Consider the following 120,760-nt stretch of genomic DNA (forward strand, 5'->3'; position numbering starts at 1 on the left):
TTGGCCGGGCCACGGTCACGGCCCCACGGCCAGGTCCTCCGGCATGCCATCTCATTGCCTGATGGGAGGGAGGGCGCGGCGGGGGGGGGGGGGGGAGGTAGGCCGCCGAGAGCGGTCGCCGTGGGAATGGGCTAGACTACGGTACCGTGTCTACATGCCCCATCTTCCAAGCTTGCGAGGGGTTGAGGCCGGGACGTGGCATGTCTTGCACTTTCATATTGCTTGCCCCGTCCGTGTTTACTTTGTCGTGGTGGGGCCCCGAGGCTACGCCGGCCGGGGGGGGGCGGGCCAGCAGGGCTCGGAGCCGGGTCCGAGATGGTGGGGTTTAGATGGCGCTGGGCACACCGCCGTCGGCCATGGCACAGCGGTTGTGAGGGGCTGAGATCAGAGACGGGGCATGCGAGTCATCTCCTTTTGCATACTGCAGTACATCGGTTGGGACTTGGCTTGGAATGGCCACGCTGAAACTACTGTGAGGCAGTGTGCTTGACCTGAAGAGGGGCTGGTTTTCTTCTCCAGGGATGGATGACACGAGCTCACAAGGCGGATTTTGTTTTACGCCCACCAAGAGGACTTTGGGCTGTGGCTTGAGCCATGGCGAAGGATTGCCCTTTTGGGAAAGGGAGTCAGCAGCAGCCTTGCTCAAGCGACGCCATCCCGAGATCTTGTGCGGTCGATAGGATCCCGAAGCGGGCGAAATTCTGCCATAGGGCTCTATCCCGTGGACGGCCGAGCCTGCCACGGATGGAGCTCGAGATCATCTTCACCAAGCCCACGTTGCCTTGGTTGTGATGCCGACGTCACAAGGGGCGAACCGGTAAGCGAGCCAGCCCGTCGTAAGCCGCGCCACAGCCTCAGGGGCTCGAAGTAGTGTACTGCGTAGTGTAGAGCTATGCGGACATCGGTAATGACAGGCCCCGAGCTCGGCTTAGTGGAGGAATCAAGAAACCGAAACTCAATCCTTGGAGGCCACATGTGCCGTCATCAAAAGCGGCGAGATGATGGCCCAGGTTTCGTGGACTCGTGATGCAAAGATGGGTGGTTGTGTGGTGGTAACCAATGACAAGGTCAACAGGTGACCTGGGTCGTCAACGGATCTGCTGACGCCACATGGACGGTGACTCAGCCACATGCAGCTCTCATGGGTGCAAACAACAGCAGCATCAACCACCCAGCAGCCCTGATATGAATATGCCCACGGCGGCTTCATCAACAGAGTCACGAAGCAGAATGGGTTCGGTCGTTTGAACGCATGAGCCTGAGCCCTCTTGCCCTCATCACAAGGTCGACGCCCCTTTCGCGAAGCGCCTTGTCTGTAGGTAGCCCGTTGAAGGCAAGACTAAGCCATCACAAGAGCTCTAGGAGGGATGCCTACCTAGACGGCATGCCCAGCTCTCGGGTTTCTCATGGTCACGTCACCCATGCCCCAAGACAGCGTGAAAAGCAACCAAAAAGCCCATCGCGAAACCGATCCTCCGTTATTAGCCCCTGCTTGCTCCCTGGCCACACACAGCCCGCCGCGTCATCGAGACAGAGGCCCAGGTCGAAGCCGTGTTTGGCCCCAAGTGCTCGTCACAGCCCCAACGTCGACGCTTCGTGTTGATTCCTCTAACGTGGATTATGCTCACTGCAGAAAGACCCTTGACGCCGTTGGACCATGGACCAAGCCCCCAGGGTGCATCTGCCCCAGCCCAAGTTCTTTTCCTGCGCCTCGGTGCAGAGCCCGTTGCTGCTCCCCAGCACGACGTCGCACGACGGGTTGCCGCACTTGAGGTGGGATGTGTAGCACATGTCGGGGACCATGGATGTACAGACTTGTCTTTGTAGTTCTTGAGCCGCGGATGCAGGTTGCCAGAGGGTGCTAAGCCGGGTAGCTGTTTGGGTGTTGTTTCTGTCGAGCAGGCCTCGAACTTCGTGGTGAATCGCGGAGACCTCGGTTTCTTTTATATTTACAGGACTTTGCCATGCAGGAACTATTTGACCTAAGAACAAGCTGCTAGCTGGGTTGCGTTACCGTCAAGTACATGACGCTGGCATGGCGCTGAGCTGGTATTGTCAAGAGTGAGTTGAGGGGCAATCTGGCACATGAATGACGAGGCTTTGGTTGAACATGACACGTCTAGATGCCACACTCTAGGTTGGAGCGATATTTACGTGGGCTCGTGAAACAGGATGGTAAGAAACGTTTGAAAGGCTACCTACGCTTTCATTAATGACAACGCAAATCATGAAATGGTAATTTCAATAACACCCGCAATTCTCATCCACGCAACGCAATTATGCATCTCCGGAGGTCCTGGCACAGCGGAACTTCCATGACCACTGGTTCCTCCGCTGAACATGTTGCTTGCACCAGCCTAGAATACCCTGGGAAGACTTCATCCAAAGGTTGGTACCGCTGACTCTCGGGGCCTTGTCTCTGATTGTCCTCCCGACGCTCCCTCATCGAACGCTTCATCCAGAGAGCTCTGGCATATACGTAGGCTATCTGCATGCCTGGCCTTTGCCCCTCAGATCTTACTTTGAGTGACCGCTGCAGTATCTCAGGGACTCCATCGTGCGGTCGTAATGAATAATGCCGCACTGGCCAAAGGTGCCAGTACTCAACCCCTCAATCCAACGCCAAATAACCTCAGGACACTTCTGCTGGCGGGAGCCCAGAAGGTTCTGGCAACCCTTGTAGGCACAGTAGACTCTGGTGTCCTTACACATGCTGTTACTTGCTCCCAATCTGTGTGTATGTGCTAGCCAGTGTCGAAGAAAACGGCCGGGTTTGATTACGGAGCCGATCTCGTTCTAGGGGGAACTAAGCATCGATGGTCGAGAGCGTGAATTTATACGTCGATGCCGAGATCTCGAGTTTGACATCGAGCCAACAAGCCTTGATGCGCTGTTTGCCAAGCTAGGCCACGCTGTGGTTTGGTACTACTTCACCATCGAATATTATAAGCTGAACGTAAGCCTAGCCGCTCTATGAGTGAATGTCCAAGTCCTTTGCTTCATAACGAAGCTTTTTCGACAGTCTACATCATCTATCTGCCTTCGTAGTCACACGTAAAATGCTGTGCTGGCAATCCCTAACTTACAGAAAGGAGGCGACATCGTTATTCATCATGCTCTCTCCTCTACTCAACGCGATGCGAAAACGTCGTGGCTATAAATTCAATATACATTCAGCCAGCTCACATCAACCCCTGGTCATTTTGCCGCCCTCCGCATCCATAGCCAGGAACTGCGTCATTGATCATGTGCCTCGAAACCGCCGTCTACTGCTGTCGCTACCCACACTGCCTCGAGGTCCTCCGGCTCCTCAGATACGATTGCCGTGACGTCGCGGAACGTAATGCCCTCTTTGGCCACTGCTCGACGGGTATCAGCCAGGACATGGTCACCATACCCGGCCGTGACTGCGGTCGCTGCCGTAGCCGCTCAAGCCGGAACAGGAGACGGAGAAGATCGTAGGGTCCCTATCCACCAGAACGGCAGTACACCGCATGCTTTGAACCATCAGAGTAGCCTAACAAAGGAAAAGTACCTAGATGCCCACCTAGCCATGGATTCGACTCAGGCCGCCGGGTCTTGGACCGCCTGCCGTCGGAAAACACGTACACGGAAAAGGACTTGTCCTCGCCCCGGAAGGGAGCTGTGAGGGGCCCTGAAATCGTCCCAAGAAACTGGGTCCAGACTCCCTGCCTGCTGAGTTACACTTGCTTGCTAGCTAGGTACGTATCTAAGGAACCTCGACATGTCAGGTCCGATGCCAGAAATCCTGACTTGACAAAGAACACCAAGCAAGCAGCGTTCCTCTTTTTTTGCTCAGTGTTGCTGTATTTGAAGTCAAAAGAAATAGACCACCCGGGCTCTGATACACCAAGTCCCCAAGCTCCTACTGCGTTTGAAGTTGACTCGGAATCGTTCGCAAATATCCTCAAACTTCTCTCAGCACGCCACAAAGCTCCGATTTCTTGTCGCCAACATGTGCTACAGAATCCCCATCTACTGCCGCGAGTCGTCCTGCACCAACGAGCTTGGCATCCTGTACGAAGAATGCGCCGAGGTCGAAGAGAACGGCACCTACCTCGGCCAGTGCTCGATGAGCATCGTGGATGACGAGCCGCGCCACGACGACTGGGTATACTGCACCGACCACCAGCCCAATGGAGTGGCGTAGCTGGAGAAGGGTTCTGTAGGGAAGGCTCCGGGGAGGAGGAGATGGGTTTGAAAGCATCGTTGGGAAAGGGAGAGAGCTGGTTGTTAATACGTGCTGAGTTCCACCTGCTTGATGGTGATGAATTCATGGAATGATGATGCTTGTCTTGGGACGTATGGAAAGGCGTGCGTCAAGCGCTGGGTTTGTCGGTGGCTTCTGTGTCAAGGGATCAGGGGGGGTTTGGGGCAGTGCGTCCAGGGGGCTCGGAGGCATGGGCTTATGGGCTTGAGGTAATATCTCTTAAGGCACCATAGCGTTGAGCGCTCAGTTTCTCACCTAATTACTCAATCGGCCTTTCTTGCCGACGGTTCTCTCGTTGTGGTGATGGCTGTCGCCTTAAACTTGACCGCCCAGAAGGGTGCTCTCTTTGCTTAAGCGATCTCTGCTTCTCGTCTGATTCTGCTTGCTCCATCATCGCGGCCACGGCTGTTGACCTCGTTATTGTTGGCGTGTGGGCACAGCTGTTTGGGTCATCTGGCCTCGCCCTGCATCACGAGGTAGGGACCAACCGGTAGGGACCTACCAGCGGAGGACAAAGTCTTTCTGATCAGCCATGGCCACGCTGTTCTGTGACGAGTTCCCGGGCTCTTGGTCTTGTTCGCGATGGGCGTGTCAAACACCTGTTCATGCCAGCAAGTCATACTGTGGCAACGAATAAACTAAGGCAACATTGCCTGCCTCTTCCTCCGCGTGAAGGAACTTGAGCATCAGGAGATGCCAAATAGCATTCCAGAAGCGGCCTCAATAATTACCATCTTCGCACCAAGGCACGCTAGCACTTCGCTCGACAGCACCTTCAGGGTTCCTACTCACATCTGCATCGCGAAGCCTGCCGCCATGTGCTACCGGATCCACGTCACTTGCCGCAAGGAAGGCTGCACCAGGCTGATGCGATATAAATATGAACATTGCACTCGGGTCGAGTTGGGCTACGACAGCGGTGTGCCTTTCGGCTCGTGCAAGATGGGCTTGGTGGACTCCCCGGGCCCTCACCCCGGCGCGGAGTACTGTCCTAGGCACTGCATCAGAATACGGAAGGGGAACAAGATTATCGTCGACAATGGCAAGCACAAATGGACCGGAAGCAGTTAGCTGGACGCGCTGCCCTCCCTCCCCCCCTCCGGGAAAAGCGGTGTAAGTACCGGTGTAGGTACCTACTTGACCTGGAGATACAAGAAGGTTCCTTTGGTAGGTGGTTGTGCGAGCTCGACGTCGACGATCTGGGCGGTTGGCGACTTGGTCTCTAAGAGGTCTTGATTTAGGGGATCAGGAGCGTGGGCTCTCTCTGCGTTACCGAGTTCTCAAGAGAAGGGGGAAGTTGGGGAGGGGATTAGCTAGGGGAGATATGGCAATGTTGATTTGCACGATGCGTCCTCCATGGCGTGTAGGTAAGAAGACGAAAACGCTGGTGGTGTACACTGTTCGGCTTGGGCCGATGCTTCATACTTGGCTATCGGTTGCCGCTCTCTCTCCTCCGCGTCCCACATGTGAGCTACCATTGTCCATCTTCTTGTGAGCATTAATTACAAAGAGCTGATTTACACCATGCTACTTCACGCCAGCAGCGGACAACGTTCCCATACCTCACCACTTCACAAACTCCCAGCGTCATTGATCTGAGACATATATATATATATATACAACCCAGCCCTCAGCAGCTTCCTAATATCTCTCTTCTTCCCGGTCCCCATCACTCCCTCTTGACACCCATTCATCGGTCTAATGATGCACCATGGCGTCCTCAAACAGCGCCCGCAAGATCTCCCTCTCCTTGTCCAGCCCGTCCGTCTTGCCGCCGACCTCCATGCCCAGGCCCGGCGCGAGGCTCAGCACCCTCGCCTGCGGCAGCGTCCCCTCGACCAGCCTCCCCACGTGCTCCTCGCCGAACCCCAGGTCCTTCAGGCCCCGGGGCTGGCCCGGCAGGTCCTCGGCCAGGAACCTGGCGATGGCCTCGGCGAGGACCTCGCCGGCGGACTCGCGCTTGACCTGGCTCGTGTCAACGCCGAAGGCCTCGGCGGCGACGAGATGGCGGTCCGGGTTGGACGCGGCGGTGAAGCGGAACACGGAGGGGGCGGTGACGGCGACGGAGACGCCGTGGGGGATGAGAGGCGTGGTGACGGCGTAGCCGGCGTGCCGGTGCTTGGAGGGGTTTTGGGACGAGATGGGGTAGGACATGCCTGTTTTTTTCTTGTCAGCCTCGCCGTTTCTTTTTTTTTTTTTTCTCAACCTTGTCTTTTGTTCTCAGGGCGGAAAGGAGAGGAGGGTCCCAAAGGGGCATCGGACTCACCATGGCACAGATGCACGCCTGCGTTGCCGAACCCGACGCCGGCCAGCGTGGCGGCCAGCAGCATCTCGCTCTGCGCCTCGAGGTCCTCGGGATCCCGCACGCTCCGCGGCAGGTACTTGACCGTCTGCCGCAGCGCGTGCAGCGAAAAGATGTCGCTGATGGGGTTGGCGCCCTGGTACGCCGGGCGGAGGATGGGGTTCCGGGGCCGCGGGACCCGCTCGCTGTACGGGATGGCCGTCCACGACTCGAGGGCGTGGCAGAGCACGTCGAGGCCGCTCGACGCGCGCACGGCGGCGGGCATGGTGGCCGTGTTGAGCGGGTCGCAGATGCCGAGCGTCGGCTTGAGGTTGCGGTGCGCGACGCCCGTCTTGGCGCCCTGGCCGGTGAGGTCGAAGATGGCGGTGCCCGTGGTCTCGCTGCCCGTGCCGGCGGTGGTCGGCACGGCGATGAGCGGCCGGAGCTTGCGCTCGACGGGCTTCCCGCGGCCCAGCGGCGCGTTGACAAAGTCCATAAAGTCGGCCTCCGGGTAGCACGTGTACAGGTTCATGAGCTTGGCCGTGTCGATGACGGACCCGCCGCCGACGGCGACGAACAGGTCCGGGTCGTACGGCCGCGCCCACTCGATGGCCGCCTTGACCGAGTAGTCCTTGGGCTCGATCACCACGTCCTTGAAGACGCGGTACTCGACGCCCTCGGCGTCCAGGGCCTCGCGCACGGTGCGCATGGCGACGAGCTCGTTGACGGTCGGGTCCGTGACTACGCACACGCGCTTGGCGCCGAGGTTGGTCACGTCCATGCCGATCTCGCGGGTCGCGCCGGGGCCGAAGCGGATGGACGAGGCGGCCATCTCAAAGGCGTACTCCTTTTCCGGCTGCTGGGGGTGAGGGGTGGCATAGTGCCGGCGGGAGGCGCCGTTGGCGTGGTTGGCGAAGCGGGTGGCCAGGGAGGCAGCCGAGGAGGGGCCGTTGGGATGCTGATGGTGGTGGTTGGGGTTGCTGTGACAGGGGCAGGAGGGCGGGTGGGTGAATTGAATGGTCCGGAGCAGGCTGGCTGCGCGGAGGGCTTTCTGTTGCCGGATGTGAGATTTTCGGTTATAGGTTGTGTTGCGTGGGAGGAGATAGATGATGAGGTCGGGTGAAAGGGGGGTTGTGGTGGTGAGGGGCAGGGGTGGCACTTACACTGGGGAGGACGCGGATGGCTGTCATGGTGGCGGCGGTTGGGGGAACTGAGAGCCAGCGACCGGTGGGTTCAGTTCAGCATGCAGGTTCCCGAATCAATACAACAGCGAGGAAAACAAAAAGGTACTACAGGTGAGAAAGGAAGGCCGTGTTGTTGAGAGCAGAAAGGGCAGGTTTCCGCGGCATGTAGGTGCTGTGCTGTACCTAAGCAACACCTCACCCAAGGCCCATTGCATGGCCCCCGGCCCGAGGCTGTTCCCCGGGATCTATCCCAGCAACCCCCCCACACGAACCTGAATGTTCCCCGGCTCATCTCCTTTGTTCGGGAGGGGCATCGGCCATCTGCGCCGGCATTGGGCGTTGGGCTCGTTCACTACCCCACACAACGCTGCGGGCTGCCAAGAACCCTCGTCATCGATCCCGTGACGGGGGCTCCGAACCCAGCGTGTACACAGTAATAGCATGTACTGAGTACTTTGTAACTCTGTGCTGCCCGGCTGGACTTTTAGCGGGGGAGTCTAGAAGCAAGCAAGCTGAGACACGCATAACTAGTGGGCCTCTTATAGAAAAATATACGGTGTACACGGCAACAGCAAGCAGGCAAGCAGAGACAGAAGAGACCGACGTGGCCAACACAAGTTCATGCCAGCGACACACAGCCACAGACGCAGACACATTCATACCGCGAAGAGGCAGAAGCACCTAGCGGGGCCAGCACCTAGCGGGGCCAGCACCGAAACGATGTCGAGAATAATCTATTCCAATTCAGGGGCACACGCACAGTGGATGGTATTATTTGCCCGAATGACGACGGGATTCCAAGCGCTCAAGCGGCGCGAGAACTAGAGAGAATAAAAAAAAAAAAGAAAAAGAGAGAACAAACAACCCAAAAAAGTCTAGACAAGAAAAGACACCACTCCCGGCTTTCACCTCCTTTTTTTTTGTGGTGGGATAGGGTTTTGCTGCCAAGGAGCGGCGGTCTAATACACCTCGAGGACGTACCTCCCCTCCTCCTTGAGCCTCTCAATCTCCTTGCGGCTATCGACCTTGGCGCCGCGCTCCTTGGCCTCCTCCTTGATGGCCTCCTCGAGGACGGCCGTGACGTCGGGGACGGGCCAGGTGGGGCCGCACAGGTAGAAGGAGCCCTCCTCCTTGATGTAGGCCTGGACGATCTGCTGCATGGTCTGGCGCATGCGGTCCTGGATGTAGATCTTTTGGGGCTGGTCGCGGGAGAAGGCGGCGCCGAGAAGCGTGATGACGCCGGCGTCGAGGTAGGCCTCCCACTCCTCGCCGTACAGGTACTCCTCGCGCTGGTGGCGGCTGCCGAGGTAGAGGAGGATGGAGCCGATCTCCTTGCCCTGGGCCTTTTGCATGGCGCGGTACTGGACAAAGGCGCGGAAGGGGGCCAGGCCGGTGCCGAGGCCGGCCATGATGAGCGGCGCCGTGTCCTTGGCGGGCAGCTTCATGACGGAGGGCTTGACGCTGACGGTGACGGCGGCGCCCGGGCGCAGGCCCGACAGGTAGCGCGTGGCGTGGCCGGTGCGCTTGCGGCCGCGGCCGTCGGTCCAGTCGACGACGACGATCATGAGGGAGACGGCGTTGGGGGTGACGGCCTGGGCCGAGGCGATCGAGTACTCGCGGCGCTTGAGGGGCGCGACGATGCGCACGAGGTCCGGCAGGGACGGGCGGGCCGAGGGGAAGTCGCGCAAGACGTCGGCGTAGGTGACCGTGTCGACCTCGGAGAGGCGCTTGAAGTCGTCGGCGCCCTCCTTGGAGCCCAGGAAGGCGAGCCTCTCCTTCTCGGCCGGGTCGGCGGCGAACTCGGCGAGGGACTCGAAGAAGCGCTTGGGGGGCTTGCCGAGGATGTCGACGTTCTGCAGGAGGGCCTGGTAGACGGTGCGCGTCTCGGCGACGGCCGGGTCCTCGCGCGAGGGCACCTGGACCAGGTCGTCGGCGCGCAGGCCGTACCACCCGATGAACTCGAGGACCTGCTCCGGGTCGTTTTCGGCGTGCACGCCCAGGGCCTCGCCGATCTTGTAGGTGAGCCCCGAGTCGCCGAGGTCGAACTCGATGTGGAAGATGTTGCGGTCGTAGGTGGAGGGCGTGAGGCGGCGGTTCTCCTGGACGTGCACCGTGAAGGTCTTGACGGTGAGGTCGGGGCGGAGGTCGATGCGCGTGCCGTAGGCCTCCTTGAAGGCCAGGCCCTTGGCGGCTTCTTGCCACGAGCTGACGGCCAGGGCGGGCTCGGCCTCGGTCTTGTCGAAGGGCGCGAAGCTCGTCGGGCGGAAGGCGTGGAGGCCGGCCGCCGCCGCCGCCGCCGCCGCCGCCTCCGGGGCGTCGGCCCAGGCGGCAGGCACCTCGACCTTGCGGAGGGCCTGGGCCAGCGCCTCGGACGCCTCGGCGAGCGCGGCCTCGTCGGCGGCGACGTCGCCGAGCTTGGCGAGGCGCTCGAGGGCGATGTCGGGGCGAGCGACGCGGAGGAAGGCGAGCTGGGCGGCCAGCGCCGCGTCCTTCTCGAGGGCGGGCGAGGCGGCCGGGTCGAGGACCCAGAGGTCGACGCCCTTGGCCTGCACCTGCTTGCGGACGGGGGCGGGGATGCGCTTCTCGAGCTCCTCGGCGCCCTCCTTGAGGCCGGGCAGGCGGAGGACGAGGGCCGACCCGGGCTTGGCGTCGGCGACGACGTCCAGGTTCTTGAGCAGGCGCTCGTCGCCGACGACCACGACGTCGGCCTCGTCGATGGCGAACGGCGCCTCGACGGCCTGGGCCGAGTCGCGGATGTCGGTGCGCACGGCGCCGCCCTGGACGAGGTTGTCGTACGTCTCGTGGACGTAGACGTTGTTGGGGGCGTCGCGGGCGAGCAGGCGGCCCAGGGCGGCGGGGGCGCCGGCGGCGGCGGCGTCGTCCGCGTCCCAGAAGACGTACTGCCTGGCCGCCTGCAGCGAGGGCAGCGCCAGCGGCGTCTCCAGCGGCGTCTCCTCGACGACGGCGCCGTCCTTGGCCGTCAGGCGGCGGAGGATGGCGGCGATGGAGGCCGGCGTGTGCGCCGTGCTGGCGGCGTACTTGACGTCCACCACGGCGGGCTCCGCCGGGCGGTCGGCGAACGACACGGCCGTGAGCACGTCGGCATGCAGGGCGGAGCGGACCGAGGCGTCCTCCACGGCGGCGGCATCGCGGACCTGGCCGAGCACGGCCACGCGGCGGACGCTCTCGGGCAGGACCTCGAGGAAGGCCTCCTCGACGAAGGGGCGGTACACGCGCACGTTGATGGCGCCGACCTTGACGCCTTGGGCGGCGAGGGCGCCGGCGACCTGCTTGGCCAGCTGGGCCTCGGCGGAGCCGAAGACGACGAGGACCGCCTCGGGGGCCTCGTGGCCGTGGTACTCAAACGGGGCGTACGCCGTGCCGAGCTCGGCGTTGAAGGCGCGCAGCAGCTCGACGACCTTGCCGGCGGTGTCGAGGCGCTTGTTGAGCCCCTTGACCTGGGCGGCGAGGCGCTGGTAGGCGTCGGCGAGGGCGTCGGCGCCCAGGGCGTCCACGACGCGCACGGTCTCGCGGGCGGCGCGCAGGCCGTCGTAGACGTGCAGGGTCGGCAGGAGGGAGGCGAGGAGGGTGGCGAGGAGGGCGATGTGCTGGGCCTCGCGGGCCGAGGCGCTCGAGACGAGGCCGAGGCCGAGATCGTCGGCGAGGCGCAGGGCCGGGTCGTAGTCGGCGGCGAGGCCGTCCGAGGCGAGGTAGTCGGCCGCGGCGACGTGGGCGACGAAGGGGCTGGCGACGCCGTAAAGGAGGGACAGCTGGTCGAGGGCGGTCCGCAGGTGGCGCAGGCTCAGGGAGGGAGCCAGCAGGGTCTGGGGCACGTGGCGCTTGGAGAGGTCAAAGTCCTTGGAGAAGATGTATCCCAGGGCCAGGGTGCCGGCGCCGGAGCGGGTCTGGAGGGGCACGACGGCGGTGGGCTCGCCCTGAGCGTTCTTCTCGCCGGCGGCGGACCAGGCCTTGACGGCCGAGTCGAGGGCGAAGGTGTCGGGCGAGAAGGAGAAGATCTTGTCCGAGAGCTTGTAGGCCGTCTGCTGGACCAGGAGCTGGCTGGTGACGTAGCTTGGGCCCGAGATGTTGGCCAGCGGGGGGATAGACGCCGCCGGAGCGGCCTGCTTGGACTTGACGGCGTCCTCGGAAGAGGCCAGGGGCAGGGGGCCGCCCGTGGTGGTCTCGTTCTTGAAGTGCATGCTGGGCAGCTCGGGAGGGTCCAGCAGGGATGGAGGAGAAGGAGGAGGAGGGACGGGAGAAGATGTCGTCCTCTTCAAGGCCACTTCGAGGGGCGAATCACAGCCGCTGGCAAGGAAGCGAGGGACGAGGCAGCTGAGCGGCCCGGGGACAGCCTCGAATCGCCTTCCGACAGAGAGGACCGAAAGCTGCAACTGAGCCAGCGAAAAGGGCGAGAGGGACAGATGTGAAACCGGGTGAAACTGGGGGAGAGGAGGCAAAGAAGAGAGAATGTCCTCTCTATATAAGTGTCACGACAACAAGAACAACGACAACAACAACAACAACAACGCCGCCCAACCCAAGATGGTGATGGTGGCACGTCCTGGTGTGTATGGTGTAGTGTCGTGTAAGTGGTGAAAACAAGAAAGGAAAGAGAAAGAAAAACCACAAAATAAACAATTCATGTATCAAATATTTGCAGGTTCTGGATATTTTCTTAGCCCTTTCCCCCCCCCCCCTCCCCCCTTAACCGACCACTCCCACACGCCCACGCTCTCACGCGCGGTTTTCCCTGTGTCTTTGGTTTCGCCGCGGATGGCGTGCGCTGCCACTTTTTTTGCCGTTGACAAACGTCTCGAGCTCGTGCTTTAAAAGTCGAGGATTGCGTGATTGACGCTAACCCGATTGGGACGTCCTTTGTGGGGGTTTCCGATCTTGGGCCCCCTGCATCGGGGGTGTCACGTGACTTTGACGGCGCAAAACAGCAGCCGCCAGCAGCCAACAGCAGCCAACAGCAGCAAAACAGTCGCGCCCAGCTCCGAGTCGGGGGGAGGGCGAGGGGGGCATGGTGGCAATCCCTCCGGCTGTCGGGCGGGACGCCGGGGATGTCGGGAGGCTGTCGGCGAGGCCAAGAGCAGGTCCGGTCAAAGGCCACGTTGTTGTGGGGGGAGGACATGAAGCTTGGCTGTCGAGATCTTGGAATGACACGAGCATGGAAAAGGGAAGGACTCTGGCTGAACGCTTTGCACAAGAGCCTGAGCACGAGGGCCACCTAACAAACTCGCCCAAGGCTCGTTGGCTGGAAAGAAACCCGGGACAGGCACCGGACGGAGAGCATTCCTACGGCACCGACCGAAATCGGGCGCCCCCTCCCTCCTCCGCTCCCCCGCCGGCCCGGCCGAAAGCGGAGACTCGGAGCCGGCCCCATCCGGCGCCGTGTCCGGAAACGGCGCGGTGGAATCGTGTGTGGGACCCCGGAGCCCGGAGCGGGACATGCGTGGAAAGGTGGGTCTGCCCGAGACGAGTCGGCCGAGTCGGCCGAGTCTTGCCGAGTCTTGCCGAGTCAACAGGGGAGGGGGGGGAGCGGGGGCGCGGAGGGGTCCGTTCGGAGCCGAATGGAAAAGAACTGGGGCCAAGGTTTGACAAAGCCCCTTGATGAAAAGGCATGCGTCATCCGACCGGGACCCCGTCATGGGACCCAGGGGCTGCGCTATTTGTGCGTGTTCCTGAACCAATGGTTCCTTTTTCAAAGATTGGCCACCTGAAAACTCGGTGACGCATGTCGAACGTCAAGAGGAAGAACAAGGGGGAAGGGGCAAGGGGAGAGAGACATGGGATGAGCTTCGACAAGGGGGAGAAACCGGTCGGTAATGCATGCATGCATTGTTACAAAGCCCATGTGTTCCTTCTGGGTTGTCCACACAACGTGTTCTTCAGGCGGAATTACCGTGCGTTCTTGGTCTTTGGGGGGGGGGAGAATTCAGTTGGAGGGTTGCAACGGTGGGAAAAGAGCCGATCGCGTTCCCCTGCTCCATTGGACGGCTGCGTCGCATGCCGAGACGGCAGACGGCCACGGAGATCCGGGGAAGCCCTGCCCAGAGGGGGAAAGCGGCCGTTGCAGCAAAGGGAACAACAACGATGGGAACGAGACGGGCCGATGCAGCGAAGAACCAAATAAAAAAAAGAAAAAAAAAGAGACGGCCGGCGTGGTCCCCCGGAGACAGAGACGAAGACGCCCGGAACACGCACACACACACACACACACACACACACGCACGCACGCACGCACACACACACGGGTGGAAAATTCAAGAGTTAAGGTGCTGAGTGGTGTGCACGTAGATACCGTAATGAATACGGCATGGATGAATACTGTGTGCAGCATGGATGAACGGTACTGGTGGTGGCAAGAAAGCACCCATGCATTGCCGGACTTGGCAGGCGACCCACTAGCACGCTGGCACTAACACCGAACACCAAGACGGAGGGAACCCGATCATCGCCTACCTAGGTAAGGAGAGAATCTGCGGCAATTGTGCGTGGTTGCTCAGCTGCCTTGCCACCGGGTCCCTTGGCGTACAAACGCGCAAAGTGCTGAATCATTAGAGGCACCCGGACCAAGCCTGTTACGGTTACCGCACGGGAACCTCTGGAAGAGACGAGGTGGCCAAGGTACCTGAGGTTCGCCTTACGGAGGACGGCGCACGTCTAGAATCCACCAGATCAGGCGGTTTGCTTCCTCCTCCCGGCTCTCAGGTCCAGTCTCGTGGTCCCAGCCATTTCCAGTTTCTTGAAAAAAAAAAAAAAAAAAAGCAGCTTGTCGAGGCGTGTGCCTATCTAGTATATAATAGTATACGTAGCCACCAACGGCTTCTCTTCCGTGGGGGCTTTTCCAACAGACGGTCCCGCTTCTCGTTCCTTCTAGACTTTCCATGCCAACGTCGCCGAGTCGTCCCCGACAGGTACATTGACCACCCATCTTGGAATTTTCCGAACCTGTCTCAGACTTGATCGTTTGCGTGTCTCAACCCGGAAGCTGGTTGCGTTCCCGCTTCCCAGCCGTCCGTACCGACCAACCTTCCACGCATCCCGCCCTCGCGGCTCGCATGAACCTGCTGCTGAGCACGCAGTCTTGGAGCCCGTCTTGGTGCCCGTCTTGGTCCGCTGGCGCCTTGACAGCCCCAAACACCACCATTACCTGCGATTACTACCCTGGCCGTCGCCAAAGCAATTTTCATCTTTGTCCGGATTTGCTGACCACGCAACCCAACCTCCCCCCCCCCCCCCCGGTCACTTCAGCCTATTATCCCGGCGTCGCTCTCAACAGCGAGGTCCGCACTTCCGAGAAGGGTAACGGGTGCTAATCTCTCTAATCTCTCCTCCGTCGAGTCGGCCGTGCCACGATACACTGCACCCCATACACGCACACCCGCTGGGGAACGGCGTCGGGTTGCCCGCTCTCTCTGCCACCCCCCCGGATAAGACACAAGAAACGTAGCCGTGCGTCTTCTGGAGACCCCCCCAGGGTCACCACCACCAACCATGGCGCCGAGAGTACCCCAGACCCGCCTCCACCACCATGCGCCCCGTCCATCCGCAGCAACCGTCACCGTCACGTCGTCCTTCTTGCTGGGCAACTTGCACTGTCCCACTTGTGTCTCCAGCATAAAGGCGGCCATCTACGGCGCCTTTCCCGGTGGAGACGCTTCCGGTCGAGACAATTCTGCCCTCAGCACTCTCAACACCCTCAACAATTCTTCTGCCTCCCCTGCAGCCTCCTCCTCTTCTTCTTCTTCTTCTCCTTCTTCTTCCTCCTCCTCTTCCGTCATCAAGTGGGTCTCCCCGAACGTGGTCACCTCGGTTGTGACGGTTGAGCACGCTCCCGGCGCTTCCCTCCGTCGCATGCGCCAGGCCCTCGAGGATAGCGGCTTTGAAGTGTGCGCCGTGGCGACGACGGCCGAGGACCTGTCCGATCTGGACGTTGACCTCTATCTGGACCAAGACGGAGCTGGGGCCGGCGAGGATCCATCCCCACCAAAAGACCAGCAGCAGCAGCAGAAGCAGCAGCAACAGCAACAGCAACAGCAACAGCAGCGGCAGCAGCCGCCTAGCACCGGTGTCTGTCAAAACGATACTAACATCATCATTATCAACAACAACAACAACATGGATCGTTCAACCTCCTCCTTCGCCCGCTTATTCCGACCCCTGCGGTCTTCAGCATCGCGGGGCCAGCGCCACCAAGCCCACCTGGAGCATTGCGAGCAGTGCCGAACCAGCAGGGCTGCTCCTGGCGCTTCTTCTACGGAACCCTCCGACCTCGAGGAGAAACATGCGCTCGAGACATTCAAGAGCATCGCTGGCACCATCGAAACCACCACGCCCACCACCCCTACGACACCCACGACGGCCTTGTCGTTCACCGCCCCAGCTGCAGGACCCGCACCATCACCAGCGCCAGCACCAACACAACCAGCACCGCCGCTTCCCCAGGACGACCAAGGCCAGCAACGACACGCACCGTTCATCGTTGTCGACCCCGCCAGCGCAGAGCCGTCGCCCCTCTACCGCGCAACCCTTGCGGTGGGGGGGATGACGTGTGCATCGTGCGCCGCCAGCATCCGCGAAGGGCTCCAGCAGCACGACTGGATCGCGTCGGTCGTGGCCGTCGACGTCATTGGAGGGAGCGCGACGGTCGATTTGCGCGACGGAGAAAAGGCCGACAAGCTGGCGGAAGCGGTGGAGGAGCTGGGGTTCGAGGCGACGCTGGTGGACGTCAAGGAGGTGGTTCCGGCACCGGGGGCGGCGAAGACGACGGCTCTGAAGCCGGGGTTCGGGGGGGTGGGTTCCAGGTCGGAATCGGAGCCGGAGCCGGAGGCGTGGCGAGCCAGCCTGGCCATCGTGGGCATGACGTGCGCGTCCTGCGCCAACAGCATCACGCGGGAGCTCCGAAGCAAACCCTGGGTGCGTGAGGTGGCCGTCAACCTGCTCACCCACAGCGCGACGGTCGACTTTGACGGTCGGCAGAACGCCGACAAGCTGGTCCAGGCCATCGAGGACCTCGGGTTTGAGGGAACACTTACCGACGTCGCCCCGCTGGGTCCAAGCCTTGATACGGGGCTAGCAACGACGACGGCAGCGGCGGCGACGACGGCGACGACGACGACAACCAAGACAGCCGCCACTAGCGGCGGACAGTCCCCCTCGCGCACGGTCGAGATCGCCATCGCCGGCCTCTACTGCCATCACTGCCCCCAACGCATCCTCGCCTCCCTCTCCGCCTTCCCCTCCCACCGCCAGCTGCGCATCCTCACCCCGCCCACCCTACAGCGCCCCATGCTCAAGCTCTCCTACGTCCCCTCCGCCCCGTCCTTCACCATCCGGCACATCCTCGCCGCCATCTCGGCGTCGGATCCCGGCTTTTCCCCCTCCATCCACCACCCGCCCACCCTCGAGGAGCGCGCCAAGCAGATCATGCGCAAGCACCGCCGCGCGATCCTCTGGCGCGTCGTGTTCTCCGGGCTCGTCGGCATCCCGACCTTCATCATCGGCATCGTCTACATGTCGCTGATGCCGCGCCACTCGCCCACGGCGCACTTCCTCATGGAGCCGTGGACGTCGGGCATCAGCCGCGCGCAGGTCGCCCTCTTCATCCTGGCCACGCCCGTCTACTTTTTCGCGGCCGACCTGTTCCACCGCCGCGCCATCAAGGAGATCCGCGCCCTCTGGCGCCGGGGCAGCCGCATGCCCGTGATCCAGAGGTTCTACCGCTTCGGGAGCATGAACACGCTCATGTCGCTGGGCACGACCATCGCCTACATCTCGAGCGTCAGCCAGATGATCGCCGCCGCGGTGGACCGGCCGGCCGAGATCAACGACAGCAACTTCTACTTCGACTCGGTCGTGTTCCTGGCCTTCTTCCTGCTGCTGGGCCGCCTGATCGAGAGCTACTCCAAGGCCAAGACGGGCGACGCCGTGGAGCAGCTGGCCAAGCTGCGGCCGACCACGGCGGTGCTCATCGAAGGGTACGGCACGCCCGCCGAGCGCGACGCCGTCGTGCAGGCCGACCTGCTGGACCACGGCGACGTCGTGCGCATCCCGCACGGCGGCTCCCCGCCGGCCGACGCCACCGTCGTCAAGGGCGAGTCCGCCTTTGACGAGTCGAGCCTGACGGGCGAGTCGCGCCCCGTGCGCAAGCAGCCCGGCGACCCCGTGTTCGCGGGCACCGTCAACTCGGGCGCCCAGGCGGTCCTCGCGCGCATCACGGGCGCCGCGGGGGCCTCGATGCTGGACAAGATCGTCGAGGTCGTCCGCGAGGGCCAGACCAAGCGCGCCCCGATCGAGCAGGTGGCCGACGTGCTCACGTCGTACTTTGTGCCCGTGGTGATGCTGATCGCCGTGCTGACGTGGATCCTCTGGCTGTCGCTGGGCCTCGGCGGGAGGATCCCGGGGCACTTTCTGGACGTGACGAGCGGCGGCTGGGTCGCCTTCAGCCTGCAGTTCGCCATCGCCGTGTTCGTGGTGGCGTGCCCGTGCGGCCTGGCGCTCGCGGCGCCGACGGCCATCTTCGTCGGGAGCGGGCTGGCCGCCAAGCACGGCATCTTGGCCAAGGGAGGCGGCGAGGCGTTTGAGAAGGCCAGCCGGGTGGACGTTGTCGTGTTTGACAAGACGGGAACGCTGACGCAGGGCGGCGAGCCGAGCGTGACGGACGCGGAGGCGTACGTCGACGAGGGCCGGCAGCGGGAGGCGCTTCTCGCGGCGCTCAAGGCGGTCGAGGAGAACAGCAGCCACCCGATCGCAAAGGCCGTCGTGGCGTTTTGCGCCGGGCGGACGGCCGCCAGGGCCAGCGTCGACGGGCTGCAAGAGTTCCCTGGCAAAGGCCTTCGGGCAACGGCGCTCAGCATCGCCTTTGGCGCTTCCGAAAACGAGGCGGAGGATGCGTCCTCCCCCTCTTCATCCTGCGCCGCCGCCGCCGCTGCCTTTGACCTGGCTGTTGGCAACGAAGCCTTCATGGCGGACCTCGCCGTCTCCATCCCGCCGGAGACGGCCGCGACGCTGGAGCGGTGGAAGTCGGAAGCCAAATCCATCGCTCTGGTCGCCGCCCGTCATCGCTCGTCCGACGCCGAGAAGGCGGCTGCTGCCGCCCCGTGGACCCTCTCCTTGGCCCTGTCCATCTCGGACCCGATCCGCCCCGAAGCCCCCCACATCATCCGCGCCCTCCAGTCCAGCGGCACCCGCGTCTGGATGCTCTCGGGCGACAACCCCACGACGGCCGCCGCGGTGGCCCGCCAGCTGGGGATCCCGTCGGACCAGGTCATCGCCGGGGTCCTCCCGACGGGCAAGGCGGAGAAGATCAAGCACCTGCAATCGACCCTGCGGGCGCGCAAGAAGCGGCGTCTTCTCCGGGGATTGCGAAGCGGGGCGGACGAGTCGATCACGAAGCGCGCCATGGTGGCCATGGTGGGGGACGGCATCAACGACTCGCCGGCGCTGACGTCGGCGGATGTGGGGATCGCCATCGGCAGCGGGGCGGACGTGGCCATCAGCAGCGCCGATTTCGTGCTCGTCAAGAGCGACCTGCGGGCGGTGGTCGACCTGCTGGACATGTCCCAGGTGGTGCTCCGGAGGATCATGTTCAACTTTGGCTGGGCGGTCGTGTACAACTGCCTGGCGCTGCCGGTGGCGGCGGGGGTGTTTTATCCCTTGACGACGCCGTCGGGGCAGCACATCCGGCTGGACCCGGTGTGGGCGAGCTTGGCCATGGCGTTGAGCAGCATCAGCGTGGTGCTGAGCTCGCTGGCGTTGCGGGTGAGGTGGGGAGCCATTGGGTTTCGACAGAGGAAGATTGAGTGAGCAGAAGGAGGAAAAGATGCAAAAAAAAGAAAAAAAAATGGAAAAGATGTCGTGGAGGGAGGCCAGGCTACATACAAAACGTGCGTGTCATTGGCATGGTATGGTAACGAGAGTTGGTTTGCGCAAGTTTTTTTTCGTTTGGCTTTGACGAGGGCGCGGGCGAGGTTGGGTTGCATTGGTCTGCTTTCCCTGCACCGACAAGAGGGATCAAGTACGCAGGAGGTAACAGGTAGTGGTGCACCTATTTGAGATACCCGGATCTAAAATGAAGACACGATTTGGTTACGGGAAAAATGAAAATCCATTGTGTGGCATGGGATGGATGGCATGATGATGACGATGTTGTTCCATGTGTGATGTGCTGGAACTACTGCGTAGTGAACTGGTGTAAGTCGAGGACCAAGAAACAAAACCGACGAAACGAGTGAATCGTCAAAACGCGTGCCAAGAATTGTCTGCCAAGTGGGGCGGGTCAGGTGCGTCGAGTACCTCATTAGGAAAGGTGGGAAGTGGGGTGGAGCCTGACCGGGGCAGGCCCAGAACGACGAGGTGCCAAGACCCTAACCCTGTGAGGTAAGCCCCGGGGACCCCATCTTTCGCTGCCCCCGTTCCCAGCTCGGCAAAAAGAAAACAAAAGTCTCCACGCTCCAACCCAAACAACACATCAGAGTCTATGTACATTTGACATCAGCTCTCTGCGCTTGGAGCGAGCCTTCCAAGCGTTGCACTCGATTTGAAACATCAGACGTGACAATCCAAGGCGACGAGCCGGTGGTTTTGGAAGCGCCCTTCTGTCGTCATCCCAAGCTTGTCCGCATCCGACGGGTGGGGGTCATCGTGTGGCAATCAACGACCGGATTCCATCCGTTGCCACAGCATCCGGTGGCTAACGTTTCTTGGAGTTCTGGAATCCATCAATCGCAGGTCTTTGGACGCCGAGCCGCTGGGACGACACAACAGCAACCGCCCCCCCTCCCCCCCACACACACGCGCGCAGTCTGACGGCGTCACATCGCGGCGGACAGAAACCTTCAGAAAAAAACAATGAACTCCGCCGTTAAGCGCAAGTTCAATGCGCTCATCCAAGGCCTGGGCCAACAGCCCGCGACAACGACAACCGCAGACTACACCACGACCGACCACCCGTCCTCATCGTCGCCGCACCTCCGTCGCTCCCTCTCCACCTCGCGCCTCGCCTCCTCCACCTCCACCATGCCCACCGACAGCGTTCTCGAGATGCTCAGCAAGAAACGCCGAGTCGGCGGCAGCGGCATCGGCAGCGGCGTCAGCGGTGGCAGCGGCCCCGACTTTGGTCGCAGGACCGGCCTGACCTCGACTCCCACCAAAACCGGCGCTTCGTCGGTGCTGGCCTCCTCGCCCGCCAGCATCCGCTCCGTCCCCGCCATGTCCGGCACCGCCACGGCCTCCATCTCCAACGTCACCCTCCGCCGCTGGACCCCCGGCGCCGGCGCCGGCGCCGCGAGCGCCATCAACAACACGGACGGCCGACCGCCCCCGCCCAAGTACTGCCCCAACGACCGCGAGCAGCTGCTTCGCCGGCTGTCCACGTTCCAGGAGCTGACGGGCTGGGCGCCCAAGCCGGAGCGCGTCAGCGAGATCGAGTGGGCCAAGCGCGGATGGTCGTGCGTCGGCAAGGAGCGGGTCAAGTGCAGCCTGTGCGCGCGCGAGCTGACCATCAAGGTGAACCGGCGGGAGGAGCCGGACGGGAGGGAGGTGGCGGTGCTGATTGCGAGCGAGATCGCCGAGAGCGTGATCGAGCGGTACAGGGAGCTGGTGGTGGAGGCGCACGGGGAGGAGTGTTTGTGGAGGAGGAAAGGGTGTGATGGTGAGCTTGGTTTTGTTTTTCTTTCTCTTTGGCACGTTGCGTTTGGCTCCTGCGTCTTGCTAACCCAAGCAACCGACAGATTCGCTCCTCCGCCTGCCCTACCCCAACCCGAAGCTCGCCCTCCAAGGTCTCCGCCAGCGCTACGACGAGCTCTGCGAGCGCGGGCCCTTCCTCCCGGACGAGTCCAGCATCCGCCTGCCGCCGACCCTCAACCTCGACACCGTCATCTCCCACCTGCCGCCGGACTTCTTCGCCCAGCCACCGCCACCACCCCCCGCCGCCACCCAGCAAGACAAAACCGCCTCTTCGACGGACGCGTCCGCGCCTGCGAGCTCGACGGCCCCCATCAACCGCTCCGCCCTCGCCCTCGCCCTCCTCGGCTGGCAATCCCTCACTCACCCTCAGCTCGGCACCCCCGTCCCCAACAGCGCTTCCTGCCACACCTGCCTGCGCCGTCTCGGCCTGTGGATGTTCCGTCCGCGAGAACCCACCGCCGGCTCTCCCGGCCCCGGCTCCACGTCCTCCCGCCCGCTCATGGACCACCTCGACCCCCTGCGCGAGCACCGCTTCTTCTGCCCTTGGAAGAACCCCGCCGCGCAGCGGAACCCGGCGGCCCGCCCGCTCGGCGGCGCGGGGTCCGGAGGCGCCGGGGAGCAGCGCGACATGGCCGCGTGGGAGGTGCTGGTCGTCGGGCTGCGCAACGAGGCCTTCATCCGGGACAAGGTCTCGGGCGGGAGCGCCAAGAGGAAGCCCGCCGCCGCCGCCGCGCCTGGGCACGGGCGGAGCAAGAGCTCCGTTCCTGCGCCCGGCCGGGGCCAAGAAGGAGGCGGCGCGGGCCCGGCGGGGGAGTCAGCGGCGGCGGCGGCGGTGCCGTCCACGCCGGTACGGAGGCCGACGACGGCGGGCGCCGAAGGAGGCGAGCTCCTGCTTGCCCAAGAGATGGAGGACGACGGCGGCCTGGATGACGAGGAGGCGCGCAGGAAGAAGGAGATGGATGTCATGTCGAAGCTGAGGAGGGTCAAGAGCTTGTTCAATGCCAAGACGGGAGGGAAGCTGAGGAAGCTGGGTTCGACCAGCAGGCCGGGCACGTCGCACTCGAGCGCCGCTGGCGGCGAGTAGCCGGGCGGGTTGGTCGAGGGGGAGGGGACCGTAATTGATGAGCAGGCATTGTTTGTTGGTGCTTGGTTCAGCAGCGTTTGGATTATCATGAACAGGGTTCGGTGTTGGTCTTGTCCTGTGCATGAAGATCCCTCCCCCTGCCTCCCCTTCGTTGTGCACATGGCCGGCGAACTCGCATCCGAAAAAAAGCACATGCCGTTGTTGCCCCTCATGCTTGTATTAATACAGTAGCCACCTTCAGATACCTAATCGCTGTAGTAATCCATCATCCTTGGATGGATATCCCTGTGTCCAAGACGCCAGGAGACATGCCACCCCCCGAACCCGTCATGCTTGACAAACCTCGCACCTTGAAATTCACGAATCGTAAATAAAAAGAAGAGACACACTCGCCGGACTGTAGGTCTTGCCCCTCCCAGACTGTATCACGTGCCACCCCCATACATAACCCTAACCCTTTGATCCATCGTCGCGTCCTGCGCCATCAATTGCTCAACACCATGATCATCATCGCCAAAATCAAGCAGCCTCGCAGCGGCTGAATCGCTCAAAAACGCAATAAAAATCGAATGGCTACAATTCGCAACAACATATCTGACGACGTAATCCATACAGAGCCCTAACCCTCAAGGCGCCTTAAGCGTCAAAATCCATGACCTCGCCTGCCATGCCCTCCCCTCCCATTACCTCAGCTGCCTGACTTGCCTGCGCCTGGTTCGCCTGGCTTGCACCCCTCCCGCGCGCCCTGCCTCTGGTGCCTCTGGTGGCCCTGGCGACCCTGCCCCTGGTGGTGGCGCCTCCCCTCCCACCTCACTTGGTGCCTCGCCTGCCACCATTTTCAATGTAATTGGCAGAGTTGGGAGGTTAAATGGCTTTGGCGGTCTTCATCGGAATGGCAGCCGCGAAGTTGTACGGGCGCGGGGTGGCAAGGGTTAGGGTTATGTATGGGGTGGCACGTGATACAGTCTGGGAGGGGCAAGACCTACAGTCCGGCGAGTATGTCTCAAAAAGAAACACCACATTTTGTACGTCGACCTCACGCATACTGGCATTTGAAAATACAAGACAGGGAAAAGGAAAAAAAGAAATCGCACAAGGGGCTGTCCGGGGATTGAACCCGGGACCTCTCGCATTCTTGTGACAGATCGAATTCCTAAGCGCGCATGCCAAGGCACAGATCAGACCCAAAGCGAGAATCATACCACTAGACCAACAGCCCAGTCGGCGTGCGATATCGGAGTGAGAACGTCAAACCTTGGCTTATGAAACCACCTTACAACCCCTTCGGCTCATGTTGACCTGCTGTCCGTCCGGTGCGGTATTACCGTCCAGCGCTGGCCCCTGAGGCGTCATCGAGACCACCGTTCACCGTCGTTCACCGACTTCACCGTCTTCACCGCACATCGCATAACTAATTACTGGATAGGTACCGCACGCCGGACCTCGCCCGTTGGTGCCAGAACTCCACATCGTTATTCCCCCCCGCTCTCCTTTTTGTTTTTATCAGCCGCAGATTCGGTTACGGAACGTCAGCGACAAAACCCCCGCGAGGAACCCGGCTCAATGGTCTAGTGGTATGATTCGCGCTTCGGGTGGATTCGATTCCCTCGTGGAAAGAGGAAAAAGCCCGCCTGCGATGAAGCAGGAGAAAATGTGCGAGGTCTCGGGTTCGATCCCCGATTGAGCCCCTCGGTTGCTTTGCGATTCAATTTTGTCTTTTCTTTTTTTTCTTTTCTTGCATTTGTGTGTTGGTGGTGGTGGTGGTGTTGTTGTTGTAGAGGTGTCACTGTCATGGGTACGTTCCTGATGCTGCACGTATTCACGCGGGACAGAGAGGTAGCTGCTTTTGCGATCAGGAAAAGAAAAAAAGAAGAGGGAGGAGGAGGAGAGGATTAAGGAAAGTTGTCATTTGTTTCTTCTCTCTTTTTTCTTTTTTACTTTTTTTTTTTTTTTGTGTTTTGTTCTGTTGTTGTTCCTTCGACATGCAAGAAATTTGTTCGAAGCAAACACTAGGAGCAAAACAAGGGGTTCGTAGCAAAACGAAGAAACGCATCGATGCATCACGCACGCAACCAAGGTCAGAGACCTGAGGTATGGCTGCCTATCTTAGGTCGAGATGAGAACAAGAAGCAACGCCATCCACCAGCTTTACCTTAGCTATGCTTGGGGTCCGGGTAATAGATATACTATAGTAATACAGGGGAAAAGCCTCGGGGCAGGTTCCAGGTTACCTCAGCCAGTGACATCACTTCTAAATCTCATGAAACCTCATGTCTCACTCAGCTGTCGGACCGTTGGACCGGAGAAACAAATGAAACATGGCCTTCTACCAAGAACACAGACAACGCCTCTGTACGACACCAAGCGCTGTCCTACATGAATGTACGGTACTATACATTGTATCTACACATTGCCCGTAAGCTAGACGCAACATCATCCACGATCCCATCTGAATGCTCCAACAAGATAACACCAGATACACGAAGGTTCTGTACATTCACGAAATTGCAAACGCTCATACACTATGCTAGGTGTCCCCGGATGTGTGCCAGCTCCAGCTGGTAGGATGGCACTCAAAAACTTAAACAAATGGCAACCCTCAAAAACAACCCAACACCTCCCCCCCCCTTCCTGCGCCCTCTCCCCCCGTCTTCATAGACAGGCTCCTCAATCCTCAGCCCCAACCCAATCCAAAACCGCACAAAGCCCCTCCACCAACCCCGCCGCACCCCTCGCTGCAACACGCACCACGCTCTCCACCAACAGCAGAGCCACCAGGACGGCCGCAAACGCCGCCTCGCCAAAGAAGCGGATGCTGATTCTGCCTTTCCCCATGCCGGTGCTGCTATTGCGGCTGCTCGACGGCCCACGAAGCATCCTCGCGAGAGCAACCGCCGTGGCCACCGCCGCCACCGCATCCCGCCTTCTTCGGGCTTCCATGTTCGTCGTCTCCCCGTGTTGGACGGAGGGGGCGAGGGTTTGCGTGCGTCTTCGTCGTCGTCGTCGTCGTCGTTGGTGTTGTCCTTGTGCTCCATGGTCATTTCCATTCACCAACAATCCCCCGTCGTTGTCGTCGTCCCCCTCCCCCTCCTCCTCTTCCACCACACCGCCATCACCACCCCTCTTCAGCCGCCCCAGGACTGGGCGAACTAGTCAATGCCCACCCCCCGCGGCAGCAACAAGCGGCCCCGAAGAAGCAGCCGCGGCCAGCAGCCGACGGTTCTTACGCATCAGCTGGTTCAGGCTCTTCTCCAACTTCTCTGTTTCCTTGCGCGACATGGCCAGCGCCTGCTCCGCGTCCTCGAGCGACATGAGCGGCACGTTGCCAAAGGGACCAGGGGAGGAAAAGTTGATGCCGCCCGCCGCGGCGCTGGAGCTGGTCGGAGCCGAAACGGCGTTGCTGGAGCTAGGCGTTGACGGGCGCTGCTGCTGCTGCTGCTGCTGTTGCTGCTGGGGAGAACCAGAATTCTGCGATGGCTGCTGTCCTTGCTGGTGATAGTGATGGTGGTGATGATGGTGATCCCTCGCGGCTGAGTTGAACACCTCCTCCACCGTAGGCAGATGCCCGTTGATGTCGATGTAGGGGTGGTGGTGCTGGTGCATGTCATCCGCGAAGGCGCCCACAGGGCCGGGGTAGTTAAGCTCGGGCGCCGCGGCGTTCACGTCAAGAATTTCGCCGTGCGATAGCGTCGGCAAGTGCGAAGCCGACGACGAGCCTGTGCCCGCGATGCCGCCATACAGCCACGGCGCAACGGAGCTCAAGTTAGGAGCCGCCGTCGACTGGCCGCCGCTGCTCGACATCGCCTTGGGCAGGTTCATGTCCCTAGCGTTGAGGTTCAGCCGCGGCAAGACGTACTGGTTGATGTAGTAGATGGCCTCCTCGCGCTGGATCTTGTTGATGGGGTCCGACGGATACGCGCCAGGGGCCGGCGGGAAGTAGCTCGGCGGCCCGTTGGGCACAGCCCGGCCCTTAATCAGGCTGAACCCGCCGCCCGCCTCATGACGCGACGAGACAAACGCGGCGGGGCTGGTGGCCGTCTCGGCGACGCGCTGCTGGAGCTCCAGGAAGCGGTCCTCTTCCTCGGGCGAGAGGTTGCGGATGCAGTCGCCGTTGGGGGTCAGGAGGATGCGCGTGCCGTCCACCACCTTGCGGACCGGCTTCCCGGCGAGCAGGGCCGCCTGGTCCTCCTCGGTGACGATCGACTTGGTCGGCATCATGGAGTTCTTCGCCGCCTGCTCCCGAAGGCTCGCGTTGTACGCATCGCTCCGTGACTTGTCGATCTGCACGTTCGCCGGTCTGAATAGCGCCAGGCTCTCGAGGCTCTCGGAAACCAGCCCGGCCGCCTGCAACTCCCGCAGGACCGACGCTGGAGTTGGGTAGGTCCGCGGAACCGAAGAATCCAAGTTGGGCTTGTCAACCCCCTTCCCCTTGGTGTCATACCGGCTCTTCGGCGGCAGCGGCTCATCCGTCAGAGTGGTCGTTTCGTTGGCCGTGGACCGGTACGCCGACGACTCTTCCTTGACCTCGGGGATGTCCTTCGCCTCCTTCGCCTCCTTGGACTCCTTGGACTCTTTGGCGGCCGTGGGGGTGTGCGGCGTCTCTGGGCGGCTAACGGCCGGGGTGGGTGTCTTGCTGGTCGTCTTCTCCTTGTCCTTCTTCTGCTTCTTCTTACGGCCGACGATGGGACCGATCTCGGGAGCGGGTTCGGACTTGACGGGCTGCGCTGCGATGGTCGCCGACTCCTTCTTGAGCGCCTCCTTGCGCGCCTTGCGCTGTTGGCTCTTGGTGGTGGCGCGCACGGGCGCGGAGCCGATCTTGGACGGAGGCGGAGAGCTGGCGCGGGACGCCGACATCGAGGCCGAGATGATGGAGGCGCTATCCGAGATCAGCTCGCTTGCGGGCGTGTCGGGCCGGATCGTCGCCGCCGCGACAGACCGCAGAGCCGGGCCGGCGAGGACCGGCGTGGACGGCGTCTCGGTCTTTGGCGTTGACACCACCCTCAGGGTCTTCGGAGCCGGTCGGCTCACCGGGGTGGAGGCCGTCGACGAGGTCGCCGCTGGGAGGGGCGGGAAGGCAGACTTGTCCTCCTTGGCAGACTTGTCGCTCGCCGAAGGCGCCTCGGCGCTCTTGGTCTGGACCGTCTTGGTGGCCGTCGCGGCCGCAATGTTGAGGACGGGGGCGGGGCGCGACGCCAGCTTCTTGTCGGCAGCCTTCTCGGCAGCCTTGGTCTCCGCGTTTGCCGGCTCAGGCTTCTCAGGGGCAGAGGCAGGCGGCGCGGTGGCTGGCGTTTCCTTCTCTTTGGCCTTCTCCTTTTCCTCCTTCTCTTTGCCGGCGCTCTTCTCTTCCTTCTCCTTTTCCTTCTTGCCCTTGGCCTTGTCCTTACCCTTGTCGGCCGCCTTCTCAGCCACCTTCTTCGCAGCAGGTGTCGTTGCCTTGGCTGCCGTCTTGGCCGGCACGGGAGTCGCTGACCGGGGAGGATTCGTAGCATTGAGAGCCGGGAAGTCTTCATCCGTCAGGACCTTCGTTTTGCCCTTGGTGTCCTTGGCCGAGCTGCTTTCCGCCGCCGGCATCTTAACGGCCTTCTTGGGGTCGGGTGCGGGCGTCACGGCCTTCTTGATGAGAGGGCTAGCCACGGCGGCGGGAGGTTTGACCGGCGTCTTCGTGACGGGTGGCGTCTGCCTGCCCAAGCTCCCTCCAGGAAGCGAAGCATGCGAGATGGCCGGCGACGCATAGGTGGCAGGGTGAGAGAATCCAGGCGGGACGCTAGGAGTGCCGGTGCGTCCGAGGGGCGTGCCAACGCGACCAAGAAGGTCGAATGCGCCAGGCGGCAGCCGCGTATTCGGGTCGATGGGCTCATCAGCAACCAGAGCCTCGATGCTCGAAGCTACCTCGGCCAGCGAGGAGAAGTCGTCATCTATGAAGGAGCCAAGTTAGCCTTGTAACCCAACGCCAACAACGTCAAACATGCGAACAAGAAAAAAAAAAAAAAAACATCCAAAAAACATCATCACCTCTGGGAGAGGGAGGGGCCACACAGAACGCCACCACCGCTATGTACAGGATGGGATTTGAGTTACGTCAAACGAGATCATCGTCTTCCAGAGGACCAAAGGTGAATAGACGACTCTAGGAAAAGAGTGGTGTAATGATGCTCTATTTCAGCCACCGAATGTCACCTCAAACCCCGAGGGCGGATAGATAACCTGGGGCCCAAGTTAACGTACATGGGACAACCTTGAGGAAGACGATGAGAGCTTGCCTGACGTAACCCAGTAACCCCTGATGATGCAGAGCATATTCCCCCCCCAAAAAAGGTCTGGCCGGCAAACGGCACAAAAAGAGCCCAATGACCCAAACCTCAGACCGCGACCGAACCGAACCGAATGCCATAGACGCCAGTGCAAGGCCGCTCCTCCATCGGATTCGGCGCGTTGCGATGCTTTTTCCACGGAATCGAGGCCCTGTGCGTGTCTCCATGATGCGTGCCTCGTAATTTCTCATATCCCGCCCAATGCCCCGTGACGCTGTCGTGATATATAGTTGCGCAAAAAAAAAAAAAACAAAATAAACAAATCGTCGAAATGAGATAAACAAAAAAAAGTGCTACCCGGCCCTCCCAGAGTGATAACGTAACAAAATAAAAAGAAGAAAAAGCAAAAAGGGTACAGTCGCGCGCGGGCGGGCCTGGTCTTTTTTTCATCGATGACCACGCACGATCACCAGGCCCGATAACCCGGGTTGTACATCATGCCGGAGTTGGTGTACCCACCTTGCGACTGACCAGCAAACAGTCCCTGGCCGAGGCCAGCGCTGCCCTGCTGCTGCAGATGCTGCTGGGACTGCATTCTCGCCTGTAGGATGCTCGGGTCCGCAAGATCTACTAAGCCACTCCCCCCAGAGGAGGAAGTGTTAGCGTGTCTGTGCTTCTTCCCCTTCTTCTTCTGCTTGGAACCGGAGTCTTGGAAGGCCCCAAGCTGAGAAGCGTAGGGCGATGCCAGGTGGTTCGAGGCAGGAGCCGGGGTCGAGGAGGTGGACGGTGGGTACAGAGGAAGGGCAGAGGAAAACAGTAACTCACGCTTTGCGGCATCGTGCGCCTGGGTGGCAGCCCCGCGACCGCGGAAGAGCTGCAGCATCTCGTTGGCATCCTTGGAAGCCCCGCCGAACGCGGACCCGAAGCCGTGCTGACCAAAGACGCCAGGCGGCGTGCCCGTCGACTTGAGGCCCGGCGGGGGCCCGGGCATGGAGGCGGCATAGTATTGGCTCGGTTGGTTGTGGAACGTCGACGGCATCATGGATGACTGCTGCGCCATGATCCGGGGGTTGGCCGCCAGCTTGACGGCCGTGGCCGACGTGGTGTCCCTGCCGTCGGTGGCGAAGCTGAACCGCGAGCCCTGGCGGTTGTGGCCCTGGCCTTGGAACAGGTTCGCCTGGGCCGACAGGTGGTCCACAAAGTTGGTCGGCTGGCGCATGAAGGCGGGTTGCTGAGGCGTCACGGTGCGGCTGCCGCCGATGGCGCCAAGGTTCGCAGCGGGCTGGATGAAGCCCGAGCCGACGGGCTGGCCGAAGAGGCCGTCTTGGCTGCCGCGTTGGATGGGCGGCTGAGCGACCCGACGAGGATCGAAGGCGGGCCCTTCGCGGGCGTGATCGCGATCCTCGGGCTCGCCGCCCAGGGCGTGGCTGCCGCTGCTCTCGGGCTCGCCTTCCGAAGGCTCCCGCACGCTCCGCGACTGCTGATCGGCGACGCTGCTGCTCTCTTCGGCGGCGCGCTGAGCACGACGACGCATCCCGCCGCGGGGGTCGAACATTGGCGGGTAGAGCTTGTCCAGCTCCTCCGTGGCCAGGTCGCGACCCAGCTTGGGCCATGCCAGAGAGCAGCCTTCCAGGGACTTGAGCAACGCCTTGAGGGAGTCCTCGGGTATCGCCTTGGCTGCCTTGGCGAGCTTCGAAGCAACGGTATCCTTGGACGGGGTGGCGGCCTTGGAGGCGGCGGCTGCCTGGGCAGCGGCAGCGGCTTGAGCAGGTGTTGGGTCTGGCGGAGCGTCCTCGACGGCGGATTCGGCGGTGACGGGTAGGGAGTGCGAGATGGCGGGGCTCGGGGCGGCGGCGCTGGTGGCGTGGCTGCCCCGGCGGCTGCGGACCTGGGGGTTGCGGGCCCAGTTCGCTGACGGCGGAAGCGCGGGGGCATCACCGTCGTTGGATCCGTCCTTGCTGGCGGCACGAGCCATGGGCTGCGCCGGGGCAGGAGACGGTGAAGGGTGGGCCTGCTGTCTCGACGCGGAACGCGAGGCACCGGCGTTGTGGATCGGTCGCTGGGAGTTGATGCTGTTCATCGAAGACAAGTCTTGGCGGCTGTAGCTATCCTCCTCGTCGCCCAGTTCGTGTAGGAACATGCACTGCCGGTTTGTGCACTGCTCGTGACGTAGCCAGGCGGAGCAGTACTTGGTCGTGCCCAACTGGGCCCGAAGGATCCTGTCGCCGTTCTGGGACCCGTTGACGGCCGCGATGCAGCGGGCGGCATCCTCCTTCTTTTCGAATGTGACGTAGACGCCCAAGGACTGGTTCTGGCCATCGGTCCCCTTGCGGCTGCTGATGGAGATCTTGAGTATGTTGCCGTACTGGCCAAAGAACTCGGGCTTGCGGAGGGTCTTGAGCAGCTCGTCTTCGCGGACCGTCGGGGTCAGCCCGGTCACGTAAACCAGGTTCTTCTGGACAACCCGGACGCCGACGAGGCTCTTGCGGTTCTCCTTCTCGGCCTCGCGTTTCTGAGCCTCTTTCTGGCGTTGTTCGGCGGCGCGCTTCTTCTGGTTCTTTTGGATGTTTGCGCGGAACTCGGCGATCCTGTCGAGGGTCAGTAGGCTGGGGATGCCAGACGCCGAGGGCAGGGTCGTGCTTACTCCTCCTGCGTGACGACCTTCCACTGGATCGTCTTGTCGTCGTAGGGTCGGCGGCAGGCGGGGCACAATCCGTTCATATTATTCCGGATGTTGTTGAAGCAGAACTGGCAGATCTAGGCAGGGACGCAACGTTAGCCAAGGGAACGACGCGAGGCACGCGAGACGGTGTTCGAGACAGCAGCGTACCTGGTATCCACACGGGCATGGTCGGAAGTTGCGGTCGGAGAGATCGAACTCCTCGATGCAGAGAGGGCTATCGGCGCGGGGTTAGCGGGTTTGGGTTGGATGAAGACAGGAAGCAACTCTCGTGGGGGACAAGGTGCACATACCAGCAGTCCTCCTCATCGTCGATGTAGGTGTCTTGGGGCGCCATGGCTGCGGTGGGTTGGGATTTGGTGGTGGCACGTGTTGCTCGGAAGAAGGGTTGGTCTAGGTCGACCTGTTTGGTCTGTCCGGAGGGATGATGCGCACAGATGTCGAGACGCTCGCAGGTGGGTCGTCGAAGGGAAGTGGGAATCGATCGGCGAGGAGAAGACGATGGCTGAGAAAGTCGAGGCTAAAAAAGAAAAAAGAAATAGAGATTAGTCCGGTACGAGAAGGTGGTGTGTAGTCGTCAAATGGGTTTCGTTTGGAATTGGCGAGGGGAACAAGATCGTGGAGTGGCAGAAAGGAGGAAATGGCGGCAACGGAGAAACGACAGAGCCTGCGAAAGAGATGTCTATGCCGTTTCGGGATTAGCGCGCTGCCGCACGTGTCGACCTGCTTCTGGTTGGGTGGTCAGGGTTAGGGTTGGACGTATAGATGTCCGGGGACAGAGGAGGGATGCGACGTGAAACGCAAACGGTCAAAGCTTGGAGATTGGCAGAAGCAAAAGGAGAAGTGCAGATCTCCTGGGGATTGATAGAGCGGGGAAAGGGACCTTGTCCTACCAGCGACCATGCCCAGGGATGCCGTTGAATCAAGCGTCCAGCCGTCCTGGCTTCTGTCCCATCCACGTGACATATCACATGACACACACCCCGGACCTTTCCCGCCTGAGCTCTCTGCTCCCGCGACGTCAATCCACTCTGCAACCGATCCCGCATTCCGTTGATGGTCTAACCATCCCGCCTCCCTCTGATCGAGGCCACCGGCTGACTCTCGATCAATTGGCTCCCCAAGCCTCCAGACGCCGCCATGGCCAGCAAGCTCTGCAAGCATAGGGCCCTGGCCGCCGCCCTGCGGCCCACGAAGCCGTCGCCGTCCCTGTCGCCGTCGTCGGTGGCCCTGCGGTCCTGCTTCTCGACCACCACTCGCCTCGCCGCCGTCAACGTGCCCAGGGACGCCCCGAACCCCCGCGCCGCGCCCCGCGGCCAGGTCGGCCCTCTCAAGGCCGCGCCCGTCAACCCGGCCGACAAGTACCAGTCCAAGGCCGACGACCTGCACAAGTACGGCGCTTGGCTCATGAGCTGCCTGCCCAAGTACATCCAGCAGTTCTCGGTCTGGAAGGACGAGTTGACCATTTACATTTGCCCCTCGGGCGTCATCCCGGTGTTTTCTTTCCTCAAGTGTAAGGCGGCCTTTTTTTCTGCGGGCGGAGCGGGCGCGGCATTTCAGCGCCTTGCGGGGTGAGTGGGTTGGGCGGGTTGGCTGATATCGTGACCCCTCTCCAGACAACACCAACGCCGAGTTCACCCAGATCAGCGACATCACGGCCGCCGACTACCCGACGCGCGACCAGCGGTTCGAGGTCGTCTACAACCTGCTCAGCGTCCGGCACAACGCCCGCATCCGCGTCAAGACGTACGCCGACGAGGTCACCCCCGTTCCCAGCGTCACCCCGCTGTACATGGGCGCCAACTGGTTCGAGCGCGAGGTCTACGATCTGTTTGGCGTCTTCTTCACCGGCCACCCGGATCTGCGCCGCATCATGACCGACTACGGCTTTGAGGGCCACCCGCTGCGCAAGGACTTCCCCATGACCGGCTACACCGAAATCCGCTACGACGAGGAGAAGAAGCGCATCGTGACGGAGCCGCTTGAGCTTACCCAGGCCTACCGCAACTTTGAGGGCGGTTCGAGCGCTTGGGAGCAGGTTGGGCCTGGTGTTGACCGTACGCCCGAGACGTTCAAGCTGCCGACGCCCAAGCCCGAGGAGAAGGCCGAGGAGAAGAAATAAGCAGGGCCGTTGTATATATCGCCAGCAAAAGAAGTCATTTGACCATCCGCGAGCCAACCGACGTGCTGCGTTGCTGTTGGTATCTTGGCCTCCCCGTGTGCAAAGAACCATTGAGGTTGTTTCAGCGTCAGGCCGCTGCATTTGTTCCTTCCGTTGGCTTCCCATGCATGATTCTGTCAGCCCGGTGGCCAACTCTGCCCTTTAACTACCCTATGGCGCCCACTGCTGCTACGTACTCTCCCTAGGAGGATCTCGACATTGTATGTGCTATTCGCGCATCGACAGAAGAACCCTGGGCAAAATCGCTCACTTGATGCTTCAACGTCCGTCAAGGACCCAAGACAAGGTCATCCAGATTTCTCGAGGGTTTTGTCCCGCCTGCAAAGCCCTCATATCGTCCCTTTGTAGTGATACAGCAGCACGAGGTAGGATGAGCATCCTGTGGATGGTCGCGTAGGTGGGGAGGGGGGGTTGGGGGGTTGGTGGGGGAGAGGGGCGCATCTCTGGCACACGTCTTGCCCCCCCCCCCCCCCCCCCCCCCCATAATATCTGTCGGACAGGGTTAAACTTCAGAGCCAATGATCACTTGGCGACTCCTGGAGGTAGAATCCGGGGTAGTGCCTTTTTTTTTTGTCAGGTCATGTACAAGGTAGGTATTGAGCAGTGCCGGAAAGCGCTTCGAAAGTTTTCCCGATGTGATCGGTTCCTTGGATGGCCTGCAGCAGAACCGCCATGGCAATGGGCTTCGCCATGATGACTACGGAATTGAGATCCAGAAACACACAGACTACGGCGGTCAGAATTCGTGTCTTGGATCACAGGAAGATCGGAAGCGCTATTACACCGCAGAGACTTGGCTAGATAGGCCCCTCAGGGGAGGCCTACGAGGCATAAACACGTCTCGGCGCACTGCTCACCTTTGCGCCGTTGGTCTTCCGAGAGCGCAGGCACGGTGAAATCAATGCGGAAACATTTCTGGAGGGCACGTTGGAAAGAGACAAGAAGCATAGGAGGTTTGGATCATCTTTTTTTGATGCATTGTGAACTATACCAATCCAAACATGGGTGGCCCTTTCGGGGGCTCCCAAAAGGCAGGCTGCTGGGTATATACAAGGAAAATAGGCTATGTACAGGTTTTTTCTTTTGCATCCTCATCCACCTCTCCGTCCCCCCTGCGGCCTCACCCTTAGAGGCGGCCCTTGTAGCCCTTGGGGGCGAGGTTGACGTTGTACTCGAGCTCGAGCACGGCCTTGGGGTCGCCCTCGATGGGCTTGAAGGTGACAACCAGGTCGTCCTTGACGGCGAAGACGGTGTCGCTCTTGACCCACGGGTCGTCGGCCGGGTAGAGCTGGGTGGTGCAGCCCTGGAAGTCGGGGTGGGTGACCATGATGTGGATGTGGGCCGGGCGCATGGGGTGGCGGTCCATGAGCGACAGCAGGGCCCAGCTGGGGCCGTCGCGGGGCAGCGAGTAGGCCGTCGGGTGCAGGCAGTAGAACCAGTAGTGGCCGTTCTCGTCGGCGCGGAACTTGCCGCGCAGGTTGTTGGGGGTCTGGTTCTCGGGGTCCTGGAAGTCGTACTTGCCGTTGGCCGAGGCCTGCCAGATGTCGAAGACGGCGTTGGGGATGGGCTTGCCGGTGGTGATGTCGCGGATCACGCCGTGCATCTTGACCACGCGGCCGTTGGGGGGGACGCCGTCCTGGAAGATCTCGCCGCCGAGAGGGCGGAAGGGGGCGTTGGGAGACCAGAAGGGGCCCAGGATGGAGGAGGAGGTGGGGTCAAGGCCAGTCTCGGAGATGACCTTGTGCGCGATCTCGTCGACGAGGCTGGGAGCGGGTTAGATATCTGAAAGGCTGGGGCTTGGATTTTCTTTTAAAAAAAAACCGGTGCGGAGGGAGGACACTTACGACTCGAGGCCGAGGATATCGCAGATGCGGTGCGTCTCGTTGCGGGTCTTGTTGCTCTGGACGTAGATCTCGCCCAGGGAGTTGATGAACTTGACGCCCTCCATCCACTCATCGACGGTGAGCTCGACCTCGCGGGCGAAGTCGTGGATGTGGCGGATCAGAGCGCCAAAGACCTGGCGGTGACGGGCGCTGGTCTTGGGGCCCATGCCGTTGATCACCTGCTCGGTGAAGTTGGGGTCGAAGCGGTGCGCCGGCTTGTCGGAGGCCATTGTGACGGTGGTGAGGAAGAAGATGGGAAAAGGTGGTAGCTCGAAGGGAAAAGGTCCGAAAGATGTACTGGAGGAGGCAAAAGAGAGCTGGATGCGAGCGATGCTGATGATGAGGAAGGCAACCCAAAGCTCTCGGAGTCGGGAGCCATCTCGACACTTATATACAAGGCGCGGCGGCGTGCGACACGCCGCCCTTCGCCTTCGTCAGCCTCCTAGAGCGCAGGGAGATGTTTCTGTTCCGAATTGAGCCAACGTGATAGGACGCTTTTCCTCACCCACCCCATGTGGGATCCTTCCCCCGCCGGGTTCATCGGTGCGTTCTCACGGCAGCTTGCCCGTTCCCCAGGTCACTAACACGGGAGTGGGGTCGGGGGAGGAGGCGAGTCGGGAGAAATTTAGCCCTGTGACGGCAGTGCTGCCAGGGGTCACCGGGCTTGGGAGCCCACGAGTCTCCATAACGCCGAGCCACCCCTCCGGCCGGTAAGCCGGGAACCAAACGCGAGCGCTGGGACCAGATGGGGAGGAAGGGGGGGTCCCCCTTGCGCCAGGTACCGTGGCTTTTGCGCTGTCGCCTCATGTATCGCCGCTCCGTTCATTGGGTGGCAGGCGGGTTTCGCATTGCACACGGCGTCCACCCGCTGCCCGGCCCTCCCACTTGGGGCTCCGCGATGCTGGGAATCCACCGGCCCTGCCGTTCAAACCTTGGAAGCGTGGGAGCGTCCCTGTTTTCCCCTCGGGGCCCCGTTGTTTTGGATCGGGGAAGGCCGTCCGCCGGCGACGAATGACCTGATGGCTGGAGCTCGGCGCTCGCGGGTTGGTGTGGGACGGGAGAGCGACACGGGGATGAACCTATTCTCCGGGCGGTGGTTGGCGGGTGCGTTGGCGTCGGTTCGTCGGTTTCGCGGTGGGCTGCGGGAGGGCATTTCGGATAGTGGCTCTGGGGGGAAAAAAGGAACAAGGTTTCGCGTAGCATCTACCGTTGCTGCTCCCGACCTCCCGACCCCCACCGCCCGCTGCATTGCAATCCCGAACGAACTGAAGCGATCGAGGGGTAAATGTTAACGGCCGCGCCGGGGTGGCATCGCCCCCCCCCCCCTCCGTGCCGGAGATCGGGGCTCATCAAGGCCAAACATCTCTCGGTTCCAGGTGCCTTTGCACTTTTTGAATCGTATGATTCGTGTCGGTCTCGGTGGTCCTTTTTTTTTTTTTTCCTCCGCACGCCAACCAGCTAAGCGCGAGACCAGCACGCGTAAATTGGATCTGGACTAGCCGACGTCATCCTCCGCCATGCCCCTCCACCACTTGATGTGTGGCACCTGGACACCTCCAGGGGCCATCTTCACCGTCCAGTTTGACGATGAGAACCTCACCCTCAAGGTGTTGAAGCGCACAGAGATTCCCCATGACGAGCCGATATCATGGATGACCTTCGACGTATGTGCAGCTCAGTTGCCCCTGGCTTCCCCGGGTGGCTGCGCAGGCACGCAGCCCAGCCCAGCATGCATGCGTCCTCTGCGAAGGAAACCTCCGTGTTAACGCCCCAAGACAGCATGCCCGGAAGAACCTCTACGGCGCTGCCATGAAAAAGTGGTCCAGCTTTGCCGTCAAGAGCCCGACCGAGATCATCCATGAGGCATCCCATCCCATGGGGGGAGACCGTACGTTGATACCCTTCGGCCTCGCGGACGTGTTTTTGTTGGCTTGGTGACTAAACCTCCCCCACAGCCAGGGCCAACGACGCCGACACCAACACGCGCGCCATCTTCCTCCTCGCCGCCAAGCAGCCCCCCTACGCCGTCTATGCCAACCCCTTTTACAACCACGCCGGGTTCGGCAACGTCTTTTCCGTCTCCGAGACGGGCAAGCTCGAGGCCAACATCCAAAACTACCCCTACCAGCCCAACACGGGCATCCACGGCATGGTCTTTGACCCCACCGAGACGTACCTCTACTCGGCCGACCTGACGGCCAACAAGCTCTGGACGCACCGCAAGCTGCCGTCGGGCGAGGTCGAGCTGGTCGGCAGCGTCGACGCGCCGGACCCGGGCGACCACCCGCGCTGGGTCGCCATGCACCCCACGGGCAACTACCTGTACGCGCTCATGGAGGCCGGCAACCGCATCTGCGAGTACGTCATCGACCCGGCCACGCACATGCCCGTGTACACGCACCACAGCTTCCCGCTCATCCCGCCGGGCATCCCGTCGCGCGACAAGGAGACGGGCAAGGGCCTGTACCGCGCCGACGTGGTCGCGCTCACGAGCAGCGGCAAGTACATGTTTGCGTCGTCGCGCGCCAACAAGTTCGAGCTCCAGGGGTACGTGGCGGCGTTCAAGCTGCGCGACTGCGGGAGCATCGAGCGGCAGATCTGCCTCAACCCCACGCCGACGAGCGGCGGGCACAGCAACGCGGTCTCGCCGTGCCCGTGGTCGGACGAGTGGATGGCCATCACGGACGACCAGGAGGGGTGGCTGGAGATTTACCGTTGGCAGGACGAGTTTCTGCATCGGGTCGCGAGGGTGCAGATTCCGGAGCCTGGGTTTGGGATGAATGCTATTTGGTATGACTGAAGAGGTCAAATCAAAGCTGGGGGTGGAGGGTGGTCACGCAGCGCATGGTTGTCTGCTGAGACGACCGGAGAGAGAAAACGCACCTACACAACAAGGCAAACTACCTACCTAGACAGTCCAAATCAAAGCGCAATCTCCCAATGCCTTGGTAGCTCGTACATCGCAATTCGAGTCCTCCCGGTATGCCTAAGGTACGTTAGGTATGCAAACAAGTTTCGAGGGTGAGCGCATCTTCTGCGAAGGGGGCTCATCGCAACACCCCCCCACAACACTCCCCCCCCCCCCCTCCTCCCTAACTCAGTGTGCTCAAGGGCCCTGGCATCATCAACGCACCGTCTGTGGTGAATGATCATGATTCTACGTTTTGACAGAAACAACCCTTCGCAGGGTTCCTTGGCTTCCGTTGCGAGGCTGACGTCAACCGGCCCGAGACGGGGGCTGGCATGCGTGGGAGATATCAGCACCGGCTCTTGGGCCCGCAACCAATGATTCGGGATAATAGTATAGTGGTCAGTACTTCTCGTTGTGGTTTCCAACCCACAACTTCCGAGAGGACCCAGGTTCGATTCCTGGTTATCCCATCATTTTTCCGTGTTTCCTGGGTCCTGAGGGCTGGTGCTTTTTGTCAAGGGCGTGTGTACTGCGTACGAGCCGCTCAAGTCTTGTTGATGTCTCACCCCCCTGGGTTCCCGTTTTCCGCTTTGCTGGCTCACTATGGCTGCTACAAGGCTACTTTTTGTTAGTCTCGACCCCTCAGGGCGCTCCTCGGAGGTAGTTACCTAGGTTACACACTGTACTTTACCATGGCAACGCTAGATTTCGCAGAACGACTGAAAAGAACCCCCTCCCTGCTCCTCACCATAGGTCACCTCAGCAATGCCGTCCTAGGAACCCGACTTGGTGGTGACTTTTTGCCAGCCTTTGTCCCGTCCAAGTCTCCCTCCGAGCACCGTCCGCAAAGCAAAAACTCATCAATTATTATTGACACAGCAAAACCCCACCAACACCCCCACGCAAAACGACGTCAGAGAAATTCCCATCCCAAAGTCCACGTGCGGGGCACGAGCGAGCAGTTCCAAAGCTCGAGCTTGACAAGTGGATGAGCGACCTCCGGCGGCAATTCATTGCCATACAGCAATTCTGCCATAAATGACCGCAGGCCGCTTGCATACGCAATCCACGGCATCCCGGTCCACCTTCTCCAGGCCCTTCTTCCCCATCTCCATCCTCATCCTCACCCTGGCCGTTTTGCTCGCCTTGACGCCGTCATCCCTCTTGCTGCCCCGCGCTGGCCTCCTCCTCCTCTTTGGCCCTCTCAACCGCCTGTCGTTTCACAATTTCCTCCCCAACCCATTGGCCCCATTCACCCGCCAATTGCTAGTACAACAACAACAACAACGACCCATCATCACCATGTCACCCTACGCCAAGGAGCTGGAAATCGCCCAGCTGGCGGTGCAGCGGGCCGCCATCCTCACCCGCGCCGTCTTCCGCGACAAGGCCAAGGGCACGCTCTCCAAGGACGACAAGTCGCCCGTCACCATCGGCGACTTTGGCGCGCAGGCCCTCATCATCGCGGCCCTGCGCGCCAACTTTCCCGGGGACCTCGTCGTGGCCGAGGAGGAGGCGGCGCCCCTCCGCGACGACGCCGCGCTGCGCGAGCAGGTCTGGCAGCGGGTCCGCGGCGCGGCGCTCGAGGACGCCGCCGCCGAGGCGGCCCTCGGCGGCGGCCTGCAGACGGTCGACGACATGCTCGACGCGATCGACCTGGGGCGGGCCGCCGAGACCAAGGCGGGCCGCGTGTGGACCATCGACCCGATCGACGGGACCCAGGGGTTCCTGCGGGGCGGGCAGTACGCCATCGCCCTGGCGCTGCTCGTGGACGGCGAGGTCCGGGTCGGCGTGCTCGGGTGCCCGAACCTGCCGGTGGACGACGGCGTCGAGCTGGACGCGGGGATCGGCGAGGGCATCGACGCCGACGAGAAGGGGGACGCGGGCCGGGGCGTGCTGTTCGCGGCCGTGGCGGGGCAGGGGGCGACGAGCCGGCCGCTGGGGAGGGCGGGCTGCTGGGCGGGGCGGGCAAGGGGATCAAGATGCGGGAGCTGGCGGAGCGGCATCTGGCCGAGGCGAGGCTGTGCGAGAGCTTCGAGGCCAAGCACTCGAACCAGAGCGAGGCGGCGCAGATCTCGCAGAAGCTGGGCATCACGCGCCCGAGCGTGAGGATGGACTCGCAGGCCAAGTACGGATCGGTGGCGCGCGGCGCGGGGGACATCTACCTGCGCCTGCCGACGTCCAAGACGTACCGCGAGAAGATTTGGGACCACGCCGCCGGCGACCTGATTGCCCGCGAGGCGGGCGGCGTGGTGACGGACACGCTGGGGAGGAGGCTGGATTTCGCCAACGGCAGGACCCTGGCGAGCAACAGCGGCGTCGTCGTCGCGCCGGCGGCGATCCACGCCAAGGTCCTGGATGCCGTCCAGGAGGTGCTCGGGCTGAAGCCGGCTTTGTAACGGCGGCGGGGCTTCGCTTGGCTAGCTGGGAGGGCGAGCGGTTCCTTGGACAATGGGGCATCAAGGGCACGGCATGTCGATGGCACACACGCACACGCACACGCACAAGGCCCCCGGGGGGGGGGGGGCCGGGAATACCGACAAGATAAAATACAAGTACATGACCAGTAGATATACACAAGCCACAAGCCACAAGCCACCCCTTGGCGCACTCGTCTATTTGATCTTCTTGGCCTTCAGCTTGATCGTCTCGTCGTTGATAAAGATGCCCTTGCCCTTGTACGGCTCGGGCACGCGCCACCGGCGAATCTGGGCGGCGAACTGCATGACCTCGTGCTTGTTGATGCCCTCGAGGAGCACGCGGGTGGGCTGGGGCGCGCTCGCCTTCATGCCCTTGGGCAAGCCCAGCTCGACCGGGTGGGAAAAGCCCAGCTTGAGGCAGACGAACGGCTGGCCCGGGTACTCCTCCTTGTCGGGGCGGGGCTCGACGGACGCGCGGTAGCCGATGCCCACCAGGCGGAGGACGGCCGTGTGGCCTTCGGAGACGCCCATAATGTGGTTGTTGAGGTAGGACCAGGTGGTTCCTTGGTTGGCGGGGGGGAGGGGGAGGGAGGCGGCGTTAGCGGAGGGGGAAGGGAAAAGGGAAGAGCGGTAAGAACCCAGAAAGACGCAAACATACCCCACATCTCTCTCTGCTTCTTCTCGTTCTGGTCCCGCACGCTCAGCTCTATCCTCCGCGCGGCGGGGTCGTGGTTGATGTTGACGTATTCGGGCACGTCGAGCTCCAGCTGGCCTGTTTTTCCCTCCCAGTCAGCCACCGACCCGGCTCAAGGCCGCCATGCCTTTTTTCCCTCTCTGCCACCGCTGCTCACCCAATGGCCCCTTGACGGTCACCCTCCGCTTGTACTGCTTCAGGTACGACGTCATGTCCTTCTGGTAAAAGAGATCGCTGATGTCGAGGTCGACGCCGGGCGGCACGCTGAGCGGGGTGCGCCCGAGCTTGGAGGCGCAATGCGTCGTAGCGGAGAAGTGGCGACGGGCCGAGGGGGTCTGTGTCGGCGTCGACAGCGGTGTGGTGGGGGTTTGTGTCTGGAACGCCGGCACGAGGAAGCTGGGTAAGGTGACGGTCTGCGAGGGCGAGGCGGCCAACGCCCGTTGCAGGGCCTGCCGCCCTGTCCTGGGAGCGAACATTGCGTCGAGTGAGGGGGTGGGGTGGCGGGTTAGCGGCCGGGCTGCGAGGGACCTGGACGACGGCGACGGCGACGGCGACGGCGGAGGTCTCTCTTTTCGGCGCTGCTCAAAAAAGATCGGATCGGGGATGCTTCGGTTCGCTCCGTGGTGGGTCCGGGTCCTGGTTCTGCTTAGTCAGCCGCGATGACGGGGGCGCTGCCATGCCCATTGTTTACTTAGGGGGGGGAGGGAAGGGGGAACGTCAACAAACTTTGGGATACCTCCTTTTGAGCCCGTTGCCGTATGTAGAACTGTTCTGTAGGCTGTTAGAGCCTCTGAAGGATGTACATGCTTCCTGTACCCGCCTCATCTCTGACGCTGGGCCCTCCGGATGTTCCTAACCTTTTGACCTCCACGCAGGGATTCCCATCGGCCATCTCTATTCGTTTGAAAATGCTCCTAGACAGGTGCTGTATTCTAATCGTGTACTGTGGTAACAAAACAATGAAGTCAATATGCATTGTACGATACAGGCCGTAACCTACGTTGAGTGACTGCTCTGGCTGGGCTGTATCGAACCTTCCTTCCCCTATTGACTCGCCTCGACGCTCCGAATGGACCTTCCCTCTTGTCTATCTTGAGCCTCATCTCTGCCTGATTTCCCTTTTTGGTTACAAAGCCAGCGAAAGTGAAGTCCTCTTTTCTTTTTCTCTTTTTTTCCTATTTTGTTTTGTTTTGCGCTTCTTCCCGTCTTCTCGTTTCTCTCTCTCACCTTTCCAACGCCAACCATTCTCCCTCATCCATTCGGATGCTCATTTCCCCCATCATTATTCCCACCACGTCCTTTCTCCCTGCTCACCAACCGAGTTCAACATGCAGACACACTTCCTACTCCTCTTCCTCTGGGCCACCCATGTCGACGGCTTCTCGTGGCGGAGCGAAAGGACACTGGGTAAGTGATTTGAATCGTCTGGATCAGGTCCAGGTTTAGGTTGACGCCGAAATGCTAACCTCTCACGGCCAAAGTGAACTCAGAAAAGCCATCGAAAATTTTACAGCAACAACAACAACCCTCCCGTCTACCCAACATCTACGCCGTCGCCCTCAGCGAGCTCCAGGAGCTGGAATCCGAGCCTCTCTGTCATCGCATCGCTGCTCGCCTGCTCGTCAACAACTGCCAGCTCGTTGATGGCAAGGACGAGGCCACGATCCTCACCGACAGCGGTCGTCAGGTCCGCGACTTTATCGACTCGTACGCCGCTAGCCTCGCCATCTGCGACCTGGAGCGCGGCAGCTTTCAAATACCCAGGGAGTGCGCAAAGTTCCGCGAACCTTCCTTGAGCCAGATTGCCATGAGGAACGAGCCGCGACTCCACGTCAGCCCGGGAGAGATCGGGCTCTGCCTTTCCGCTCTGGCAGCGTCCGATGCTGCTTGGAGCACCTGGGTCAGCTATCGCCACAAGGCCCTGAGGTTCTGCGAGGCGGCCAGAGCGGATAATGAAAAGGGTGGGCAAGGCACCAAGCGCGAAGCACGTGGCGACGGCTAACCTCTCACAGCACAAAATATATTGTTATACCAGCGGCTGACCCGCATCATTGCCAAGCTCACCGATGGCGTCGAGGACGAGCTCCAAAAGCGCATGGAAGATCTCGATCACCGCGCCCGCCAGTCGATCGAGACATTGGAACAGCTCTCGCCGCACATCGGGCGACTGAGCGAAGGCCTGGCAAGGGTTGAGAGGTTCCTCTCGCAAGATGTGGACTCGGCGCTGAGAAGGATGTCGCAGTCCTACCAGAAGAGCCTCGAACACTCCGACAATCTGCAACACCTCTTGAAGATGCTCGTTGGAAGTGTTCTTGAAAGCAGCTCGCAGCTCGCTTTTGCCCACGAGCAGTCGGTCCAGCAAGCCACGCAGCGCGCCAATGAGGATATGGATGCCTTGATGGCTGTCGTTTCATCAGCGATCGCCTCTTCCGGTTCTCTGCAGCAACAGATCGTAAGTCCCGCCCAGCATCAGCTCTCTGAGCGCACCTGGTTGACTGTTGGAAGCAATTCTCAAATCAACAAGCCGCCGTGCTTGCACAACGCCAAGATCGCCTGGAGCAAGGCATGAACCGTCTTGTCGCTACCACGGAGACGCTGGCAGCCAAGTTCCAAGACCACTCAAACATGCTCGGCCAAGCCAACAACCTCACAAATGACATTCTCGACACCCTGGAGGAGACAGTCGCGGTGGCGTCCTCGATGCAAGAATCCTTCCTCACGCGCGTCACGACAAAGAGCTGGTGGCCGTTTGTCGTCTTCCCAACGGCATCATTGGTCATGGGGTCGTACGGCTTGCCGCCTTCCATGGTGAGGAACATTGGGCTGCTGGCGGTGGGAGAGGTGGTCGGGTTTGTGGTTTCGTCATATGAGCAGATCACCGGAAGTCTCTTTGGGCCAGCAGTGGCGTCAGAGAAGCAAAACACGACGGCGGCAGATTTTCTCTGATGAGGACGGGGCATTTTTTTCCTTGGCTTTGCTCGTCTTACATTTTCCTCCTATTCGGCTTCGCATGAAGTCTAAGGCTCGGATGAGTTACAAAATAGGGAGAAGGAGGGATGAAAGGAGCGCCATGCGTCATGGCACAAGCAGGATGTTGAGCCATCATCAGGCAACTATGGACATAGATAGTGATCGACATGCTATATAACTGCTTGGCTGAAATGGTGCTACTTTTTGCCTCGACGGGATTTTTCTCACATGAAGAACGAACACAGGGGTCCCGACACCTAAGCCTAGATAAATCTGGGACATGCAATTATCCTGTGTCGCTATGCCTTTTCCCGAGAATGATTTGCCATGTTTACAGATTCAGGGGGGACCGAACCGAAGAAAACACAACGCCGACGAAGAGAGTGCGGAAGCTTGAGAGTCTATTCACAGAAGCGAATACAGAAACAATACAAAATGAAACAAAAAAAGTAGTAATATGAGACAGTATAACGCCTCGTTGCTCGAATAGATAAGGCAAGAGAGTCAGAGACAGACAAAACCCCCCCAAGAACAACGACAGCCCATGATATCTTCGTCTCTTCCACAGGCCTACCCTACTTGCTCCCAAACGACCACCAACTCTTCTTCTTCTTTTCCTCCTTTTCATACCCCTCCTCCTGCACGTCATGCGCCCCGACCACCATCAAAAACACCTGGTCGAGCGTCGTCGGGCTGACGCTGTAGTATTCGATGCCGAGGGCCTCCTTGCTCTCCTCGAGAAGCACGACGAGCCGGCCCATGGCGGAGCCAAAGGACGAGGATTCCTGGCCCTGGCTCTTCTTTTCGTCCTCCCCGCCTGTCGCCACCGGCACCCGGAACCTCACCTGGCCGTTCCACGACGCCTCCTCCACCTCGACGTCGCCGGCCCCGTCTCCCGGCGCCAGCTTGGACCTCAGCTCCGTCCTCGCCCACCGCTTGACGCGCTCCACCGCGCCCTCGTCGGTCCTCGGCGCCCCCCGGAGCACCAGGTGCACGTGCAGCTGCCCGCCGTACCGCTCGCGCAGCTTCTCGACCCTGCCCAGGGCGAGCATGCGCTTGGCGAGGATGCCCGCGCGCGAGGCGAGCGCGTCGGCCTCTTCCATGCTGTGGGTCGTCAGCAGGACGCTCCTCCCGACCCCGCGTCCTTCCTGTCCCTCCTGCCCCTTTTGGGCGGGCGACGACGACGACGACGACGACGACGATGATGACGACGGCGACTTGGCCGCGGCCGCGACGACGCGCCAGAGGATCCGCTTGGCCGCCGCGTCGAGGCCGGAGCTCGGCTCGTCGAGGAGCAGCACGCTCGGGTTCCCCATGAGCGCGATGCCCAGGCTCAGCTTGCGCTTGTTGCCGCCCGACAGGGCGTGCGCGGACCGCCTGCGCAGGCCCTGGAGCCCGACCGCGCGGGCCACGGCCGCCACGTTGCGCCGCACGTCGGGCACGCCGCGCGCGCGCGCGTAAAAGGCCAGGTGCTCCTCGACCGTCATGGCGTCGATGGCGTCGAACTGCGGGCACACGCCCAGGTGGGAGCGGGCGAGGGCCAGCTCGCGGGTGACGGAGCGGGACTCGACAAAGATGTCGCCGCCGTGGGGGCCCGAGGGCTGCAGGTCGCCGCGGATGAGGGAGATGGTGGTGGACTTGCCGGCGCCGTTGGGGCCCAGGAGGGCAAAGACCTCGCCGTGCGGGATGCCAAAGGTGACGTTGTCGACGGCGGTGGTCTTGCCGAAGGACTTTGTGAGGTGCAGGACGCGGAGGCCGTCGGTGGTGCGGGTGTGCGGGTTGGAGGTGGTGGAGGTGACGCGGAGGAGCTCGTTGGCGAGCTCCTCGTCCGAGACGGCGGCGGCGGCGGCGGCGGGATCGGCGCCGTCGTTGTTCGAGGAGCGGCGGCGGCGGAAGATCTGGCCGAGGCCAAAGGTCTTTCGCTGCTCCCCGTCGGCCCAGACCAGGACGAGGAAGAGAAGGATGGACTGCGCGATCAGGTAGACGATGGGGCCGCCGTACTTGACCATGCTCGCCGGGTTGGCCGCCAGGCTGTCGCCGTCGCACGCCGTCGAGAACAGGTTCAGCGCCACGAACATGGCGCGCACGACCGAGACGATGGGCGCCAGCGCCGCCACGACAAAGTGCACCACCAGGATCAGCCCGTCGGTCTTGTCCACCGGCGCGTACACGAGCACGCACATGTAGGCGATCAGGTAGAGCAGCAGCAGGATGGTCTGGTACGCGGCGGCGATGGCGTACGCCGACAGCTGGTTCGCGCTGACGAGCGACACGTTGTAGGCCAGCAGCGTCGACGCCAGGCCGTGCAGCACCATCACCAGGAACAGATATCCCAGATGGTACCACAGCTGGCCCGCGACGCCCGCGAAGATGGCGACGGCCACGACCGCCGCGGCGACGCAGATGCCAAAGTCAAACAGGGTGTAGGCGGTCCACAGCGGCAGCGGCCGGACGCCGTTGCTGTACTGCAGCCCGCGGACGTTTCTGCGCCGCTCCAGGTTGGGGTAGAGCGCGAAGAAGGCCGGGGCGGCGCACAGGGCGAGGCCCATGTAGACGAGCAGCTGCAGGCTGTCGCCGGCGTCCGGGGCCCAGGGGCTGTCGAAGGGGACGTAGGCGCTCGCGAAGGTGCTGTTGGCGAGGAGCATGTCCATCACCCACTTGCCGAACCAGGCGTTGATCATCTCGACGCCGTTGCCGCGGTAGGCGAGGGTCGGGGGCGACGACTCGTCCCCGAGCCAGACGGCGGCGGGGATGATGCTTTTGCGGAGGTCGACGACGGACTCCTGGAACCTGTCAAAGGTGTCGACGAAGGTGATGTTGGAGAGGAGGCTCGCCGGGCTCGGGGTGGCCCGGGCCATGAGATTGCTCGAAGAGGAGGAGGAGGAGGAGGAGGGGCTGCTGCTGTTGCCCAGGGCGCCCTGGGTGTTGAGGTAGATGGGCAGGAAGAGCCGAAGGAGGCTCTCTTGGGAGATCTTGGAGGAGGGGCCGGCGACCAGGAAGATGCTAAAGTTCGAGTCGAAGATGTTGATGGCGGTGCTTTCGGTGGTCTGCTCGGCGGGCGAGCATCCGATGGCCGCTTGGTCGCTCACGAACAGCATGACCAGCCCGGCGGCGAGGATGGGGATGAGGAACGCCGCGGCCGAGGGGAACCAGTTGTGCTTGAAGACGACGCAGCGCTTGAGGTAAAGAACCCAGATCTGGCGCAGGAACCCGATCGGCTGGCCGGACACAAGCTCCAGGCCTTGGGTGGCGTCTTCCTGTTGTTGTTGTTGTTGTTGTTGTTGTTGTTGCTGCTGCTGCTGGGGCTGCCCCTTGGCGTCGCCATTTTCATCCGCCGACGAGGTCTCAACCACGGTGCGGGTTGGCTCCAGCTCCTCGTCGCGCACCTCGTCGGCCAGCCGCAAGAAGACGTCTTCGATCGTCGGTCCCGAAAACCGGTAATCCTCCACCCGGGCGGCCTCCAGCCGGCGGATCACCTCGGCGGCCGTCGCCGAGTCGCGGGCCGAGTACCGGGCCTCCTCTTGCGTCGCGCTCAGCTCCACGCCCTCCACGTCGGGCAGGCTCTCGACCCCCCTCAGGCTCCCGACGTGGATCTTGTACCCGCCTCCGAGCCGCTCCTTCAGCTCCGCCGAGCTTCCCTGCGCGCGCAGCTTGCCCTTGGACATGACGGCGATGTGGTCGGCCAGCAGGTCGGCCTCGTCCAGGAAGTGCGTCGTCAGGATCATGGTCCGCCGGCCGCGCTCGGCCAGCAGGATGTCCCAGATCTTGCGGCGGCTCAGCGGGTCCAGGCCCGAGGACACCTCGTCGACGCAGCACACGGCGCTGCCGCCCGTGAGCATCATGCCGAGCTGGAGCTTGCGCTTCTGCCCGCCCGAGAGGGTGCGGCTCTGGGCGTGGGTCTTGCGCTCGAGGTCGACGGCGCGGACCAGCGCCCTCAGCTCGTCCTCGCTCGCCCGGGGCTGCGCGCCGCCCTTGGGCGCCTTGAGGCGGTTGAAGATGCGCAGGTGCTCGAGGACCGTCAGCTCGTCCCACAGCACGTTCTTCTGCGGCGCGATGCCCAGCCCGCCGGTGCCGTCGATGGTGATGCTCCCCGACGTGGCCCGGTTGATGCCGGCGATGGTGTCCAGCGTGGTGCTCTTGCCGGAGCCGTTGGCGCCGAGCAGCGCGACGATCTGGCCCCGGCTGGCGGTCAGGGAGAGGCCGTCGACGGCAACGACGGGCTCCTTGGGGCCGACGAGCCACGAAAAGGCGCGGCGGAGCGGGGAGGGGGCGTAGACCTTGGTGAAGCCGTCGAGGCGGACGGTGCAGTCGGGGGAGCCCAAGGCCGACGCCCGGTCGGGGTCGGCGCCGGTGACGATGTGCCTGCCGCTCGAGGTCGTGCCGTGCAGCCACCTCTCGACCAGGGCGCCCAGGACGGGGTAGACGAGGATCTGGAGGACGAGGAAGGCGAAGAAGCCGATGCCCGGGAAGCTCCAGGGGCTGTTGGGCGGGGCCCGGAGCAGGTCGGCGGGCCACTGCTGCTGCTCCCAGCGGGCGAGGTAGGTGATGAAGTAGGTAAAGTTGCAGGGCGTGAAGAGGAGGCTCAGGACGACGACGGTCGGGGTCTTGGGCCAGCTGATGGTCTGGGCGATGATGGCGAGGAGGATGTAGACGATGGTGATGGTGACGCCGCTGAGCTGGGACTTCTTGAAGAAGGCGGCGCCGAACATGGTCATGGAGGCGAGGGCCAGCCCCGAGAGGAGGAAGTGGAAGATGATGACGAGCGCGCTCGTGTGGGCGAAGACGCCGCGCCAGAGGATCAGGGCGCTGAGGATCCAGCCGGGGAGGTAGAGCAGCGAGAAGGAGGCGTGGTAGGCCCAGAGGCGCGCGGCCTGCGGGTGCCAGGGGCGCGCGGCGACCATCATGGCCTCGACGAGGGTCGACATGCCGCTCTCCCGCTCCGTCGCCATGAACCCGGCGAGGTGGTACACGACGCCGATGATGCAGACGATGAACACCACCCCCATGAAGTTGATGATCATGCCCGTGTAGACGACCCTCACCCGATCGGCCCGCTCCTCCACCGTCAGCGACGTGAAGGGATACTCGTCCACCACCTCGGGCACCGGCCTTCTCGCCTCCTGCAGCCCGCCGTCCCCGCGGCCCGAGATGATGCGGTCGATCTCATGCTGCAGCGGCAGCAAGTACACCTGCGCATCGTTGGTGTCCTTTTCCACGTCGATCCGTCCCAGGCCCAGCACCGAATCCGCCCGGATCGTGTAGTTCCAGATGCCGCCCTGCCCCTCGGTCGGGCTCCCCCGAAACACGACGGCCGCGAAGCACGGCGTCACGCCCCTCAGGGTCGCCCGGCAGAGCTCCGCGACCTCCCCTTCGCTCTCCACGACCGTCGCCCGCTTGCCCTCCGCTTCCACCACGGCGCTCAGCTCGCCGATCACCCTCTCGATCTCGCCCCCGCGAAACCCCGAGTTCACAAGCACCACCTCGTCCCTCCCGGTCCCGACCGACCCCGCCAGGCCATCCGCAAACGACCGGATCGGCCTCGGCGAGCTGATGCCGTACCGAGCCGAGGGCACAAAGAGGTTGCGCGAGAAGCTGATGAAGGAGGTTAATATGAGCGGGAGGAGGAGCGCGCGGATGATGGTCGCGAGGGAATGCCGGCCGAGGGTGATGAGCCAGTTTTTCAGGATTAACGTCCAGGTGTGCCCGAGGAGCGAAGAAGACGCCATGATGGCGGTTGGGTGGTCCCCCGCCAAGGGGGCCGGGATCGCGTGTGGGCTGGGTCGGGTCGGGCCGGGCCGTGATGTCTCTCACGCGGGAGAAGGGCTGAGTTCGGATGAAGGAGGTTGAGGTAGCAGCTAAACGGTCCGTCTCTTGGGGCGGTCCAATGACGATGGGTGTGTGTGTGTGTGTGTGTGCGTGTGCGTGCGTGCGCGTTTCGGTCTTTGCTTCGGATGAACTCGCGTCGCTGTGTCCTGCGAAGCGGCAGATAGAGATAGGTACGTAGGAAGGACGTGTTTGCGCAACGAGCGTCTGCAAGGGGTGTTATATCCCCTCGAGTTGGTCAGTCAACGGGTTCTTCAAGGCCCGTTGGAGACGTCAGACTTCGCGAGCCTTGGATTCGTTTGCGCGAGTCTAGCCAGTCGCTATCATTGACGAGTGAGCGAACGTAAACAATGAGGACGCTCACCGTGAGCAGCGTGGACCGATCTACGGATCTATCCTGCTCAGGACAGACGCCAATGGGAGAGAGAAAAAGATATACTGTGTAGCCAATATTATATACTAGAAACCACAAGCGCCCGTCAGCACAGGATGCAAGCCCTCTTTTTGAAAGGAGCGAAAAGCACCAGCCGCCGAGGCTGCGTTAGAGTCGCCCCCCTGGACGCCAGCGAACCTTGGCCTGACACGGCGTCGCAGCGGGCCGGACCCGCTTTGTTCGTGAAAGTGTACGCCGATGACGAGTGCCACCAACACTTTTCCCGTCTACGCAGTAACTATATCTATCAGCCTCATCCCTCCTTCATGCTCTCACACTCGCACTCGCACTCGAGTGCTCAATCCTCTCTGCCTTGTTGGTGTTGGCGCAAGCGTCATCCAAGGCGAAGGATTCAAGCACCTAACCACCCAGGTACCCAAGCAATGCCTTTGTGCCAGCCCTCTGGGATGCATCACGTCGCGTTCGTTCAGTCCTTCGGGCGGTCGTGTTTTTGCCCCATGGCCTCCATCAGGGCTCCAGCACCTTCTCACGATCCGCCAGGGGGGCCTGCTTGTGCCGCAATCTTGGAATCAGAACGCCTAGCACCGCTCGCCAAGCCGTGTTCTGTTCGCTGCTGCGAATCGCATCCCTTCGCTTTTCAGGGTCTCTTCGGCGAGCCCCACCGTTGCCCGGTTCGCCAAGGCCCCCTCCCCCCCACGCCCGTATCACTGACGCTATGTTGGGAATCACAGAAACACAGCCACGGCCAGTCCCTTGGGCGTGTGGGTGGGTGGGTGTCTTGCAGTGGGGCTGAGAAATTGTATGCGAGCGTCGTGTCTGTACGCAGTAACTAGTGATGTGTAATCATTGTCAAAGTACCAGCAGCAAACGAACTCTCTCTATCCATACCCACCCTTCATGGCCTTGATTTTTTCATCCCATATCGAGATCCTGAGTATCTCTACCTCGGCACAACCTGGAAACCACTCAAACTCCAGCCCCAGCTCTGACCCACTTACGTTTTTTGCCTTTCTTTTTTTTCTTCTCTATGGTGATGGTCTCTAATAGGTGACACCTCTATTTGTGGTCTGCATCCAACAGTCAGCCTTCTTCTCCAACGGGTACCAATGATGAGAGGCAAAGAAACTCACAGATACCCTCCTCAGGAAGAGGCTGAACATCGACAATCTCGGCCGCAAACTTCTCCTTGGGCTGCTGCTTCTCCTCGCGCAGGAACGGGAAGGCAAGCACCTCACGGATCGAGTAGTTGTTGGTGATGAACTGCGAAGCAAACCCCCGTCAGAGAACCACTTCCTCTCGCACTCGTTTCGCTCAGAGGCGGGAAGGCTTACCATGGCCAGACGGTCAATTCCCAGACCCCAACCACCAGTGGGCGGCACTTTGGCGGGCACACGTCAGCATCATACCCAACAAAACTACGCTTTCGGGTTCCGCAGCGGGAGCACTTACGGCCATACTCGAGAGCATGCAGGAAGCTCTCGTCGATGAGTTGACTGCAATGCAACGTTAGCCTTTCCGCTCCACGCTGGGCTGGATGCAACCTTGTACGTACGCCTCGTCGTCACCCTGGGCCTTTTGGCGGGCCTGCTCCTCGAACCGCAGCCGCTGGTCGAAGGGGTTGTTCAGCTCGGTGTAGGCGTTGGCAATCTCCTTCTTGCACACAAACGCCCTGGGTCGTGTCAGCAACCAAACAAAACACGCGGGAGGGGGGCGGGGGGGCTGTTGGCAACCAAAGACGTACTCGAAGCGCTCGCAGAGACCCTTCTTGGACCGGTGGTACTTGGCCAGGGGGCTCATCATCTGCGGGTGTTCCACTGCGATTCGGTCAGCACGCATGCCGTCGCTTGCTCAACCGCTCCGGCTCCCACTCACAGATGAAGGTCGGGTTGATGCACGTCTCCTCGATGAACTCGCCCGTGAGCTTGTCAATCATGCGGGCGTTGGTCAGAGGCGGCGGGCACTCGACGCCCATCTTCTTGCACACGCGCTGGAGGAACTGGTTGGTCTCCTCGGTGTGCAGCTCGTCGTACGGCGGGAACTTTTCGCCCGTGGCCTTCTCGAGCTCGGGGATCATCTCGACGCGGCGCCAGGGAGCCTCCCAGTTCACCTCGTACGTCTCGCCGTGCTGCGTCGTGAACTTGGTGATGTACGAGCCCGTCAGCTCCTTGACCAGCCCGGACACGAGCTCCTCCGTTATTGACATGAGGTCGTAGACGTCGGCGTACGCCCAGTAGAACTCAATGGACGTGAACTCGGGGTTGTGCGTGAGGTCGATGCCCTCGTTGCGGAAGTTCTTGCCGATCTCAAACACCTTGCCGAACTGGCCGACAATCATCTTCTTGAGGAACAGCTCGGGAGCGATGCGCATGTACATGTCCATGTCGAGGTCGTTGTGGTGGGTGATGAAGGGGAGCTGCGGCGCTGTCAGACAGGGCTTTGAAGGCTTCTTTGTGCGGCCCGGATAGGGAGACTTACGGCGGTGGCGCCGCCGGCAATGGCATGCATCATCGGGGTCTCGACCTCGATGAAGCGCTTCTCGTGGAAGACTGTTGTTGTTTTGTTAGAGCGGCTCCCGCCAGAAAAGAAGCCCCATCCCGCCACTTACAGTCGCGGATGTACTTGACCATGCGGCTGCGCTGCCACAGCACCTCGCGCGTGCGGTCGTTCCACAGCATGTCGAGGTACCGCATGCGAGCCCTCTGCTCGGGGTCGGCGAACGGGAAGCGCACGCTGGGCAGCATGTGCAAGCACGGGCTGAGCAGGACGATCTCGGTCGCAAAGATGGACAGCTCGCCCTCCTTGCCCTCGGCGGCGCGGTTCTTGGGGTTGGTGCGGCCGGCATAGCCGATGATGCCGATGACGTCGCCGCGGCGAATGCTCTCGTGCTGCTTCTCGAAGGACGGGGCGCCCTCGCGCACCAGCTGGGCCTGGCACACGACCTGCAGCTGGGTGCCGATGCTGACCGTGTCGGCCGAGGTGCGGACGTCGTAAAAGATGAGCTTGGAGCCGCTGGCGCGCTTGTTGTAGATGCGGGCGGCGATGCGGATCTCCTTGTCCTCGGCGGTCTCGCCCGACTTGAGGTGGCCAAACTCCTCGTGGAACTTGGAGTCGTCGTACGTCACCTGGAACTTGTGCGGGTACGGGTTGGTCTCGGGGTTCTTGAGCAGCTCGTTGATGTGCCGGCTGCGGATCTCGTAGTACTGGTTCGGGTTGAGGTCCTTCTCGTCCTCGCCCGAGCTGGCCTTGGGCTTGGAGCTGGCCGCCTTGGGGGGCGCGGCGGCGGCCTTGGCGGCCTTCTCGGCCTCACGCTGACGCTGCTTCTGGCGCTTCTTGAGCTCCGACTTGGACACGCGCTCGCCCGTCACCTCGTCAAGGTGAAGGTTGGCGACCTCTTCGGTCGGGGGGGCCGGCGCGGGGGCCGAGGCGGGAGCGGTCGAGTCGGCCATGGTGACGATGGGTTGTGTGTGATTGGGGGGAATTGCTCAAAACGACGAGGGAAGCTCAGACTGCAAAGGCCAATCCCACAGTCTGTTTGTCCCGGAAGGTCTCTTTTGTGCAAAGACCCGAAGTTCGGAGGGGTTGGGAGGCAGAGAGCGTCCTGCTGTGCAGTGTCCTGGGAGGATCAAGTACCCCACCGCGGGGTCATAATTTTCGGGGCATGAACTGAGTCAGAGACAGGGATTTCCAGGTTTGGTGGGGGAGGGGCAATCGGACTGAGGTTGCCAAGCCTCATCTGTGGCTACCCCGTGGTGGCTCGTGACCGTCCGTCCGTATGGGGGCCCAAAACAGTACGCACCACTTACACCTCAACGTTTGCTGGTGGTGTACCTGGGCTACGACCTACGATACCTAGGTAGTTGACCCATCTGATAGACTCTCAAGCGCAGCTCCATCTCCGCCGTCAGTCACCTTGAGGACGTGGGTCAGGATTCTTGAATATCTCGGCTCATCAATGCTTTCGTTGGGCAGCTGAAAAAAAATGTACAGTGCTGTAAAACAGACCGACGTGCAGATATGATAGCGCTCAAAAGGACTGGTGCATACCGCCGGCTCCTTTGATGTCCTGTCAGCGGATGGGAACCTGCCCCGGAGCATGCTGCGCCGGAGGAGGAAATCCGACGTACTCCAGAGCGGCTTGACATAAGCTTTTTGTCAGCTACCATGCAAGCTTCTTGAGAGCTCTTCAACTGTCCAGATCTGCTCCGCATGCAGTGAGAATCGATTCCGAATTCGCCTAGCCTTCGCATCCGTGGGCCCCATGGTACGCCGGATGCGGCAGTTGAATCGTGTAAGCGGTGCTGCCGGGGTTGGGCGGGATCGGCGAGTTTGGTTGGTTGGAAGAATCGGAACGGGAAAGTAAACGGGGCGGGGCATACAAAGGAACGGGTTACACGGGTCACATTTTGAACTCTGAACCCCAACCCTGTCATTGACGGTTATCAAATCGACGGAGGACGGTCATGGTCATCTTTTCGTCATTGCCATTGGCCTTGGTAAGTGTTGGAGTCGAGGGTCCGCCTCCGAAAAAAAAGGTCGCAGAGGAGTGCTGGTAATCCTTCTATTCCGTGACCCTAAGAGCCCTTCGATAAGATACTATGTACGTCTCCACCTCTCACTCTATATCGCAAGTCCTTACAAACACAGAGCTCCTGGGCTGCTCCTGTTTCCTCTCCCCCCGGACACACCATGAGCGTGTATTCACAAAGTGCTCTTTCACATCTCCAATGCCGTCGATGAATTCCAGCTCTGCATCTGCCCGTGTACGTGGCTCTGGCCCTGCCCAATCCCTCCATGTACATGGACCGGCACTCCTGCGCCTGCCCCTACCAGCATATCAGCCCCTATCCCGCCCCCAACCATCGTTTGTTGTGCAGCCACCAGTGCCAGACCCATCTGCTGCTGGTGTTGCTGGTGATGCTGCTGCTGAAGATGCTGCGGCGACAGCGACGGCGAGACAGGTATCGGTGAGTGCGAGTGCGCATGTGCCACATGATGATGTTGGTGTTGATGTTGTTGATGATTATGATGATGATGATGTTGTTGCAGCTGTTGTTGTTGTTGTTGTTGAGGTTGAGGTTGGTGTGGGAGTTGCGGCGAGACCGCAAGCCGGATATCCGTAAAGCCTCCAGCGGGAACATCGTCCATGTCGGCATCTGCGTCAGCGTCCGCATCCTCGTCCGCATCCGCATCCGCATCCGCGTCAACCTCCCCGTCGGGGTCAGGGTCCCCGTCGGCATCCGCATCCGTCTCCCCCTCTGCGTCCCCCTCTTGGCTCTCGTCGGGATCGGGATCAGGTTCGTCTCGTCGGTCACGCATCTCTTCGTCTGCTTCCTCGGCTTCCTGGATGCTGATGGACGGTGCTCTGCTCATGACGGCAGGTGTTGATGGAATTCGCGGAGTGAGGGACTCGTCGGTCGAGAGGCCTGATGTGAGGAAGTTGCTGGAGCCGGGGACGTTGATCGTGGAGGACTGCCGCGAATGGTGTTGCTGTGTTGAAGGGGAGAGGTTGCCGGTGGAGCTTCGCGGGCTTGGATTGCTGAGGAGCGCGGAATCCAGAGGCCTCTGGGACTGAAGCCCGCGGGCTGACACGACCACGTCTCTCCACCTGCCAATGACGGATGACACAAGCGTGTCGAGGGCTGGCTGGTGGTCTCCCACCCCGACGCCCACGTAATGGCCGCGGCTCACCATGCCCTCTTCCATCGCGCGAGCCATGAGCTTCTCGTCAAGGTATACCGTTGGCGTTGGCGGGATCCGGTGGCCCGGCAGCTGTTCGGTCCGAGCGAGCTGCTCGACTTGCGTTTTGAGGTTCGCCACCTCCTGCCGGAGCATCTGCCGGGCTTCTTTCAGCCGCTTGACCTCCTGTTGCTTCCGGCCCACGCTCCGCGCCAGCTCTAGACGCCAGAGCTGCTCGCGCTGCTCCTGCCCTAGACCGTTCCAAATGGCGTACGTGGCGTCCAGATGGTCGTGGACATGCCGTTCCATCTGCTCTGCCGCCTTCTCGGCCTTTGCAATCCCGGCCCTAGGATCTCCGCGAGGGCTCGCAGCTGAGGCATGGCCCGACTCTTCGGCGACGGCAGCTGCCGCTGCAGCACAAGCCGCCTTCCACCGCTGGAACTCGTCCCGAAAGTACGCGCGGAGAGCCTCGAGCTGTACGTGGCCTGGTGGCAGGATGGACCACGAGGTTGGCGTCGGGTTCTGCGTGGTGGCGAAGAGTGTCGGGGGAGGCTCGAGGCACTGCAGCGTCAAGGCTGGAAAGTCCAGGGCGAAGGGGTCAAAGTCAAAGGGTGGCGATTCAATGTCGATGAGGAGTCTGTTTGAACCCGGTTAGCAGGGCGACGAATGGGCCAGAAAGAAAACAAAAGAGAAACGGGAGACGGACTTGGCGGCCCGAAGAGAACTCAGCAGCTCCCGCAATGCCAACTCGGCAGCCCGTGTCGTGTCCTCGGCGTCCTGAACCCGTTGCTTCAAGGCAAGCTGCTGCTTCAGGATCTGCTGCCTGTCGACAGCCCGGTGCCCCGGCCCTAAGCTCCTGGGCCCCCAGCTGCCATCCTCGAACTCGGCGTCCCGCAGCGACCTCCCATCCTCCACCGTCAGATACCCGGCGCCTCCCCCGGCTCCCCAGCTGGACTTGGACGCAAAAGGAGCCCTCGAGCCGTCCTTCTGAGACAGCGGAGAACGGGTAACGGGGGATTCCAGGTCCTCCGAGGCGGAGCTTTTTCTTGACGATGTTGCCAAACCCCCCAGCGACGCCGTCCGGCGTGCCGCGCCGCTCCGGGGCTGTCTCCGCGTGATGTTTTGCCGGAGCTTCCGTATGGCCTCAACGTCGTGGATTCCGTCCGGGGGCTTGGGGTTCTTTTCCCGGATGTAGAGGTCGAGGTGGCGGCCCAGGGAGGACGAGGTGAACGCCTGGTGGCAATACGGACAGTTCCGGTCCTTGACGGCTTTTGTCGTGGACTGATCCCGACGGCCGGCCGCCGTTTCACCCTTGTCGTTGGCGTCGGCCATCGCCATGTGCCACGGCCCGAGTCAGGGGAAGCCCAAAGGAAGGAGGTTGCGTCGTCAGGCAAGGCGAGTTCTGGTCCAAGGTTGACCCGACCGATTGGGTGGCATGCACATCCCTCCGAGACACTGTCGGCCAAGAAGCCAACAAGCTCTGAGGGGCGTCGTCGGGGACGGCCGGCTGGTTTATTTAAACCCCCGGGAGGGTGGGCCGTTTTTGCTTCTCAGCGCCCGTCACCGCCTGGGGCCGACACACCAGATGACTCGATACTTCTTTGGGGCCCCTTTTCCCTCTCCGGGTAGTATTTTCGAGCAGGGCCGGCTTGAACCCAGCCAGGGTCCCGGGGGAGGACGGACGGGGTTGGGCTCCGGGGCGACAGGAGCTTACGCAGCAGCATAGAGTACACGGGACGCAGCGGCTTGATTGCAGGGCGAAGAGGGGTAGGCAAGAATACTTGGGCAGGCTTGCGCGGCGCCATCTGCGCGAGGGTCCAGCGGTCCAGCGGTCCAGCGTCGACGCTCGAAGTGGACAGGCAGAGACAGCCTCCCTACTGCGCAGCGTCACACTGGCAACCAATCTGCTTCGGTAAGCCACACAGTCCAGGCGAGCGTGCTTGTCTCCATTTCATGCCGCTTATTCATCCGACGCGGATAGCCATAGGCAACTCTTGTTGCGTCGAGCAGACAACGCTAAGGCGGCCCGGCCCGCCTTCGAGTTGAAGTGTTGAAAGTCTCGGACTGGCCCCTGTTTTGAATCATGACATGAATGAGGCGGAATTTGATATGACGTTGGTGTTGCTCAAGCGAGCATGAAGCCCTGTTTGAAGTCATGTTGCGGATTTCTGACATTTGCTTGGCGCTGATCCCTCAGCCTGATCATCGCCTTTGTCTCTCTTTTTGTCCAATCCAACCCAAATTTAACCAGTTTGAGTCCAAAAAGACACAACTGGACAACTTGCCGCGCTTGACAACCTTGACAAAGAGAAAAACTGTTGCTATCCGAGTGGTTGATGTTCCTCAGAAGACACTGGCGGGATCGGCTATAATAAGTCACATAAGATGCGCTCATTTTGTTGTTGTTTGTTGTTTTTTTCCCTCCGAACCAATTTTTTTTGGCTTGCTCCTCTGGTTCGGTGTCCATTCTGGAACAGCAGAAATGCCATTCCATGGGCATTCTGGAACTGTCACTTTGACATCCCCCCCTGTGTCGAGCCATGGGCGGCACCAGCCGTATTGAGCCCGCGGCAACTTGCTTTGTTGTCGGGCCGTTTCGTTAACCGCAAAGATCCCATGACGTGAAACGACGGCTGCTTTTCCAGAATGAGCAGTCAATTTTCGACCATGCCAAAGCTCGAGTCCCCCCCCCTTTTCTCGTCAAAGCTCGCCGGGCCCTTTGATGATGTCCACCGCCCAGGGAGCCTGGAACCGGTCAATCTGGTGGTGCCCGGCCCCATTCGCGGATGCTTGGCGGGCCCAAGAAGTTCATTAACCTCGTCGGCTAGCCTTCCAGGATCTGAACGGCCAATCCCGCCAGAGTGGATGACCGACGGATTGGGTAGGGATGAGACCAGGAGGCCAGGAGGCGAATGGGATGCTTTCCGGTCATCCCATGCCGAGAGGGGAAGACATGGATGAAGCGTAAAAGCGTGGAAAGTCATGGAGCGAGAGAAGTTGAGGGTCGGTAGTTAGTGTCTTGGAAATTGACGAGCTCAAGGGAGAGCATCGGACATTGATTGGTTGCATCAGAGCATTGTTTCTAGCTATCCCGGTGAGAGAACAATTCAACCGCTGCAAGTTCAAAGGCGGGGTTGCTTTGTGAGCTTTACTATATAATACTGGAACGTTAACGCCAAGGAATAAACGGTGCTGAAAGGACTCAGGCAAGCAAGAGAGGCTGCCAACTGGGAGGACCCTGGGAGCTATCGACCTTGTTGCGATCCGGCCGTCAAGTTCCTCGTGCAGCCATGGACCCGACGCAACAATGCTCTCCTGTGTACACAGTGGAGTTCACTTGACTCTTTCAACCCTAACCCTTGCGCGGTGATCCGCTGGGACAGGCCCCACTCTTTTGCACGTCGCCTTGGGGAAGCTGCGATTCAACTTCGCGCTTCAGGTTGAGAAACGCTGGTCTCGAAGACAAATGGTGAGTTGCAGAATCCATCTCTATCCGACGGTATCTTCTTTGCGCATCACCATATCTTCTCCGGAGATTCCTTCGCCAAAAACAGCACAATGCCACCAGGTACGCCCTTGACGCCAGCTGTGCATGCCGCAAAGACAAGCGAGCCACGCTCGGCGCGTCGCGTCGCGGTTGTCCAATCCATGCGCCCATTGCCAGAGAACATCAACGACCGGCATTCTGACATTGCGAACAGCCTACAGCGACGAGGAACCTGACATCGAGGTTCGGCCAGTCAAGAAGACCGCGGGCCGCGCCAAGAAGTCAGCCAGTTACGAGGAGGTCACGCCCGATGACGACGACGACGATGCGGGTTCGGCCGACGAGAAGAGCGCAGATGCCGGCGTCGATGATGATGATGATGATGATGATGATGATGATGATGATGGCGGCGATGAGGATGAAGAAGTGTAAGAACGTTGTGGACCTTCTGGAGGAGCGATTGCTGACCACGGACCGTAGCTACGTGGTGGAGAAGATCATGTCACATATGATCACCAAGAACGTGAGAAAGCCTTGCAGGTTGGAGATGGCCAGCACCTGGGCCGCAGCTAACCGAGCATCAGGGCGTGCCGCTGTTTGAGGTCAAGTGGGAAGGATATGAAAAGAAGTCGGATCGCACGTGGGAGCCAGAAGAGAACCTCATGTACGCGACCCCCCCCCCCCCCCCCCCCCCCCAGCACCCCGTCCAACGTAGAGCTTGCGCTGACCAGATGTTTCCAGCGAGAACGCATCCGAGGTGCTCAACGAATACCTCGACAGCATCGGCGGCCGCGACAAGCTGCAGGAAGAGATAGCGAGCGTCCTTAAGACCAAGAAGAGGAGCCGCCCGTCATCCTCGACGCCCCAAGCGACCACCAAGAAAGCGAAGCGAAACGGAGAACACCCGGCCGACTCGGAGCCTCCAGCCAGCGCGAAGGCGGCGTTGTGGAAGCCGCCAGCAGGAAGCTGGGAGGACCACATCGTCCACATCGATGTCTGCGAGGACGAGGAAAAGGGTGGGCTTCAAGTCTATCTCACCTGGAAGAACGGACAGAAAACCGTGCACTCTACGGAGGTTTGCAAACAGCGATGTCCGCGGAGGGTATGCAGGAGAACCTTTTCAACCGCTGGTTTTGTGTTGCCTTGCTGACTCGGCCGATGCAGATGTGCGATTACTTCCTCCAACACATACGAATCGTTAAGAGGGGCGTTGATGAACCGGCGTAACCCTTTGCACCCGCTCCGAAGCCAGTCCACGACCATCCGCATCGGCCGTTGGTCGCAGCTTGATTTTTGTTGCTTCAAACATTCCTGGCGCTTTCTTCGGCGAGCCCCGTTCTCTTGTCCAGTTCAGGAGGAGCAACCATGGGAATGGACTCGGCGCTGGTTCTCGGCCACGGGTGCTTTTCGAATCCAATAGGGGGAAGTACTGTTTACCTCCTAGCCTTGCGTTTGTATGATTTCTGTGCACCTAAGGTATTTGATTTCTAGCTCCACCGCTGCACGCTACGAATCCGTAGTATATCCGCCTAGCCATAGCCATGTGCTCTTCTTCATCCTGTCTTGATGCGGTTCCCAAAGTGCTGATGAACCCGACGTCTCCATCCAAGACCTGCTGACGATGTGGATCCAGCACTCGGCATCTTGGGGTCGTGGCCAATCAGACATCGCCGTTGGACGGGAGGCTGGTCGCAGGCCCACAAGGTGGATCCTGCTTCGGCAGGGGTCTGCAATGCTGCCGCCAGCCCAGCCTTCTCTTTTATTGACTTTTTGGCTAACAATCAGGTGGCGGGGCAACCACCTTATTTGACGGCGGGCACCTGCATGGTCGCGCGTGCGCTGGCAGCCCGCCCTACTCCCCCGTCTGCGCTGCTGCAACTCGTGATCCCGCTGTTTGGTGTCTCGTCGGATACGGACTGCAACTGCACATTCAAGCCGTTGCGAATTGCTTCAGCCGGAGAGCAGCGCAGGAGACTCTAGAGAAGATCTTGAAGGTTGACCTCCTCACTTATACGCTTATACCTGTGGAAACGCCGGCCCCGCCACGACGACAAGCTCCCAACCTCGTCGTCCGACCAGGTTTGTCCCTCCGCCATTTGGATCTGTTGGAGCTGCTCACCTAACATTTTCTCTTTTTAGCCTGACTCATTCAGCCCTCCTCGCTCGACCTGAGGACCTTGCCATTGCCATACCAGGGGCATCCACTCAAGCAAGGCTTGCACGCCAGACGGACAACAACAGCGTTGCCGCCCGACGAGAGCCTGCAGAAGCGCATTGCGTCCTCGTTGCTGCGTCGGGAACTTTCAAAACACGAGCGACCCTCGCGTCACGCAAAGAAACCAGGTGCCGTGCTCGCCAGAAACCGGCCCGGCCGACCATCGAGGTTCCATCCGTCCATCCACCACCCAGACGCTTACACCGGCACGTATCGGAACGGAACCCGCGGTTCGCTGTCGCTACCATTCTCCAAACCTCCAACCCCAGCAGCACAAACGAAGAGCAGAAACAGAGCAGCCGCCCAAAATGAAGCAAAACGACGTCATCGCCGTCATCATCATCGTCCTCTTCATCCTCCTTGCCGCCATCGCCTTCGGCATCTACCACCTGGTCAGCCTCGCGCGAGACAACATGCACGGCACCGTCACGACATCGTCCGAGAGCAGCAGCAGCGGAGAGCTGGCGGACTAATCGTCGAGCGGAGGGGGCGGCGTCGTGTTGTTTGCAGGTGCGACGGTGGCAGGAAAAAAGCTGCGCAGGTAATGAACAACGCCGGGCAATGCGTGTCCCCATCACCCGAGGGATGAGCCCCAAACGCCGGGATGCGGGACTGCGGGACTTGTGGAGGGGCGGGTTGCTGCTTGCTTGCTCCCTTTGCCCGGCGGCGGTATCTAGACGTGGCATGATTGGAAGGACGGATATACAGCAAACATGGGGAAACAGGACGGGTGATCTGTCAGTGTGTTTTTTGTTCGGTCGGCTTTTGCATATCCTGGTCTATTTTTTCGGGGCGAGGGGGAGGAGGGGTTACGCACGGCGTTTTGGGATTTCTGTTTATGGATATCGACACCTCGGTCAACGATGCGATGAGGGATGACAGATGAGACGAGCAAGCGTGTGATGTTGGCACATTCGAGGCCTTCTGGAGATACCGTTTCGCATGTTGTGTATATAGCTCTCTTGCCTAGGATCTTAGATCATTGTCGCCGCGCGGTCTGATGGAAGCGCAGGCATAGAAAAATTCAGGAGGTTGAATGATGGACGGCTCATTTTTTTTTTTTGGCCCTCTGCCCAGCGGAATGTGATTTCATGCAGATGTTGTTGACTTTTAGTATGTACTAGGAAGCACAGGGTACGTGTGAGCTGTTTCGACGTGACCCATCTACTGTAGTATATGGTCGTCACGACGGGAGTTGAAGACCTCGCAGTGCAGCCAATGTCATGATTGGTAGGCTGTGCGGCTCATGGTTGCACAGTTTCGTTAACAGCAAGGGGCCGATTGTCAATGAGCATTTCGCCACCTGCAGAGCCACTCCTTGCTTTCGGGAAGATTTTTTTGCACACCATTCGTCTGAAGTACATAGGTATGATCGACTCGTTTTTCTTTTTCTTTTCGTTTTCCTCTTCTCTTGTTTCTTTTTTTATATACACAGTACTTCAACGCACTTCGCCCCTCATTTCCCGCCCGTTCCTCTCTTTCTTTAGCAACCGCAAAATGTTTCAACCCAGAGCGCTGCGATTCAGTCCCGGGGGCGCGGGGATCTGACCCCCGGAGCACGTCAGCGTTACGAGATGTCGCATTTCGCATATGTTTCTCACCACGGTCATGCTATATGCTTGTTCTTCATCTCTGAGGCCTTCTTCTTTTTCTCCTGGTGCCCTCGCTTCCCGTGTTGCGCCAAGTTCGTAATGGTTCGCTGGGTTCCGAAATCGGCAGTCTCGAGCAGAGCCCGCAATACCCGCAAGGTTCTTCTTTTTTTCGGCCGCCGAGTGTTGGATGCGACAGGCCGCCCTGGGTCCGCAATTTGCTCTGAAAGCGTTGTGTACTGCCACTGCTGCGAACCGTCCCAAACCAAACCGGCAGTTGGGTGCTCCGTATGTAAAAGCCGGGCTTCTGTCCACCTAGGTCGTCTGCCTAGTCTGCCCTTGGAGGCACGTTCAGAGTGTGCGTAAGGCCATGATGGCTTGGGGTTGTGGTTCGGAGTCAGAGCCCGCGGGCTTCCCCGAAAACCGACCCTCCAGGGCCAGCATCAGGCTCTGAAATCAGGCTCGGGGGATGCCACGGAAACGCAGGTACCCAGGTCGACGGTGCTTAGCACACGTCAGTGAGGGAAATAGGCCTGCATCAGGCAGGCTGCCAACCAGAAGGGCCCTTTCGCCACCGCAGCTGCCTCTTTGCAGTCGGAGCCCCCCGCTCTCGCACCGAGGTACAATGCCAGAAATGGACAGCCCCTCCATTGGAGATTCTTCGCATCGCCAAAACTCGAACTCGGCCGCCTCTCGACACTCCCTGCGCCCTTGTCAAAGACGACGTTGCGTCCTTGGAAAATTGCTCAACGGCTGAAACATATTTTATTCATCCATTTCTAAGCCTGCCCTCGTCTCCAAATTTTTTTCCCCTTCCCCTGGGTTCCCAAGGATCGTTGCCTGTTCACGGACCCCCGCGTGAGTGGCTGATCAACCTGGAAGTGGGTGTCACCAAACGTGTTAGTCGTTTGCTATAAGAATCACTACGCCCCTTCCGGAGCCTCCACGGCTCTTGGACTCATCCACCCACCCCGATTGTCCTCTCTCTCTCTCTCTCTCTCACGCACACACACTCTCTCTCTCTCTCACGCACACACACTCTCTCTACTATAGTCAATTTTTGCCTCACGGCCGCCGCCACATTCGTTGGCTGTCGCTCGGCTGCATCGTTGCATCCGCTCACTCCATCATCAAAACACAATTGGCGCTAAACCCTGGCGCCGGTGTTGGCGTCAACCCGGACTCCATTTGCGATTTGCGATTTTCGGACCGGCAGCTCGGGAAACCGTTCCCTTTCAGACACGGGCATCAAGACCAAAGAAAAGACATAGCCGCGTGCCCCGCATCCTCGGTTGACGTCCATTTTTCAAGTACCGACCTCAACCGCAGGCTGCAAGCGACGCAACCACCACCACCACCACCACCTCGATCCAGTCCCGCACGCTCGAGCATCGCCGACGCAAACATGACCGCCGGCACCGCCAACTCGGGCACGCCATCGCCCGGCCCTCTCCCGGGGCTGAACGGCCCCATCCTCGATGCCACTGAGGCTCCCTACGCCTTTCCTACCCACAAGCTGAAGCGGCGGCAGACGGACCCGAGCAAGACGCCTCTGGTGCTAGTGGCCTGCGGCTCCTTCTCTCGTATGTCTTGGCCTTCCCCGCCGTCGACCCGAAGCAGCGTTGGCTGACAGACAGCATGCAAGCAATTACCTTCCTTCACCTGCGCATGTTCGAGATGGCCTCCGACTTTGTGCGTTTCAATACCGACTTTGAGGTCTGCGGCGGCTATCTGTCGCCCGTCAGCGACGCCTATAAGAAGGTCGGGCTGGCGCCGGGCCACCACCGCGTCAACATGTGCTCGCGCGCCGTTGAGAACTCGGCATGGCTCATGGTCGACCCGTACGAGACGCTGAACCGCGACGCCAACGGCCAGCCCCAATACGTGCCCACCGCCAAGGTCTTGCAGCACTTCGATCACGAGATCAACGAGGTGCTTGGGGGGATCGAGAGCCCCGACGGGCAAATGAAGAAGGCCCGGATTGCTCTCTTGGCCGGCGCCGACCTGGTCATGTCGATGAGTACGTTCCTGGTCGTCTCGGCTGCGCATCAGAGACCCGCTAACAAACAACCAGGCGAGCCGGGACTCTGGGCGCCCAAGGATCTGGACACGATCCTGGGCTCTTACGGCGCCTTCATCATCGAGCGCTCGGGCACCGACATCGACCAGGCTCTCGAGTCGCTGAGGCAGTACGAGCACAACATCTGGGTCATCAACCAGGTCATCCAGAACGACATCAGCTCGACCAAGGTCCGGCTGTTCCTGAAGAAGGATCTCAGCGTCAGGTACCTGATTCCGGATCCGGTTGTCGACGTAAGCCGCCCTCCCCTCCCGACGACGTGTCCCTTGCACCGCCCGCTAACCCCGTCTGTCTTTTTTTTTTACAGTACATCGACGAGCACGGGCTCTTTTCGGAAGGGAATCCTTACAAGTCCAGGCCAGCGACGCCGGCGGCCACGCCGGGGCCCTCGAGCCAAAAGCCGGCCAAGGGATGAGCGAACCCCGGCGAGGCCAGGCGTGGACGAAACAGATCCATGATTTCATGACAAATCAAAAGCTCCACCAACACACACAGACCGCCGGAGCGTACGCACCAACTCGAGGGGGTCGGTCACGCAAGCATGGACCAGACCAACCCACTCTCGACGCCCTAAGCCTGCAATGGACACCTTACGACGGCGGGTGCGTGCCCGGCAAAACTACCACCTGCCCAGCCAAACCGCTCAATTGGGAGTTTAAGATACCCCGATACACCGGGTCAGACGGGGGGCGAGACGCGCATACAGAGGGAACGGCGTTTTTGGAGTTGGAGTTTGGGCTGGACTAAGTAAGCTTTGGTGATTTTTGGGTTTCGCGGCCGCGCGTACATCTCAGCACCTTGCATTTCGCACATGTCTGCACACGCACGCATCGTTTTCGTGGCGCTGCTGGTCGCTGCAGGCTTATCGACGGTGGGTGGATATGGCGCCACACTTGCGGCTCGGAAACCTCCGGTACTGCACAAGGGGACCAACCTACCTACCTGCTCTGGGACGGAGGGTAGGGTGGGGGAGGTGGGGGACGGAGAGAGCTGTGCATCATGTCGATGGAGGGCCTTGGTTTTACTACGCTACCATGGCAGCGACTGCGCCTTGTTTCCCTATCGCATGGCTCTCTCTCTCTCTCTCTCTCTCTCTCTCTGCGGCAGCAAGATGATGATTGAAATGACGAAGCTCTTCCTCCTGCAGGGCTGCGGAGCATTGGAACCATGGATGGGTGACATCAGACGTGACACCGCCCAATCGCAATGCCCTTGATGCGTGCGGCTACTATGTTGTCCCTGAGTGGGTGTGGTGTGTGGACTCTATGCATGTAGTACTGTGTAGCATACAGATAGAGGTGCGTGGGTGGCTTGCATCATGCAGCCGGCTTTGACGAACGGGGAGGAAGGATGCCGCTGGACGCTGGGCGATCTGGCCGCATCCAAAAAAAAGAAGCCCCATCAGCGCCGGTCTGGATGTTCATGTGAAGGATGTTGGGATGGAACCCCGTCGCTTGCCCCCCTCCCTTTCCCCCTCCCCTCCCTTCCCTTCCTGGGTGCCTGCATGAAGCCTTTTTGATTCCGATCGGGGCTGGGTTGGGCGGCTCGGGAACGGTACCCCTTGCTACCGTACACAACGGACTTACGGTACCTATCCTACATGGAAGCTTGACCCTCCTTTCTCAGGTTTGTTTGCCGTTGGGGGAGAATGATGTGATTTTTTTTCTTTTCTTTTTTTTTTTTTTGGGGGGGGGGGGTTTGTTTTTGGAGAGGGAGAGACGAGGAAGAGTAACAAGAGGAATCATTCCACTCAAAGTTGTCTACATTCCCCATGGATGGTGTAGTAGAGCATGCCGCCACCACGGTCCCTACGGAGGCGTTGACATATATATATATATATATATATGTATATATATACATACATATATATGGCATTGCTACAAACGGGCATGTCTCCCTCCGTCCCCCCATCCCACAACATCCCCCTGATCATGACTCTCCAAGCCCTCCGCCTCTCTCCTGCACTCGTCATCCTCCGCAACCCTCTCCCTCAACCACTCCGCCACCACCCCCTCCGCCACCTCATCCAACCCCATCCCCATCCCCGTCCCCATCCCCGGCGCAAGCCCCTCCATTCCAACATCGCGAGGCTCCGTCTCAAAAGTCTGCACCCGCCTCTCCATCTCCTCCAGCCGCAGCGTCTTCTCCTCCTCGACCGTCAAGTCCAGGCTCGTGGGTGGCCGCTCCTCCTGGGCATCCCGCCACGGCTCGGAGGACTCCAGCCTGCGCAGCCGTTCGATGAACCGCTGCCGCCGCAGCTGCCGCTGCTGCTCGTCGACGCGCTGCCAGCGCTGCGGATCCCAGGGTGGCCAGCGGCGGAGCTCGTGCATGTCGAGGCTGCGCAGCAGGAGGGAGGAGAGGAGGCGGGACTGGTGGGCAAAGTTGTTTCTGCTGGCCTGCTCGTCTGCGTCGGCTTCTTTGCATCGACGGGGTTTGGTTGGGGTGGATGATGATGATGAAGATGACGACGACGACGAAGAGGAGGAGTCGGGTGTCGGAGGGGACTCGGGCCCCCGCGGCCGGTCGTGCAAGAACAGGCTGCAGGGGAGGCGCAGGGTGGAATGACGCGGCGGGTAGATGAGGTAGGCCATGCGCGGAGGTTGGGCTCGTTTTGCGAAGGCGGCGGCTTGGGCCAGAAGCTCCGCGGCCGATTCTTGGTCTTGCGGGAAGGAGTCGGGCTGGAGCTGGGCGAGCGCGATGGCTTCTTCCACTTCTGCTTTGCTGCGGCCGGCGAGGGCGTCGATGGCCGCGGCGAGGGGAGATTGTGGCGATGCTGGAAACATATCTTCGAGCGGCGTGGTAAAGTCGTCAGGCACATGTAAGGCCGGGGTTTGAAAGAAGAGGCTGGCCGAGGCGAAGGGGTCGAAGAGGTTGGCGGGGTTGACGAAGAGGGAAGGGGCTTGGTGTTTGAGAGCGGTGAAGATGCCTGGTTCCTCGGTCGGGATGGCGTCGTCACCCTCCAGGCCCGCGTCTGGGAAGAGGGTGAGCTCCTCTTCCTGCTTCTTCCTCCGGCCGGAGCTGCGCTGGGCCTTGCGCTTGTGGATCGGATGATCGGGGAGGAACATGGTCCAGTCGTAGACGCCGTTGTGGGCGATGAGGCCGCGGACCACCATGGAGTGCGAGGGGTTGGGGACGTGCGACTCGGTCAGGGCCAGGCCGGCGGCTAGGCTGGCGCCGAGGTAGGAGCCGTAAACATAGGCTGGGCGGGGCCCCGGCGAGGCAGTGTCGGCGCGGGAGCCAAGATGGTTCGCCAGCCACGAGTAACCGAAGCTGATGTCGTGTAAGGGAGTCGGCCAGTGGAGAGGCACGTCTGGCCGGTCATGTCCCCGCAAGGGCTGCCATCGGTAGTGGATGACGGCGGTAGGGTAGTCCCGGAAGCATGATGGGACGAGGCCCGGGTTGGCCACTGGGTCGGGGTGTGAAAAGGGCGGAATGATGATGACGAGGGGCGTGGTGGCATCGGACTTTGAGACGTTGTGGAGGCTGGTGGCGGCATCAGCACGAGAAGGAAGACATGGGGAAAACGTTCCAATGAGAGTCGGGCTCCCCAGCTCACCTCACAGTGATTTCACCTGCCGATGCGCAGGGGACCCGGACGTGCTCTACGGAGGGGCCGGTGCTGTAGAGTCTGGAGCGAGATGTCTGGGGCCATGCAATGCGCCAGGCTCTCAAGCGCAAGATCCATCTTGACATGTCCTGCCCTGCTTCTTCAAGTGGTCTTGATATGTGGTGAGGATCCGGAGTGTTAGGTCAGATCAGAGCGGCTGACAAAGAACAGGATAGTAGGCGAAGATGAGTCGACGACGACATGCATGCGTCTTACAGTTGAGGATGGTATCTCACCAAAGACACTGTCACGAGCCCATGGGAAGCGAGGGTGGGCAATGAGTGTCCGGATGGTGTACTCTCCTTCTCCAAACAAACACAGAGAGAATGATACAGTTGCGTTCAGGGTTGGTCCGTCGTCCGTCGTCCGTCCTGGGAAGCGTGAGTGCACGAGCCAATCACACCGAGAGTCCATCCTTCCCAAGGGTGGGGCAGGGCTGTATTGCTCGCAGGTGCTCTTGCCTATGAACCCCCCTCGACGTCACCCGGTACGTACCCGAGGTGCAAAGAAGAAGGAAGTCACGAATGGAGCATCCAACAAGAGACAAAGAAGGCAAGATGGGACCGGCCCGGTGCTTACGGAGCAGGGCCTGGGCCATCTTTGGCCTTTTCCAATTCCGAGTCATGTCTTCAACTCCACACCACCATTCGTGCCCTTCCAAACCATGGGAGATGGAAGCGAGTGCCCCCCAGAGATTCATCACGGCCTTGTCTTGTCCCGATCCAAGCAGCCATCATGTAGGATGAAATCCTTTGAATGGCATTCTCTCTGATTCCCTGCCGAGACAATGGCCGGGGTGAGCGAGGTGGCCGACGACAATGAGTCCGGCTCTTCGAACCACTGGTCGTATGAGGAGGAACCTAGGCAGGTCTCGTCGCTGGTGGGAATTCCCTAGAAACCAGAGCTAACATGGCCTAGTCGTTGGTGGTTCACATCGGCGGCATTCCCCATGATCGCTGGTACCTTGGGCCCCGCCGCATCCTCCTTCAGCATCTGTGCCCTCGTCAAGCCATGGCAACAGCATCTTCCCCCTGGCGCCTCGATCGACACGGCTGTGTACACGGACGATCCTCCATGGCTGACGGCCATCAACGCCACCCAGCTTGGAATCGCCATTCTCGCCAACATGGCCCTCTTTCTCAACATGTCGCGCCGCCTGAGCTTCACCATCGCTCAGCCTCTCACCATCGCCGGCTGGTACACCTCTTCCTTTGCCCTCGTCGGCCTAACCGCCACCGCCGCCGGGCCCCTCCTCGCGGACGCGGAACCAACCTCGGAACTGATCTGGTCCCAGGCCTTCTACTACGCCATCTACGCTGCCGTGCTGTACTTCCTGATCGCCACCCTCATGCTCCTCACCTATCTCAGCGCGCTCAACGGCCATGGCCCCAAGGACTTCGCCCTCACCGCGAGCCAACGAACCCTCATGCTGCAAAGCATCATGTTCCTCCTCTACTTGCTCATCGGCGCCCTGGTCTTCACCGCCATCGAAGGCTGGTCCTACCTCGACGGCTTCTACTGGGCTGCCGTGACCCTGTTCACCGTTGGCTTCGGTGACTTCTACCCCACCACCCCGCTCGCCAGAGGCTTGCTTGTTCCTTTTGCCCTCGTCGGCATCATCAGCCTGGGTCTCGTTATTGGCTCCATCCGCAGCCTGTTCATCGGCCGCGGAAAGACCCGCCTCGGCGCCCGCATGCTGGAGAAGAGGCGTCGCCACATGCTCACGCGCATGAAGCCCAAGAGCCGCGACGAAATCCTCGTGCCGCACAGCCATGGCCCGGCCCTGACCGAGCTGGAGAGGAGAGAGCGCGAGTTCGCCCTGATGCGCAAGATCCAGGATACATCGGCCCGTCGCCGCCGCTGGGGCTCCATGCTTGTGTCGACGGGTAGCTGGCTGGTCGTGTGGCTCCTGGGTGCCTACGTGTTTCAAGTGTGCGAGGGGCCTTATCAGGGATGGAACTACCGCGACGCCTTTTACTTTGCCTTTGTCAGCTTGACCACCATCGGCTACGGAGGCGGAACGGCCAAATCCAACGCCGGCAAGTCGTTTTGGGTTTTCTGGTCGCTGATGGCTCTTCCCACCATGACCATCTTCATTTCCGACGCCAGCGACACGGTGGTTCTGCTCATCCGGGACAGCACGGATTGGGTGGCGAGGTTGACGATCCTGCCTGGAGAGGATAGCATTCAGAAGGACCTGAACAAGGTTCTGAGGCTGATATCGTTTGGCCTCCTCTTTGGCAAGGATGCTCACCATCTTGACGCCCATCATCTCGAGGACCAGTGCCCCGAAAGCCTAAGCGGCACCCGGACCAGGGCAGACGAGGACGACACGCCTGGGCTGCTTCGCCGGGCTACGACCGACCCCGAAGCCGCACACCCTAGGGCACCTCCTGCCGTCCAACGACGCTCCTGGCGTGCGCATGTTGAACAAGCAGAAGCCCGCGGAAGCGTTGTGAACGTTGCAAACGCCACCGACACCGCCAATCGCCCAACATCCCCACCCCTGAGCCCACACATCACTCACCAACCACCACCCCCACCACCTGAGTTCCGAGTCCCCAGCTACCCACAAACCCGCCGACGACGCGCCCGCAGCTCCATCTCCTCGCAATCCAGCGCATGCTCCCTGCGCCAGAAGATTGATCTTCCCCTCCCTTCATCCAAGCATGACTACCTCGTCACGCTCATCTCCGAGATCCGCCGCCTCACACGCCACCTTAAACGCGACCCGCCGAGGAAGTACAGCTTCCGCGAGTGGATGTGGTATTTGAAGCTGATAGGCGAGGATGAGGCGGATGCGTCGAGGCATCGACGGGTGAGCACTTTCCCATGTGGTCCCGGTTCGGGCCGGGGAGGTCGACAGGCAAGAAGAGGAGACGGACCCAAGCAACGAAAGGGTGATAACCAAACCCCAAATGATCACGCAACTTCCGCCAGTGACCACGGTAACAACACCAGTTGCCACAGCAGGAGCTGGGGCCCGGTCACCAGCCACGCGGCAAGCAGTCCCCCAAGCGGCAGCCATGGCATCCACCACAACTGGACCTGGGACCCCGGAGGGCCAATGTTGAACCCGGCTGATACGACTAGCAACGACGGCGGTGACCAAACATGCTGGAGCTGGGTCGGCCACCGCAGCCCGTTGATGAGTCTGCGTAACGAGTCTGAGTGGATCTTGGACCGGCTGACGGCGAGATTGGAGGAGGAACTGAAGCGTGTGAAGGTGGTGGAAAATTATGATGATGATGATGATGATGACGATGAAGAGGACGAAAGAAGAGAGCAACAAGGCGAGGACGAGCAGCACTATGCGGAGGAAGCCCAGGGAGAGCGGACGCATGGAGGTGAACCACACGGATAGAGGTTCATCACCAACCTTCCTATGGACTCCATGCCGGCGCTAATCTCAAGTCCCGCCGGCCAGCCTGCCAACCCCCGACATCTAAGTAGCGAAGAACAAGCAACAAGGAGTCTAGGCGCGAGTTAGGATGCCTACATGATGTCTAGACATGCCACATGGATCTCGTACCAATCGTCCACAGCAACACCAGATCTTGGCCAATCCAACCTGATTGTCATATTGTCGTCATCCCTTAACAGAGAGGAAGGATCATGGGTAGGGAGGTGCCAAAAAAAGGTTTCTCATTCATATATATCAGAACGCCCCCCCCAGCCCCCAGAAGAACCTATGAGGTATTTGCTGCGGCAAGAAAGCAAGAAATGTACATGTGTTGTGCTTTGGTGTAGACGGTGGTGGCAATGGTAAAGGTGAAGAGAACAAAAGTCGAAAAGAAAAACAAAAAAAGCATGCCCGCCCGCTTTGTATGCATCCCTGGTGTCTTTTTATCCTCGTCATCCACCGTCATTCATCTCAACTTTCTCGGTTAAAGGGGTAGGACGGGGGACCAGCTGTGAGCAACCCTATCCTTCATACCCCCAAAGTTGGCGCCGGATCAGGTCGTACGTGGATAGATGCGTCGGTAGGTAGGTAGGTAGGTAGGTAGGTAGGTAGGTAGGTAGGTCGTCGGCACCCAGATTACCATCAAGTCACACCTCGCGCCAGCCGTTCACGTCCCATCAAGCCCACGCGCGAACGAGCGCCAACCTCAGTTCAGCCGACCCGGTCCGTCAGCACGGTTCAATACCCTTGACCACCTCCCCGCTCCAGGTCTTGATTCCACCCGTTGCTGTTGTTGTCGCCGTTGTCGTCTCCCCTCCCGGGAGAGCTCCTCTGGGTATTGCTCCGGCTGGCGCTCGCGGGGTTCGGTCGGGGGGTCTGGGCGTTGCTCCGGTTGGCGTTCATGGGGTTTGGCGTCTGGGTGTTGCTCCTGCTCGTCATCGGGTTGGGCGGCGGCGACCTCGAACCCTCCACCCTCGACTGCTGCAGCTCGCCCGCCTCCCCGGCCTGCTCCGCCACGCTGGCCATGTTCCTCAACGAGCTCCCGCTCGCGCTCTGCTCACGATGCCAGGCCTGGTACGTGCGGCCCACGCTCTGGAGGCTTGTTATCGAGCCGTTGCTGGGCTCTCGTTGGTGCATCGGCTGCGTGTTGGCGCGCGCCGGCGGAGGGAACTGCTGGGCCGGCCCGCGCTGTCCAGGCATGGAATAGTCGGTGGCGCTCCGGACGGGAGGGCCCACGGGCCGGGGCGACGCCACGTTGGAGGCGTTGGTGCGGTACGTGGGCGCGGGGCTAGCACGTCCGCTGGCGGGGTCGTCGAAGGGCGACCAGCCGGCGCCCGGGCCGGCGTACGGCGGGACGTTGTTGTCATCGGGATTCTGCGCACCGGCGGGATACGGCGACTTGGTATCGCCCCGGTCCGGCGCCCACTTGTCGCCCGTGTTTTGTCGCGGCATGCCGTTGGGGTGCGGGGACTGGGTGTCGCCCCGATTGGGAGCCCACTTGTCGGCGGCATTCTGCCGCGGCATGCCGTTGGCATACGGAGATTGGGTGTCGGCCCGATTGGGAGCCCATTGGTCGGCTGGATACTGCGAGCCGTCGGCGGGAGGAGGCAACCTGTTCTCGCCCGGGTACGGCGACATGGTGTTCGTGCGGTTGGGAGGGCCCCAGCGATCGCCCGGATACTGCGGCCTGTCCTGAGGCAGCCGGTTGTCGCCGGGGTATGGCGATTTGGTATCGCCACGGCGGCGGTCATCCCACGGTTCGGCGCGATACGGCGGCAGCCTCTCGTTCGCCCGGTTCGGACCCGGCCCCCCGTAGTTGTTGTACGGCCCGGTGGTCGCCGCCCTGGCCGGGGGCGGCACCGCCGGCATCCCATCGGAGGCATAGGGGGCGGGGCTCTGGGTGTAGCCGCGAAGAGACGAACCGTTGGAGGCCATGCGCTGGAGCTGAGAGCCAGGGCCGTACGTCCTGTTGGACATGGCGGTCGGGGTGCGCGTGGGCGGAAACCCGTCCAGATCAACCGGGGGGAGGGTCGGCGCCGAGGACTTGGGATCGGACATGCCCATGTCGGCGGCGCCGCCGAGCAGCGACGCCCTGGACGAGTACTGGCTCGTAGCCGTCATCTTGGTGTTGGACCGCGTTGGCATGGTCGGCTTCCGGCCGAGCGTGCTCATCTCGAAGGTGGCCGTGGTGTTGGTCCTCGTCGGCTTCTCGGCGAAGGAGGCGAAGGTATCGGCGCGGTTGAGCCCGGGCATCTCGGGCAGATCGTCGCCGCCGAGGACGGGGAGAGACGGCTTCATGGTGAGGGGGCGATCCTCGCCCGTCTTCTTGGCAGCCTTGAGCTCCGCCTTCTTTCGCTTACGTTCCTCCTCGGCCATGGCCTTGTTGATCTTCTCGGCGACGATCTGCTTGAGGCGCTTGTTGACCTTGCGCTCGCAAAAGCCCGTGAGGCCGCCATCCTCGCGCGGGATGTAGCCCCAGAGAAAGAAGACGAAGAGGAAGGCGGCCAAAAGCAGCGACAGGAGCGAGAAGAACCAGATGATGAAGGTGAAGATCATACCCGACAAGATGACGGCCTGGCGGGGCTCCTCGGTGGCCAGGGCCTTGAGCTTATCGAAGAAGCTGGCCAGCGAGGACTCGAAGTTGGCCTCGTTGATGTTGAGCCTCGCCCTGTAGACGGAGTAGAGGGTGAGGCCGTTGATAACTTGGCGAGGGCCCGTCAGGAGAAGGGTTCGGATCCAGGCTAGCCAGAGAGTGGTGAGCATGATGCACCGAAAGATTGGGAGAGGGGACGGTAAACGCCAAGCGAGAGAAAGAAAAAAAGGACCTACATTGAAAGCTGAAAAAGGTGAACAGAGCAATGTACTCGGCTCCCTTTTTGGACTTGGTCAGTTCCGCGAAGACGAGGAAGCGCTTCCAACCACGTCCGCTCCCCAGCCGGATACTCTCGAGGCGGGCGGCCAAGCTGTCGAGAAAGCACTCGGCGACGCTCCCGCGGCGCATGATGGCGATGGCGCGGAAGTACTCGTAGCAGAGGTTGGCCACGGACAGGAGAATGCAGATGGTGAAGATCCATTTCGAGATGTCAAACGGGATCAGCTGGGTGGGCTCGATCTGGGACGACCACTTGTTGAAAGCGAGGAGCTGGTAGGCGGTGAAGACGTCGACGGCGTAGACAGCCATGGAGATGACGAGAGAGATCCACAGGAAGGCATAGGCGAAAACAGGGCCGACAGAGGTCGCCTTGAAATCGTTGAGGCTCTAGAGGGGTGGTTAGCAGGACGGATTGGCTGGAGGGGGGGGGTTCCCTTGGTTTTGTGTCTCCTGCTTACAATGAAGTCCCATTTCTGCTCCGGGTTGACCTCGACATCGCGTCGACGATGGCTGAGAAAGCCCATTGTAAAGACGGCGCGAGCCCAGCGCGGGTCACCCGACTAGACGGGTAACAAAAGAGAGAAGAAAAAAACAAAAAAGGCGTTCGACGCAGATACGTTGGAAGAAGGATGTCAACACAGTCAATGTGTTGACGGGGTATCTCAAAGCCAAAAAATCAAGACCAAAGGAGAGTACGGCGGCCGCCGTCGCACAAGTCGTTCCTCGCCCGCGAAGAGACCGACTGTGCGCGAGTTGACGAAAGGGGTCGCGCCTAACGCAACGCCAGGGGTGGTTGCGATGTCGAGGACGACGTGGGGAGGGACGACGTCGTCGTCGGGTCGTGAGGAGTAGAAAAGCAAAGGAGCGAAACCCTGTGAGAAGTGGGTGCTGCGTTTGTTCTTGAAAAGGCCACCGCTGGCCTCGACGGATTATCTCGCGGCGGGCATTGCGAGGTGCCGGAGAACCGCCGAGATGGAGAACCGATGCGATCGCCTGAGAAGACAGGGAGCGCTGCTGCTGCTGTTGCTGCTGCTGCTGCTGTCACGGCCCGCCGGGTGGTGGGTGGTGTTTGTGGCACGACGGGACCAAGGTCGACGAGTTGCGTCGTGAGCGGTAGCGATGGCAGGAGTCAACAAGGCCCTCAAAGTCCGGTTTGATCGGCTGGACACGACTTCAAGTCCAGGGCGAGGCGCCGGGTTTCGTGGGAAGGTCGAAGGGGCAGCGATCCGGTTCGTCGAGGGGGGTTTGTCGGCAACAAGGCAAGACGGCGGTTGTGGTGGTGCGCTGGCCTGTATGTCTGACACAAGGAATCAACAAGTTGGGTGGTCGGCGCCAAAGGAATGACTGGACACAATGGGTCCGAAGAGGCCGCCCTGGCAGTGTGGAAGAAGGGTTGGCTCGACAGCTTTTCGACACAAGGCACGCAGCAAGGAACGAAGGGAGCAGCCGAGCAGTTGGACGAGACGTTCTGCGACGGCCGGCCGAGGATTAGGGGGGAAGCATGAAATCAGGAACAGGGCAGGGAACCCAGGCGTTCCAGGGATTCGATGGCTCGGGTGGCGTGGGGCCCTGAGGGAGCGGGATGAGAGGCCTTGCTTGAGGCCTTCTGATTGGCCGGCCGGGCACGCGAATGCGGGGACGGGGAGCCGGGGTTGGAGCGGGGCCAACGCCCAGGGCGTTCTTCCACAGAAAAGCGCCCCCGAATGCGCCGGGTCGCTGCTAATTTCCTGTACGGCGCCCGATGATGCCCCGTTCCCTGGCTTCCACACGGTTTCCCACAGCGCCCGTGCCCCCCCTGGATGGGCGCTCCGGCCCCCCGTGATTGGCTCCTCCTCGGGCCCCTTGCATGTCCCCGTCTTCGTTCTGCCTCTTGATGAAACACGCGCCCAACCAGGGAATGGCAACCTCGGCGCCCGACCGCTGGCAAAACACGGAACGCTGATGCCGAACCGACGCCTGCCAGGAACAGCGCCCAACAGCGCGGCGGCTGCGCTGCTCCGTGGGACCGTTTGTTTGCGGTAGCTAGCGCCTTGGCGAAGGTGGCGCTTAATGGTTGAAGATTGCACCCGTCATTGCGAGCTCCATTTTCGGGTGGAGCTGCTGAGGGTCCAAGTCGGGACGTTGAGCGCAACGGCGGGTTGAATGCTTGCTGGCTGTTTGCTCCGTGGACGAAGTAACTAGGTAACTAGCTACTGTGTCTACTGTGTAACTATGTAGTCCCTCCCACCGGTAGAGGGGATCGCTGACTGCCGACGCCGCCTGTGCCGCGGCGCATTGCTACACACCATGCTGTATGCTGCACGCCGTACTGCGTACATACACGACTGTACATCCAAGCAACTACTATAGGTACATGATGGATACATCCATCAATCTGGCACTGCAGCTTACCTGCCGAGCATCCATTCGTTAGGTAGTTATCCATTCCCGCGTGCTGCCGTCGCATGCAGCCATGCAGGTCTCAAAGATAACCTTTTTTTTTTTCAACAAGTCGTACCGCCGGCAGGTTGCTTTTGCGTTGAGTTGTATACTGCGTAATTGGAGTCTCCCTCAACCATTGGCTCTCATGGAGCCCTGCATCTCCACCACAGGTATCTAGTGTGATGGCCCGGACCTGTGAGAGTGCATACGGCGGAAAGGAGTGGTTGGAAGCTGTTGTTTAAAAGAAGAAAACAACTATCTAATATACCTCTCCTGGAGGCTCCTTATATATACGATGGATGCCTAGAATAGCGGTCTAAGCAGGCAGAATGCCTGCTAGGGTTCAGGACCAGGGTATAAGTCCCTATAGATCCTATCACACACCCCCCAGTTGTTCGTAATCAGCGAGCAACTACTATAATAGGATCCTGAAAATCAAAGAAAAGAGAGAAATGCCGTCGTAGCTCTCGCGCCCTTTTTAGCGGGGTAATTAGGAGTTGAATCCCTTTATAGTATACTATAAGCTGTTTTAGACTTTAGGACGGGTTGTATCCGGTAATTTAAAATCTTTATAATTAATTAACTTTCTAAGCCTTTAAAAGATTGATTTAAAGGTTAATAAAGGAAATTATTCTTTTTCCGGAAATATTAATAATAATCCGGTCGACTATAATATTCTAAAACTATAATAATAAAAGCGATCTTTCCGATTATTATAACTGTAGAAATAGCTTCCCTAGGTATTATATTGATTTTTAGCTCTATTAGTTTTTTTAATATTAAAAGTATATCGTTAAACAGTTTAACAAACTAGGTTACTAGTTTTTATCGTTTAAAGTATATTTTCGATCGTTTAAAACTATTCTTTTTACCTTTTAATTGTAAAAGAGTAACCGACTAGTTTTTATTATAATTATCTATAGTTTTCTAATATATTATAATAGTCGTTTAACCTCCTATACCGTTAGAGGCGGTAGAAAACCTATTAACGCGGATAATAATATTAGTTTACTTATAAAGTTACTTTCTAGTAACGTTATAATATTCTTTAACAATAATTAGAACGTTATAGTTATACTATATAAAAGTAAGGTTAACCCTATTAAGCTTCCGTTCCTTAAGCTTCCGTAAAGGCTTAAGGATAGCTATAGGGTTTTTAATCGGCAGATTAAGCTTTATATAAGTTATTTTAAGTTAGCTTTAAAGTATAATAATAGCTTATACTTATCGGTTGTAAATTAAACCTATTACTATTATTATAAGATAACGATATTTTATAGATTCGGGTAAAACTTTCTTTTTATTATTTTAAAGTCTTAGATAGCTATTATAATAATTAGTATTATATTTTTAACTAATCCTTTTAATTATATATTAAACCCTTTTTATTAGCGTTTACTACTGTTTAATATATATAATATAAGTAAGCCGGCGCTCTTAAAAACGTAAGTTTATTATTTTAAAGACCCGATCTATAGGTTCTAATAAATATATAGATTATCGATTATACTTGTTATATATATAAGAACCTAAAGGCTAATATTACTAAAGGTCGATAGCTAAAGTCTCTTCCGGCTTTAAAGGAAAGTCTAAGGACTTTATTCCTTTATATTGCTAACAGCGTTTTAACGCTATTTACTTTAATTTAATCCGGTCCCTTTACGTTATTCGGTACCTATAAATATTCTTTAACGGTAACTTCCGTTCCTCCCAGCCCGGCTAGTAAAAAGAAGAAGAAGGATAAATCTCCTTTTACTAAAAAGATTAAAGATAAGGGTAAGGGTAAAGCGATAAAGGAGGATAATAATAAGGATAAGGAGGAGGAGCTTTTAAAGTATCTTTTAGTTAATATAAAGGTTAAAGAGGATACTAAAGTAAAGGAGAAGGAAGTAAAGGCTTAGAAGGCGCGTCTATATATTAAGCTAAAGAAGCGTAGGTTAAATATTTAGGTTATCGGTTTATTATATTAGTTTCTAACGCTCTACGCCTTTATTATAAAGTCTTTGGAAATAAGTCCTATTAATTAACCCTTTATTTTAAGTTACCTCCCAGATCCTATACTAGCTTAATAGTATTTTAAAGGTTAAGGAGCTTTTAAAAATACTTAAAACGCTATCGTAACAAATTCTTTATTAATCCGTTAGCTAATATCTATATCGTTTAAAAGTATTCGATATTAAAAGTACCTTTTTTAACTTACTCTTTTACCTATATATTATAAATATCGATAAACTTTAAAAAGGTATTTATCTGTATTCTATCTTTAACTATTAGTCTAATTATATTAGTATTATTATAATAGATTACTTACAGTTCTCTAAGGTTTAGAGTAATATCCTTAAAAAAGCGTTATAACGTTATAGTTTCCTTAGCAATATTTATAAACGCTATTAGTTTAACTTCTATAGATAAAGTAATAACTGTCGACTGCTTTACAGCCTTCTATATAATTATACCCCCGAAGAATATTATTACGTAGCCCTAGATAGACCTTTAAATATTAAAGTAATCGGTAAATAATACATCCTTTATAATAAAGAGTACTTACGACTCGGTTTCCTCGCTAATATATATAATTCTTAGATACCTTATTCTATATAGGTAATAGACTACCTAATATACTATAAAAATATACTAACGTAACGGATTTGTTAAAAAATAAGATAGCTTTAACGTAGTAAAAGCTACGTCTAAGCAAATTATAATAGTTATATAAAGTATCGAACTAATAAGCTTTTAGAAAAGCTTAATTTCGTTATTTAAAGCAGTCCTTTTATATTTAATAAGATTACTAAAGGGAAGTAGAATATAGGGCGCGCGAACTATAAGGTTAATGTCGAACCTTTTAACTACTTTTTTAATATATTAGTCGTAGATTAAGAATACCCGGCGCTTTAGACGGTCCTTAATAATTTTTACGCTTAGAAACTACTTTACTTTTCTTTTCTTATAAAGCTTATACTTAGCTTTAAAAGTATTTATAATATAGTTTACTTTATCCGTATAGTTTTAATAGAAGAAGATAAAATAGTTGTTAACGTAAAATACAATAGTAACCTTACGTTAATCGTTATAGAAAAGGTAAGGCTCTTCTTTAAAGGCTTTAAAGCTTAGTTTATATAAGGTAGAGGAGAACTCTTAATATTAAAGGAGAAATAACTCTCGGAGTCTATAAAGGGCCTGCAGAAGTTAAATATACTTCTCTAGCTGCTTATATCCTTCCGGGAGCTTATAGTATACCGGCGCTTTTAGAAAGGTATTTAAAAATACCTGTTTAATATCGAACTAGTAAACTTTAAGGTTAAAGTATATAGCAATCGTTATTATAAAGCGAAATATATAAATGGTAAGGGTAGTAATATAAGTCGTTTTAAAAGTACTCTAGCGTTATAGATTGCTTTTAATATAAATATATACCTTTATTTTCTCGATATAATTATACTCGTCGAACTTATATATAAATACCTATTTAAAAGGCAAGGGACGTCCTTTAGCTTCTATATAATAGATAATACGCTAAGTCTTTTAGTTAACGAGATTCCTAATCTCTTTGTTGTAAGCTTCTAAGAATAGGTATTTAAACTTATAATTTTCGATATTTCGAAAGCGCTAAGGTACTTTAGTATTAGCTAGTTCTAAGAAATATATTTTTAGTATTTTAAAAGTAGTATCTAAGTGTTTTACAAACCTCTGGTTTATAGCCGCTATTATTATATAATAAATAGTATAAGTTTAAAAGCTGTTACTTTTATAAATAGGATTGTTTAGGAAAAAGGTTATATAGAAGCTCTTTTAATATTTTTAATTCGGTAGATATATATTATTATCTCGATATATCCCGAATACGAATCCGATAAGTCTATACTTATCGTTATCGTCTTTACCTTTAAGCCCTTAACCTTTCTGTTATCTGCTTTAACGTATAGCAGGCCTATATACCTTCCTAACGTATTTACGTTTAATATAGGCTAGATTAAGGTTTTATCTTTTTATAGTCTGCTATCTTATTATAGTATTTATAATATAATAAGCGCTTTACAACAGTTTATAAATATTATTTACCAGCTATAGAAGCTCCTTTTTAACTGTAAAGAGTCCTATAGTATTATTATTATAGAGGCCTAATAAGAGTATACTAAGCTTTATAGTCCTATTAGCGGAATACTAGTCTTTAGCTATTATACCTTTATAATAAATATCGTTAGTATAAGGTTTAATATTTATAACCTTGTTAAATCCTATATAAAGCGATAAAGGATTAATAGATAGCTTTAGGGTTGGAAGTCTAGTTGTAAACGATCCTGCTTTTAATAGCTTAGTAAAGGTATCCGTAAAAGGTATACTTTTTACTTATACTCCTATCCCCGAGTTCTAACCCTTTAGCCGGTTAAAACTCGTTTTTAGCCTTTTAGAAGATACTAAGTGTTCTAGACTTTTAAAGTTAATATCGTCGGGCTTTCTTACTATACTAGCATCCTAGTACCCTGTATCGGACTTAAGTAGCTTTATAATATCCCTTATAATTTAAAGCGGTTATAGAGATATATATTCCTTACTAGATTTATAGAAAAGCTTTTTATTAAAGATTACGTTCCGTATAATAATAACCTTTTTAAACTAAGGAACCTAAATCCGGTAGATATTAGTTGCCTAATATTTAACTAGGTAACCGATATAAGCTCTCTCGGTTATTTTAAACAGCTTCCGGTAAGTATTCGCTTCTCGTCGTTTATCGAATAGATATATTTAGTATCCGTATATATATAGGTTGCTAAAGTAAAGCTTTAGATCTCGCGTATAATTATTTATAAACTTAGGTTAATACTAACGGAAATATTACTAAAACTATAAATATAGTTTTTTGTTTAGTAATTTTTAATCGTTATATTATAAAAGCGTAATATTAATTAACTAAGCGGTTGCTTTTATAGTTTCTAGCTATAGGTCGTAAAGCAGGCGGGCTCCGAGAAGTATAGTAAACCCTTTTTCGATAATTTTACGTCTTATACGCTTAGATCCTTCGTTAGCCTCCGAGGTATAGGTTAAGGTAAGTTTAAAATCGATTTTTAGGTTCTAAATCTAAATTTTATAATCCGTATACTTTTTAATACCGATAATATTAGTATCATTATTTTACCGGATCTTATAGACTTTAAAGCTAAACTATATATTAATCTACAATATAGTATCTTTAATCTGTTTAGCTACGGTATATAGCGACTTAGTTATTAAAGTTTTTACGATTATTCTTTTACTTTATTCGTCTTTAATTATAAACAGCTATTTTAAACCGTTAAACCTAGGATTAAACTTAAAAAGGTCCTAAATAATCCTTTAAAAGAGTTTTATAACGCGGTTTTTAAAGGGTTAGCGTAAAATAACTCGAGTAGCGTATACCTATATATAACTTTTATATTCCTTTCTTAGGATATTATTTACTTTATACCGAACTCCTTTAGCTATAAAGATAAGTTTTCGTATTACTTTAGGCCCTACGTATCCTATACGTAGGTATTATAGGTATTCCGTATCCTTTCTCTTAGGAAGTAGCTTTTTCAATCGGGCGGCTAAACGGGTTTTAATAACGGTAAAAAATATAGTTATAATATACTTAGGTAGAGGAACCTTTAAGTAAATAAAATAAACGTTATATTTAAAGAATATTAAATTATATTTATAAACTAACTATTTTATTACTAGACTATACTTTATAGGGCTGTAACGAAAAGTTCTGTCCTACCCGTAATATTAAAGGCCTGCCCGTTTAAAAGCTACCTCTAATATAATATTAATGTAGAACCTGTTAATAAAAACCGTATCTTCCAGAATTAGGTCCTTAATATTAGGACCTCTATTATTATTTAATATATTCCTAAGCCTTTATCGTCTATAGGCTTATACTTAGAAAAAGGTTATACCCGCTTCTATATAGCTATCTAGGTTATCGACTTTGTATTAGGATCTAGGCTTAAATCGTAACTTATTGTTAACGATATAAACTGTTTCGTAGTTATTTAAAAGAATAGAATTATAAAGCGGGTAATAGTTAGTAATAAATATAGTATAAATACCGGGAGGAAGCTAAATTTTTACCTATAAGTTATAAGGGATTACCGTTTTAACGAAAGACCCTGAAAAGTCTTTATTATTATCGAATTTCAACTTAACTCCGATTAAACTAGAAAAGAGTTTTTCGCTGCCCGGTTTTAATAGTAAGCGTAGTACTTCGGGACTAAAGAGTCTTATCCTTTAAGCTTATAACTCGTTTTTAAAGTCTGTTTATTAAAGCTTTATAAAGTTGTTAAAGATATATTAACGTAAACTTTAAAATATTATACCGCCTCTTTTACTTTTACTAAATATAATAGCTTTAAGATTAAAGTATTTAATTAGTATTTAATAGTATTGTTTAAGGATTCCGTATAAGCAATTATAGTAAACCTTTAGTATTCGGTTTACTTTCCTATTTTAATTATTAAACTGGTTATAGCTTTAGTTACTGCCTTTTCTATTACTATTCCCGCCTTTTCTTTATCTATAGCTACCCTTTAATCTAAAAGACTTACCTTTACTGTTATTACTATTTTTCTTATTAAACCCTTATTTTAATAGGTTTTACTAGTTAGATAATTATCTACGTCCTCCAAAAATAATATAAATATACAGTAAAATATATACCCCAGCTTTATTTTAAAGGAGAAATCAGTATAGCTAGTCTATATATACCTTTATAGTTTCCTTAGGGTCGCTTTAGATAACTCTATTAACTAAAAATATATATTTAATATAAGTTTATCCTAGGGCAATACGCTTTTAAACAGTATTTAAAAAGGCTATAATAGCTAGAAGACTAACTATATCGGTAACTCCGTTTATAAGTATATTATAATATTTGTAGTAGAAGTCTATAATTTATTTAAAAGGGTCTATAGCTGTTTCGGCTTTATTAAGGATATTAAAGAAGGCTTTATAAAACGCTTCTATCCTTACTATCTAAATAGGAAAAATTTAAGCTTTTAAAATACGTAGGACGTTATAGCAGATCTATAGCTATCTTATTAACGTAAAAAGGTTAAAGGTATTTTTAAATAGATCCTTCCGAACGGTATTAAAGATAAAATAATATATTGTATTATAAGCCTTCCTCTAATCGTTCGAATCGTTTTACAGGGTCTTTAAAAAGTACCGGAGGAGGTTCTACTTATATATATAGTTTACATCGGATTTAAAGGGTTCTCCTAGTTTTTCTAGTTTAAAGCCCCTTTCCTCCGGATTAATATTCTACTAATCCTAAAGCTCTTACTAGTATTAAATCCTAAGCTGCTGCTAAACCTTTAAGTAGACGTTTATATAAAACGGCTTTTAATTATTATTAAAAATCTTTAGAACCGTTTTAGCGTTTACTTCTGGTTTACAGATCTATTATACACTATAGGTATAAGCTTCGTTTCGAACGTAATCGAACTATCGTCCTTAGTTACAAAAGGTTTCTAACCGTACGATACCGAGAGTATAATCCTTAAGGACTAAGTTTATCTTGCCGAGGAAGGTGCTTTAATAGTTAGCGACGGGTTTTAAGAGAGAGAGGAGAAAATGAACGAGCTAAACGCTTTAAAGATTAATTTAAGGGCTTATAATAAGAAGGGGAGGTTCTCTTTCTACGTAGCAGGAAGGCACCGGGCTTATAACTGTAATGGCCCGGACCTGTAAAAGTGTATACGGCGGAAAGGAGTGGTTGGAAGCTATTGTTCAAAAGAAGAAAACAACTATCTAATATGCCTCTCCTGGAGGCTCCTTATATACACGATGGATGCCCAGAATAGCGGTCTGAGCAGGCAGAATGCCTGCTGGGGTTCAGGACCAGGGTATAAGTCCCCATAGATCCTGTCACATCTAGCCTATGACACTTACACACGACAGACATTGTTGTCGTCACCACCAACCTCCCCCCCTCCCTTTCTTTTCTTAAACACACAACATACGTTGTACGCCGAGAAAGGAAAAGAGAGAGAAAGAAGCAAAAAAAAAAAAAAAGAGAAAAGGAAGAAAAAATAGAGAGAGAGAGAGAGAGAGAGAGAGAGAGAGAGAGAAGAAAAAAGAGAGAAACAGAGAGCACCTCTCCTCCCATCTTACGCCTCCCCATCCCCTTCCACCCCCCATTCCTCCACCATCTTCCCCGCCATCGCCGCCCTCAACTCCATCTGCTCCGTCTCCGTCAACCCCGTCGCGCTCCCCCTCCGCCGCCTCCAGCTTTCCCTCGTCTCCCTCAACCTCGCCTCCCCATCGTTTTCCTCCCCCCCCTCCTCCTCATCGCTGACAAACTCATACGTCCGCCACTCGCAATTCGCCCACCCCGTGCCGGCCCGCACATCCACGCCGTCGAAATCCTGCGTCAAAAAGTGCAAGAACCCGCCGTGCGTAACCACCACGATGTGCGCGTCTCCGCCGCTCCCCTCCCCCTCCTCCTCCCCCTCCCCCTCCTCCTTCTCTTTCTCTCTCTCTTCCTGCTGCTGTCGTCGAGCCCACTCCCGCCCCAACCCGCGCAGGAACCTCCGCGCCTTGCTCGCGCGCGCCTCCAGCCTGGCCGCCGTCGGCGCGAACGGGCTCGCGCGGCTCCGCTTGTCGGCCCACGCCGCGCCGCCGCCCAGGGCCGCGGCCAGCGACAGGTCGACCGCGTCGTCCCCGAACTCGGCGGCGAGCGCCTCGACGGGCGACCCGACGTCGCACGGCAGCGGCGAGATCTCCTGGATCTCGGGCAGGGCGAGCACCTTCTTCTTCTGCTTGTTGTTGTTCTTGTTCTTCCCTGCCGCGCCGTCGTGTTCGCCCTCGTCTCCAAAGGCGAGGAGGCACGTCTTGAGCGTCCTCCGCAGGGGGCTCGCGACGAGGTGGGTCACCTTGTCGTGGTAGGGAAACGCCCGGCGGAGGCGCGCGCATTGCTCCTCGCCGAGGGGCGTCAGGTCCGGGTCCGGCAGGACGTGGTTGTCCGGGTGGAGGTTGTGGTACCCCTGGGCGTGGCGGACGAGGTGCAGGTAGGTCGGCATTGTTTTTTTTTTTTTTTTTTTTTTTTTTTTTTTTTTTATTTTTTTGTGTTGTTCTTGTTGTTGTTGTCTTTGTTTTCCGTCGTCGCGATGACTTGATTCCCGGCTTCTGCCAAGTGTGTGTGAAGAGGGGAAAAAAACGAGGTAAAAAGAGTCGAGTTTCGTAGCAACGTATTGCGCTGTGCCCGGGAATCGTGGGAACAGCTATTCGCTCCCCAAGTTTCTCTCCCCAAGTCCCGTCCCGTCCCGGTACCGGAACCCGGTCAAGCCCGCAACGCCATCGGCAGAGCTGCCCAACGATGGAGCTCCGCTCCCATGGTTTCGCGGCGCCACACGGGACGCCGCCATTGGTCCGAGCCGGCCGAACCTGCTTCCCGGTCTTACGTCAGGGGCCGAGCTGAGCAAGGAAGCCCGGCAAGCAGCCAGCTGAGCCTCCCGCGTCCGGGCCTCGCGCGACGGCGTCCAGGTTCGTCTCGCTCCATCATAGAATCACGGGACCTCATCCATACACAGTACACCCTAGACATCTAGGTATTGCGGACGTCTTGATTGGAAAAAAAATGGGACGTAACACATGAGCCCGTGGGAGGAATTATGATCCGCCGCGTTCTCCCCCGCCCATGATGACGATCATCCATCAGACCCAACTCCGTGGTACATACATACAAGGCCGCCGTCGTCTTCTAACCTGGGAGCTTCTTCTCTTTCGTTCCACACATCCAAGCTCCCTTTCCCCCCCTCCCCCCCTCTCCTCGTCCCCGTCGCGCACCAACTCCTCCTCATTAAAGATCAATCAAGCTCTCCTCCACAACCGGCTGTTTCACCGCCGTCACCGGCGCATGCTGTGGCGCCGAGGGAAACGCTTCCGCCGTGGCATAGCCCGCGTACGCTGCGTTGTTGCTAGCGCTCGCCGGAGGCTGCGCTTGCCAGACGGGAGGGACGGGAACCTGCTGAGCGGCGGGATGCTGCCAGTAGGGCTGCGGGGCTGTTTGCACGGGCGTCGGTTGGTGCGGCTGTTGAGGGGCCGGTTGCTGCTGCTGCTGCTGTTGCTGCTGCTGTAATGGCTGAGCGGGAGCGGAAGCCGGCGTCTGCGGCAAGGATGGCTGATAGCCCTGCGGCGGTTGCGCGAGGTTAGGATAGTGTGACGTGGCCGGGTCGGGAGGCGATGCCGGCTGCTGTTGTGGCGGCTGCTGCTGCTGCTGCTGCTGCTGCTGGGCTGGCGGCGGCGGCTGGGCCTGGGGAGCATAGTAGAAGGATGCAGCCGGATCGGCCGTTGGTGCCGTGGGCACCGGGTCGTTGGGCGCAGGGGCCGACGGCTGCGTTGGGGCCGAGGGTGCAGGCGCCTGGTTCGGCTGCGGCGCCTCGCTCGGTGGGTAGCTGGGTTGCTGCCCGTACTGCTGCGCAGGCGTTGAGGGCGCCCAGCTGCCGGTGGGTTGAGGCACCTGCAGCGGGGGGTACTGGGAAGGGGGGGGAGGCGCTGCGACCGAGGCCCGCTGGTCGTAGGGGGCGTACGGTGGTTGCTGTACGGGTTGCGCGTACGACGGATGCGTTGTCGCAGGGGTATACTCGTGTTGAGGCGGCTCGTTGGTGTAGAAGCTCTCGGCAGGCCCCACGGCGCTGGGAGCGCTGGGCGGGAGCGTTGGGTACGGCCCCGCAGCCGCCTGCCTCGCCGGTGGAAGATTGTAACCTCCTATGCTGTGCTGGCCATAGGCCTTGGATAGCCGCTCCTCAAGCATCCGATCGTAGTAGCGGACGACCGTGGACAGCTTTGCATGGAGATCGAGCAAGGTGTCTAGGCAGCGTTAGCACGAGGCATCGTTGGTCCGGCTGTCGAGACGGGTCACTGACCGTGCTTGCTCATGGTTTCTCCGTAGCTGCGGGCGAGCTTGGGCCTCAAGGCGCTGATGCTGTCGTACAGCTCCTGGATCTGGGGCTCGCGCAGGATCGTGCCCGGCGGCTGGGTTTGAAGCCGGTCGACAAGCGTTGCGAAGAGGTTGATGTTTTCGGCCTCGACCGGAGTGAGCTCGTAGTCGTTCTTGGGCAGCGCGGCGGGAGCGGTGGGCGTCAAGGCGGCGGGTTTGGACGCCTGCTCTCGCAGCGCCGCCGCGTGCCTCTTCTTTTGCTCCTCCATGTCTGCCAACGACGCCGCAATGGCCGCCTTGAGGTCCTCGTCTTCCTCCTCGGCCGCCTTGGAAGCGCCGTAGCCGTTGGTCGTCGCGGCCGGGGCCGGCTGGCTCGCTGCCGGGGCGGCATAGGCTCGGGAGTTGTTCTTGACATCCTCCAGGCTCATGGCCAGGGCCTTCTTGAGGTCCTCGTCGAACCCGTCGTCGTCCACGCGGGCAGGGCGCGGCTGCATCGAAGACACGCGCGACTTGCTGGGCTGCGAGGCGTGGGACGAGGTTCGCTCGTGACCCCCGCCATGGCCGCCGCCGCCGCCGCCGCCCTTGGAGTGCTTCTCGGTGAGCTTGGCGTAACACCCGTCATCGACGCGGACGGCTTGGAAGATGCCGAGGTGAGGGAGGGGCAGGGTCTTGCTGGAGCATTGCTGATCGAAGCAGTTGCCGCAGTTCCGGCAGTGGTGTTTCCTGTTGGTGAAGGTGAAGGGCGTCCGGCAGCGCATGCATACGTCCGAGTCGACCCATTCGGGAGGCTGGTGGGAAAAAGGAGGGGGGCGTTAGCAGAGGGTCTTGCGGAGGCCCAGCGGCAGGCTCGGACGTACCGCGCTGCTATCGAGCATGCTGCTGGCGACGCTGACGCGGGGCGGAAACTTGAATCCCTCGCGCTGCAGCGTCTTGTACACCTCGACAATGTATCCCAGCTCGTAGCGGCCCTCGGCGGCGGTGGCCCAGGACTGGATAAGCTCGAGGATCTTGGCGCGCACTTCGGCGTTGACGGCGTTGGGACCGACGGCTTTCAAAAGGGACACGAGGGTTTCCATGAACTCGCGGGATGCGATCTCGACGAGGAAGTGGTTGCCGCCGTTTTTGACGCATGTGTCGGTGAGCTGGGCGACGGGTTAGCAGGAGGCAGCGGCGTGGGCGGCGGCGAGGCTCCCTTACGTTCAAGGCGCTGAGCTGGGTGTTGGGGTTCTTGTGGTTGATGCGCTTCTTGAGCGAGCGCATGGCCTCCTTGGGCGGTACCGTCTTGGAGCGAATGACGTCGGAGATCTCGAGGTTGAGAGCGATGTCTTCGCTGCGGCATGCGAGCAGGCAGGTCAGCCATGGATCCAGCCTTGGAGCGAGGCTGGGGGGAGGGGGAGGGGGAGGGCGTTCCGGAGAGGACATACAGGCTGCTGCTGGTTGCCTTTTCGATCTGCTCATCCAGAGCCGTGTTGGCTCCGGAAGACCACCACCCCATCATCTTGAGGGGAGGGGCGCTGTATGGCGATGGTGCGATGGGAGGTGGCGTGCGGGTGGTGTTTGGCGTCGTCGAGGATGACGGCTCTCGCGGGGTCGCCTAAGAGAGGGCGGATGGTGCGAATGGGATGGGCGGTTCGTGGGCGGCAGCGTCGGCGATGTCGCACCCGAGAAACGCTGGCGAAGCAGGATAGAGGCGAGGAAAAGGCGGCACCGGCGGCGGAATCGATGGCTGAGGGAAAATCCCTTGGGTTTCGGAGCGATGGGATGGGATGGATGGAGGTGGGAGGTTGCCGGACCCAGATGATGCAGCTGCCTGTCGCTTGGTTTGCGTACGAGGGACCAGGTCCAGGCCGATGGCGCAGGCTTGGCTGAGGCTGGGGGGACAGCGGATAACTACGCAGTAACTAACGGTAGGTACCGTAGCTGACCTTGATTGGATTGGCAGCCCCGCAGATCAGCGCTGGAAGCTCGGGGAGGGAGGAGTCAGCACATGTGTAATGCGACGTATTGCGACGTATTGGACGTATTGAAACGTATTGCGATGCAGGGTGACGTAAGGGCGGCTGGTACCGGTAGGGAAGCATGTGTCAGGCATCCCAACTGCCCGGCGGCATGTTCCCCCCGGCAGCCAAAGCAGCAGCAAAAGCAGCAGCAAAACGACCGCTTTTGTAAGCAGGTGTTTTTCTGCTGTAGTTTGGGACAGGTCCAGGACTCGTATCGTTTGGGGATGGCCGTGGGCTGCTGCTCTCTTACAGGGCGCTCGTCCCGGGGACGCGCGTACCGCCCCAGCGTACTGTACACAGTACACGTACACTGCGGTGTCCCAGTAACGCAAGGTGGCTTACATAAGGTACGTAACGTACGTCAGGTACCTTACAACAGCACATGCCGGTCCTGGCATTCGTCACCGTCCGCCGTCCAGGTTCCCAGGCCAAACCACCCCACATTCATCCACCATCCATCACGAACCACCACCACGCTCTTCATGGAAGGACAGGAGAGCTCAAAGTCCAGACAAAGACCGAATTCAACACCCCTGTCGCTCGCAAGCCGGCCATCCGCCTCGTCTGGGTTCATCAAACAAGGCATCGCATCTTGCCGGGGTTGTTCCCACGTCTTGCCTGAACGTACCGCCGTAGCCTCGTTTGCGTTTCCAGGGCGGGGGGGCGCCGCCAGCGGCCAACCCGCGGCAACCAGCAACAACGCGCGAAACCACCCTTCGTCCCCGGCTTACTATACAGCGCCGCAAGGAGCCCCGATACCGTTGGCAACCCGACAGGCCCACGAACATGACGTGACCACCCACGCCTATCCCATCTACGCGCGCTCCCTTTCGTCCCCCGCCAGGCATGCCGGGCCCTACGACGCTCCACACCTCCGGGTCTCCCTCCCTGGGGGGATCCGGAGGGAGGCCTTCGAGCCTAGGCCCCGGGAAGCGCATCCTGCCGCACATTGACGACATCACGTCCGTCACCGTCAACATCGACAACCACACCCCCGTCGAAAAGGTGCTCGCCGTCGCCGAGTCGACCCTGCGCCAGGCCGAGTCCTACCGCACCTTTGGCCGTCCCGACCTGGCCCTCGCCGACTACCTGAGAGCCAGCAGCATCATCCTCGACATCATCCGACACAACAAGGGCTGGGTCTCGCTGCGCCGCGACAACAAGTCCCTCTCGGAGCGCTACAACCGCCTCCTCCGCCGCGTCCAAGAGATGCACCCCGACTTCGAGGCCGTCAAGGAGCACATCAAGGCCGACAACGCGAGGACCGGGGTCCAGCCGACCGTCTCCCGACCGAGCTCGACCGATGCGGGACCGAGGCACCCGCCGACGGCAACCCCCGTCGCAAAGGTCAGCGAGGCCGGCGAGAATGGCGTCAAATCGAAGCCGGCCGTGCACCCGAAACCGGCCAACCTTCAGGGCAAGAGCCTGCTGTCCAACGCGGCCGCCAGCGACCTCATGGCGCGCTTTACGAGGCTGCGCACCAGCACATCCTCAAGCCCGTCAGCCAGCCCCCTACCCGACCTGCTGTCGGATGCATCGCCGAACCCCTCGCCTGCCTCGAGCCTAGCTCCCCCGACGGCCGGCCTGAACGGGGTGGCCCCCGCCGAGATGCCCCGGATGCCCGCCGCCATTTACAACCCCCCCCGGGGCTCCATATCGAGCGAGACGGCCGCCCTTCCCTCGAGCACCCCGCGCTCCATGTTCAGCAGGACGAGCTCCACGGCGTCGCTGAGCGGAGGCAGGCAGACCCCGCCGGTCGCCCCCAACGAGCCCGCCTTGGCGCCCGCTCCCCCCATCTGGCCGGCCGTCGCCTCGGCCAAGCGCCAGAAACCGCCCGTCCCCGAAGGCGACACCATCTCCGTCGACGACCTGATCCGCCTCATGAAGGTCGGCGCCCGGGACTTCTCCATCCTGCTGATGGACATACGGAGCCGCGCCGAGTTCGACGACGGCCACATCATGTCGCAGGCCACCATCTGCCTCGAGCCCGAGGTGCTCTTGCGGCCAAACATCTCGGCCGACGAGCTCGCCGAAGCCATGGTGCTGGCGCCATCGGCGGAGCAGGTTCTGTTCGAGAAGCGCCACGCCTTCGACCTGGTCGTGTTCTACGACCAGCGCTCCTCCCACGTCCCAGACAAGCCGCAAGACACGGAAGCCAGGGCGGTGCGCGGCCTGTTCGACGCCCTTAGGGAGTACGACTTTCCGGGGCCCGGCGCCCAAAGGTGCCAGCCCAAGCTGCTCCGGGGGGGCCTGGACGCTTGGACCGACGCCGTGGGGCTCTCGAGCCTCCAGTCCTCCTCAACGAGCCCCAAAGCACAGCACGCGGCACCCCCCATCGCGCAGGCCCTCCTGCGGACCCCGCGCCAGAAATACGTTACCCGTCCCATCCAGGACCCGGCCGAGGCCCAGCGCTGGGAAGAAAGCATCGCCGACGTCAAGGCCATCGAGCCCATCCGGTCCAAGGACGATTTCCTCCGCCGCTTCCCTGCCATCTCCAGCCAGCGCGAATCCATGACGTCTCCTGCTACCAGCCCGCCCAGGACCCAACCGCAGAGCCCATTCCACCACCGCATGCTGAGCGAAGAGCACCTCTACACCTCTCTCCCCGCCCCGCCAGCCCCGCCGCCTCCGGCCGTGCCGCGCCGGACGTACAGCGGCCTCGCCGAGAGCGACGATTCCGCCGTGGTCTTGGCCAAGCGAGCGGGCGCCCAGTACGGCGGCGAGCCGGCGCGCAGGTACCGAACGGGGTTGCAGAACCCGGGCGTGTGGTGCTTTGCCAACAGCTCCCTGCAGGCCATGTTCGCCACGCCGGGGTTCTCGCGCGAGGTCTGGTCGGGGGCGTGGAAGGAGGCGTACAAGGTGCCCGTGAAGCCGGACGAAAACATCGAGAACCCCCAGCTCCTGACCAAGTGCCTGGCCAACCTGTTCCACTGGCTCAACCTAGGGACCATAGAATCCATCATCGCCAAGACCTTCATGGTATGTCGCGGTCCCCGCGTAACAAAAAAAATGCCTCTTACTACCGCTCCTCCTGCTAACGCGTTGGCCAGGATTACACGAGGTATATCCATGGCAAGGCCGCCGAGGGCAGGCCCAACCGATCCGAGAACGACTTGTTTGGCGGACCCAACCAGCAAGACGCCCAGGAGTTCTACTCGTTCATCATGGACGTGATCCACGACGAGACCAACGTCCGGCGCAACAGGAAGCCGCCCAAGGAAAAGGAGTACACCCCCAAGACGGGCACCATCGTTCAAAACGCCATGGACTACTGGCGCAGCTACTCCCAAGCCAGCGCGTCCATCGTCGACAAGTACTTCCGAGGCCTCGAAGCGTTTGTCTCGCGCTGCCAGAACCCCGCGTGCCAGCAGGTCACCCACCTGTTCCAGCCATGCGACGTCTGGATCCTCAACCTCGCCAACATGGGCGACGACATTGACTTTTACCGGCTTCTCGAGAACCACCAGAAGGAGGAGCTCTTTCCGGACCTGATTTGCGAAACGTGCAAGCAGCGCGGCCGCACGCGCATGGCCAAGTTTGCGCGCCTGCCCGACCGGTTGGTGTTTTGCTTCAACCGCTTCCATAACTCGGCAGGCGGAGGCATCGCGGGGGGGATGTTTGGCGCCGGCCGATTCTCGTCCAAGATCCACGCCAAGGTCCGGTTCCCCATCCGCGACCTCGACCTCGCTCGCTTCTTTGCCGCCGATCCCGCCGGCGCACAGGGCCCGGGGTCTCCTTCTTCTGCCCCGCCTCATCCTTCCCTGGCCTCCCATGCCATCAACCACCCTGCTCATGCCGCACCACCACCACAACCACCACAACCGCCACCGCCACGTCCCCCGAAAGAACCCCTCGCTCCCGCGGCGGACCCGTCCTCGGTCCCATCCCACCACGTCACGCCCCCCTTCATCTACGACTGCTACGCCGTCACGGTCCACGCGGGACAGGGGATCAACGGCGGGCACTACATTGCCTACGTCCAAGACGACACGTCGCCCGATCCGGCCGATTGGTTCCGGTGCAACGACTCGGTCGTGAGCCGCGTCAGGGTCACCGGCGGCGGCGGCGGCGGCGGCGGCGGCGTGGGTGCGTCTGATGCAAGGGGGGATGTGACCGAGGAGATGTATGGAAAGGGCGGGGCCGTGGCGTATATGGTCTTTTATCGCCGGAGGGGAACTTGATTTTGTGGTGATGCTCATGGGGGTGGTGGTGGTGGTGGTGGTGGGCGGGGAAGGGGGAAGGGGGTTGTTTGGATTGTTCTTTTCTCTTCTTGGTATTGTTGGTTTGTAAAGCATGGGGGTTTGCGTGCTTTGTCTTTTTCGCCCGCATGAAGTGATGAATGGAAGAGCACGTACGTATATACATGTCTGGCGGTTTCTTGGGAGTCCCCGCCCCCCTTTTTCTTTTCTTTTCGAAGGAGGATATATCCGTCGCGTCTTTTGAGTTTTTAATAATCCAATACCCCCATGTCCTCGAGAGGCGGAGTGAGCGCGGGAGTGTCATCGTCTATGTTTGTCCGGATATGGCGTGTTTCCATGCTGCCGAGCTGGAGAGTCCTAGGTTTGTTTTTGATGTCGTTTTGGAGGACGGAAGTGTATTAGTGGTCTGATGCATTCTCCATGTATAAGGCAGGCCTAGTTATTCCTGTAAGAGGCCCCTACCATGAACCATCGTCGCCAGAAATGCAATCGAATACTTGGTACCACCCGGCATCGTTGAGTTGGCGTGCTATCATCATCATCATCATCGCCCTCATCATCACCCGTATCATCGATATCCATGAACAGCAGCAATCTGACGTTCTCGCTAGGTCTATCCATACGCTTCATCCGGGTTGATTCCTAGCTAGACATGGCATGAAAACTCGCTCAACACCATCGCCTCCTGCATCCACAAAAAAAAAAAAAAAAGCAAAGAAAACGAGCCCTTGCAACGCCTTGCCTCCCATCATAACCGCTTACCCGCTTCCTTTCCCAACCCAACCCAGACCAACACGACCGCCGCCGCAAGACAAGTAACGACACGCCAGGTAGGCACCTTGGCAACAACCTTACAAGACGGGAGCGGGGACCGGGCTGCAACGTGCACGGCCCGGGGAGGGTTTCCCCTGCGGTCTCCATAGACCGCCCGGGTTGGTTTCTCTCAAGGGCATGCCCGCCATACCTCCATCAAGAAAATCATCCCGCCTGGCCTCTCCCTCGCGCCCCCTTCCTCCTGCCCAGCCGCTCCTCTCCTCGGGGAAGCGCCTGCGCGCACACCTATTTGCCGCCGAAGCACTCCCGGATCTCCTTGGCGTATCTCTCGCGGATGGCTTTGCGGTTGAGCTTTTGCGTGGCCGTGACGAGCCCCTGTTTCGACGTTGGCCGTTAGCCGTCACGCAACCTTGAAGAAGAAGAAAACAAAAGGGACGAAACGAGGCCATCACAGGGATAAAAGGGGAAAAGAAATCGGGTGGGGAGAGAGGGGGGGGGAGAGAAGAACTCACACTCGCAGGCGTCCACTCCTCATCCACCAAGACGACCCCGACCACCGTCTCCATCGCGCTCAGGTTCTCGCGCCGCGCCGCGTCCTGGAGGGCGCGCAGCACGGCCGCGCGGATTTGCTTGTCCTTGTGCAGGCTCTGTGGCGGGGTCGAGAGGCCAAGCTCGCCGGCGGTCTCGGCGAGGGCCTTTTCGTTGGGGACGATGATTGCGATGGGACGCGGGTGGGCGGATTCGCCGTGTCTGATGCCAGGTGATTAGCTTACGTTCCCCTTTATGAAGCCTTTTTTTTTTTTTGGGGGGGGGGGGGGGGGGGAGTGGACCGTCCAACACAGATCCAGCGGGACCGCCTACATCATGATGCTCTGCACAAAAGTCACGCCGCGGTAGATGGACTCGAGCTTCTCGAGCGCGATGTACTCGCCGCCCTGGAGCTTGACGAGGTTCTTGACGCGGTCGATGACGGCCAGGTGGCCGTCGGCGTTGAACTCGCCAATGTCGCCGGTCCGGAACCAGCCGTCGTCCGTGATGGCCTTGGCCGTCTCCTCCGGGTTCTCAAAGTACTCGCGGATCACGGGCGGGCCGCGGATCAGGATCTCGCCGCGCGGAGGCGTTGTCGAGGTCGAGTAGCCCAGCTCGGGAAGGGAGACGAGCTTGACTTCGACGGAGGCCGTGACGGGGCCGATGGCGTCGCCGGGGGTCCCTGCCGGGGAAAAAAAAATCTGTCAGCTGTGTGCGCTTTGGGCCTCTTTGCGTTTCGGCTTCGCAAGGCTCTGCGTGAACTTACACTCCAAGGGGCACCCGATGGCGCCGTTGGCGCAGGTCTCGGTCAGCCCGTAGCCGTTGAGCATCGGGGCGATGACCATGGACATGAACTTGAGGGTCGGGGCCGAGATGCTCGATGCGCCGTTGACGATGATCCTCAGGCGGCCGCCGGTGACGGCGCGCACCTGGGCGAAGACGGCGGCGTCCAGCAGGCCGGCCCCCGGAAGCGAGCACGACACGAGGAAGGACTTGAGCGCGACGGCCGAGTGGAACAGCGCGTGCCGCAGGGGGCCCAAGGACTTGGCCTTGGCGTCGATGCCCTTCCTGACCGTCTCCCAGATCTGCGGCACGCCCACCATGATGGTCGGCGCGAAGGCGCGCATGTCGCCGTAGCAGTTGCGCACGCTCGAGTCGGACAGGGTGCGCGGGTGGCCGTAGCCCAGGGTGGCGCCGACGAAGATGACGAGGTTCTCGAGCACGAGCTCGAAGATGTGGGCCAGGGGCAGGTACGCGAGGACGAACTCCTGGTGGCTGACGGCCTCGTCCATGAGGGCGTACAGGCCGGCGACGGCCGACACGAAGGCGGCGTGGGTGACGGGCACGCCCTTGGGAGGCCCCGTGCTGCCCGACGTGTACATGATGCAGTACGTCTCCTCCGGGGCGGGCTGCACGGGCACCTCGGGGTTGTCTTCGCCCAGGGCGCGGAGCTCCTCGAACGACACGACGGCGAGGTCCGGGTGGGAGGAGCGGAACGCTTGGATCTCGGCGTCCGGGACGGGGACGTGCGTGTTGTCGTTGTAGACGACGAACCTGACCGAGTCGGCCCTTTCGAGGGGTCCGTTGATGGTCTTGAGGAGGTGGGGGTCGATGAAGACGGCCTTGGGCTTGCTCTGGAGCAGGGAGTGCTCGACGCCGCTCTCGCCGAGGGTGTCGTACGCGGTGACGATGGCCATGGATTGCGCCGCGCAGGCGTGGGAGACGGCAAGCCACTGGGGGCTGGACACGGAAAAGGGGTCAGCACGAGACAGAGAGAAAGGCACGGGGCGGGGCATGGACGCACCTCGTGGCCGCAAAGATGAAGACGCGGTCCTTGGCCTCCAGGCCCAGCTTCCGCAGGCCGGATCCGACCTGGAGCACGTGGGCAAAGTATTCGTGGTAGGTCCGGTACGAGTAGTCGGAGAGCTCGTAGTAGGTCCATTCCTTGTCCACCTCGACGGTGCGGCCGTCGACCACCTTGGGCACCTTTTTGGTTTCCTTGTGCGTGTGGAGCAGCTTTCGGCTCCCGATGGCGGGCTCGTGAGCATACAGTTTGGCGCTGCGGCGCAGCAGGTCAAAGGCGGTGTCGACATCCTCGGCGGGGCGCTCCAGCAGGCCGTCCTTGGCTTTGGGATGACGGCGCGGCAGCGTCTCGCCCGGGACGGGCTTGTACCCCGGCGCCTCGATGGTGTAGGGTGGTTTGTGCACCTTTCGCAAGGGGGTTGGAGCCAGGCTGTACTTGTACGTCATGTTTGCGGCGAGGGAGGGAGGGGAGGAGAGGGTGAGGATGGTCAGATGAATAGAGACGGATGGATGGAGGGAGGGAGGGAGAGAGGGAGGGAGAGAGGGAGGGAGAGAGGTGTGGAATGCTCAACGGCGGGCGTCGCGACTCAAGAGAGCTGGTGGTTTTATTCCGAGTGGGAGAAATGGAAGCGGGCAATCATAGCCAAACCTCGGCTCGCAACGCTTCCCGGCGATGAAGTTGGGGGTGTTGCCTCGGCACTTCATTCAAGACCCTGGGTGGGAGGGGGGGGTGATGATGTGTCCACTGACGACACAAATGCTCGTTCATGCAGATCCGATCAGCTTCCGGGTCTTTGGAGGAGGCACGGGAAATTCGGATGCGGTGCATCGGAGGCCAAGCAACAGGGCAGGGGTTCCGGATGCCCGCAGGTCGGAATGCTCTCGCTGCTGTCTTGGTTTCTAAGAGTTGGCATGGATCATGATCCAGCAGAGAGCCAGCCACAGGTTTTTGGATGTTGTGGTTTTTTGCTCGGTGGGAGAACAAGAGCTATAATGGCTGGCTCCATAGTAGTATAGCTACCTGGCCGTATTATACCGGAATCTCGAGCTTCGCGATGCTGGCCACGCGAGGACGGACGAGACCCCAGATCGATGACGCTACCCGGGCCCGCGTGACAGGGTTGCCCCTGTCAGGTGGGTCTCTCGGTCGCATCGAATGTCAGGGTCTCGGCCTCAGCCCAACGGAGATCGCCGCCCGGTCGACAACCATGCCCGGCTTGGCTCCCAACGGTGGATCCACACCAATAAGCTCACCCGGCGCGCGCGTCAACACTGCACCACAACAACCCTCCACCCTCCACCCTCCACACGCTCCATCACCACCTATCATCACCATCACCAAACGTCTCAGAGAGGCTGGCCGTTTCCAGGGATCTCGTCGATCTGATGAACAGATAACGGGACGCCCCCCCTCCAACCCCTTCCTCAAGCGCCAAGAGCCCTTCTCTTGTCCTGCCGCCGTGTCATCGTGAAGGCCAGGGGAACGCTGTGCATTATTATAACGATGATAGTACGCAGTATACCGCTTTCTGCGTCGACGGGGCGGATCCAGGACCCTGAATCCGTCCTCAGCCAGCCATCCGGGCGGCAGACACACATTCAACGACGGCCCCTGAGCATGACAATCCTGCCTCCGCTGTCTCGGTCTGGGCCCCTCTTCGATATGGCCGCCTCGTGCAATCTCAACAAGGAGGACATGGGCATCAGCCTGCCTTTTAATCCTGTCGTCGGCCTCCAGTAGCCACCTCTTCGACCCTCTCCTTTGTATGCTGTCCGTACACCGTAGGCGGTTCCTGCGCTGCTGGTCTCAAGGTCGTTGGTTCTGAGAGGGGGCGACGGAAGGCTTCGAGAATGCCAGACGCCAGCGACATGGACCCGGCGGATCAAGCCTCCTCGAGCTCTGACTCGACATCGACACCACCTTTGCGTAGCGAGGTGCGCGTCGTGCCTCGACGCCGTCCCATCCCCCACCTAGACCCTACCAGATCCCGCCGCGGATGCTACCGCTGCACGCGCTGGAAGGTCAAGTGCCACGAAACGCTGCCCCGATGTGCCAACTGTGTCCGCACGAGGCTTCCATGCGAGTCTCCTCCAAGGCCAGACCTCCCCCGCTCACCACCCAGCCACGACCGCTCCCTCGCCGCCGGCTCCCCTTCGGCTCCGCTCCGGCGCCTCCCCAACCACCTTCACCGCGAGCGACACGCCCTTCTTCCACCACGTCCTGACCACCGCCTCCCCTCTGCTTCCCTCTTTTCGGTCAAGGCGTTTGGAGCGATCTTGCCGCCATGTCTCACAATGCTCGTTCCTCCATGTTTCCACTCTTCCAGCCACCCTTTTCTCGCGCGCAAGGGAACCGTGAGCAACACCCGCTCGCTCCAACACGCCACACCTCCCCGGGGCGGGGGAGGGGGAGAGGGGGAGGGGCCGGCAGCTCGGATTCTTTACGCGCTTGATGCTCATGCTCATGCTCGGCCCGGCCGCCTCCCACCTCACCATCGCCGGCCCCACCAACTAGTTAACTACTCCGCCCGGGGCAAAGGCCATCCGGCTGGCTGCTCAACGCCCGGCCGGCCACCCCTCCCCACACCACCCCCGCCGCCGCCGTCGTCTCTCTCGCTACCAAGCCAGCTGCCTCCCCCGTCCCCCGCGGCATCCACGAGTTCGTCCTGGTGTTTCGTGGGAGGAAGGGTGAAGGGGAGGGGGGACGGCGGTGCCACCTCCTCAACGCGTCGACGCTCGAGGCGGGCCGGACCGCCGCCCGTGCGCGACCGCGCTGGAGACGGGGTTCCGCGCGGCCACGGAGCGGCGGGCGCTGCCGGCGTCCAGGGTCTCGCTGGCGCAGGGCAGGGGATGGCACAGGGAGAGGTCTGCCCGCTTCGCGTCCCCCCGCCCACCACGCCGCGGCCGCGGCCCTGCTCGTCTTGCGCCGTGTCGCGGTCGAGCACGCCTTGGCGTTGGCTGCCTTTGTGCCCCTGGATCCGATGAATCCGACGCCCTGGTGCAACAACGTCCAACATCCTAGAGATTCCAAAGCCTCCTGCCGCTGCATGAGCTTTTCGGTATTAGTATGCCCTGCGCGACGTAGCAGTCCAAAACCATCCGCGTTCCTCGGGGGATAGCAAGAGCAAGAATTTGCATTCCAGATCTCAGAACTACCTATCTCTCTAAGGTAAGGCCTTGTCTGTCCCTGTCCCTGGCTCTGCTCGTAACCGTCACCGTACGCACGCCTCCTTCTTCCTATGCGGAGGCCCTCGAGACGCAAATCATGGGGAGGGGGAAAAGCCCTCGTGAAAGTAACTCAATGCCGCCACGAAACACCATCGATGAGATCGTCGCGGTCCAACTCCCAAGCGTTCCGTCCCCACGACCGCTTCATGTTCCCTCCGCCCTCCATATCCCTTTCCCATAAAGTCATCAACCAGGGTACAAGCAGCCACGGTGAGTCTGGCATCCCCCATCCTGGCACAATGCGAGAACCGAGGGCGAAGCTCCAGCTCCATCTCAAACAGCCCCAACCACAGTTAGCTGCCCTCGATCCTCTTCACCCATCGGCTCGCCCTCATCCTGCGCATCGGCCACGGATTTGTCTTCCTGCTCACCCCTCACTAATGTCGTGGTTCCTTTCCCCTGCCCCGTGGCCGCTGCCTTGCACGTCCTTTTCGCCGCTGGCGCCGTATCCTGCGCAGCATCCGTAGTTTTCGCTTTCCTCTTTCTCACTGTCATCGCCTGACCCTCTTCATCCTTGACCTTTGCATTGGCCTTTGTAGCTTTCGCCGTCGACTTGGGCGCCAGCGACGCGGGAAGCGGCTTCTCTCCGCCCTCCCCATACTCCTCCGGAACCCCCACCTCTTCCCGAACGAGCGCCTCCGGTGCGATCCTAGGGAGCGCCCAGTCCATGCGCCAAAGCTGGACTTCCTTCCGCAGACGCTGCTGAAGCGACGGTCGCATATCCTCCACAGCCCAACCCGAGGCGCCGGTGCCCGAGAGCTGGTCGAGAAGCAACATGATCTGCGTCATGATCCTCGATCCAGCAAAAGCGATGATCTCGGCGAAGGTCTGGGGAAGCGTGTGAATGCCCTCTTTGTATTTGGCCTTCATCTTCTGGTAGCCAGCGTTGATGAACTTGTGGCACTCTGCCTCGACTTTCTCAACGAGAAACCTTCGGCGCTTCTCGAAGTGACCGGTTCCTGACGCAAAATAGTTGTCAAAACCGGCGCGAACTTGGCTGGCAGTGCGACCAAAAGGGAGCATCACTTACCTTGGCACTCCAGGGCCTCCTCAAAGATGGGAGCAAGGTCGCGACGCAAAGACGCCAAAAACTCGGGGTGAACTTGGGCAGAGGACTCGGAGAGAGCCTGCAGGGCAGCCTTGATCTTGTCTATCACCTCCATCTCCACAGCTTCGACGGCAACAACCACATTGTTTTCAAAGTGCGGCAGGATGTCTGGGGCTGTGGTCTCGAGCTCGGTCCTCAAGGTATCCATGTAGACCTTGAACATCTTGTCGACGTTTCGGATAAGAGGGGTTTCAACCGAAGGAATCTTCACGTGGAACGTCGTATACCAGTGATCCAAGAGCGTCTCTAGCAACTTGGTTGCCCTGCCATGCGCCGCAGCGTCAGTAGATGCCGTGACAAAACGGCTGGTGATTGCTTTGATCAGACGTACATGGCCTCGGGAAAGTCGTACACCCTGCCCTCTCGAGCCTTGCTGTGGAATGGACCGCCCTTGCGCCGCAGAATGGCCTCGAGAGTGGTCCAATACATGGGGAGTGCTGAACTCCGGTTCTCGGGATGCTTGACGGGCCACCTCGCCGCCGTCATGCATGCAATGTCTTCAAGTTTTGCATTGCCATCGTTCAAGCCCTTGACCGGATCCAACATTTGAATGGCCTCGCAGCCTGTCCGGAATTCCCGATGGAGATTCTGTAAGCCAGTGTCGTTAGGAAAGAATCCAACGACCGCCGCAACGATGCAAGTTGCCTACCGTTTGAAATTGGTTGTGGACTCGAGAGATCATGTCCTGGACAATATCCCTCGAAAACTGTATGTTTTGGCTTTCGCTGTTGGTCGCCAGCCATTGCTGGAGGTTTAGCAGCACCCGACGGAGAGAATGCAGGCATGCATCGAGATGCTGCTCTCTGCGTTCCAAGGTCGCGTCTGCCAACCACCGTCGGAGCTGGAGGATTCCTGTGTGCCTCTTGGTTGGGAACCCCTCGGGCTCCCGGTCTTTTAGGAGGTCGCGAAAAGCAGTGGCCGAGACGGGAATAACATCCACCTTTCCATCGCACTCCTTTCCACCGCCGACCTTCTTTACCAACGCCTTCTGTCGTTGCACAAAGTCCCTTTCGATCGCGCTTATAATGTGCTGGTTTCTCAACTGGACACATGCCCACTTTTGACGACCTCGAGCTTCAGACAAAAGATTGTCGATGTGTTCCTTGGACTTTTCGAGTCTACCGACGACACGCTTCTGGGCAAGGCGTTCCTTCTGGATGGCCTCTTTCTCTTCTGTGGCCTTGTCCAGTTTCTCTTGAAGAGCGTTTTCTGTCATCGATGGTGAGCATGCTGCAAGAACTCGGATTCAACTGGTGTAAAGCCAAAACCTACCCTGTTTGGCACTTCTCGATCCTTTCCCCCTGGGCTTGGTCGTGGCCAGCTTCAAACCTGCTTTCTGAAACTTGGCATCCAGCTTGCTCAGTTCTGCCTTCTGAATCTTGAGCTTCTCTGCATAAAGCGCCGAGTGTCGTGTGAGTAATTTGATCTTCTCTGCCCTCTCCAAAATGCTGGGGTTCTCTTTGGCTTGGGGATGCCCCTTGAGGAACACATCGCAATCGATCTCATCGATCTGGGACACGGCCACGCAAAATGCCTTCCTGTTGTACTTCCCGTCCAGCTGCACCCTGAGTCTCTGATAGTCAGTCATCAACTGCACCCCCGTCTTCTCGTCGATGGCGCGACGGGCTGGAGCGACGATGACGATAATGTTCAGCCTCTGAGAGAACCGGTTGGCCACTTCAGCACGGCTCTCCACCGAGTCTGACAGGCCGGGCAAGTCGACGAGGACGGCACCGTGCCTGAGGCTGGGGTCTTTCACGTAGAGCCTGACCTCCGTGATCAACGGCCAGGCTCGATAGCCTTCGAGGTTCTTCGAAGAGTCCATGTAGGGCTTGATCTGCTCTGCAAACCTCTCGGCGTCTTCCGAGTAGAATGTTTGCGTCGTACCCAGGCGCTCCAGAACGTCGGGCTTAGAAGCCAGAAGATCCTCAACACCCATGCCCTGGACGCCATCCTCATCCAAGCCCCAAACGGCGTCGATTTTCTTAAAGCCCTCTTCGATGGCGCTATGCTCTTCCGCTTCTCGCTCCATTCGTTCGGTATACGTCTCATTCCTGGTGGTGTTTTGTCCCTGCTTGCGGGCGCGAAGTCTGGCGAAGATGTCCTCAAGTTCTTGCTTCACGTCGTCGTGTGATCGATAGACGACTTCTGCCTTGAATTCGTGACCGGGGGTGTCATCGTCGTTCCAGGAAACTCGACAGACGCAAGCCGTCGCAGCTTCGGAATTACTCGATGGGAGAAACTCGGCATACCCCATGAGCATGTTCAGGATGGTGCTTTTTCCCGCACCGGTTCTGCCCGCCACTCCGATCAGAACCTCAAAGCTTTGGTATGTTTCACGGAGTTGCTCTGTAAACACGGCATTATTAGCATTTGTCGGTCGGAAGGTGATTAGCATGCTAAACAAAACACGAACCGATCTCTGCCTTGCATTGGAGGAGTTCATTTCCAAATCGTTCTTGGGTGTCCCCAAGAGCCACATCTTCGTCGCTGGCGGGAGCACAGAGGGCTCGCCAAAACGCGTCGACGTGCTGGAAACCGGCTTCAACCGCATGTTGCTTGACAACGACCCGCGTGTGGATATCCTCGGTGCCAGCTTCCCACGCAAATGCTTTATTAGCGAGATCGGTCGCCATTGGCGTGGTGTTCTCGAGGACAACGGCTTCGGACCCAGCTGAGAGCGTCTCGTCCTTCGTAGAAATGGAGGCTAGGTTATTGTGGTCATCGTTAACCTCGGTCTTCGGGGAGATCATCTCCGTCTGGGCGTGAGACGCCTCCGACGTGGTCGGGTCTGTCATTGTGGTTCCAGGTGGTATTGGATTCTGAGAGAACGTTAGACATTGAACTGTAGAAGCATGAATGAATGCGAAGTGATGCGTACCAAATCCATGCCGTTGGCCTCAAGCTGCACGGTGTTTGGTGAAGTCTGCGAGAAAAGAATATAGTCAAGAGATTATGAGGTGATTTGGTTTTGTTTGGTTTGGTTTGGTTTGGCTCAGTGTTGCAGAAAATAATGGGAAAGGGAACTGTGAGGAATGATGTCTTTGGAAAGATGTCTACCCACAAGGGGAAGAAGATGATGTGGTGTTCTACTTGGTTGGTGCAAGGCGCCGGGGAAAGAAGGCTTATTGACCATGAAACGATCGCAGAGATGGAGGGAAGAGAAAAGACAGAATATGGAAGATGGAAGCGGGAAAGTGAAGTGGAAGGATGGCAGATGAGGAATGAAAAAGAAGGTGGGTGAAGATGTTAGGAAGAGAAACAAGTCGAGAGGGGTTTGGGACTTTCCGGACTTTGTTGGAAGAAGGAATCGAAACTTTGAAGTAGAGAAGAAAGTAAGAGTAGACCAGAAGGATAGAACGTTGGCAGGAATCAGCACGTGGTTTTTGTAAGGTTGGGGGAACAACCCTCTGAAATGAGGACTTGGACAGGAAGAGTAGAGAGTTTTGATAGAGCTTCTTCTGTAGTAATAGAGAAATGGAGAAGCGCAGCTCATGCGAAGAAAACGTTTGGTAAATAAGGTTGGTTACCTCGGTGAGGTATAAAAGAACCTGGAAGTGTTCGGGTCTAGAAATAGGGCTGGAAGCAGCCCGACGTGGAGGGAGATAGAAAGAATAGGCTTCCTTTTCGTGGGATAGCTTCCTCGAGTGAGAGACTTCCGGCCAAAAGTGAAGAGGGCTTTAGTGGTAGAGAATTACACCTGGTCTATTCCCTGAAAAAGGGAGACTGGTGATACGCTTCCGACTATGAGGAATGCAGGAGGAGATTTGATAAGGCACCAGGACTAGAGGAAGTTTGGCGTCGTTCTCAACATCAGAGTGTGGCGTTCAGGTCAAACTCACTGTAATCTAGAAGTCCTTCTACGGCATTGGAATTACTTTCACAAGGATCCTGTTCCTGATAGCTATTGTTGCGTTCACACCTAACGCCGGATCTCGACCATGATGCTCACCTTGTCCAACAATCTGCAACAGTCCTATAGTCAGCTATCCATGTCCAACCGCGGTAGAAGTCCGGTGACTCTGATGTCCCATCGCTGTTCGAAGACCAGCTCAACACGAGCCGTTGCCCGGCAGCCGTTTGTTTTGCCAAGGCGACAGAAAAGGGGCAAGAACACAAGTTCCCATACAGAGCTCGCACATCAACAATGAGGTGACTTGCCGAGGGTGGCTCGTTGTGGTCTCAATGGTACTATGCACTCAGTTTGCTGACACTCTATCCGATCACGATGACAAGAGAGGCTGCCATTCGGAACATCCACAGACGCGACGTTATAAAAAAAAACCATGGCCTTCATATATCGAACAGCGGGTTGCCTATCAAAACCGTACCATAATGTCCATGTCCCGAATAGAAGCATTGCGGCCTGAGCCCCAGGCGTTGTCTTCCAAAGCCCAGAACCGGTGCCTTATACACCATTACGAATGCCAAACGCGCATCAAAACGTACATAAGTCAACGGTCCACCCTCCGGCACGCTCGGAACGGCAGCGGAAAACGTTGGTCTGCTGTTCCCGCCGTTAAATTAGTGGCCGCCCTGAAGTCCGCGTGGGTCTGACCCTTCGGGCCGTTCTTTGGTCCTTCAACCCCGACCTCCCTGCTTCCGGAGCTCCGGGCATCGGGTACTGTCTCAGCCGGACCACCAAGCAAAACCCCGGCCGACCCGGTTCCAGCGCGGTGGGTCTCGGAGAAGGGCCCTGGAAGCCTTCCCAAAACAGTACAGCCCTCGAGAAGAAATGTGGGGCCAGCCGGCGGGCCACCGGAGCACTCGGGGCCGAAGCTGGCTGCCAGACGCCTTGGTGAGAATTGCGGGATGCCTAGGCTCACCCGTTGGAAGGCCTGAGCAATTGTCTTCTCCTTATCTTCCTTTTGATGTAGAATCTGCCTTCACGAAACGAAAATGCTTCGCCCGGCACGTACCAACATTTGCTGGGCAGTTCCGTCGGGGGCTCTGAAATTCATGTGTCCCAGCCGGGATATCAAGTCCTGTGAAACGGAGATGTAGTTCATCAGCACCTAACCAAAAGAATAAATAGATAGAAAAAAAGAAAAAGACCAAAAAATGGAAGCCAGTGATGCATTGAAATTACCTTGTGCATGAGCTGCACAGCACATCCAGTTTCCTGCCGGGTCGCGTTAAGCGGGGTTTAGGGCGACGCTCGATGCGGGCCAACGCTGTCTTGGGGCATACCACTCTCGGACACTGCACAAGAAAACCGGACACGAACCAAGCCGAGAAATATACACGGACCGGTGCCATGCTGTTCGTCCGTTGGCAACCGTAGCTGAGCGAAGAAACCGGTGGTCGCCTCTGCAGGCAGCACGGCACGTCCGGCAGGTTTCTTACCTGCATCACGAGCGTTTTGAAGCTTCCTCCATGATTTGAGGATAACACCATGGCCCCGCCATCTGTCCATTATCCAGATACCCCCCCTCCTCCCCCGCCATCTACATATGTACGCCAGGTAGCAGCCTCGTAAGGAAAACGATCGCGAGGATTGCCTCCGGGGCGGCCGGCCTGCATTACCACCCGCGTCCGACCGCGTGGCTGCCAGCATCTGGTCTAAGGATTCGGTCGCAGAGTCGGTGAAGACGCACCTGCGCGCGTTGATTAGACGGGCAGCGGATGGCGAACGATCGAGGTCGCCACCACCACCACCACCACCAACCACCACCACCACCATATGCACAGGGCATGTAACCCACCCTCTCCAGACCCTGATCGTTGGCAAGAGTTGCAACCCAATCCCTCCTGTATCAAGCCCTCACCATCGGAGATGTTGACGGTAGCTTGGGATTGGGCTCAGGCCGGTTGCTATCGCTGCGGTGCTCTGCCCCGCGCTTAGCGCAACGGAGACACCAAGAGTCCGAGCTGGAGGGCTTGATGCTTCTTCTCCAAGGTAGGTGTGCAATTGAGGGGGCTGGCGTCCAAGTTCACGTAGAGATTGGAGTTCACAGACGTAGTTGAGGTAGGTGGTCATCGGATTGGTGGAAGGCATTGATCCAGCTTACACCGAAGCCCGAATGATGGACAGCCTTCCGTGCCCTGGGCGCAACTTGCGAGTTGCGGCGCATGAAATGGAGTCGCCAACAAGTAGGTACCCACGCCATTGGAAACGAAAAGCAACGTATCGTTAGCCAGCTCAATCTTGCTATTGGCCCGGTGATGGTCTGGAAGCGTGCGCAGAACCGGACCTAACGCTTTCTTGCTGGCACGTTATCGATGCACGACAGGCGAGAGACAGCAGGGTACCCGTCCCCTCTGGTTGGGACATGTCCTGCTTGTCATTGACCCCGGCATGCGTGCAAGGGGGGATCCCACGCTCGGGAAGCGCGGGTTTTCTTCTCGTTGGCCGCCCTTCCAATTAGGACCTTTGGAGGAGGCAGCATCATTGATGATAAAAAGTTGGCATGGGAGGTGTTGGGCTGCGTCTCTGCCAGCGATTGGGCTCCCGAGCAGGGTCGCTGCAGGCCGCAGGCAGGGATTCCATCTTGCAAACGCACTCCGGCCTGTATGTACATGTACAGCACCCGACATGCTCCGCCCCGGTCCGGAGCCGGACTGCTTTACATAGGGGGAATTGTCCTTGTGAGGTCGGAGAAAGCCCTCGTGTGCCCTGAGGTTGATGGGATCTTCGCCCTCGAGATTTATTGGATTGTTTGGTCCATGAACTACCATGTAAGCCATGTGGGATCGTAGATAGCGGGGGGACCTGGTTGGGGCTCATGGCAGACGACATAATTAGTGGAAGGAGACATGTGACAATGGACGATCTAGACGCACTGTAAGGATAGCTTGCGTACTGTGTAGTGTGATGAGGTGAGGCATGACCATAAACCGTTATGGATGGAGGACAGGGATGGTGGTTTGTCTGAAGAATCATACGTCACCTTACTGGGCGACTCTAGAACATCCCCCGACAGTACGAGGAGGCTCAGCATTGGCTGGACGGGGCAGCGATGTGTCAATGACAAAAGGTCTCGAAACTCTGCGTTTGTAGGGACCTATCTAGACACACACCTACCTTTCGAGGTACCTATCCTAGTGCTTGTTTGCTGTCCAAGCGGGAAGGCAAGCGTAGAAGTCGACCTTTTCCCAGTCGTGCGTCTACCGAGGTCCATCGAGATGTCATGCCGGTAAACGTCAATCCATCTGGCAGCTTTCCACATGCTCGCCCTGCTGTCCGCCTCCCTCTTTGTATTACCCCCGAGTGACCGAAAACCGGGCCATCGGACGTACCTCAACCCATGCGACATCACTCACGATGTTTGGCAGAGGCACCTTCCATGAAAGAGACCGTAGCATTCGGGGTAACACAGTACTACTGTCATCCCGGTCTGTCGCATGCTGGCCATCCCGCAGTTCCATGGATGACTGGATGGATGTGGTTTCATTGCCCAACGGCCGATGGGTTGGTTCCGACAAAATAGCCGATCCATTTCGCTCGTTCCCGACCATGCCAACGTTTGTCGGCAGGACCAGAACCTCCCCTGACTTCGGGTTGGCACGTCGGCGCAGTGCATCGGGAAGCGCTCCCGTTCCACATGCCAACAGCGAGGGAGACCCGGGCCGACAGGGTCATGCTGATGGCACGGGCTACCAGCCAACGGCCAACAGAAGGGAGAGCTGGCAACCGAGGAAGACTGGGGCGCCGAGGGCCGGGCGTTTGCTGGCCGTTGCTCGGATCAATGGGACAGCGCCCATGGATGAGCCCGACATCCTGAAGTCTCCACGGCTGGGTAGATGGAGGGTACCGTCAAAGACGGGGGAAACAAGCAACAGACCGGGATTTGCAACACATCACAAGCATCGCTGAGACGACCTCAGACTTTACGGACTGATCCTTTTCAATTGTTTAGCTGCTTTTTCCGTTTGACATTTTTTTGTCGTTTGGCTTGATGTGGGAGTAGCCGTAGGAGGAGACAGGTGCGGTAGGTAAAGACGGAAGTATAGTACAGCAGACAAAAGATGACTCGAGTCTCCGACGCCATCGCGAGTAAGAACACATGTCTAAAACCCCCTCGCGTACCTCCCGCGCCATATGTTCGCCTCGCTTTTTCCTCCCTGCCGAATGTGCCAGAAAATAACGGATAAGAAAAACACACAGTTGCGCAAAGTCTCCATGCGGTCGCCCGCCGAGCTTGCCAGCCGCCCCAGGAGTGCACTCTTGCCAGAAGATTGTACAAGAAGTCCAGAAGAAATGCAAACCCGTGGTATCGTTAATTGCCATGAGGTAAGACGCCGCTGATGATTCACCAACACCGAAAAAACAAACAAACCGAAAACCCAGGCGCATCCGGATATCATGCCCACCGCCTTTCCCATGATGAGATCCGAAACGCCAGCCAAATGATGAATGAAATTATGTCGGGGGCCGTTGGCTGTCCGCAGGGGTATTATGCAGTATTGAGGACCGTCGGAAAAGAAAAACAAGAGCCTCCCGGGGTATCATGTTGTGATGTCATGTATGATGATGTACAGGTGCACAGCGCACCCAGCGATGTTGAAGTGTTGTTGGTAAATCAAATCACCACGCCTGAGCATAGTTGCTCGAGAAGGGATTCTGGAAGTACTGGTTCCAGTTCGACGGATCGTTGTCGATCTCCTTGTCGGTCTCCTTCTTCATGTAGGGCCTTTCGGGATACTGTTTCAGGTTCGCAATGTCCTGCGAGGTGTGTCGGCGCTTGAGGACAGCATTGGCGGTCGACGACTTATGGGAGCGCTCAAGGAGGAGGTTCCGGCGAAGGGAATCCGTCAGCTCGGTGGCAAGCATGTGACGGCGCGTGGTGCGAGGAGACAGAGCGCCGGCGTGGATCCCGGTCGCGGCCGTGACGTTAATGGGCTGAGCCGAGGAGCGTGGGATTTCGTTGATGGGCCGCATCGGCGGGGCGCGCAGGTTGCTCCGCTTCATCATGAGCGGCCCATCATCCGAGTCGTTGGGTGATGCGATGGGTTGCGGGCCGTTGAGGTTGGTACGCGCGCGAGGGAGGGCCGACGTGGACTGAGACGCAACGCCACCCAGCCTCTGGGAGCGGTCGTTCCGGGAGAGCATCAGGGTAATAAGGGACCGACGAGACGGGAGATTGGCCGTTGAATCAACCCGCTTGAACTGGATCTTGGACTCGCCCACAGAGCTGCCGCTTTCCTCGGCCGACTCTTCCTCCCACTCATCGTCGTCATCGTCGATAGCGCTCTCGTCCAGATAGTCGTCCTCGGTGTCGCTAATCGCCGAGGAAGTGTACGTCTGGGTGACGACCTGGTGGTTGAAGGACGTAGTCTTCTTCTGTCCGTCGGCGGACGGGGCAAGCCGCTGGGGTTGCCCGTTGGTCTGAGGGGAATCATCGCTCGGCGAAGCACCGAGCTGGAACCTCTTCCTCGGCGGCTGGGCGACCATCTTCCTCGTCTCGAGATCGCGCGATTTGTATGATTCCTCGTCCGAGCCCGAAGACACGCCGAGGGTAAACTTGGCCTGCTCCTTCTTCGGGAGGACAATCTTCGGAGCAGGCGCGTCAGCAGGCTGAGGGATGGTCGAAGGCGAGGGCGCCTTGTTGACGAGCGAGCTGGGGCGCAGGTAAACCTGGGATGGTTGAGCAGGCGAGAAGCCCCGGGTGATGATGGTTTGGGACTTTGCCAGCTGCGGGATCTCCTGGGGTTGGGCAGGTTGCCTGGGTTCGCAGCGCGGCTCGCAGGGGGTCGCGGCCGGCTGCTCGGCGGTCTGGGGGTTCGTCGTGGTCTCCTCGACCGAGGGGGAGCGAGGAATGCTCGGGAGCGGCGCGTTCAAGGGCTCCTTGGCCTCCATGATGGAGAGAACCATCTTCTCGAGCTCGTCCGAAGTGATAAGGCGGTCGCGGCCCCGGCTGCGGCTGCTGGCGCACGAGTCCTGCCTCTGTATCCTGGGGCGGACCATATACACGGGGCTCGAGCTAGTAGTGAGATCAACCGCCTCCTCATCAGCAACAGAATCAACGCTCCCGGACAGCTGCGGCGGGGCATCCTCGTTGGACGGCGTGCGAGGATACTCAATGTCCCACGGCTGGCTGGTAGCGCTGGACGACAGCAGGCGCCAGGTGAGGTTCTCGAGTCTCCTCCCTTGGGCGACCGAGTCACGACACCTCGCAAAGACTGGTTGAAGTGGTTAGCGCCATGGTGATCGTTGGTTGCGGGGGCGGCCAGGTCGCTTACCAGTCCACATGCTGAACAGGTTTGACGGGTTGGTAGTGTCGACCTTGTGGATCACATTGGCGTCCACCTGGAGGACGGGGGCCTCCAAAGACATGGGCATGGTGATTGGTATGCTCGAAGTCTCGAGCGGTTTCCGAAGGGTGGTCAAGACGGTTGTTGGCGAATCGCCAGAAAGATGCTTCGTAACGACCGTGTTAGGCCGGGTTTGGGTCGGTGGATGCAGATGCGGTGGATGGTTGTGATTCTCCAATCTGCTCTGCGCCGATCGCCAAGACGAGTTCACGGTCGACTGTTGACTCCTCGACGAAAGCGTTAATGGTGGCCTCGTTGGCGGGTTTCCTCGTCGACGGTTCGAATGTTGAATCCGCGGCTGCTCGTGTCTCGTCGTTACCTTGCGGCGTGTGGTTGGGTTGAAATCGTTGGCGGCGGCGAAGGGCTCTCCAAAATATCGTTGTGGGTTACGCTTGACCTCACAGGCCCAACGATTCCAACGCAGGCTGGGAGCGTGTTAATCCTGGGGCGTCGGTGTTTCGTTGTGACGATGCAGAGACGGTGGAAGGAATCGGAGGTGCAAGCGGAGGGGAGGATGGATGCGTGCTTTTGATGTTATAAGGGAGACGACCAGGGAGAAAGGGTGGGATGTGGGTACGATTCGCGGTGAAAGGAGCAATTAACCCGCAGCGGCCCAGGGCAGCCATGGGTCTGACGGCCCACACCCACCCACCCACCCCCCCCCCCCTCTCCCCTGGCGGTGGTGCCCCGGTACTGGTACACGCCTCCACCGACCCCAGTGTACCAGCCAGGGGCCGAGGCCAGGATGTGTGGCAAGGGAGGGGTTGGTGTAGGCAAGGGCGTGGATACAACAATCAGATGGGCGTGGTGGTACATACCGTGCTGCACCCGCTGTTTGCACACAAGATGCGAGCGATGCAAGCAGCTGTCGCGGGCTTGCTTTGCGGCCAACGGCTAAGCGGAAGTATGCTGAGGTCCGTCACACTATCAAGCCTTGCGAGAGCTTGTGCTGGCGCTGGGTTGAATGATGTCGTGCAAAGGCTTGCAGGTTAGGTCAGGTTGGCTGGGTTTGCAAAACAGTCCAGGGGAGCAGGCAGAGACCGTCAAACGCTCGCGCTCAAACGGACCGAAAACCCTCGGAGCCGTCTCCGCCGGCTGAGTTCGAGGGGAGGGTGGTGAAGGGTTGCCCCAACCAGCCTAGCGCATTTTTGCAGGCTAAGCCGTTTTGGGAAGGGGTGCGTTTGCCGGAGTGGATTCCAGTCTCTTTCAGCCAGTCAGTCATGTGGCCTGGAGAAACGGCGAACAAACAAGCCGTCACGGGAGAGGCAAAACGCCGTCATGCTGGGGAAAGAACGGAGCCCAAAGCCTCGTTTCCGTTCGGCCATGCCTCCAATCCAGGAACCGATCATGCTGGATCCGGCAAGAGCTTCTCGAGCCCTGCCGGAAAGGAGTGCCCTGCCCCCCTTAGCGATCATGATACACATGCAACAAGCTCGGCTCCAGGAGTTTGGGCAGCAGCAGCTGCTGCAGCATCATGTGTGCGAGCACCTATAGTACACGTACAATAGTTAGTGTCCTTCATCATGGATGTGCATGTGCTTTCTTGAACCCTCCTGAGCTTTTCCCTCCCCCTGTTGCTTCTTCTTCTCGCTGCGAAAGAAAGGAAATCCAGCAGGGCGCTTGCCTAAAACGGCAGCGTATCCGAGAGAGGGAGAAGAGATTCGTCACAGGGCGGGAAGGCAGGGCAGCCTTGCGGCGCCCTGCAGTGATCTGGCAGTCAGGTGCGCACGTCGAAAATGCCTGGGGGACCACTTCCCCGCGAATTGCCGCTATGGATCTGGACGGGGCCCTCCCTCCCCTCTCCCCCCCTAAGGACAGCCCTGCGCTACGAGGGCCGTCACATCGGGTTACGAATCGGCAGACATCTTGATCACGAGCACCATAAGCCTATTTCCCTCGTTGATTGGGCTCGCTGGCATCAACGGCAGAGGCAAAAGCAGGCGCGAGGCGTCATGATGCAGAGCGCGGGCGCCCGTTTGCGTCCAATTGCACCGCTGCCAAACGGGTCTGGAGGGTGAGCGTGACGGGCTACGATGGGCAACTATCGGCTGGACAGAAATCGCTGCTCTCTCTCTGGTTGAAAAGCCAAACGAACAGGTCGTCATGACTGTCCGTCTGGCAAATCAACGGCCAACAGCGTTGTCGCTGCGCTGACACAGCCCGGATTTGGGTGTGCCCTGAGTGGCCAGTCAGAGCCCCAGCCGGTGGATTCTTGTCCACCGTTGTCTCGACCCCGTGTCCCGTGATCCAGCCGCGGCCCGACCGGCGCGCGCGCCTGTGGGCACGACGACCAGCGCGACGACATCGCAGCCGACGATGACGCAGCCTCCGGTCAAGTGAAGTCAGCCGCCCGACGACACATACACGAGTCGAGTGTGACGAGATTGGAATCTTTTTTTTTCCTCCTCCCGATTCCCGTTGGTCCCGCGCGCGCCGGACGAAGAGGGAAACCGTCTGCCCTTTCGCGCCGTTCATTTCGCGGTGGTCCAATGCTTTCCCTCACATGACTGCCTTCAGTACGTGTCGCTTGGACAAAGCCGTGCGACGCCTTTCCCCCCCCCCCCCTGGCGCCAGTCCCAAGACGAACGCAAACTTGATCACGTTTAGCCTCGGGGCCCGGGACAAGCTCCCGGTGTTTCCCACCCCCGCCTTGTCTGCCTAACCCCCCTGTCGGCGGAAGCAATCCCGGCGCTGCGCTGGCGCTGGTGGTGTGACGCAGCCACCTTTCTGGCCCCCTTCACTTCACGTCGCCTTGCGCACGCGCACATCATCCCGCCTCTGTGGCCGTCGCGCGACATGGCTTGCTGGCCAGGCGCCGCCGCTGCCAAACAAATCCGGACGACATGGGAGACCCCCCTCTTTTGCTTTTTGCGAGCGCCAGAAGGAAACTGCCGTGGTCTGATGTCGCCATGGCGCCTGATGGGAATGTACGCAGTAAGGTGGGATTGACCAAAATAGCGTCCAGATCAACATGGCGATGCCGGGGGCAAAGGGGAGTTGTTTGTTTGGCGATATGCCGATGCCTATCGTGGTAATTCAATCTCCTCGAGGGTGGTGGGCGAAGTGGGGGCCCGGCGTCCCATACCAGCGCACCGGGACGCGATCGAAATTGCCTGCGCCTACCACCCGGCTTGGGATGCCTCAATATGCGACTCCCTCACACACTTGCCGCATCCTGTGCGCGATGGAGAGGTCGATTGATGTCTTGTCAAGGGCCGGGGGCGTCGACGTGGGATTTCGATAGTTAACTTACCCTCAGGCCTGGGAGCTTGTCGCGATCGGTTCCGGCTCCTTGGATTGCTCCTTTCCGGGTTCAGAAGACAGGAGAGCTCGGCTGCTCATTTCCCGATGGCACTTGTCACCTGGGAGGGGCTGTGACCGGTCAAACTTGTTCGTTGGTGGCGTCATAATATCTGAGATATTTTGATTCCGTATCGTCTCACGGGTCTTCAGCGCTGCCGTTCTCGTCCCACCAAACGAACTCGTCCGTCATCGTCGCGATCGTCAGAGGGGCACACGCCCCACAGATCCCGCGCTCTTGGGAGGCCCCCCACGTTGGAACATGCCCTTTTTGTAGGTTGGGTCATGCTCACCACCTCTCTGGGTTTCTCCCCCTCACTTGCGCCATCGTTCGCTTCTGTTGGCCAAAGCAAGCGAGGCAAATCCAGGGCCAGCGAAACGCGAACGTGGTCGAGCCGGAGCCTATGCCCTGTTTCGAGTTACAAACGAATACAACACCCCCCTCGATGGGTTCGGCCTGGAGTGGGAGCTAGGAGCGCATGAGCGACACGATGCTCAAGCGCAAAGCAAAGCTTGGGGGGCATGGAGGACAGAAATCTTTGATAAGCTCACCCGCAACCAGCCTCAAGCAAACACCCGGCGATGCAGATCTGGGCGTGAGCCCGGATCCTGTTGATCTTCCCTCCTCCTTCGCAAATGCCGACGCGGCGTTGTGTTCCGTCTTCCGCGGCGGCAGTCAGCTGAAGTGAGAGGTGGTAACCAAACTTTGAGCTTGGCTGGCCGTCCAATCAAACACCCAGGTTGCCTCCGGAAAGGGTTGTCACATTCGAGAGGGTGGTGTCTGTCAAATGCCCTACCCCAACCTGCGCCCAGAACGACCACGTCGAATGCGATACGAGGGTGGGGGGGGGGGCTATCCTATGCATCGTAGAGAGCGTGAGAATACGCCAAACGAAACCAACATGTGCAAAATGCTGTCCGGGAAACTTCCGGGGCGGCCCCCGAAAGCCAGGTCAGACAAGCACCCCGTGATTATTGCTGCTGATGATGCTGTGCCGCGCGTTGGCCTTTTCAGACCTCTCGGGCCGTCTCAGACTTGGAGTAGGAGGTCACGTAGACACCCCTGGTGTAAGATATCTCAAGACACAGGCGTGAACACCATCATGTTTCCTCTGCGGGACAATTCGGCCCTGTCCGTATTGAACAGCTCCATGTTTTGCTAGATGTAGGTTCAGATAGGGGCGAAGATGTGCCAATGCGGTGGTGCCACAAACCAGGGTAAGAGAGACATGTAGCGTGCATAGACGAAAAGTAGCATGTCACGGTATATTCTTATGGTGATGCATCGGTCCTAGACACCATTCTATACGGTACATACATACAGTACCTATATGGACCTTGGGTGGCTGCATCGGCATGCGCAACGCCATGCCACGCGGCCAAAGTTGCAGGCCCCTCTCCCCCCTTACCACAATGCGGGATGCAGAGGGATAGGTGCAACAAATTGCTAAAGACAGGATAACATCAGTGTCCAAAGCAAACTTCACATGTCGTTCTGTCTTCTCGGTCCTACCACCCGCGGATGCAAGGTATCTACCGACCCCCAGCTGCTTCGGCGAGAGGACAGAGGCGATATATCCGGCCGGGTATCTGGTTCCGATCTTGGCCGAAGCTGCTGGGTGTGGGGCCAGGCCGGAATCCTTGGGGCGCCGGTCGAGGCTGGTTTCGCCGGAATGTCATTGGCCTGGGCTGTCCGCTGACTGGTTTGCCTTGCGCTCGCTCGGCCCAGCTGCCATCAAGGACAAGCACGTCCATCGGCGAGACAGACATGAGGTGGGATCTCAAACACAGGCCGGCCTGCAGAAGAGCCTGCGGAACGCCAAGACACAGGCATGGCTCATGTGCACAGGACGCGCAGCTTGTGTAGCCAGAGCCGCATCGCCGGATGGCCTTTCGTCCACCCTCCTGGCTTGAGGAACACATGCGTGCGGCTTTGGGCGCTTTCCTGCGTACACAGCGCAGCACGTATCTCGCTCCCCGCGTGGGGGGGGATTTGTTGCCGACAGCGCCTAGAAGGTTGGTACCTACCTTAGGTACCTTACCTACGGTATGTCGTACACGCACGGTATCGACTATACTATACGCTGTCACGACTTTATCCGCTCGGGAGTTGTCGAACGCCAGAAGAATCGAATCGAGATTAGCGAGCCAGCGGCCGGGGCCCTCTCCCCACACCCGAGACCGAAGCTCTGTGGGGAGTCGATGTGTGGATCACACGGCGAGGTTTCGGCCGAATACCACCGAGAAGCGAAAAAGAAAACAGGGCCACAGGGAAACAGAAGGCGACCCCGTGGGACATGTTTCAAGCAGATCTCGCACCGCGAACGGCCCAGGACGCTTGTACGGTGTATAACCGGGGGTCGACCACCTGCAGGGCAGGAAAACCCCCCGCGCGCAATACAAGCGGGTGCTGTTTTCTACAGCTTGCCCGAAACAAAGATTGGCAAGGTCATCTGCTGTGTCAGAACCGGAGGTGAAGCAAGGTGAGCCGGAGCTGGCGCCCGGATGTGCCGGCGGGCTAATTAATCCGCCGGTGATCGGTGTCCGGCGTCGTTGGATGCGCAACCCCGGAATGACCGTAGGGAGAGAGGAACGTAGCATGGAAGAACGCGACGCCCTGTCCTCACCCTGGACGTTGCATTCGAGCGGGCACCCAGCGATCTCCTCCGCGCGCCAAGCTTGACCAGCCTAACGTCATTTTCTGATCTCTGCCGAGCCCACGCCGCCGGTCCGGACGGAGATGAATACCGAAGCGCATGTCGCGTGTACGTAATGCTGCCGCTTTTTGCTGCTACGTACGTACGTATACCATCCGTACCTCCCTTAGAGGATGCGGTAGCATTGCAGAAAGACAAGATGCTACCCCTTGCGGTGTCGCCTCCTGGGTCTGCATGTGAAAGGCCAGCTGCCGCATTGCCGAAGGATCCGTTTGACGGGATATCCCATGCTGCAGCCCATATGGTTGTACGCTAGGGAGTTCTTGTCCGGGCTGCTTCGTCATCCATGCTTCAGGGGACCGCCATCGGGCCGTAAAACAGCGCCCCGACGGAGTGCATGGACGAGCGGATTTGACACGTGCTGATGACAATGTCGTTGCGATCCGGGGAATGACCTTGAGACATTGAGGCGTTGCTACTCCCTAGCTCAGCCGCGACCGCAACGGCCACGGGGCGGCTCCCATTGAAGCCAATCCATGGGACTCTCCATGGATGCCCTTGGCATAATCCGGGGATGAAGCTCATCATCATCTGGTTATCACACCCCCCCCCCCCCTCCGTCTCCTCCTCCCATTCTCCCCGCAATCCCGTCCCGTCGGGTGAATAACCGGCCCCGGTCTTACCTCACATCGCCGGTGTCAAAAAAGGGAGTCCATTTTACCCGGCACGTGTGAGAAAACCAAGAGGAGCATGTCAACCGGCGACCTCGTTCGGGGTTGGTCTCTGCGATCCCTGGTTCCAGGATGGAGGCTAGACGGTTTCCAGAACTTGGATTGTGGGGTCTCCGTCCCCTGCAACGCAGCTCGGACTCGGTTTCGTCCGCGGTTTCGTCCGGGCATAAAAATTTCGCTCGGCGCGGCGTTCCCCTTTGGCGAGCATTGGTAACACCGTGTAACGGGCCGACTCTCCCAGCGTGTTGCTTGTCCCAGCTCCGTTACCGTCGCACCGTCTCCGTTTTCCTCTGCAGTTTAAGAAGAATAAACATATCCAACTGCGAGCCTCGCTGCTCATCTGCATCTGGTAAAGGCGAGGATGCGCATGGAAGAAAAGGCAGGGTGCCATCCTTGTTTTGGAGGAGGGAAAGGGGGAGGAAGAAATCAGACGAACAAACATCCGGAAATGCGGCAGAACGGCAGGACAGGAATGTCTGTCATCATGACAACCACCTCTTCTCCTCTGTCCACGTGTGGCATCAGAGAATGGCCATCTGGCGGCATAAGCCTTTGTAAAAACCATCACGATCAGCTGCCCCTCTCATCCACAGCGCAAGGACCATCTGCCGAAGCAGACCTCCATGCCAATGGGCGCGCTTGTTCCCGAAGCTCCATCGGCAAGGCCTTGTGTTTTCCCCATAATTTTCACTTTTTTTCTCCTCCTTTGTGTCCCTGGCCCTTGGCAGAAAAGCCCGACGGTGGAGAAGCCCTCAGGGCATCTCTTCAGGACAAAAACAAAAGAGCTGACTAAACGTTGCTGTATCTTCTGCCTCACCTCACCGCCGGCGCCCGGCATGTAACAAAGCCCAAGCGAAGCCAGTCATGAGCTCCTGGCTCCGCTTCGCATGCGAAAACGCGTCTCGTGCACGGTGACCTCTCAGCCAACCGTCGGCGAGGTGTTGTGGGATGGTTTGGTGTGTCGGATGGTGTGGTTTACCGCCTTTTCTTCTCTCTCTCTCGGTCCTACTCTTCTTGCTGCACGTTCACGTCCGGGACGCTTCGGCGATGATCATGCAAAAACCAAAACTCTCACAACAAACTGGCACGAAGGCTTGCATCACGCCTACGCAGTAGCAAATTCGACGGGGGCCGAGCCGAGGTCGCTGGTTGATCCCCGGTCATATGGGACAGTCTACGCTAACGTGCGCTAAGGGTGAGGATCTGTGCGCGGTGACTAGCTGCCACCCCCCCTCGCTGCGCCTGTGA

At 58.6% G+C, this 120,760-nt stretch overlaps 26 protein-coding genes and 3 non-coding genes across 29 annotated transcripts; 13 read left to right on the plus strand and 16 right to left on the minus strand.

Annotated features, from left to right (window-relative positions):
* Positions 1-5,929: 5,929 nt before the first annotated feature.
* Positions 5,930-7,702, minus strand: VTJ83DRAFT_7140 (uncharacterized protein; the record flags this gene model as incomplete). Its single annotated transcript, XM_071013930.1, has 3 exons — positions 5,930-6,387; positions 6,498-7,563; positions 7,676-7,702. The coding sequence occupies 3 exons, from the start codon at positions 7,700-7,702 to the stop codon at positions 5,930-5,932; spliced, it is 1,551 nt and encodes a 516-aa protein (XP_070863357.1).
* A 953-nt stretch (positions 7,703-8,655) lies between these two features.
* VTJ83DRAFT_7141 (uncharacterized protein) lies at positions 8,656-11,895 on the minus strand (the record flags this gene model as incomplete). Its single annotated transcript, XM_071013931.1, has 1 exon — positions 8,656-11,895. The coding sequence occupies one exon, from the start codon at positions 11,893-11,895 to the stop codon at positions 8,656-8,658; it is 3,240 nt and encodes a 1,079-aa protein (XP_070863358.1).
* A 3,301-nt stretch (positions 11,896-15,196) lies between these two features.
* VTJ83DRAFT_7142 (uncharacterized protein) lies at positions 15,197-19,507 on the plus strand (the record flags this gene model as incomplete). Its single annotated transcript, XM_071013932.1, has 1 exon — positions 15,197-19,507. The coding sequence occupies one exon, from the start codon at positions 15,197-15,199 to the stop codon at positions 19,505-19,507; it is 4,311 nt and encodes a 1,436-aa protein (XP_070863359.1).
* A 1,044-nt stretch (positions 19,508-20,551) lies between these two features.
* Positions 20,552-22,472, plus strand: VTJ83DRAFT_7143 (uncharacterized protein; the record flags this gene model as incomplete). The annotated part of the gene is made up of 2 exons (XM_071013933.1): positions 20,552-21,353; positions 21,433-22,472. 2 exons carry the CDS (start codon positions 20,552-20,554, stop codon positions 22,470-22,472), a joined length of 1,842 nt encoding a protein of 613 aa, XP_070863360.1.
* A 1,096-nt stretch (positions 22,473-23,568) lies between these two features.
* VTJ83DRAFT_t167 lies at positions 23,569-23,691 on the minus strand. Its single transcript has one exon. It is a non-coding gene; the product is annotated as a tRNA-Pro (tRNA).
* A 338-nt stretch (positions 23,692-24,029) lies between these two features.
* VTJ83DRAFT_t157 lies at positions 24,030-24,160 on the plus strand. Its single transcript has one exon. It is a non-coding gene; the product is annotated as a tRNA-Pro (tRNA).
* A 1,465-nt stretch (positions 24,161-25,625) lies between these two features.
* On the minus strand, positions 25,626-31,740 carry VTJ83DRAFT_7144 (uncharacterized protein; the record flags this gene model as incomplete). Its single annotated transcript, XM_071013934.1, has 6 exons — positions 25,626-28,387; positions 29,243-29,353; positions 29,549-31,311; positions 31,368-31,480; positions 31,554-31,620; positions 31,697-31,740. The coding sequence occupies 6 exons, from the start codon at positions 31,738-31,740 to the stop codon at positions 25,626-25,628; spliced, it is 4,860 nt and encodes a 1,619-aa protein (XP_070863361.1).
* Positions 31,741-32,543: 803 nt separating this feature from the next.
* On the plus strand, positions 32,544-33,525 carry VTJ83DRAFT_7145 (uncharacterized protein; the record flags this gene model as incomplete). The annotated part of the gene is made up of 2 exons (XM_071013935.1): positions 32,544-32,916; positions 33,020-33,525. 2 exons carry the CDS (start codon positions 32,544-32,546, stop codon positions 33,523-33,525), a joined length of 879 nt encoding a protein of 292 aa, XP_070863362.1.
* Positions 33,526-34,711: 1,186 nt separating this feature from the next.
* VTJ83DRAFT_7146 (uncharacterized protein) lies at positions 34,712-35,698 on the minus strand (the record flags this gene model as incomplete). Its single annotated transcript, XM_071013936.1, has 2 exons — positions 34,712-35,348; positions 35,430-35,698. The coding sequence occupies 2 exons, from the start codon at positions 35,696-35,698 to the stop codon at positions 34,712-34,714; spliced, it is 906 nt and encodes a 301-aa protein (XP_070863363.1).
* Positions 35,699-36,985: 1,287 nt separating this feature from the next.
* Positions 36,986-38,268, plus strand: VTJ83DRAFT_7147 (uncharacterized protein; the record flags this gene model as incomplete). Its single annotated transcript, XM_071013937.1, has 3 exons — positions 36,986-37,132; positions 37,248-37,356; positions 37,424-38,268. 3 exons carry the CDS (start codon positions 36,986-36,988, stop codon positions 38,266-38,268), a joined length of 1,101 nt encoding a protein of 366 aa, XP_070863364.1.
* A 492-nt stretch (positions 38,269-38,760) lies between these two features.
* VTJ83DRAFT_t158 lies at positions 38,761-38,849 on the plus strand. Its single transcript has one exon. It is a non-coding gene; the product is annotated as a tRNA-His (tRNA).
* Positions 38,850-39,417: 568 nt separating this feature from the next.
* Positions 39,418-40,778, plus strand: VTJ83DRAFT_7148 (uncharacterized protein; the record flags this gene model as incomplete). The annotated part of the gene is made up of 2 exons (XM_071013938.1): positions 39,418-40,287; positions 40,353-40,778. The coding sequence occupies 2 exons, from the start codon at positions 39,418-39,420 to the stop codon at positions 40,776-40,778; spliced, it is 1,296 nt and encodes a 431-aa protein (XP_070863365.1).
* Positions 40,779-40,994: 216 nt separating this feature from the next.
* Positions 40,995-41,969, minus strand: VTJ83DRAFT_7149 (mitochondrial 54S ribosomal protein uL6m; the record flags this gene model as incomplete). The annotated part of the gene is made up of 3 exons (XM_071013939.1): positions 40,995-41,362; positions 41,458-41,571; positions 41,651-41,969. The coding sequence occupies 3 exons, from the start codon at positions 41,967-41,969 to the stop codon at positions 40,995-40,997; spliced, it is 801 nt and encodes a 266-aa protein (XP_070863366.1).
* Positions 41,970-42,821: 852 nt separating this feature from the next.
* VTJ83DRAFT_7150 (uncharacterized protein) lies at positions 42,822-44,439 on the plus strand (the record flags this gene model as incomplete). Its single annotated transcript, XM_071013941.1, has 4 exons — positions 42,822-42,900; positions 42,984-43,454; positions 43,506-43,945; positions 44,053-44,439. 4 exons carry the CDS (start codon positions 42,822-42,824, stop codon positions 44,437-44,439), a joined length of 1,377 nt encoding a protein of 458 aa, XP_070863367.1.
* A 599-nt stretch (positions 44,440-45,038) lies between these two features.
* On the minus strand, positions 45,039-50,189 carry VTJ83DRAFT_7151 (uncharacterized protein; the record flags this gene model as incomplete). Its single annotated transcript, XM_071013942.1, has 1 exon — positions 45,039-50,189. One exon carries the CDS (start codon positions 50,187-50,189, stop codon positions 45,039-45,041), a length of 5,151 nt encoding a protein of 1,716 aa, XP_070863368.1.
* A 1,547-nt stretch (positions 50,190-51,736) lies between these two features.
* VTJ83DRAFT_7152 (uncharacterized protein) lies at positions 51,737-54,126 on the minus strand (the record flags this gene model as incomplete). The annotated part of the gene is made up of 9 exons (XM_071013943.1): positions 51,737-51,747; positions 51,811-51,940; positions 52,012-52,058; positions 52,130-52,173; positions 52,233-52,349; positions 52,422-52,494; positions 52,553-53,093; positions 53,156-53,226; positions 53,286-54,126. The coding sequence occupies 9 exons, from the start codon at positions 54,124-54,126 to the stop codon at positions 51,737-51,739; spliced, it is 1,875 nt and encodes a 624-aa protein (XP_070863369.1).
* Positions 54,127-55,393: 1,267 nt separating this feature from the next.
* VTJ83DRAFT_7153 (uncharacterized protein) lies at positions 55,394-57,694 on the minus strand (the record flags this gene model as incomplete). Its single annotated transcript, XM_071013944.1, has 2 exons — positions 55,394-56,993; positions 57,063-57,694. The coding sequence occupies 2 exons, from the start codon at positions 57,692-57,694 to the stop codon at positions 55,394-55,396; spliced, it is 2,232 nt and encodes a 743-aa protein (XP_070863370.1).
* Positions 57,695-59,914: 2,220 nt separating this feature from the next.
* On the plus strand, positions 59,915-61,070 carry VTJ83DRAFT_7154 (uncharacterized protein; the record flags this gene model as incomplete). The annotated part of the gene is made up of 6 exons (XM_071013945.1): positions 59,915-59,924; positions 60,058-60,271; positions 60,324-60,366; positions 60,428-60,507; positions 60,585-60,945; positions 61,008-61,070. The coding sequence occupies 6 exons, from the start codon at positions 59,915-59,917 to the stop codon at positions 61,068-61,070; spliced, it is 771 nt and encodes a 256-aa protein (XP_070863371.1).
* Positions 61,071-61,667: 597 nt separating this feature from the next.
* Positions 61,668-62,531, plus strand: VTJ83DRAFT_7155 (uncharacterized protein; the record flags this gene model as incomplete). Its single annotated transcript, XM_071013946.1, has 4 exons — positions 61,668-61,780; positions 61,899-61,922; positions 61,983-62,135; positions 62,180-62,531. The coding sequence occupies 4 exons, from the start codon at positions 61,668-61,670 to the stop codon at positions 62,529-62,531; spliced, it is 642 nt and encodes a 213-aa protein (XP_070863372.1).
* Positions 62,532-65,052: 2,521 nt separating this feature from the next.
* Positions 65,053-66,142, plus strand: VTJ83DRAFT_7156 (uncharacterized protein; the record flags this gene model as incomplete). Its single annotated transcript, XM_071013947.1, has 4 exons — positions 65,053-65,230; positions 65,293-65,667; positions 65,722-65,960; positions 66,035-66,142. 4 exons carry the CDS (start codon positions 65,053-65,055, stop codon positions 66,140-66,142), a joined length of 900 nt encoding a protein of 299 aa, XP_070863373.1.
* Positions 66,143-67,604: 1,462 nt separating this feature from the next.
* VTJ83DRAFT_7157 (uncharacterized protein) lies at positions 67,605-69,420 on the minus strand (the record flags this gene model as incomplete). Its single annotated transcript, XM_071013948.1, has 2 exons — positions 67,605-69,210; positions 69,284-69,420. The coding sequence occupies 2 exons, from the start codon at positions 69,418-69,420 to the stop codon at positions 67,605-67,607; spliced, it is 1,743 nt and encodes a 580-aa protein (XP_070863374.1).
* An 863-nt stretch (positions 69,421-70,283) lies between these two features.
* Positions 70,284-72,698, plus strand: VTJ83DRAFT_7158 (uncharacterized protein; the record flags this gene model as incomplete). The annotated part of the gene is made up of 1 exon (XM_071013949.1): positions 70,284-72,698. The coding sequence occupies one exon, from the start codon at positions 70,284-70,286 to the stop codon at positions 72,696-72,698; it is 2,415 nt and encodes an 804-aa protein (XP_070863375.1).
* A 777-nt stretch (positions 72,699-73,475) lies between these two features.
* VTJ83DRAFT_7159 (uncharacterized protein) lies at positions 73,476-76,133 on the minus strand (the record flags this gene model as incomplete). The annotated part of the gene is made up of 3 exons (XM_071013950.1): positions 73,476-75,478; positions 75,567-75,996; positions 76,068-76,133. 3 exons carry the CDS (start codon positions 76,131-76,133, stop codon positions 73,476-73,478), a joined length of 2,499 nt encoding a protein of 832 aa, XP_070863376.1.
* Positions 76,134-86,159: 10,026 nt separating this feature from the next.
* VTJ83DRAFT_7160 (uncharacterized protein) lies at positions 86,160-87,071 on the minus strand (the record flags this gene model as incomplete). The annotated part of the gene is made up of 1 exon (XM_071013952.1): positions 86,160-87,071. The coding sequence occupies one exon, from the start codon at positions 87,069-87,071 to the stop codon at positions 86,160-86,162; it is 912 nt and encodes a 303-aa protein (XP_070863377.1).
* Positions 87,072-87,850: 779 nt separating this feature from the next.
* Positions 87,851-90,428, minus strand: VTJ83DRAFT_7161 (uncharacterized protein; the record flags this gene model as incomplete). The annotated part of the gene is made up of 5 exons (XM_071013953.1): positions 87,851-88,860; positions 88,917-89,718; positions 89,788-90,072; positions 90,128-90,260; positions 90,355-90,428. The coding sequence occupies 5 exons, from the start codon at positions 90,426-90,428 to the stop codon at positions 87,851-87,853; spliced, it is 2,304 nt and encodes a 767-aa protein (XP_070863378.1).
* A 1,348-nt stretch (positions 90,429-91,776) lies between these two features.
* Positions 91,777-95,111, plus strand: VTJ83DRAFT_7162 (uncharacterized protein; the record flags this gene model as incomplete). Its single annotated transcript, XM_071013954.1, has 2 exons — positions 91,777-93,909; positions 93,981-95,111. 2 exons carry the CDS (start codon positions 91,777-91,779, stop codon positions 95,109-95,111), a joined length of 3,264 nt encoding a protein of 1,087 aa, XP_070863379.1.
* A 1,077-nt stretch (positions 95,112-96,188) lies between these two features.
* On the minus strand, positions 96,189-98,681 carry VTJ83DRAFT_7163 (uncharacterized protein; the record flags this gene model as incomplete). Its single annotated transcript, XM_071013955.1, has 5 exons — positions 96,189-96,278; positions 96,416-96,653; positions 96,765-97,113; positions 97,198-98,171; positions 98,236-98,681. The coding sequence occupies 5 exons, from the start codon at positions 98,679-98,681 to the stop codon at positions 96,189-96,191; spliced, it is 2,097 nt and encodes a 698-aa protein (XP_070863380.1).
* A 2,274-nt stretch (positions 98,682-100,955) lies between these two features.
* VTJ83DRAFT_7164 (uncharacterized protein) lies at positions 100,956-105,124 on the minus strand (the record flags this gene model as incomplete). The annotated part of the gene is made up of 6 exons (XM_071013956.1): positions 100,956-101,063; positions 101,129-101,181; positions 101,966-102,421; positions 102,493-102,833; positions 102,902-103,133; positions 103,843-105,124. The coding sequence occupies 6 exons, from the start codon at positions 105,122-105,124 to the stop codon at positions 100,956-100,958; spliced, it is 2,472 nt and encodes an 823-aa protein (XP_070863381.1).
* Positions 105,125-111,097: 5,973 nt separating this feature from the next.
* On the minus strand, positions 111,098-112,852 carry VTJ83DRAFT_7165 (uncharacterized protein; the record flags this gene model as incomplete). The annotated part of the gene is made up of 2 exons (XM_071013957.1): positions 111,098-112,692; positions 112,753-112,852. 2 exons carry the CDS (start codon positions 112,850-112,852, stop codon positions 111,098-111,100), a joined length of 1,695 nt encoding a protein of 564 aa, XP_070863382.1.
* Between the last annotated feature and the right edge of the window lie 7,908 nt (positions 112,853-120,760).

The sequence above is a fragment of the Remersonia thermophila genome, chromosome 7 (assembly GCF_042764415.1).
Source record: "Remersonia thermophila strain ATCC 22073 chromosome 7, whole genome shotgun sequence".
In the NCBI taxonomy this organism is placed as follows: Eukaryota; Fungi; Ascomycota; class Sordariomycetes; order Sordariales; family Chaetomiaceae; genus Remersonia; species Remersonia thermophila.